The following is a 144,179-nucleotide window of genomic DNA, read 5'->3' as shown; positions in this document are numbered from 1 at the left end:
GATTGGACAGATTCTATATCAGTAAGTCTCTTCTTCAAGGGGTTCGAGATGTACAAATTACCCCATCTGCTTTAGTGACCACCTGGCAGTTACAATGACCATCGATCTACCCGTCTCAAAATTTTTAAAACGAAGTGGTTTGTGGTATTTTAATACATCCATCCTCCAGGAGCCTGACTACATCCATCTTATTCACGAAGAATGGGCAGCCCTTTTACACCGTCATCAATATTACAAAGGATCCCTTATGCATTTCTGGGAACAGAGAGTCAAACCGAAGTTTCGTGTGGTTACCCAACAATATTGTCGGGATCGGAATGCTTCATATTGTACCCAGTATCAATATTACACCAATCTATTAAGAGACTACATGAAAGAACAACTTCAAGGTAGCAATTTTCGACCTCAAATTCAAGAAATCAAAGCCCACTTATTAGCCATGCACAAACGCCGCATCCAAGGTTTCACGACTCGCAGTAAAATACATCAATATGACGACTTAGAAACTCCCGGAATTGTACAAATCAGCAAAGAACTCATGCGCGGAAAGCAGAAATTTATATCTCAGCTTAAAGATGCCACAGGTCACGTGTATGTCGGTGAGGAAGTAATACATTGTGTCACAAATCATTATAAACAGCTGTATGCCAAACCTACTTCCTTCTGTGACAGTCCTGAAATTCTCAACTATCTTCCTACAGTCTTGCAGGAACAGGATCAAGAATATCTATCTAGTCCATTTACAGTCGACGAGGTTAAATCAGCCATTGCTTCCGGCCGTCGAGGAAAATCTACGGGGATTGATTCCCTACCTCTAGAATTCTATATCACCTTTATCGATATATTAGCACCCTTTCTTACAAACCTTTTCAATGAATATAGGCAGACTCTTGTTCTAGGTGAATCTCTCCGCACAGGTGTTACAGTTTTAGTACCTAAACATTCTCGCACTTCCAGTGTTAATGATTTAAGACCTATTTCCCTTCTGTGTACGGATTTAAAAATTTTAACACGCTGTCTTACTGCACGAATAAAAGTGTTTAGTGACAAACTGCTAAGTTCACATCAATATGGAATAGGCCAAAAGAACCCGATCTATAAGGCTTTATCAAATCTTAGAGATTTCATTTCCTACCACGAATCCACTGCTCCTTCACCCGTTGCTGTTTTAGCCACGGATTATTCTTAAGCTTTTGATAGGATTAACCATGACTACTTATTCAAAGTCCTTGAGAAATATGGTTTTGGGTCCTCCTTTATTTCTCTTGTACGAGGAATTTATACGCATAGATTGTCAAAAATTAAAGTTAATGGTGGCTTAAGTAACCCAATAAACATTAATAATGGTATTTTGCAAGGTGACCCAATGTCAAGTTTATTATTCAGTTTGTCCCTTTCACCACTTATATACGCGACTGAACGTTTACTCCCTGGTGTGTCTGTCTACAATACCAAACTCACTGTACAAAGTTATATAGATGATTCCCACTATTGTTTACAAAATCCGGCCGACATGAATTGCCTACACCGGTTATTCACCTTATATCAACAGGCTTCTGGAGCGCAACTCAATCACAGAAAAACAAAAATATTATGTATTCATCCAGAATACAATGCTTCATATAGCAACTACTATGATACGGTTCAAAGTGTCAAAATACTTGGTGTATGGTGGTACAATAATATCAATCAAACAGTAGAACAGTCATATAATCTTACAGCAAATAAAATCCGAAGTCTTCTTATTACTCATAGACAGCGAAACATGAACATTTTTAGTAGAAACTTATTTCTCAAAACGTCTGTTTTTAGTATTTTCAGCCACATTGCACAGATTTTACCAATGCCAGTTAAAATATCTAACCAGTTAACCAGTCAAGCTTTGTTTTTCTTATGGCATTCCAAAATCTTACGCGTGGCTAAGAATCAACTCTACCTCCCCTCACGTGAAGGAGGCATAGGCTTTTTGCACATAGAAGCACAGACACGTGCCCTTCTTATGCACAGAAGTTGTAAGCTGGTCTGTGAACACGAGACTTCGATTACGGCTGCTGTTATCAATGTCTGCTTCCACTGTTTAGACCTTCAGGCGCCAGTACACGTGTTTCCTTGGAGCTACAAATTTCCTCATTTACGTGATGTCATACTTGATATGATATACGCCTTGCTAGCAAAAGATCCAATTGAAACTGGTTCGGTCAACAACCTTTACTGGCGCTATGTTCGCTTGTGGGTTACTAGTATACCGACTGTTGTCTTAAAGCACCCAAACAAAAATTGGAATGCTATATGGAAAAACATCAACGCTTCCTTTCTCACCCACCACCAACGTACAACCTGGTATTTCATAGTCAATAATGTATACGAAACATTGGAAAAACTTCACAATATAGGTATTGTAAATTGTAATATAAGCCCATACTGCAACAATCTTGATACACTAGCACATAAGTTTCATGCCTGTTCCAACGTACCAATCATTTGGACGTATTTTTGTATTTTAATTAGTAAAATTTGTCGTCTTTCACCTCATAGCTTTACTGTAACAGAACTTATTTTGTGGCCTGCTTTTAATTATTTTCCGACATTTAAAAACAATGCTGTTATCTGGATAACTATACAGACAATTATGTTTCTTGTGCATACTAATCGGCCTTATCATATAGCATTATACAAGCAATATTTGCAATATCAGGCCAGCCTTCTCTCACCTGCACGAAAAAGGAAATTTTTTGCAAACTATTTAACTGTTCTTACAGAATCTTTGTCCATGTATGTAATGTTATAAAAAAAAAAGAAAAACAGAAAGATGACAAATCTGTAAGACACTTTTGACACATCAGCTCATGATAATGTAGGAATCACTCGTGGTAAATTTACTAATAATGTAACCTGCCTGCCCCGTGCAGACACCTATGTATATATGCATTGCCTTTTGTTCATTATGTCAGTTTTTTTTCTTCTTTTCGTTTTTTTTATTTTACCATATTTTTTTTACAAATGACTTAATTCACTTTTTTTTAATTCTTAATCTATATATATAAAAGAGAACGTACAATTCTTTGTCCGCTCATCACGCTAATACGGCTGAACCAATTTCTTTCATTTTTGGGGGGTTATTAGGATTTGGACCCTAGATGGTTTTTATCATATCACTTTAATTTTTAATTACCAGTGTCTTGAGATAATTGACCATTCAGGTGTCCACAAATCCTTTGTTAGTTCATCATAGGTAAAAATAAACGTATTTATATGCAACCCGCATGACCGTGTCACTCGGCGGGTTAACATAAATGACAGGCGATATACAGCGGAAAATAGCTTGAATCTTCTGTTTAAAATTTTTTAATTGATTTGCTTATTGAGCACCGGGATGACCGCAGCGAAGCGGGGCGGGTTAACATAAATGACAGGCGATATAATGTTAAGATTTACTGCAATCTTCTATGGTTTTTATCATATCACTTGAAAGCGAAAAAGTAAAAATTATCTAAGTAACAAAGTTTATTGCGTTCCGGGGTGACCGCAGCGAAGCGGGGTGAACGCTGCTAGTATGTTCATGTACTTTGTTTGTTCTTCTCAATAAAGAAGGTTTAAAAAAAAGGTAGCGCAGTAGGTAGCGCGTGAGTCTCATAATCTCAAGGTCGTGAGTTCGATCCTCACCCGGGGCATTTCTTTTGGTTACTATTCAATGAAATTAAAGCCAAATGAATTGTAAATTTAATCCGGACTCCCATTATCAAGACTATTTAGTTTTGAACGCAATTCGGAAAGTTATATCAAACAGAAGAAAGAGATTAAGTTGTGAAATAGAAAAATTTCTAAATTCGCTTTTGTTTAATTGAAAGGTAGGTCCTATTTTAGAACACTACCTGTTTTTCACTTTCCAGTCCAGTTACAATTTCTAAAATAGAAGTAAGTTATTCTAGTTTTCTTAGAATGTGAAAGTAGAGACTCGGAAATTAGTGAAGTGACGATTTAGATTTATCAAATATGAATTTCGAAGATTTCAATTAAACATAAACAACGAAATTATATATATTTTTAGAAACGTATGCATATTGTACGTATTTTCAGCATTTTCTTTTAATTTTAACATTTATTTTTAGGAGTTCGGTTTACTAAAACTCCATTTAAATATTTCATATATCTGTATGGGTCTTCATGTGGATGTGTCCAGCAGAAAAAAAAACCTCAAGAGCTACTTAATGGATGACCATATATTTTGAGCAGGATGTAAAGGGTTCAAAGTTAGGAATCGAATTCGTTAATGGAGGTGACATTCAAACCGGAAGTTATTAGTAGAAATCAACTATTTCCGGTTTCAATACTGATCGCTATAGATTATAAAACGGTAATAGATAACGAGAAGCTGTTTTCTGAAATCAATTAACCCCCCAAGAATATTTTTTATCTCAATTCTGAACTCTGTATTAAAACAGGACGTGATAAAAATTCACTACGACTTCCGGTTTCAACAAATCTACATAGAACAAAAACGATAACAGACAAGGAGAAGCACTTTTATGGAAATTATTTATCATTTTAAGCAAAAATACTATTTTTCCAATTGATCTTCTAATCAAACTGAAAGTGACAGACAACAACTTCCAGTTTTATGATTGATCGCTATAGTGTAAACCTATAATAAATATAACGAGAAGTGGTTTTATTTTATTTTTTTTTTCGAATCGTATTAGCATTGTAAGAATAAGCACCATCCTCTATCTTAACCATCTATTCAACCCAAAAGTTACAGAAATCAATTACTTCCGCTTCATTTTGTTCCCTATCCTGCCAAAAACAGTTATAATTTGTGAGAAGCGGATTTCGGATTGATTTATCATTCCAACAATATATCCTATCTCCACTCTAATCTCCCTATACAAACCGGAAGCGGCAGAAAACAATGTTAACGTTGGTTATAGCAGAGGGTATAAGCGGTAATAAATAGCGAGAAACGATTTTCTGCAGTCAATTAATCGTTCCGAGAATATTTTACATCTCCACTCTACTAAAACAGAAAGTGGAAGAGATCTGTTACCGCTTCTAGCTTCACAATCAATTGAGAAAGAATCGTTTTATATAAGCTGATGAAATGTCCGTTGTCACGTCTAGTGAGGAACTAACCTCACTAACACAAAAGGGATGTACTAAAGTCACACGTCCAACGCCACTGATTCTACATACGTCCAGCCGAAGGACTGGAGTCCCAAAGAGTAAGGAAAAGTACATTTTTTGTCGAACAGAGTCGTACGATAGCACACTATGGAGAATTCATAATTACCAATGATTTTTCTGTATGAATTCAAACTGGGATATTGTACACAGCAAGCCGCAATCTACATTAACAATGCATATAGGTAAGGGACGACTAATGACTGCACCACTCGCCGTTGGTTTTCCAAATTTTGTACCAGTGACATAGCACTGTAAAATGACCCCCTCCCCCCATGTGCACCAACCACCATCATGTTCGGATGAGTTCCTAAGGAACACAGTGGAAACAACCCCTCGGTTTATGTAAAGTCTGTTATATTGCAACCCTATACTTAGTCCTCTTTGAGAATTTACTAGCTAGCGCGTGTGTCTTTAGTGCACATGGTCCTGAGTTCCTTTCCCGGTGGGAGAACACATGAAAATAATTTCATGATAATTCATTTTCATTAATCGTCCGTAATGCTAAAATGTATATGTGCGAACATACCACAGTAAATCCAGCGTACCTACTGACGTATATATATATATATATATATATATATATATATATATATATATATATATATATATATATATATATATATATATATATATATATATATATATACGTTGTTGCCAGACAAAAGCTGAACACATTCGCCATAATCGCAGGAAAAAGTTTCACTGGGTATGCAGCATCTCCCAAATTCAACATGGATGCTATGTTGTTAACATGCAAATTCTCAGGTAGAACGGTAATATATATTAAAACTTGATTGGTTGAGTGGCGAAGAAGCAACACTGCGTATATGACGCCACATAAAATATAGTATGCCTACAGAAAACGATATAACATCAAAACGAATTGTGGAAAAAAAAATGTAAAAGAAGGCTGCCTCTGAAATTTTCGTAGTATTTGTTAAACGAAATAGCTCGCAAAAGTGTTCGAAATCATTCTGCATGGTTTTGACGCAAGTTTCCTTTAAAAGCATAAATCAGTTTGTCTTAATCAATCTTCTATTATCCGTACTTTGTATTCTGGAGAAAACAAGTCTAGAACCTGCGATTTCAATTAGAATAAAATTAAACATTCCATCCATATGTATATACTTCTTAAATTTTTAATGTCATTACGGCAATGTAATAAGTTTTAAAATTAAGCACCCGGACAGGGACTTGAACCCTGGACCGTTAGGTTAAAAGCCTAACGCTCTACCGACTGAGCTATCCGGGCTGCATTGTCTGTTGGAACACTTTCCTCTGTGATGTCCTCCAGTCAAATGACTGGGTCAAGCGTGTCATCTTGTGACAATATCGCAAGAGATATTCAATTATATTTAGTCATTTTATCTTTCAAATTGTGTCAGTAACATTTTAAATTATCTCCTGAACTCTATAATTTCATTCCTTAAAATGTTCAGTCTCACGCAGTGGCGGCTGTTGAGGGAACTCACTACGCTAAAAAAAAATATTGCTACAACTAAGAGTTAGTACACTTTTAATCGCTACAAGTTGTGAATAGGAATTATACTTTAAGTTTACTTCGCTTCTCTTGTAGCGATAGAATGTAGCAGTGAAAACGGGAAAATTTTGAGAAAACTCACGGACACAATGTTGTACTGTTAAAATTATTCGAATATGTTTCCTTCTGTTATTCGAATATCCATTTCTAATATTAGAATAGTTATTCGAGTAACGAATTTTGACTGAATATTCTAATAACAGATATACAAAGAATAAAATATTCTAATTTTAACAGTATTATTGTATAAACAAACTCAGTTGCCATTGAATCCTCGCATCAGAATTGGGCGCTCTTGTACGTACTTTTTTCCTTTTCCTTTCTTTAATTCGCCCCAACCAGGACGTATATATACCTCCCTTCCCCCCTCCCCTAGGTTTTACCATCAAAGTGAAACAACCACTAAAAAAACTTTCCAGGACCGAACCTCATACATGTTAAAAACTTGATTGAGATTGGTTCAACAGTTATTAAGTCATAAACTTAGTTATTTTTATTTTTAGTTATATTGATTTTTGTACATCTACCCCTCCTCCTCTTCCCCTACATTGCTCCGTGAAAGTTAACTGACAGATAACATTCCAGGCTTGAACCTCATCTATGTTAAAAATTCGATCGAGATTAGTCGTTTGGTTCAAGAGTTATTAAGTTTTATTTATTATTTTATAACTCCCCCTTTCCTCTCCCCTAAGTTTTACCGTCAAAGTGAAATGAAAACACTTCCAGCCCAAACCTCATCTATGTTGAAAATTTAATCGCGATCGGTCGGCTGATTCAAGAGATTAGGAGTCACAAAAATAGTCACATTCAATTTTATAATATAAATTTATTATTGTATTATAATGTTATATCGTTCAATCCTCGATGTGTCGTATACCTGAGGAGGCTAAAAGTTATATTAATAAACAATTATTCCATGTATAAGCATCCGCCCATGAAATCAAACTTGCGGTCATATGCACTAAGTTTTTGTCAATGTCATGAAAATGTTATTTCGATATTAGTTTTAAGAGTACACATTGAAAATTTCCAACGGATGCTTGAGTCTCGGAGCCAAGCATACCCATGTGGTCGACACCTGTGGTGTACGGTATTACCGATGTTCAGTACTACATTTCTCTTTAGTTTTACAAGACCACCACTAATACGCTTTGACGTCCCACGATTGTGCACCAAGGCTAAGGGAGACAGTGATGATGAGAAATAACTGAAATGGTGGAATGAAGAAAGTAAGAGGAAACGAAAAATACTGAGAAAACCCACGCACGCGGTATTTGTCCACCAGAAAAGCTCATATGTTACGAGATGGCACCTGTGTGGCTTGGAAACGAGTAATATCTACAGAAAACGCGAACAACAAATCCAGGAAAAGACATACTGTTGGTATAAGCTACATGGGCAGATCGACTCACACGGATTGTATAAACTACTGGGAGCACATTCATTCCAGCAGCATTTTTACTGAAGCCCAGAAATCCGTCTCCTTCTTTTTTACATTATATATAAAAAATCAAGTAGTGCCGGTACTTGTGCAAGACTCTTGCGCAAGAGTCTTGGTCTTGGTCTTGGTCTTGCATGCAAGACTCTTGCAAAAACTGCAAGACCAAGACTCTTGCGCTCATCACTACTCAGAAGTTTGCTAGGATCGTTACAATATCAAAACCCGTCAAATACACCACTGCAAATCTGTAAGCAAGCCCCTATCAATATTAAACAGATATTGTATTCTAATGTTCATTTCAATGCAAACCTATGTAGGCCTACGGACTTCAATATTCGCCCTCAAACGAAGGTGCAGACTATCCATGATTAAACTCTCTCTCACCCTCTGGATTCTCCTAACATGTCTCCCAGCGATTACAACACTTTTTGGTTATCTCAATCACTTCTTATGTTAGTAGGATAGCTTTATCTAGAGGCCACTGATTAACCTGGGATTGTATTTTTCACTTTTTTACCTTTGGAATTGACTATCATCGTTTGGACATTTGAGTCGCATCTACCTAATATTAGTAACGTTTCTACGATAATTTCGTAACATTGTATTATTTCTTTGTTGATTAGCTTAGTTAGGCTTATTTAAACACTTTTTTCTTTGCACCGACGTGTCACATCTCTTGGATGAAAACACACTAGCTCTCACTGGAAATCAAATCCAGAACCAATGCACTTGAACCATTTGACCACAACAAGGCACATTTAAAAAGAAGTTTTGATTTTGTTCGGAAAATTGTGATTAGGTGTAACATTTAAAAATATATTTAAGAAAGGGTACGGAGCAAATGCACTGTACTTTCTCGCTCGATTTTTTTATACTGACTTATGTTAGGCTGCAACTATTATTGAAACATTTATTTGGGAAATTGCGAATAAAATAATATTTTGGAAAACTTTGCTAGAAGAAACTTCAGGCCCAAAAGTAAAGTACCGATTGGTCATATTTCCGTTGGAAATAACTTGATCCATATCCCAGACAACACGTACGTGTACGACACATGTGCACTTTCCATGCATAAGCGGTACATTTGCACATGTGCATTTGTGTGGATGATGAACACATACATAACCCGTGCTTAAGCCGTACACGTGAATTTGCGTGGATGAAGCACACATACATAACCCGTGTATGTGCACATGTGCATTTACGTGGGTTATGCACACGTACATAACCAGTGATTAAGTCGTGCATGTGCACATGTGCATTTGCATGGATAAAGTACACATTTACATAACCCGTGCCTAAGCCGTTACATACACATGTGCATTTGCGTGGATGAAGCACAAGTACAGAACCCGTGCTTAAAGCCGCTATGTGCACATGTGCATTTGCATGGATGAAGTACACATTTATATAACCCGTGCTGTAGCCGTTATATACACATGTGCATTTGTGTGGATGCAGCGCACGCACGTAACCCGTGCTTAAGCCGTTATGTACACATGTGCATTTGCGTGGATGCAGCGCACGTACAAAACCCGTACTTAAGCCGTTATGTGCACATGTGCATTTGCATGGATGAAGCACATATTTATATAACCCGTGCTTAAGCCGTTATGTTCACATGTGCATTTGCATGGATGAAGCACACATTTATATAACCCGTGCTTAAGCCGTTATGTACACATGTGCATTTGCGTGGATGCAGCGCACGTACGGAACCCGCACTTAAGCCGTTATGTGCACATGTGCATTTGCATGGATGAAGCACATATTTATATAACCCGTGCTTAAGCCGTTATGTTCACATGTGCATTTGCATGGATGAAGCACACATTTATATAACCCGTGCTTAAGCCGTTATATACACATGTGCATTTGTGTGGATGCAGCGCACGTACGTAACCCGTGCTTAAGCCGTTATGTACGCATGTGCATTTGCATGGATGCAGCGCACGTACGTAACCCGTGCTTAAGCCGTTATGTGCACATGTGCTTTTGCGTGGATGCAGCGCATGTGCATAACCCTTGCTTGAGCAGTGGATGTGCACATGCGCATTTGCGTGGATGAAGCACATTTAAATTACCGGTGCTTAAGCCGTTGTGTGCACATGGGTATTTGCACGGCTACTGCACGTGTGTATGAGACGTCCATAATACCGTGCAAGTGTATACTTTTACTTTCATTCTTTTACTCTCATTTTCATCAACAGAAAGTAACCTCCATTTTTGGTAGGTGTTGTTTTTACTCCAGACGGTGTTATAGAGACTTTTCGACGAATAACAGCTGAATGATTGTAAAAACTCCATAACGTCCACTGAGCTAGGATACAATATCAACAGGTGGCAGCATTGTACTGATGTAACTACTGTCAGACAGTTCGTAGGTTTACAAAATTATTTTCGTGACCGATTACAGTAGAATATGTTGCGTTATTTGTTATTTGGCAAACATGTCAAAGATACTGCCTAAAGCGTTGCTCGTTGCAAATAAGAAACTCCAAAACTAAAATTCTCACTGACAATTATTAGTTACTTGTTATACACTTTGAAGGTGATGTATTTGCAGTTATGGATTGTGTTACTGCGTAAAACACCAAATATATCAACTTCTTTTTTCCGTTGCATCTCGAATTTGCTTTTACATCACCTCTGTACTACGAGGAAATCACCTGTGCACTACATATAAGTCATCTGGGTACTGTTTCAAATCACCTCTATCGTACATGTAAATCATCTGGGTACTGTGAGTAAATCACCTGTGTGTTACGTGTAAATCATCTCTGTCCTAAATGTAAATCATCTGGGCACTGCGTGTAAATCACCTGTGTGCTACGTGTAAATCACCTCTGTCCTACCTATAAATCACCTGGGTACTGCGTGTAAATCACCTGTGTGTTACGTGTAAATCATCTCTGTCCTACATGTAAATCACCTGGTTACTGCGTCTAAATCACCTGTGTGCTACATGTAAATCACCTATGTGCTACGTGTAAATCACCGTTGTCCTACATGTAAATCACCTGTGAACTACACGTAAATCGAATACGTGCTACTTGTAAATCACCTGCGCGGTAGATGTAAATCACTTGTGCAGGACGTGTACGTTCCACATGTTCTGTGCACGTGAAGATGTTGAATAGGACCTGGCATGTATATGTGCATCACATGTACAGGCGTGCATTTATACAGATGATGCACATGTTGCATCCGTGCAATTGTACATGTACTATACGGATACTGTACGTGCATTGTGCTGTCTGGGATATTAGAATTATAAAGGCTATAATTATATGTGAACTATAAGCAAAAGCGTCTGAGTAATTTCTGAGAAAATCATGAAAAAAGTTACCCCCAAGAATAAATTATCCTTTGTGGATCTTTTCAGGACAAACGAGCTATGCTATATTGTTAGTGTTTTCATAAAACATTTATGAAATACGAACACAATCGCCTGAGAATTTCTTGAGAAAATCGCAGGGTAAAACTTATTGTCAAAAGTAATATACCACTTCTAGATTTTGGATGAGGGAATTATACCATATAGCTAGGTTATTTATGTAACATGTATTTATAAAAATGAACAACAAACATCTCCTGAGTCGTTTTAGGAAGGCCATCGGGAAAAGCTTACCCCCAAAGGTAAACTCTTCTATCTGTAATTTTAACAGTATATCGAGTAATTTTTAAGTAAATCGTCGGGAAAACTTTCACTGTCAAAGTAAACTCTCTCTTTTGGATTTTTCTTTTCGGAACAAGCGAGTTATACCATATTGTAAGATTATTACAGAAAATATTTTTACTGAAATTAGAACAAATTTGTCTAAGTTATTACTGAGAAAATTGTCAAAAAAATCAACCTTTGAGAAAACCACTTCTTCTGTATATTATCGGAATAAACGATTTGTGCTGTATGTTAGTTTATTAATGAAACATTTCTTTACGAAATATGAACAAAATTGCCTGAGGCGTTAATGGGAAAACCATCGGGGGAAAGCTCACCTAAGAGTAAACTTCTCCTTCGAACGAGTTGTCATATTGTTAGGTTATTAATGATACGTTTATTTATGAAATGTGGTTGAGAAAGATGTGCAAAAAGAACGCATACCATACAGTAAATTACGCCATATATATATTTTTTTTTAAAAAATATTCATATTCGGTGGAGATTTGTTAATACAATATATATTTATAAAAAGTAAATAAAATCGTCACAGCTTTTTTTCTTGAGAAAATTGAATTATTTTAAATTTTAATTCTTCAGTAAATTACCCTTACTTTTAGGTGTCGAAGGATATAAAATTCGAAAGATAGTATGTTATTAAAACGTTATGTGTAGAATTCGGTCCAGATATGTTGGACAGGAAGGCCTCTATTTGAGTGTCGAATATGAGAAACGAATAAATGGACAGACATCGAAAAATCATTTTTTCGATATGTAGGAGTCATGTAACTTGAATTCATTGAATTCTGGTATTCGGTTTTTATAACTATCACCACACTTTCTTCTTTCGTCGCTCGAATGCGAAAACGAGTAGGCCTACACCGACGCGTAATGTGATAATTTGTAATCCCCAAAATTTAATTTCTTATGATTAATGTGTTGTCACGCTAGAAAAAAAGCTTATGCATGTTACATCATTTTATTATCAGTTTTTCGCGCTACTATATAATTCGGTATGATTATAGTTAATATCCATGGCATCTTTTGGAAGCATTCGTGTTCCTCACAAATAGAGCTGTAAAATTTAGTTTTGTTTAAAGAAAGCATTCTTTATTTCTTACACAGACTGCTTACATTGCATTTGTTGCACTTGTGGATATGAAACAAAAGGAGAGAGAGAGAGAGAGAGAGAGAGAGAGAGAGAGAGAGAGTCAATACTCTAAAAAGAAACACACACACAGAAACACTATAACAGTAATTTAACATTAGCTTTTTTCTCCATGACAACGAGCTATCTCTGTGACTGCGTTCGTCACACTGTGTGTAAGGCTGCACGTCGCGCATGTTTTGTTTTTTACCGTTCCTGACTCACAGACACAGTCGCAGTGAGTTGAAGTTACTTCTACTGTGTAAAAACGAAACTTTCTACAATGTTTTGTAAAGAAAAAATTGGATGGGATCGAATGGGATTCGATGTGGTGTCAAAACTGTATAAGAATTACCAGTCCGCAACTCTACCCACTTGACCACACAGACTATCTTTTGTTACCTGTCTTTTTCTTAACAAATAATGCTCATGACTATAGAGCATGTCACTTCCAAACTTAAGACAACAGTTTTTCTCTTTGTTTCTATATTTCCATACAACATCTTGGTTCAGAAGCTAATTTACATTTGGCAGACAATTTACACCCTAGACCTAAGCCAATAAATGCAATATTTTACTCCACTTTCTAGTTCCTTGATTCAACTCTCCCTCTACCAATCCTGTGCTTCCCTCTGCAATCGTGCTGTGCTACTGCAAAAAATCCCTCGAAAACATTATTGCCAGTATACACAAAACCGAACATAATTTTGTTTTAATGGTTATATTTTTATTATTTTATTATATTTTTTGGAAATATCTCCTTAGATGGATTGCTTTCTATTATCTCCACATACTAATAATTGAATTTTACCCATAAACATAAGGAAAATGGAATAATTGCGAAACATCGTGAGTTACACTATACGTGCAATTTTTTTTTTTGCGTATGAAGGTACCAGATGACGCTGAGGAATTAAATAATGAGCATGTTGTCGCGCGCTTTTGTTTCTGCCAGAGGACGCAGGATATAATAAAAAAAATGATTATATCTTGCATAGTTGCAACTGAATTTCGAATGTGTTTAACTTTCATGGTGTCATTAATAGCTCAATTTAATTTATGGCTAGCACAGTGAAGAAATAACCCCTTAGGATATTGCTCTTGTATTATTTTATTCACACCACCTCCCGTTCCTGTCATTGTAGGGCACCCGTCATAACTCTGTCCACAATTTCGAAATATCAAAGGGAAAACAAAAAAAAGATAAAACTTCAGTTGCAATTGCCTTTGCATTAAGTTCCTATAGAGCCACAAAACCAGGGAATTCTTCTATTTTGAGTTGATTTACAGTTGAGTCTAATTATCAAATACCTACTAACAACTGCTTTACGCCAGAAATGTCTACACTTTCATCCGCAATTACTGAGAATGATTTTCTTTATTTGCTTCATTACCTAAAATAGTTTTTAATTCCTTTTCACGAACCAAAATCAATTCATTTTGAATTCAATGTGAAGTATATTTCACATTACCCAATCGTCCTTCAATATGTTCTTTGAACATTGTCTCCAGCCTCAACACGAAGGCTAACAGATTATAGAACACGACCGAGTCTGATTTATCACCTCGAAGAGGTAAATCATGTGTTGTGCAGAAAAAGATGGAAGATAATATAGGAACTAGCATTCTTCTGTTACTTTCAATTTGCTTTCTGAGTCCGGAATCCATCTGTTTTACCACATACATTGCTTTATTGTCCATCGTATTTAAAAAGCATTTCGTCTTTTGAACTGACTCTTTATGCCGTTCAGATTTCATGTGATATTCCGCTGCTTTGTGAAACTTTTTGTACTTAGTAAAAGGCCTAATAATAAAACTGTCCTGAACACCACGGTGAACATTGGGTTTAAAAAAAAAAAGTGTGACACATATGCCCCTTAAGAATGGCGTAGTATGATAATTAGAACCCATAATCCTTTATCCACTGATTGCTAAAAAGGACGAGAATTTCCACTTTAAAAAAGTCATATCCTTTGCATTTTAAAAAAAGTGTTATATCCATTCCGAACACTACACCATTAACAGAGATTAAAAAAAAAGAGAAAAAAGCAACTGTCATCGACTCCCGAAGCAATTAAACTTTCACCAGAAGAGCCTGTAAAAGTTAATCTTTTCGAAAATCCAGGGAAGGGCAACTGGCCCTGCCTTGTCCCTCTGTGGGCGCCCATGTGTAAGAATTAAGTTAAGCAAACTATGTTATGCAATTAGACGTGTAAGAGATAAGATTAATGTAAAAACAGCTAAGTGTATATATTACACAAATTTTCCTTCTATAATAAAATATGGCTTCCTGTTCTGGGGAAATGCATCTAAAAGTATTGTTATCTTTAGGCTACAGAAGAAAGTGGTAAGGATACTTGCAGGGGTAGAATGGAACTCGCAGAAATATTTTTAAGGAGCTTGAAGTAATGACTCTTCCCTCAATGTTATTTGTTCGAAATATGTATTTGAAGAAACATAGTAGTGAATTTATTGTTAACAAAGACATTCACAGGTACAACACAAGAAGTAAAGATGACATTCATTTGCATGCACATAGAACAAATATATACAATAGATCAGTTACGCACAGAGGTACTCTATTATACAATCTACTCCCATCATGTATAAAAAATCAGGTCTCTGTAAACAGCTTTAGATCCAAACTTAAAAGGTACTTGATAGAACAATGCTTTTACTCGGTTCAAGAATATATACAAAATAATTCGTATGCGTAAAATTAAGTGTATAACTAACTAACTAACTCTATGGCCTATGGAACCCGGAAGTTCAATGCCGCTTTCACAAAAGCTCTCCACTGACTTCTATCCTTAACCAACTGGATCCAGTTTCTACTTTAGATTTCTATTTTTGCGAGATTCATTTAAAATTGTCCTCCCATCTACACCTAGGTCTTCCTAATGGTCGTTTTCCGATTGGTCTTAAAGTTAACACTTTGAAAGCGTTCTTTCTACTTTCTTCCATTCTGGTTACATGACTTGCCCACCTGAGCCTCCTAGATTTGATGACCCTAACAATGTTGGGTAAACCGTATAAATTATGTAGTTCCTCGTTATAAAGTTTCCGCCATTCCCCATTCTCGTTTCTCTTGTGTCATGTTTATTAATTTATTGAAATATTAAAAACGAAACTTTTGTATATGAGAGTACAATTAAGAACATTTCATCAGTGCTATACGGAAGAACATAACGTTAGACGTCATAAGACAAACAACTTTCAAAGAAAAAACCCACAACAAAAATAAGTAACAAGGACTGCTTACGTACAAGTTGTTTGTCACTCTCTCAGACCAGTATAAAAGCTTAAAATTTTGGAACTATTTATCTTCTCAATCTTCATCATTCTTTGTCTTCGCTACTCCGTCTTTGAAGCTTCGACGATGATGGTCAACATCGAGCTGAGAGAGAGACCTCCTAACGTTGTGTGTAAGTTAAATACCTTTTGAATAATTCAAGTCTCTTGAAAGAAGTAATTTCTTCAGGCAGTCTCCTGCTATGGCCTCAAGTATAACAGCTCTTAAAGCTAAATTCATCATTTGTTAATGAATTAATATTGTAATATTTGCAGACCTTTGAGCTCACTTAATATTTGGTATTTGATAATATCACGTCTGCACATTTGTAATAGATGATATAGAAATCTCTTGTAATAAACATATACATTGAATTTCTCTTCTTTCGTATACTACCAATTTATCATTTAGCTGTTAACTTGAGTAATAAGATACTAACCACTATACTCAACCAAGGTTCAATCTTTAAATTAAACACTTGGGCAGGGATGTAGTGTCCATTAAGGCTATAAGGCTTAGCCTATCCATTTATTTATACATCAGCCTGAAATGTTGCTTTTGGATATTGATACAATTAATTTTATTAAAATGGATTTTTCTTATAATACGCTGTTTAAACATCAAGCGAGTTGAAGCGAAGCTTCTGCAAGAACGCATTGAATGCTATCGGCGATTAGCCTTCCGCTTCTCTCATGGAATTAGGAGCATGGGGCGGTGACAATCACTTTCCCGCCACCCTCAGCAGACGAAAACTTCTTGAGCTATACACAAATTCAACATGATGCAACGAAAGTGGACGAATGTTGACCAAAGGCTAGCCTTTCGGGTGTTTGACGAAACAAAAGCGACAGGATGCGGTCTTGTAAGAAAGTATAGAACAGAGATTATGAAAAATTTAGAAGCTCACATTCAGTAACGAGTTTTGACCCCCCCCCAAAAAAAAAGAGAGAGAGAGATAGAGAGAGAGAGAGAGAGAATAAAATGCTGTTATTATGAATAGTATTAATACATCAGGGACCTTATTGCGTACTGGTTTGCGTTATCACAGCGTAAAATTTACATTTTTAGTTTTCGATAATTGACATAGCAGTTATAATTGCTTGTTGTATTTTTTGCGTTGCGTTGCTATCCGCAAGTTTATCGAAGATCGATAGTGAAGGAGACCTCAGATGAGGTATAGTTTCTTTTCTTTTTTTTTTTTTTTTCATACTTTCCAATCTAAAAAAAAAATCCGTAAAAATCATCAATTGATTGTGAGCTACTGCTCCACTATTTTCTATTACTATGCTGATATGTGTTTTTGTGGGTGAAGTGCTTAAGTTTGTCTATGATTTGGGGAAGTTACACTTGAGATCGTCCAATAGCTATTCGTTTTTATTTGTTACTTTGAAACAGTAATACAGTGTATGTGTGATATGCGAGTATCGCATATGTAAAGAAACCGTATGTGTAAGGGAAATATGAAGCAGAACCACTCTTATACTTTTTCTTGCATTGTATGAAAAATATATTGCATGAATTAGCATTTTTCTATCAAGCATTACAGCGTAGTCAGAACACTAAGACATGATCGTTTAAATAAGGGTGGGATAGTTTTTTTGGGAAGGTAACTTAAATTCAGTTTACACTCATATATACATACAACAAAAATTACAAGTTTCAGGGGATTGGGACCCTCCTAGCCACCCTCTAGCTACGAATCTAATTTCAGCCTACCCATTTCAAAACTTCAAGCTACGTTACTGCTCTTGGTTCCGAATATTCTTCTCAGGATCCTGTTCTCAAACAATTTCAGTCTATGTTCTTCCCTTATAGTAAGCGACCATGTTTCGCAACCATACAGAACAACAGGCATTATTATCGTTTTATATATTTTAAGCTTCAAATTCTTCGACAGAATTTGCTATGACAAGAGATTTTGAACCGAATAGTAACACGAATTCCCTGCTTTCAGTCGATATTTACTTTCTTCGTGAATAAGATTTTCGTCTGTTAATATTGATCCTAAATATTTGAAAGTATCCACTTTATCAAATGTATTATTTAATATTTTAACGCCTCCACAATTTGCCGTATTACGGTCCCGACGCACTTCCATGTATTTAGTTTTCTCTGCATTTACTTCTATACCCATGTCCCTACAAGCGTTTAATAAGATTTCTGCATTTCTTTCTATTGTTGTCCTATCATACCCTATTAAATTTACATCACCAGCATATGCCATAACCTGGTGAACACCGTTCAACTCTAGGCCCTGGTTGCTATCTTTGATTTTCCTTATGGCGTATTTCGGCATAAAGTTAAATAATAATGGCGACAACGCATCTCCTATTTCAGGCCAGTTTTGACGTGAAAGCTCGTGGGCAAAAATTTTTCTACCCGGACTTTAGTTTGGGATTCATTTAAACATATCTTAATTAATCTAATTAGCTTTCTCGGTATTCCAAGTTCTGTAAGAATGTTGTATAATGTTTCTCTCCTAACCGAGTCGTACGCCTTTCTAAAATCAATAAATAATTGATGTACCGGGGAATTGTATTCCCACTTTTTTTTCGAGTACCTATTTGGTGAATGGTAAATATTTGGTCGATAGTTGATCGATTTCGTCTAAGTCTACACTGATAATCTCCAATATTTTCATCTGCATATGGGGTCAATTTTGCTAATAGAATATTTGAAAGGATTTTATAGGATGTTCACAGAAGAGAAATACCTTGATAATTATTACAGTCAGATTTGTCGCCTTTTTTGTGAATTGGAACAATGATTGATTCTTTCCACTCTTGTGGCAATTCTTCCTTGTTCCAGATAAGGGGAATGAGTTTCTGTATCTTGTTCCACAATTTTTCGCCTCAAGCTAAAATTAACTCAACCGGGAATTTCATCTACACCCGGAGATTTGTGTCTCTTTAATTTCTTTATAGCGGTTTCTACTTCTATTCGGTTGGGTTCTGGAATATATGGCTCTGCGGTGGTATCTCTCTTTCTCCACGCATAATAGTTTTTGGCTGCGTGTTCAGCAAATCGTCAAAGAAATCTTTCCATCTATTTAAGAGGCTATCCATATCAGTAAGAACTGTTCCGTCAGCTTTCTTTAATATATAAGCACGAGGTTGATAGCCTTTTTTAAATTCGCTGATTCCCTTATACATGTCCCGAATGTTTTTATTTTTACTATTATCTTCAAGTTTCTCAATTTTAGCTTTCAAAAAATGGCGTTTCTTTGTTCTAAAAGTTTTGGAAGTTTCCCGCCAGATATCTGCGAAATTTTGTGTAGTTATTTCATTCGGATTTTGTAGCCAGCGTAATTTTGCCTGTTTTCTCTTCTCTGTTAGTTTAATGCACTCCTGGTCGAACCATGGTTTGTTCCTACGTATTTACGAGTGTCCCAACTTTTCTATTGCTGAACTTTTAATGCTATCTCTAATTTTACTCTAAGTGTCCTCAAGACTAGTGCACTCCGAGTGTTCTAAAACTGAGAATCTATTCGAAACTTCAATCTTGTATTCCTCTCTTACCTGGCTCTTCTAATTTCCTTAAATTAAATCTATCCGTTTTCGGACATTGAATATTACCTTTATTCAACGATAATCTCTCTCGTATCATCGCTGCTACCAGGTAGTGATAAGTGTCACAATCAGCCCCTCTAAACGACCGGACATCAATTATTCTAGATTGCCTTCTTCTATCTACTAAAATGTGATCAATTTGATTATGTGTTTTTCCGTCTGGTGATGTCCAAGTGTATTTATGAACGTCGCGATGTGGGAATTTTGTACTTTTCACGATTAGGTTTTTGGATGTAGCAAAGTTCACGAGTTTAACACCGTTGTCATTACTTTCCTTATGCAAACTTTCGTTCCCTATAATCGGTTTGAAAATATCCTCTCGTCCTACCTTCGCATTGAAATCCCCTAAAAAAATTTTCATATGGTATCGCGGGATTTCGTATCGGATCTTTTATATCGTCACCCTTATCTTCAGTTGAGGCATTGTAGAAGGCTGAGTTCCTTCTCCTTCATCTGCATATCAAAATGCAGATGAGGGGCACATTTACATATTATTATGTAAATAGATTAATTTGTGGTTAAATTAATTGCTTGGAAATTAGTGTGCAATTTAAATATTATCGTGTTATTATGAATATAAATGGGTAAACACCGAGCGTAGTACGGAAATATTAATACAATATTGCTGTATATTGTATTTAATCATGTATGTTATTTCCTTTATAGGTAAATGAATTTTTACGTTATTGCATGCATCTCATTACTGGGACATTGTATTGTATTATCTGTCAGGAAAGTAAATGTACACCTATTTTTCGAGTCTGGCATTCCTGCGCTCCATCCGCGGAGAGTATGAGAATTAAATCAATCAAATGTTTACTGAGGGGCAAAAAGAAAAGTTTAATCTGAATAAGACATTGCAGACGGACACAAGCTGTGAATACGAACAGTGCATAGTGTAAATAAAGGACGACACCGAAAGAGAAAGCCAGAAACAGCTGTTAAACGAAGAAAAATGACTAAAAATTGTCGAAGTGGGAACATAAAACACAAATACAACAAATATTCCGACAACTAAACATTCACCACGCCATGATCTTGGTGTAATGGTTAACGTGCTGGCTTACAAATTCAAAGGTCGCAAGTTCGAATCCCCGGCAAGGACGTTTTTAAAATTCTTTTGTTAATAATACATACACTTTATGAGAGATGGTAAAAGAGGTCGTATTTAGTCTTTCGTAGCAATTATTATTGGTAATGTTTAGTACTGATAATACTTTTTGTCTTTGCGAATTGCTTTTATTCTTTTCTTCATTTTGAAAGAGAAGAATATCCGAACAAATACCACCAAAATTCCTCTTATTTTGAATGTAAACGACATTTGCAATTAGTAAAGATTAGAAATTGAACGTTCCGACATAGCTGCAAAAAGTAAAAAGAAAAACATGGAAGTGGAGGGGTTCGAATCCATACTCATGGTTATTAAAAATATAATTTATGCATGCCTTATACCTCCCGACCACGTTTCTATATTAGCAAGTAAGAGGCTTGTGTTTAGATTAGGCTGGTCAATAAGTTTTGTAAAGAGGCCCGGTTTAGCATATATATATATATATATATATATATATATATATAACGCTATTTGTGAATGCCATAACCACCCTAATTTTCAGTGGATTGAGACGAAACTTGGAATAAACATTAATTGTTGAAATATCTTGATGAGTTCGTTAACCAGAATAATCAGATGAAAATGTTCAAAATGGCGGCCCTTCATACTCTTAAAAAGTACAAGGGAACCAAATTTCGCCCATAAATAGGTATTCAGAAAGTTTGAATAACATTTCCTCTTTTACTGAAATATTTGTGTGCAGGGACTTATCCACTTTCATTGAAATGTTGGATCCAATTAATCGCCTAAAGAAGATAGCGTCCTTTCGCTACGGTCAGGATTTTTTCTTTTTGCAGGAGGGGGGTTATTTTCCTATCAGAACAAGATGATTATTAGTGATGATATGAAATTACGCATTGAAAGTGAAGTAACTTCTGAAACGTGATATTTGAAACAATAATATAATAAATGTGCTTTCCCCTAACACAGAGAACTGTAAATGATGTATTTCGAGTTCGGGAGCGTGAATGGCGAGGAGTGTTATTTGATTTGCTTTTTAGTAACACATTGCATTGCAAATAAAGGTAGGCAACACTAGTGGTAAGTAAAACAACAACAACAACAACAACAACAATAATAATAATAATAATAATAATAATAATAATAATGATAATAATAATAATAATAATAATAATAATAATAATAATAATAGGTGTTGTTTGTGGCAAGGCAATATCTTCTTCAAACGTAATGATTGTAACGCCATATCTCCCTTACAAAAGAAAATATTAGCAATTTATATCGAGAGAACGGGAAACTGCAGAGTGATGGGAGCAACGTTGGACAGTATGCACTCATAGCACTCAGAAAAATAAGGGATTTCTATGCAAAATGAACGAAGAGTCATTGTCATGGGCAGTCATACGGCCACGGCAAGCCCTCTTTAAGCAAAATGTCGATATCTTATATTGAGAGAACAGGAGGTGATAGTGGGATGGGACAAACGTTGGACACCGTGGACTCATAAGACGGATCGAAAAAATTAGGGGGGGGGGGCGCCAGCCAGCCTTACTTATTTTCACATAATAATATAAAATTATATTGTCGAAATACACACACGAGTTAGCTAGTAATATTTCATATTATTATTACTACTATTACAATTATAATAATAATAATAATAATAATAATAATAATAATTATTATTATTATTATTATTATCAACAGCGTCTTTTTCATTACGTGTGCATGTTTGACATGAAGCCAAAGAGAAGATCCGTCATTAGTAGAAATAATAAGAATAGCCAGTTACTTTAACGGTGAAGGACGGCGAAAAATACGAAAAGAGTGATTACCTGTAGCAAAAAGAAATAATACTTTCTCTCAAATGGATAAAAAATGAAGCCGAGGCAGATTCGAACTCGCATGGATGGCGCGAAAAGCCAGTGCTTTGTCCACTTTCTTTCACTGACTCACCGAACGTGTTTCAGTAACTTACTTATTGCTAATTTTACTTGCTTCACTCGTTTAATTTGCTTTTTCTAATAACTTGTAACGACAGGGTCACGAACACAAAAACATCGAGGGCAGTCAAAAAACCATAAACGCTCTCCCGCCGGGAATCGAACCCGGGACACCATACACCAAAGACGCACGTGTTAGCCACTTTTTTATCACTTTTTATTTTTACTAATTGACGTTACATATTGTATCAAAATACAAAAATAAAGTTACATATTGGTATACACTGTGTACATTGGTACAAAGTCAATGTATAGTAGGGAAAACTAAACAAAAAATATTACATGCCAATTATAGCGGGCGTCCATACAATAAGTAGTTGAGGTAATGTGCAAAGAGTTTTTTCTTTCTTGGTGGTGGGAATTTACCATATCGTGAACACAGGAAATCCTTGTATGTGTGATGTGCTTGAGGTAACCTAGGCGACAGAATAAATTCTATAGTATTAGCCGATAGCCAAACAACAGAATTTTGCTTCTCTGTAGGAAAAAATCTAAAATCAGGAAACAAGATCATTTGAACAGTAATGCAATCCAAGCTTATTTTACACAAGTACTGAACCATTTCACGATAAGTTTTCCAAACGGAGAGCGATTCGTTGCAGGTAGTGAGACGATGTTCCAAAGTATCAACTTTCCCACAAATATGACATTGGTTGTCATCTGTAATTTGAAGATGATGCCGTTTAGCCTTAGTATCTATTATGTTATTAACAGATCTGTACCATAACGAACGAGCTGAGGTGGACACAAAATTACATGAAAGGTTCCTCCAAATACGTTGCCAATTCGCAGATGGGAATTTGGAAATTATATGATGACGTTCGCTGGGTTGTTCGTGTAGAAACAATTTATAGAGAAGTTTTACTGTTTGAGGTAAGTTTTGCAGGCCACTCACAGACAAATAAAAATAATTACATATGACATCTTTAAAATACCAGAAATCGGTAGGAATCATAGATAAGTTCACTGGTAGTAATCCATCATTAGTAGCTACGAGAGACGAAAGGAGCGTAGTACTGAGGTGATCTCCAATACCTTGAATGTTTTGGAATCCCCGGTGAGAAAATAAGGCTTTCGTTTTGCTGGCAACATGTAGAAGGTTTAGTCCCCTGGCACTATATGGTAGACATGGAATTGGATAGCGTACTCGAAAAATCATACCTGTCCACACAAACCAGTTAGCAATGCTGGTGAACTTCTGAATGTAAGGTGTAGGCATAGGCAGAATTTGACAGATGTACCACAACTTGCAAAAGGCATATGTATTTACAAAGTAGACCCTAGATATCAACGAGAGGTTACGAGATCTATGCTGATGTAAAACAGATCTTATCTTCAGAAAAACATCGTCAAAATTTTTGGCTATACTCTCATGCAAGTTACAGGAAAAATAAATGCCAAGTACTTTCATATTCTTCACTACTTGAGGAAAATTTTTAAATGCAGTTGTAGAACCATTTCCTAACGGCAGGAGGTTCGTTTTCAGTCTATTAAGAACTGCTCCTGACTGTTCAGAGTACTCTTGAACGCAGTCTTCAACTATTGCTAAATCCTGTGGATCACGAAGGAAGACATGCACATCATCAGCAAAACTATACATCTTGACAGGAACATTACAAATATTAAGGCCTTGGATACGCTCGGCAATTCTGTATAGTAGGGGACAGATAGAAATGACAAAAAGAGTCATGCTTAATGGACATCCTTGCCTGACGCTGCGTTTGAGTTGAAAAGGTGTAGTAAGGAACCCATTGATTTTTAATTTTGATTGCGCATCATCATACAGGACGCGAATCCAACGAACAAATAAGTCTCCAACGTTCATATGCTTCATTAGTGACCACAAATAATTGTGATCTACACGATCGAAGGCTTGGTTAAAATCTAAGGCAAGCAAGGCATGACTAGTACTGTGAGTCTGAAAATTTGCGATAACATCTCGAATAGTTTGAAGTACGTGGTATATTTTCTTCACACCTACTCTTGCATATTAAAATGGTCCAGCAAGAATATCAATATAGAGTCTGAGTCTGTTGTTCAAACAACGGGCAAGTAACTTGTAATCACAATTGAGGAGAGTGATAGGGCGATAATGATTAACACTTGTGGGATGTGCTTGCTTAGGTATAAATACTGTAACACCTGGGCTACGATACAGTCGTTGTGGGTTAGTACTGAAATACTCGTTAACGATACAGGTCAGTATTTCACCAATGAGAGGGAAAAACTTAACATACCATTCTGCAGAGATTCCATCGAGCCCTGGAGATTTACCTTTGGGAGCTGCAAGGACAGCGTGCTGTATCTCTTCAATACTAAAAGGGCGAACAAGAGATTGCTGTGCAGCATCATCAAGAAGAGCAGAGGGTGGTGTAGAAAATTCCTCAGACATTGGAGTAATGTTAGCCATACCATAAAGTTTGGAGTAGTGCAACCAAAACACATGTTTAATGGAAGCAGCATCCTGATGAAGATGTCCTTCGTCATCAGTGATTCGATGGATCCATTTTCCTTGGCCTCGTTTGATTTCTTTGAGAATATGATGTAATGATGGCTCTTCATCAGCATCTATTATTGGAACCTTGCTTCTGACCTTGATACCTGCTATACGGCGGCGATGCAAATTGAGAAGCAAGGCTTGAAAACGCTTAACCTGAGAGAACATAGTGAAGTCAGAAACAGCTGAACAGCGAGCTTCGCGCAAACACCTGGTATAAAAGTAAAGCAGATTACGAAGATCTCTGGACTTTTCAGCTGAGTACCACCGACAGAAACTTGCAAACCGTGGTTTGAAATACGCATGCCACCAATCACTAACAGTGGGAAAGTATTGACGTTGTCTAAGCCAGTAATGCCATTTGGATTGAAACTCAGCACAAAATTGATCGTCTTCCAATAACGATGTGTTGAATTGCCAATAACCGCGACCTCGTTCAACACTTAGATCAGGAATGGTGAAGGATACAATATAAGCTGAGTGATCAGAAAAGGAGGTGGGGGCAATTTCAACTTGCTTAATGCATGGCACCAATACGGGAGATACATATATGCGGTCAAGGCGTGACGCACTCTGGTGTGATAGATAAGTGTAATCCCGGGCTTGCGGCTTCAGACAGATCCATGTGTCTCGTAAATGAAGTCCAGTCACTAATTCCTGGAGAGCATGGCAGTAGTTAAATCCCGGCGTTTGATCTTCAGGCCTTAAAACGCAATTGTAATCTCCCGCCAAAATTAACCTTTCAACATTGGATCCAAGCGACAGAGCAACGTCCTGGGAAAAGAAGGTATTTCGCCTGGTTCGAGCTTGTGAACCACTCGGTGAATAAAGATTGACAAGATTGATATCGCCTAGGTTACCACGTATGATTCGAGCGGACGGATGGAACACAGGAGAAGAGAAACTTGTTGAATCGCGAAAAACAATCGCTGTACCAGTGCCACTATTGTCAAAATTATTTTCAACAGTATAAGTTGGACCGAGATTCAGTTCAAAAAGACCAACTTCTTGTAAAAGGGCAACATTAATACCCTCTACATGCAAAAAGTCACGTAGTGCAGATTGTTTGGCAGAACTTTGCAAATTATTAATGTTAATGGTAGCAATTTTAAGCATCATCACACTAGAAAGCACAGAACACCACCAATAAAAAGAAAGAGCGAAGAAAATAAAGATAAAAGCATAATTAAAAACAAGTAAAACTGTGCAGGGAAGCGTAGAACATCGGAACGACATACAAGTCAATCTAACGCAGTATAGGAGATACTAACTTATCATAACACAATTGATCTCGAGCCATTAAAACATAACACATACACCAACCATGATATTATGACATAGTATCAATATTTGTAGACAGAATAGATGTGGTCGGGTCATTTTCACATTTCTTAAACAGTTTTTGACTCAGTTCATTACGTTTGGAACGCTTGCGGCGATTTCGATTTTCGTCACTAATTGCATTGAAGTCCGTGATAGGAGAAGCACCCTGCATCTCACTAGGCTGGGATGGTGTGGGTGGTGCACGAAGCATATCCTCAGACGAACCACAATTGTCCTGGGAACCAGAAGTACAGCACTCGTTATGATGAACGAGCGTAGAAGCCGACGTAATCGAGGAGAAGTCCTGTTCACCAGAAACTGGTTCAACATCCGTAGCACAATTAGACAAGGGGGCATCAGATGTAATTGGTAACTGCTGTGGGGCTTCTGTTTTTTCAGTGGAAGGATTAGGACACGCACGTACAGACAATTCTGAAGAGACACGAGTAGCATTGTTCGACTCACAGGAACCATTCGTAGTTGGTAGTTCTGGAAATTGAGTTGCATCTACTGTAGGCACACTTGGGTCAGATGAGCATGATACAGTGATGGTGGGTTTGTTCCAAGGGCGGGAAGTAATGGGCAAACTGTCAAATTTAGGCATGAGACGATCTGCAGAATTATTAGTGCGAAGTGTAGGGGCTACCTTAGCTGCATAACTGTTGGGATCACTGGGAACTCGAAGGGGGCAATTAGAATACATATGTGCCCCATTGCACCTGAGGCATGTACGGGTCTGATTGGGGTACGTAACACAAAACTTTTGTCCTTGGATTACAACAAACGAGGGAATAGGTCGTTTCACTTCCATTCGTATCAACTTACGCCCGGTTCGTATAGGGTAAACATGATCAGCAGAATAAAGTTCATCTGAAATTTTAGAAATAACACCATAGTCCCCAAAGAACTCTTCTAATTTCAGCTTCATCAAGTTCCATTGGCGTACAAAGCAACTTAACGGTTACAATTTGCACATCGGCCCACAAAACTGGTACTGGATGTTTCCCATCTGTATCACTATAGTACACAGTTCCGTCAGAAGCACGCAAAACTGATTCACAAAGCTCTTCGGTACGAAGTTTCACATACAACAATTTGCGATAAACATCCATTTCGATACTTAATACATCATCAACAGTAAACTTGAAGTTATCACTGAGCCACTGATGCAAACTCAAGGTGCTTGGTCGCTGCGAAACACCACCAAAATCATATTTAAGAGTATTTACCCTTTTTAACGACATGGTTCATTCAACTAATTCACTCACAAAAAGAACACAGAAAAAAAGAAAGAAAAAAAACAACAACAGCAAACCTGATTGCTAGGGAAGGCAGCGTTGAAAGTAAACACGTCAGAGCTTGTTGCACAGAGCCAAGACACGTCTAGTCACTTCAACAAGCAAACACAGTATACGCCACTAGACCAGCGTGGAAGACACCGCTCACTTCCTGTGTCGTTAGTGATTACGACCACTGTATTGCCAGCTATCACTTCTGTGGGTTGTATACTATGATCACATGTTTCTTCTTTGCTGGAAGAGTTAAACTTACATTCTATGTAATACATGAGGTATTTAGACCTACATGATCTTCATATAATGTAATAAAAGGGTCATACTGGGAATAAGAAAAAGAAACATTCCTTGGACAAAACGGAAACTATTGGCATCAGAAATATTTATCTACGAGGCATGCGCAGTAGTATATTTCAGAAGTTCAATTCGAGTCGAGTCAAAGGTAATTTTCTTGAGTTGAGTTCCGAGCCAAGTCGCTGTTTTCGAGATCGAGTTTCGAGTTGAGTCGAGTTTGATAATGGCTCGCTTCCTCGTTCAGCTCGTTTTAAAACGTTTTGAAATAATGGCCTGATTAGACTGGAAAGCGAAAGCCATGAGAAATGTAAGCAGTAATGCGGAATACTTTTAGTGTTGTTCACGACACGGGTGCATCTCGTCTCGTAATTTTAGTGCATCTCTTGGGGTAATTTTAGTGTATCTCGTCTCTTCTAGATAACGAGAAGACAAGAGTTTTTTTACAATTATTATTACGAGACAGCCTCAAATGTCGTAATCACCAATATAAGTATATACTGTAGTTCTTAAAATCAAGGCTGAGACCTGCACGGTCGAATTCTTGAGCCCAACCAGAAGACCAACCCGGGTAGTGATATCAACCGGCTCGGCTCGTATCAACTGAGAGAACAGCTCGAGTCGGCCCGGTTGGGATGAGCCGTCGGCTCGACCCAATTAAGCCGATGGCCTGAGCCGGCTCAGTTGGAACGAGCCATCGACTCAGCTCAATTGAGCCGATGGCTCGAGCTTTCTCGATTGGGATGAATCTCCTACTCGGCTCATGTGAACCGGTTCGAACCAACTAAGTTGAAACTAGTCCATCGGTACGGTTCGACTCAGCTCAACTAAGCCGATAACTCAAGTCGGGTTGGTGGGTTGAGCTGTTGGCTCGGCTCATTTCTCGGTTCGGTTCGATAGTGAATGAGCTGTAAGACAAGCCGCTCGAGCCGTTGAAAAGCTAAACCCGGTCCCAGCTGTTTTGAACATGTTTGGCTGAAGCCTATAACTTTTAACAATTTTTGTCTCGAGCCCGAATACTTACCCCTTCGGAACTCAAACCCAGACGTGACCGATGTCCTTGCCTCCTGAAGACTTCTCGACGACCGAGATCGACAGTCAATTAGCTTTTACTATTCAGATATAAACCGCATACCTTTTAAAGATTATACACGGTGTTAATATAATAATAATAATAATAATAAGAATAAAAATAATAATAATAATAATAATAATAATAATAATAATAATAATAATAATAATAGCATTAAAAGTTTTAAACTTGCTCTAAAATTTGGCAAAACTTACTTAAAAGTAGAGATTTCGGGGAAAGGGTTTCTTACCTTCAAGGCACACCTCTGCAACTACCAACATTTTAAACTAGAACGTTAGATTGAAGTTTCATGTAGAAAGTATTCTACTGTATGTTTTAAGGAAAATACCTGTAATAAATATAACTGAATATCAGGCAACAGTAAGGCATATAATAAACTATTTTTTAGGATATGCAGAGATAAATATAAAAGCTTTGCTACAAAATACCTACACAGAGCATAATTCAATGAGCTCTGAAATACAATGTAACGAAATAGCTTATGAGATTCAGTCTACAGAGCAATTGTAACTTAAAGAATGGACATACACTAATGTTATTTCGAGAATCGATACAAGACGGGAAATGTTTACGATACTTTTCGTCTCGTCTCGATTCTCATCTCCAAAGCGAGACGAAAATTTTGAGTTAGCCTTGACCCGTCTCGAATGTAAAATGTTAATTTAATTCTCATGTTATTTTATTTGTTTTAGAAACGAGATGAGAAATTCCTCTTCTCGTGAGCAACATTAAACCAAACCGAAATATTCTTTATAAATGTCACGTTTCTGCTTGTAATGGTATGATCTGAGCGATAATTAGCTCCTAGCTTTTAATCTTCTACAAGATAATGACAATTATTATTAGTTTATTATTATTACTATTATTATTACTGAAGATGTGATAGTTCAAGTATTGAAACATCCGAGTATTCAAATATCTGAATATGTCATTGCCGATCAATCGCCATCAAAAATCCTAAAGAAAAAAAAAGAAAAAAAAATGCAACATGCATTTGCACAAGCACCTTGACCACTGAACCGCGATCGCTACGCGGTAGACGATTCGTCTTTATTCTGGTTACGTTAGGTTTCTTTGTCTCCGCTTGCAAACTTGTATGTTATATGTCTTCGATTCAAAATGTCTTTCGTATTTCTTTTATGATGTCGGCAAAGTTTACATTAATAACTTCAGTTGTTCTTAAACCGTGGTTCACATGTTTGTTTTCTCTCCACACGAAACTACAAATATGACAGATTGAATTCTCATACTCTCCATTTCTTTCAAAGCAGTCGCCATTACCTGGTCAAAGACTTATTTCCGCCACGATTCATATTAACCAAAATAAATTCATTTTTCGGAAACGGAACTTTCACTTTCCGGATTTCGGAAATTATGGAATTCAGTTAAACTCCGGAATTCAGAAGAATTCCGGAACTCGGAAAGAATCCGGAATTTAGAAAATTCCGAAATTGAGAAAAACTCTGCATTTAAAAAAATCCGGATTTTTCTTAATTTCGGAAAGTTAACGAAATCAGAAATTTCTAGATTCCGGAATTTTCCGAATTCATGAATTATTCGAAAATCGGAATTTTCCAAATTCCGGAATTGGTCCGGTTTTACTTTCGGGAGTCCGGAAAGTAATAATTCCGGAATTGGCTATCCCTAGTTTATACACAACTTTTCAGAACACTAAGCTAGTAGGTGTCTACAAACAAACAAGTAATGCAAAGCATTTTGTAACCTGCAATACGTCATGTATTAAAATCCGACAGCAGTTTCAGTATCTAACCAGAAATTGCATGTATCTAGCTACTGGAAGCTGAGGTATGAAGAATTGTATTGTCTTATCTTTTTGTGTCTTATACAACCCTACAAACCACTGAATATCTAAACGGCTTTCGTTAAATCCAAGGTTGTAGTACTCACATTTACATCCATTTGTGTCTATATGATCGTGTTACTAAAGCTTACTATATGAATGCGTCGTTAGTAAGTCTTTCTCTGCTCTCCCGTACAGGTGTGATACGATCTACTGCAGGATAAAGAACCAATTATCAATTTAACCAAGTTGTTGTATTACTACACATCTGCTTCCGCCTCTGTCAACTCGTCGATCTCCTTGACGCGACATATTTGCTTTTTTATACCCCTTTCTTCGTTTACTGAACTAAACAGTAACTATTCTGAAATATACTACTGCGCATGCCTCGTAGATAAATATTTCTGATGTCAATAGTTTCCGTTTTGTCCAAGGAATGTTCTTTTTCTTATTCCCAGCATGACCCTTTTATTACATTATATGAAGATCATGTAGGTCTAAATACCTCATGTATTACATAGAATGTAGGTTTAACTCTTCCAGCAAAGAAACATGTGATCATAGTATACAACCCACAGAAGTGATAGCTGGCAATACAGTGGTCGTAATCACTAACGACACAGGAAGTGAGCGGTGCCTTCCCCGCTTGTCTAGTGGCTAACACGTGCGTCTTTGGTGTATGGTGTCCCGAGTTCGATTCCCGGCGGGAGAGCGTTTATGGTTTTTTGACTGCCCTCGATGTTTTTGTGTTCGTGTCCCTGTCGTTACAAGTTATTAGAAAAAGCAAATTAAACGAGTGAAGCAAGTAAAATTAGCAATAAGTAAGTTACTGAAACACGTTCGGTGAGTCAGTGAAAGAAAGTGGACAAAGCACTGGCTTTTCGCGCCATCCATGCGAGTTCGAATCTACCTCGGCTTCATTTTTTATCCATTTGAGAGAAAGTATTATTTCTTTTTGCTACAGGTAATCACTCTTTTCGTATTTTTCGCCGTCCTTCACAGTTAAAGTAACAGGCTATTCTTATTCTTTCTACTAATGACGGATCTTCTCTTTGGCTTCATGTCAAACATGCACATGTAATGAAAAAGACGCTGTTGATAATAATAATAATAATAATAATAATAATAATAATAATAATAATAATAATAATAATAATAATAATAATAATAGTAATAGTAGTAATAATAATATGAAATATTACTAGCTAACTCGTGTGTGTATTTCGACAGTATAATTTTATACTATTATGTGGAAATAAGTAAGGCTGGCTGGCGTCCCCCTAATTTTTTCGATCCGCCTTATGGGTCCACGGTGTCCAATGTTTGTCCCATCCCACTATCACTTCCTGTTCTCTCGATATAAGATATCGACATTTTGCTTAAAGAGGGCTTGCCGTGGCCGTATGACTCCCCATGACAATGACTCTTCGTTCATTTTGCATAGAAATCGCTTATTTTTCTGAGTGCTATGAGTGCATAGTGTCCAACGTTGCTCCCATTACTCTACAGTTTCCCGTTCTCTCGATATAAATTTCTAATATTTTGTTTGTGAGGGAGATATGGCGTTACAATCATTACGTTTGAAGAAGATATTGCCTTGCCACAAACAACACCTATTATTATTATTATTATTATTATTATTATTATTATTATTATTATTATTATTATTATTATTATTATTATTATTATTATTATTATTGTTGTTGTTGTTGTTTTACTTACCACTAGTGTTGCCTACCTTTATTTGCAATGCAATGTGTTACTAAAAAGCAAATCAAATAACACTCCTCGCCATTCACGCTCCCGAACTCGAAATACATCATTTGCAGTTCTCTGTGTTAGGGGAAAGCACATTTATTATATTATTCTTTCAAATAACACGTTTCACATATTACTTCACTTTCAATGTGTAATTTCATAACATCACTAATAATCATCTTGTTCCGATAGGAAAATAACCCCCTCATGCAAAAAAAAAAAAAAAAAAAAAAGAAGCCTGACCGTAGCGAAAGGACGTGAACCTTCTTTAGGCGATTAATTGGATCCAACATTTCAATGAAAGAGGATAAGTCCCTGCACACAAATATTTCAGTAAAAGAGGAAAAGTTATTCAAACTTTCTGAATACCTATTTATGGGCGAAATTTGGTTCCTTGGAACTTTTTAAGAGTTTGAAGGGCCGCCATTTTGAACATTTTCATCTGATTATTCTGGTTAACGAACTCATCAAGATATTTCAACAATTCATGTTTATGCCAAGTTTCGTCTCAATCCGCTGAAAATTAGGGTGGTTATGGCATTCACAAATAGCGTTATATATATACAGATAGATAGATAAACAGACATACAGAGGGAGAGAGAAAAAGTGTTTTGCTCCCTTCTCGCACCTGTGGTGCGTCAGAGCTAAACCGGGCCTCTTTACAAAACGTATTGACCAGCCTAATCTAAACACAAGCCTCTTACTTGCTAATATAGAAACGTGGTCGGGAGGTGTTGGGCATGTAGAAATTATATTTTTAATAACCATGAGTATGGATTCGAACCCGTCCACTTCCATGTTTTTCTTTTTACTTTTTGCAGCTACGTCGGAACGTTCAATTTCTATTCTTTACTAATTGCAAATGGCGTTTACATTCAAAATAAGAGGAATTTTGGTGGCATTTGTTCGGATATTTTTCTCTTTCGAAATGAAGAAAAGAATAAAAGCAATACGCAAAGACAAAAAGTATTATCAGTACTAAACATTACCAACAATAATTGCTACGAAAGACTAAATACGACCTCTTTTACCATCTCTCATAAAGTGTATGTATTATTAACAAAAGAATTTTAAAAATGTCCTTGCCGGGGATTCGAACTTGCGACCTTTGAATTTGTAAGCCAGCACGTTAACCATTACACCAAGATCATGGCGTGGTGAATGTTTAGTTGTCGGAATATTTGTTGTATTTGTGTTTTATGTTCCCACTTCGACAATTTTTAGTCATTTTTCTTCGTTTAACAGCTGTTTCTGGCTTTCTCTTTCGGTGTCGTCCTTTATTTACACTATGCACTGTTTGTATTCACAGCTTGTGCCCCTCTGCAATGTCTTATACAGATTGAACTTTTCTTTTTGCCCCTCAGTAAACATTTGATTGATTGAATTTTCATACTCTCCACGGATGGAGCGCAGGAATGCCAGACTCGAAAAATAGGTGTACATTTACTTTCCTGACAGATAATACATACTACATATGGAAATGAAGGGAGATAGTTATTATACTATACTACATTGGATTAATTAAAGAAGGAATAAACGCATATTCTACGGATTCATGCATTAAAGTTGGAACTTTGGAAGACGGAGCTATGTTGACAGAGAATTTTTTTTCCGGCGACTCTCCGCCGCCTGGAGAACTGTATGTGAGGTCCATGACAACGCACGCTTGCAGAAATCACCAAATGAGCATGAGAATATGACTCATTACATACAGGAAGGATCCTGTTCACCTCCTCTAGTAAAGCAAAGCTGAATTGGATACATTGCTGACTGACGCTCAACATCCTTTGTTGAAAATGTAAAAATTTTAGCGTCAACATGCTAGATTTTGAATTTGTATAGGTGTGATTTCTTTGCGTTTGACAAGAATTTCTCGAGTAGCGAGCTCAAAGCGTCATTCCACCCCCCTTCTCCAGTGTCCGGTACTCCGTCAGCGAACGGGCCTAGGAAATTTTCCCAGGATGCACAGCAGTTTTGAAAATTTGTACTTTATTTTGATTCATTTTATATGTAAAACATTAATATTAACGTATTACGCTCACTAGTTCTTGGAAAGACCGTTCTAAATTCATGACTACATTTGTCAACGTGTTTCCCGTTCGATCAAGACATTTGGCTCTTGTATTTTTCAAAATTAATAGTAACCAAAGATGTTTTCTTCTCTCTCTCTCTTACAAACATGGCTGCGGATTGGTAGCAGACAGTTTGAAGGGAAGCCAAAGGAAAATGGACTTCCTTCACATACTACGAGAGATGACAGTTTATTACAATAATATAAATGTATTCTGTGTATATCTTTCTTTATGTTTGTACATAATATCATGTGTTTCTATTATCCTAAGTGTTCGTTCTAAGTGAAAATAGTTATGTTTATGTGTAAACTCTATGGACTTCTGTTTTGATCAGAAGCTTTTAAAAATTACCGCCATTGCAACATGAGGGCAGCACTTATCAAAGGATTCTGGTGAACTATGCAGTTAGAAGCAAGTTTCCGTGGTCTGTTTGCGGAAGACCACCCAGTAGTAATAGCCTGCGGCATCAAACCCTTTGTTGGAAGACTCAAAGAAGAGCGAGTCCTGCTTTTCTTAGAATTGGCATAGTTTAATATACTTGTTCAGTGGCTGAACAGGGGAGTTGTTTGATAGCTCGAAGAGAGTACACATCTTACGATCGTGTTGGGAAGTCTCCTATACTTCCCAAGTACCGGGCAGTTTGACCCAGGAAAAGTGTGAGAATCGTTCTCCCGTGGATTCCTGTGAAATACATGGACCGACATGTATCGGGCACTATTTTGTTTTAGTGACCAGTGCTACGACTCATCAATTTTATTGTGACGTATATCTAGTGTTTTCGAACAGTGCTAACCTAAAAATTTCTAAAACTGAGTCATACTCAATTGCGACGTCTGAACATGACAGTGACGATTAGAATTTTAAATATATCTCCTTGCTATCTGTTAAGCAACAGTGCTAAGTAGACATAAATTGTCTATAAACTTTCCCAGTAGCACAGTGGGGCAGTTATTAACTTCCAGGATGGAAGTGGAAATATAAATATTAAAATCTCTATCTGAGAGATTTCATGCCTGTCAAGCCATTACGACAGCGCTCTCCTTGGACTATAGTACAATGGAAACAAGCATTAGTTTAAATTGCTTGTTTTACTGACATGCTTTATGTTAGCTTCAGCATAGTTTTACCATCCAGCCGATAAAGATCGTCAGGAACATTTCTTGGTGTCAGTGGAATGATAATGTGGACACTACCATGGTAAAGTTTCAGCAGGAACTGTGTGTCACTTCTATGGATGAACAGTGCGACGAATGTATATAGATCTTGATCAATTTCTTTATTTTAATTTTTCTTAAAAAGTGTGTATAATAATTTTTTTATCCTCCTCTCTGAGAGACTGTCAGAGACAGTGAACTAAAAATAATGAGGAGCTCTTTTAATGTAGAATATCCAATCATTTCTGAGATCAAACAGATCTCCTGTGTAAATCAAATTCAACATCCTTCTTTTTAATTTTTTTTATTATCTAAAGCTATCATTGACAATGTTGTGTGGAAATTTAAATTCAGAGTGTGTGTGAGTGGTGCACCATAGTAAGAGAAATTCAATATCTGTGTGTTAAAGGAAGTGTTAAGTGTATCATCATTCACCGATGGTCTACCAATACAGAAATAAACCGCCATCTATCCAAAGTATTCCTAGGGGTCTGTTTTTCCTGCATGGTGAGTACCTGGTACTAATTTCAATGTTTTGTTTTCAGGAGTGTGAGTCAAAGAAGCATTTCCCCTTGGCTTTGTACATCTGACCATCTCCCTGAATGGAGCCCAGGGAGAATTACGCCCATAGAACTAACAGAACTCAGTCATGAGTATAGTGAGTAATTAAACAGGCTGCTACCTGTTTGTTTAAAAACTAGATTTTTTAAACTTATTGTTTATTTTGAAAACTCACTATAAGTAGCTGCCAGACCATGACTGTGGTACAGGGTGCCCTGAGATCATTTGTTTATCTATATTAATTTTCATATTGCTCTACCGACTTTACGTGTGGCAGTGGCGGCTTCTACAGGAGATCAACTTTATCTCCAAGAAGGGAATTAAGTATTCTAATACATCTCTTTTGCATTTTATGTAAATTCTTACATTTATTTGAATATTCCCAGCCACTCCACCTTATTATTATCATTTTTATTGTGTTGGTGTTCCCTGGTATGCATAGTCTCGGCTCTGGCTACCTGCACCTCACAAGATATGTGGCTACCCAGCTTCAGGGCGCGATATTCCACGCTCTTGCGCCAAAATACTTGGTGCCTACAGCGTAAAGGGCGGTAGAGTATTTCTCATAAATACTCATTGGTCAGTGTACTTTTTGAAGTAAAAATTTTCGGTTTATGTTTGTCAAATTCCCCAGAAAATTTGCAAGAACTGCGGTGTCTTATATGTTGAATTTTATGTTTGTGCATTTGAATTTTGTGCTTTTTGATACTGTGTATTAGAGAATTCAGGCGTATTGAAGTTTTAGGGGGGAAGTGAACTTTTGTATTTGTTTTCATTTATGGTTGTAACGAGAGCACAGGCTCGCTATCTTGAAAATATGGAAAGTCAATTTAGAGACGAAGATTTCGCTCAGAGAGCAGACGAGCTCTCAGAGAAGAGTGTAGTTGTAGCGCAGTGCGCTAACGAGAGCACTGATAGCGTAGTGGGAAACGCGGATGTGGTGGAAACAGTTCCGCCAGCCACCGGTAGGGAACCGGAAGTGCCTTTGCGGGAGGAAAGTAACGAGACGACTGAAAATACGCGTATTGTTTATAGCCCAGCCTGTAATGAAAGTGGTAATATTAGCAGTATTAGTAGTTTAAACCTAGCTGCCATTTTAAGTGAGCTTTTACAGGGCCAGCGTAACCTTGAGACAAAGTTAGAGAAAAAGTTAGAGGAAAGTTCGCAAAATTTAGAGAAGAACCTTGAGACAAAATTAGGAGAGAAATTAGAGGAGAGCGCTAGGACACTAGAGGGAAAATTCGAGAATAGTTGTGGACAGTTAGAGCGAAGCTTAGAACAAGTCAGAAATGAAACCAGACAGAATAGCGAGAGGTTAGAACAAAGAGTAGAGACCAGCCTGGAGCAAGTGCACAGAGAGACAAAAGATATGTATAAACGTCTCGAACAGGCTATCGAGTCTAGTAATGCTCGTCTAGAATTCCAGTTGGAGACTGTGAGTTCGAGACTCGAGCACAGTGAACGTGAGTTGACTGAGCGGTTAGAGGTCACCACACTGGAGTTAAGGGGGGAGATCGAAGGCGCACGTGAAGACCTGAACTCACGCGTAGCAGAAACGGCCAGTAAGCTTGAAGAGAATTATAATGATCTCAATGAGAATATACAGCGTGTCTCGTCTCGTGTAGAACAGACCACCCAAAATCTAAATAACCAGGTCAGGAGAGTGGAAGTGAGCTTCGCTTCCCAACTAGCCAGACTTAGGGGGGAAATCGAGCAAGAGACGCAACTCGAGGAAATACGTTCCGAGTGCAACGGTAGCATCCGTCAGATGCATGATACCGTACAAGACGTCTGCACTCAATTGGAGAAGAAAATGAAGGAATGGAAAAACTCCATGCAGAAAGAGACGAGCGAGGTGATCGAGGGACGTCTCGCGAACATCTCCGTCTCAGCTACGCAAGAAAGACCTCCATCACCACCAAACTCCTCGAGTCGCGACTTGCACGGTTCTCAACCTGGGAACCTGGCGAAATCCCACAAGACAGACCCTGTACCGTCGACTTCTCGCTCATGTACTCATGAGACGAGACAGAATCTCGCCACAGCATTAGGACTCATTCATAGAGACGTTACCTTGCCAGTTTATATGGGGTCCGAGTCCGAGACAGAGACCTATAACTTCATCCAGGACCTTGACCGTTATTTCGAGGTCACGGGGTACCTGAAGAGCTGAGACTTAGCTTCATACCTAGGGCTCTGAAGAACACCTCGTATCAATGGTTCCAAGTTAACCGTAGTAAGATACAAACCTACGACGACTTCATTAATGAATTTAAGCAGTGCTATTTGAGGGAGGAACGTCTGGCGAACTTGAGGGCTAACATACTCACGTCGCATTTGATAGTCGTGTGCACAAATCCCCAGCAGAATATCTGTTGGATTTGTTGCACAAAAATAGCATCTTGGAACCACGTATGACAGATTCCACATTATTGAAAGTACTCCCGAGGCACTTTCCTAACTGGTTATTTCGGGCTATTGTCTCGTCTCGCCCGAAAACCATAGCAGAGTTGCTTAACTTAGTTCAGGAACTACAGTCTTCGATGTCGAATCGAGACCAGTTCTTTCAGCAGAACCCGAGGAAGGGGGTCAACATGCTCCAGGTGAGTATTGACAACGAAGAAAATAGCCCCCCAGGCCCAAGCGGTAAGCAGCTGGCTCGTATACAGACAAAAAGAACACGAGAAAACCAGCGTCCTTACCAGAGACGAGGACAACGACCGAACCAAAACAACCAGCGCTCACAACCCCGTAATCAGAGCAACGGAAGTGGGTCGTCTGGTTGGTCACGTGGTGGGAACTCCCACACCCACCACAACAATCGTGTAGCCCGCGGTAGGAGGGGAGGAACGCGCAACACGGATAGCCAGCAACGGAACTCCTTTAGAGGAGAGGAAGAAATTCAGTTACTGGAACACTATGACCGTGCGCCCCCTCCACCGAACCAGCATACCAATGTTACCAGGAGTAACCAATCCTCATCTCCTTCGTCAAGAGAATGAGGTTTGTCCGCATATACTTGCGGCGACGGTAGGTTGGACACGGAGAGAACTTGTTCACCCGAGTTGACAAAATTACAGCCCAAGTATGTGCGTAATTCAGAAACCAGTTTAGATAATGAAAACCTAGAGAATTCTTGCGAAACTGCAGTGAAGGAAATTTATACTTCAGAAGAAGAAAAAGAAGAAGAAAATTGCGATTTTTGTTTACAAATAAAGAATAAGAAGCATTTTGATCAAGGCATTTTAGAAAAGAAATTAGTATTATTAAGTACGAACGGAGAACAAATCGACATAGACAGGGAAATTTATGAGGAAGCTAATGGCATTTTTAAGAACCTCTTTGACTCTTGTAATGAACCATTACCAGCAAATAACGTAATTTCACTACCAGAAATAAATATTTGTGTATTTGGCAAAGAAGTAAATTGTTTATTGGATACCGGAGCGACCTGATCCGCGATCTCAAAAGAATTTTGGGACACCGTCTCAAATAGCCAACCCCCTCCCGCATTTTTGAGTGCGAAGAATATACGGGTAACGTCGGCTTTTGGTAATAAAGCAGCGACACTAATTGGCCAAACTCTGTTAGTCATTGTGATACAAGGGAAGGAATACCATACTTTAGGTATTATTATTTCAGGCTTAAATAGGTCTTGTATACTAGGATCCAACTTTTTCACAGAATCTCGTGCCGTGTTAGACTATGACACCGGCCTTCTACATCTCAAACATCCTCATGATGTAGAAGTAGCGTTTAGATCCGTAGATTGCGAGACTGAAGATCTAGTAGTTCGATGTTTGGAGTGGAATGGAGAGTGCAAAAAACCATTTAGTTTAATGGATGAAATGGATAATGTTAATTTTAATTTTTCCCCGTCAGACGAAAGACGGAAGGCCATACGGTTTAATGCACATGATGAGTTTAAGACCTCGAGAGAGCAGGCAACTCGTGCACCAAACTTGGATGATGGAAGATTCACAAGTGCCCAAGAAATGGCGAATCACGTATTCCCAACAGAAGAGTGGATGAAAGTGAAGACTCGCGCCTCCCATTCAGAGATAGAAGAGTTTGTATCGAACTACTCAGATATCTCAAGCCCTTTTTGATGTCAAGCCGGGTTGCATAGCTAACTACGTGCATGAGATTGGAGTAACGGACGAACGTCCAATCAAGACCAAACTTTATCCTTACCCTAAACAATACAGAAATTTAGTATCCAATGAAATTTCGAGATGACTGGCGTGGGGTGTAATCAAGAAACAGAATACGGCTTATATCAACCCACTGGTAGTGACACCGAAGAGTGATGGACGTATACGTGTATGTATCGATGGTCGAGCTCTGGCTAAGATATCTGGTGATTTATCTGACAGACTAATGCCTCCCTTGTCTGTTCTCCAAGACATTTGCGATAATTCTTGGTTCAGCTGCGTGGATGCAACTGAAATGTTCCTCCAAATAAAGGTCAAAGAAAGTGACCAAAAGTATTTAGGATTTTTACATGAAGGTATTTCCTACGTTTTTCAGAAATTACCTTTCGGTACAAAACAGAGCCTTGCTTCTTGTGTTAGAGCATTAGATATGCTTATAGGAACTGAAGCGCGAGAGTACTGCGGCGCGTATGTCGATGACCTGATATTAGCCGACAGGAGCTTCAGTGAACATCTTGTACACCTCGACAGTGTTGGGTTTACTCACTGCAGGTGGCCTAACTCTCAGGCTGAAGAAGTGTAACTTCGCAAGAAAGAAACTAAACATACTTGGTTTCAACTTTCTCAATACGGTATTGGAAAAGATCCGGAGAAAGTGAAGTCGGTGTTAGATTTCAGAACACCCCGGAACGTAAAGGAACTGCGTTCCTTCATTGGCTATTGTCAATATTACAGGTGTTTCAGCAGGAAATACTCGGAGGTTCTCTATCCGTTGTTGAACCTGCTGAAGAAAAATGTGAGGTTCAAGTGGGAACCCGAACATCAGGCAGCGATGGAGAAGATCAAACAGATCTTCCAAGAAGAAGTTGTATTGAAGACCGTCCTGCCTGATAAACAACTCATCTTAGAATCGGATGCGTGTGACTTTGCGTGTTCTGCTCTATTGTAGCAGCGTGATGATAATGATGACATTAGGGTCATTGCGTTCACATCACGTGTATTTTAATGATGCCCAGAAAAATTACTCCGTAACTGAGAAGGAGTTCTTTGGATTGATAGATGGGGTTTTTAAATTTAAGCATTATTTAGTAGGAACTAAATTCATAATTCGGAGCGACCACCTTGCTCTGAAATTTATCCTGTACTGTAGACTTACAAACCAGCGCATCACCCGGTGGGCGATGTTGCTCTCCAATTTTAATTTTGAGTTTCAGTTTGTAAAGTCAAATGAAAATTTGAGTGATTATCATTCACGATACCCTCCTCACACAGAAGAAGACCTCAGTGTTGCACGGAAGCCTATCCTCCAGGAGTCGCTGATGACCATACTGACGAAAATTCCTTGTGAGTTGAGAAAGATGATAGCCATACTATCGGAGATGCAGTCTTCAGATCCTGTCTACGGCAAGATCAAGAGAGAAGTAGAAGAGAAGACGGACTCACCAAGAGTGAATGGTGCTTGTCACCGTTTCGAAGTTTTGAACGGACGCTTATGTAAGCGTGACCGGGAAGGAGTTCGAATATGCATCCCAGAAGTGCTAATAATTCCACTGCTCGACTATTACCATTCAGATCGAGGGCACATGTCGGCTAGTAAATTGCTACCACTTCTAACTGAATTTTTCGTATGGCCAAAGATGAGAGCAAGTGTGAGAAAATTTTGTGCTTCCTGCGAATTATGTCAGAAAAGCAACCCTCCCCACTGTTATCGTCCGGGACCACTGAATCCCGTCGTCGTGGAGAAGCCAGGCTACCTGGTATGTGCAGATTGGTTAGGACCCATAACCAAAGGAATTGGGGGAGTCCATTACATTCTTGTGTTCTACGATGCTTTTTCTAAACTTATTGGTTTATATGCATGTAGAAAAGCAAACACTGCCACCGCAGTAAGGAAGCTTAAGGACTACTTAAAAGTAAACCCTAGTGTGGAACTCGTCTTGACAGACAGAGGGTCACCTTTCCAGTGTGACCGCTGGAAAAATGAGTTAGCAGACCTTGGTATCAGACACATTACTTCTACTCCATATTATCCCCAGGGAGAAATGGCAGAAGTAGCAGTAAAGGCAACCGTACGTTTACTGCGAAAATTCTGTCATGATAACCAAAGATTGTGGCCCAAACACTTAGAGAAAATAGAGAAGTGTTTGAATTCTGCGAAACACTTGACCACTGGCGTGTCAGCCTTTGAATGTCATTTTGGACAGTCTATGTCTAGAGACATAGCCAGGCTTTTCGAAATCCCAGAAGTGGATCAGCGCCATGACGTGCAGTACTACATTGATATTGCGAAGAAAAATCACAAAAAGAATGCTGCTGCACGGAAGAGAAATTTGGACAAGTCACACCGTACAGTAGAGTACAATGGGGGTGATCTTGTAATATCAAGAGTTTTCCCGAAGTCGGATGCTCTAGCAGGTGTTTCTAAGAAGCTCTTACTCTTATTTTCTGGACCGTGGAAAATTGTCGCTACCACGGGAAAAAACATGTACACGCTAGGGGATCCTGCGACAGATGAGGTCAAAATGACCAGAAATGCTTACCTACTCAAAAAGTATGTTGCTAGAGAAGAAGCAATCACTGGTGGTACTGGTACAATAGACACGCAATAGAAATCACACATGACGCATCGAACCCCGGACTTGACAATTTGTGTACATAGTGTAGTGTTATAGTGTTTATTTTAGTTGTGTATTATGGGGATCTTAAGTAATTCAGGACAAGTAAGTTAGGGCTTCCTGAATTCTCTGCATTTAGCTTTTGTTTATTTTATTTTAATTATGTTTATTGTGTTTTACTTTGTGATTTACTTTGTATGTTTATTTTTTTTACTTTTACCTATGTAATATTTCAGGAACATAAATGTGCCCTCATTATGATCTACGTCCTGTATTAGCAAATACAGCACCTAGTATCATAGGGGGAAACTGTAGAAGGCCGAGTTCCTTCTCCTTCATCTGCATATCAAAATGCAGATGAGGGGCACATTTACATATTATTATGTAAATAGATTAATTTGTGGTTAAATTAATTGCTTGGAAATTAGTGAGCAATTTAAATATTATCGTGTTATTATGAACATAAATGGGTAAACACCGAGCGTAGTACGGAAATATTAATATAATATTGCTGTATATTGTATTGAATCATGTATGTTATTTCCTTTGTAGGTAAATGAACTTTTACGTTATTGCATACATCTCATTACTGGGACATTGTATTGTACATACTACATTGTATTGTACATAAATGGCGTTTACATTCAAAATAAGAGGAATTTTGGTGGCATTTGTTCGGATATTCTCTTTCGAAATGAAGAAAAGAATAAAAGCAATACGCAAAGACAAAAAGTATTATCAGTACTAAACATTACCAATAATAATTGCTACGAAAGACTAAATACGACCTCTTTTACCATCTCTCATAAAGTGTATGTATTATTAACAAAAGAATTTTAAAAATGTCCTTGCCGGGGATTCGAACTTGCGACCTTTGAATTTGTAAGCCAGCACGTTAACCATTACACCAAGATCATGGCGTGGTGAATGTTTAGTTGTCGGAATATTTGTTGTATTTGTGTTTTATGTTCCCACTTCGACAATTTTTAGTCATTTTTCTTCGTTTAACAGCTGTTTCTGGCTTTCTCTTTCGGTGTCGTCCTTTATTTACACTATGCACTGTTTGTATTCACAGCTTGTGCCCCTCTGCAATGTCTTATACAGATTGAACTTTTCTTTTTGCCCCTCAGTAAACATTTGATTGATTGAATTTTCATACTCTCCACGGATGGAGCGCAGGAATGCCAGACTCGAAAAATAGGTTACTTTCCTGACAGATAATACATACTACATATGGAAATGAAGGGAGATAGTTATTATACTATACTACATTGGATTAATTAAAGAAGGAATAAACGCATATTCTACGGATTCATGCATTAAAGTTGGAACTTTGGAAGACGGAGCTACGTTGACAGAGAATTTTTTTTTCCGGCGACTCTCCGCCGCCTGGAGAACTGTATGTGAGGTCCATGGCAACGCACGCTTGCAGAAATCACCAAATGAGCATGAGAATATGACTCATTACATACAGGAAGGATCCTGTTCACCTCCTCTAGTAAAGCAAAGCTGAATTGGATACATTGCTGACTGACGCTCAACATCCTTTGTTGAAAATGTAAAAATTTTAGCGTCAACATGCTAGATTTTGAATTTGTATAGGTGTGATTTCTTTGCGTTTGACAAGAATTTCTCGAGTAGCGAGCTCAAAGCGTCATTCCACCCCCCTTCTCCAATGTCCGGTACTCTGTCAGCGAACGGGCCTAGGAAATTTTCCCAGGATGCACAGCAGTTTTGAAAATTTGTACTTTATTTTGATTCATTTTATATGTAAAACATTAATATTAACGTATTACGCTCACTAGTTCTTGGAAAGACCGTTCTAAATTCATGACTACATTTGTCAACGTGTTTCTCTTTCGATCAAGACATTTGGCTCTTGTATTTTTCAAAATTAATAGTAACCAAAGATGTTTTCTTCTCTCTCTCTCTTACAAACATGGCTGCGGATTGGTAGCAGACAGTTTGAAGGGAAGCCAAAGGAAAATGGACTTTCTTCACATACTACGAGAGATGACAGTTTATTACAATAATATAAATGTATTCTGTGTATATCTTTCTTTATGTTTGTACATAATATCATGTGTTTCTATTATCCTAAGTGTTCGTTCTAAGTGAAAATAGTTATGTTTATGTGTAAACTCTATGGACTTCTGTTTTGATCAGAAGCTTTTAAAAATTACCGCCATCGCAACATGAGGGCAGCACTTATCAAAGGATTCTGGTGAACTATGCAGTTAGAAGCAAGTTTCCGTGGTCTGTTTGCGGAAGACCACCCAGTAGTAATAGCCTGCGGCATCAAACCCTTTGTTGGAAGACTCAAAGAAGAGCGAGTCCTGCTTTTCTTAGAATTGGCATAGTTTAATATAGGGCCATTCCACGCGAAAGTGAGCCTGAACCCAAATTTTCGAAAACTGTTAAAATCAATGCATTTTTACGTATATATGAAGTAAATAGAACGAAATTTACTTTTTCACAAAGAAAAACTTATTTATACTTAGAATTCACGTAAAATTTTAAGTCTGAGTTGTGAATTTGTAACATGTCAGCTGGGAGGAAAATTTTTATTCTTGTTATCGGCAACATTTTACGGTATATTGTGCATGTTTGGCTGAAGTAACTTCGAGCTATTCAAGATGCTTCTTTTTGCTACAAGCTGCAGTTGAAATAATGTTTACAGGATAAAAATTGTTTATAATATCATTAAAGATATAAACGTCAACTTGAGTGTCCTGCCCGTGACAGAAAACTACCAAAAGTTATTGTACTGAATTACTAAATTTGTGAATGTGGTTCGTACTTAGTAGAAGTAACAATTTTCACGTGTACTTCACATTTACCAAATTTTGGACTAATGCTAACGATATATTTCGATTTATTTCAACTTGAAACCTTGTCCTGCCCGTGACAGTGGGCATGCCACTCGTGGGATAGTTTGTGTACATTGGTTATTCACGATAGAAAATTATTCCATGTGTACTAAAATAAAGTTTTCTAAGCATGAACATTATTTACTTAAATAGAGGATTATGTATTACTGTCAGTATGATGTTTTAACTTAAAATAAATGTCATATAAATATTATCATTAGTGTCACCTTTCTGTTCGTTTCAAGGGAGCAGTAGATGGGATTGAAGTACGTACAAAACAGCCAGTATGGAACTTTGTGAAACAAAACAAAGTAATTGTAGAATGTGCTGCTAATTTCGTAGCAGCTTTAAACTCTTCGTTTCAAAATATATCTGTTTTACTACTATCATCAGCAGAAATTGAAAAAAAAAAAAGACGTTTTGAATAAAAGACGGGAAAATGCTCTTGTCAATTGAATGTCTCCAATCAAAGCAGTTATTCCTGCAATTTGACAGTGAAAATTTGGTAGTTCGTCGAACTTTTAAATTAGAGCTTCATCCGTATAAAATCTTTAAATTTCTCACAGACTTTTATTCAGATTCTGAAAATGGTGACTCCAAAAGCCATGAAGGTATCCTGATGGACGACTTACAAGGCTTGTGCATGTTAACAAGGCTTGTGTTAGACCAGCTGTTGAAGATATAACACAATAAACATTTTTGTTGATGGAATTTTTCTCTAGTGGACAGAAAAAGAAAACATAGACATGCAACTATCGCACAAAGCCCAGTAGAAGAGGACGAAGAAGTCAAGGAAATTCGTATGAAGACCGTAAGCGATTGCGGTAAAATTTTCAAGACTGCTGAAGATGTGTCTTACGTGCATTTCGATCAAATAATACCTTTGATACCAGCAGTGCTGTGCCCCGGGGGGAGGGGGGGCGAGCGTGGTTACGGCCCCCGGCGTCAAAGTAAGGGGGCGCAAAATTCAGGAGGAAATAATAATTATATATATGTATATATATATATAAAATGGAAGGAAAACAAGTATTAAAAAGTGCTCAAAATCAACGAAAAGCAGAGTTTATTTATGAAAATTTTCTTACGCATCGCGCCAACCATAGTAACGCTTTGCGGCTGGTCTGTCGATTTCATATTTACGGGGGCGCCGTCGCGACGCGTCGTATACTCTCGCCCCGGGCGCTGATTTTTCACGGCACGGGCACTGGATACCAGCACCTATTTTATATACTGTTAGACAGTGTTTTGTACGAATTTCCCAACAAGGTGGGTGTAAATGGGCAAATAAATCCATTTCCTAAAGTGTAGGTGGTGAGAAATAAGTGTACGGCATATTATTATTTTTATGTGGTAAAAGCGAGCCTCAACTGAAGTAAATATAATTATTTATGTAAAATGCTATAACAGAACAGCAGAAATTAACTTATTTTCCATTTTATTTCATTTTTGAAATCATTCTTATTGAGATGTTGTGTGTTGATTCACACGGTGTCCTGCCCGTGACAGCCATGTGTCCTGCCCGTGACACAGTAAAGTTTAGTTTATTCATTAAATAAATATTTGGCAAATTTCTATTATGTGAAGTTTGTTCAAAAATTTCATCATTTATACATTTCCGTTTAAATAAAAACATTTTGAGCTAAGAATTCACAGAGTTTTGAAACATTCACTTGGTGTGTCGCAAATCACTTCTCTTTTTTGTCCCCACCCGTGACAGACATTTAGGAATTAATATTTTCTACTCTAAACAGAAAAAAATACTGAAAACATCAGCTGCATATACTCCTAAGTCTGTACTGCTCATATATCATACAATTAGCAGAATTTATGTTGTACTTTTAGAAATATACAACTTTAGAGCATCAAAAATGTCGTGTAAATGTCCTGCCCGTGACGATGGAATGGCCCTATACTTGTTCAGTGGCTGAACAGGGGAGTTGTTTGATAGCTCGAAGAGAGTACACATCTTACGATCGTGTTGGGAAGTCTCCTATACTTCCCAAGTACCGGGCAGTTTGACCCAGGAAAAGTGTGAGAATCGTTCTCCCGTGGATTCCTGTGAAATACATGGACCGACATGTATCGGGCACTATTTTGTTTTAGTGAAAGTGCTACGACTCATCAATTTTATTGTGACGTATATCTAGTGTTTTCGAACAGTGCTAACCTAAAAATTTCTAAAACTGAGTCATACTCAATTGCGACGTCTGAACATGACAGTGACGATTAGAATTTTAAATATATCTCCTTGCTATCTGTTAAGCAACAGTGCTAAGTAGACATAAATTGTCTATAAACTTTCCCAGTAGCACAGTGGGGCAGTTATTAACTTCCAGGATGGAAGTGGAAATATAAATATTAAAATCTCTATCTGAGAGATTTCATGCCTGTCAAGCCATTACGACAGCGCTCTCCTTGGACTATAGTAGAATGGAAACAAGCGTTAGTTTAAATTGCTTGTTTTACTGACATGCTTTATGTCAGCTTCAGCATAGTTTTACCATCCAGCCGATAAAGATCGTCAGGAACATTTCTTGGTGTCAGTGGAATGATAATGTGGACACTACCATGGTAAAGTTTCAGCAGGAACTGTGTGTCACTTCTATGGATGAACAGTGCGACGAATGTATATAGATCTTGATCAATTTCTTTATTTTAATTTTTCTTAAAAAGTGTGTATAATAATTTTTTTAATCCTCCTCTCTGAGAGACTGTCAGAGACAGTGAACTAAAAATAATGAGGAGCTCTTTTAATGTAGAATATCCAATCATTTCTGAGATCAAACAGATCTCCTGTGTAAATCAAATTCAACATCCTTCTTTTTAATTTTTTTTATTATCTAAAGCTATCATTGGCAATGTTGTGTGGAAATTTAAATTCAGAGTGTGTGTGAGTGGTGCACCATAATAAGAGAAATTCAATATCTGTGTGTTAAAGGAAGTGTTAAGTGTATCATCATTCACCAATGGTCTACCAATACAGAAATAAACCGCCATCTATCCAAAGTATTCCTAGGGGTCTGTTTTTCCTGCATGGTGAGTACCTGGTACTAATTTCAATGTTTTGTTTTCAGGAGTGTGAGTCAAGGAAGCATTTTCCCTTGGCTTTGTACATCTGACCATCTCCCTGAATGGAGCCCAGGGAGAATTACGCCCATAGAACTAACAGAACTCAGTCATGAGTATAGTGAGTAATTAAACAGGCTGCTACCTGTTTGTTTAAAAACTAGATTTTTTTAAACTTATTGTTTATTTTGAAAACTCACTATAAGTAGCTGCCAGACCATGACTGTGGTACAGGGTGCCCTGAGATCATTTGTTTATCTATATTAGTTTTCATATTGCTCTACCGACTTTACGTGTGGCAGTGGCGGCTTCTACAGGAGATCAACTTTATCTCCAAGAAGGGAATTAAGTATTCTAATACATCTCTTTTGCATTTTATGTAAATTCTTACATTTATTTGAATATTCCCAGCCACTCCACCTTATTATTATCATTTTTATTGTGTTGGTGTTCCCTGGTATGCATAGTCTCGGCTCTGGCTACCTGCACCTCACAGCATGTACATTTAAAACAGTAATATCACACCACCGTCCCTTAAGAGTAATAAAAGAAAGACTGTCAGTAACAAAATCAAGCCGTTTAATTGCTGGTAATATTCGTTTGTGAACGAAAAACCCTGTTCCTAACTGGTGATTTTTATTTCCTTCCCCGTAAAAGAACGTAAAATTTCTGGAATTCACAGATCCATTTCGTTCCCACCTAACTTCCTAAACTCCTAGTAGGTCCATCCTGTATTTCTCTAGCTCACTCGTTACAGATTTTAACGCGCCTGCCCTATAAAGACTTCTAATATTCCATGTTCCAAATCTCATGTCCAAAATTAAGTGTATAGTAAGTAAATTAGTGAATCTTTATGAATCCATACGTAATAATAGTATGGATGTTCATGTATATAACTGATATGTCCAATTTCGTTGTATAACGATGAACGGACGCAATAAATTATAATTATGAGTGAGGCAGTTGATTAAGGCAGGTGAATGATGAAAAACTTTATAGAACGAAAATCTTGGAGGAAATGGGGATACTCGGACAAAACATATGAACACGGTGTTCACCACAAACTTACTTGGCCGAGGATAGAACCATTAATCCCAAGCACCAGAGGAAAGCTCTCTGTCATTAAGCCATTGTGTCCCCTATACAAGAATAAATATCCATAATTATTGTTAGTATTAATTTGCAAGGCACGTAACATTGTGACTACATTACAAAGCTAGCTCTGAATATATTGATACCTAACCAGTTATCACAGTTTTGATAAAATTATGGGTGTAGTAGTTGTTAATTAATGATAAATTGAGTTTTTGGAGTTTCAGAGTACAAGTTTGATGGCATTTTATTATTTGTTTGTTAAGCGTTGGAAGATACTGTGCATAATCAATTATTCATTTAGAAAGAAGTTTGGTCTTTTCTTTCATTCTGTTGTTAAAGAGTTTTATCTTTCAAAATTGTATCATAGTCTTGTCAACGCGGCTATTTTAAAGTTTAAAAAAGTAATGATTCAAAAAAGCAAGAAGGGGGAAGCAACCCAGTATCCGACGTGGAATCCAATCCAGAACCGCTGACATGAAATATAAGGGCATTATCCACTATATTGCACAGGGTTATTAATGGAATATAGAAATTAATTTGGAACAGCCTTCGCTTCTAGTGTTGTGCTGCAATACAGAGACACTTGAGAGTGCAACCTATTCATCTGACGCTGAATGTATAATCAAAAGTAGTTTCTTCTTACGTCTTAAAATTATTACCATATAGGATCAATGTTGAAATCTAAACTTTTATATTTTGCTAATCCCGGTTTCACTAGAACAATAACGCTGAGATTAAACCTATTCTTTAGATACTGAATCCATACAAAAAAGCTCCTATAATTTCATTTCATGGAGAACAGTATTAAGATTGAAAGTAATAGTAAATTTTTATCATTCGACTTTGGAATAGAGAAGTAAGATAGAAGTTGGAAACTATCCTTGCTGCTCTGAATACATATCAGAAAGCAGATTTTCGTTATCTGTTATCATTTTTCACTATAGTAAAACGTTAAAATAGGAAATCACAGAATTCACCTGTTTTTCAATAGTTGGATAGAGACACAACCACATCTGAAAGTCACTACTTGGCATATGTTACAATTTTTACTTTGTAGCGATCAACATTAAAACCGGAAGTAGTAGTATATTTCTACTTCTGGTTGCAGTACAGGAATAAATTCGAAGATTGAGAATAGCTTCGTAAAACTGCTTCTCTTTATTTATTATCGGTTTGTTTCATCGTGATCAGTAATACCGGAAATCGTAGACTTTCACCAATTTAGTTGACAAACAAAAGTCGAAATGAAAGTTCTTCTTGGGAGGCTAAATTGATCCCAAAAGATCGACTTTCGATATCTCTTACTGTTATTGGTCCATAAAGATCAATTCAAACTGAAAGTACTCGTAAATTTTTAGTTCTACTGTGTTACGGATGGAGATGACATCTTTTCTTGAGGCACTTATTCATTCCTGAAAGACCTCTTGTCGCTGTCTTTTAATGTTTTTCTTATACATCGTTGAACATTGAAACCACAAGTAGTTGATATCTACATCTGATCTGAATAGAAGAACAACAGTGGACAACACACTCATGATGGAATGCTAAATCGATTCTAAAAAAATCTATTTAGCTTCCAGTTTTGTTCTATGAAGATCGGAAGTCCTAGTATTTTTCTAGCACTTTTCGTTTTAGAGTTACGGATACACATGCTACCTCTTCTTGAGCCTCTAAATCGATTCCCAGAACAGCTTCTATTATCGTTTCCATTCTATGGCGATTAACGTTGAAAGCAAAAACGGTTGATTTCTACCACTATCTGTTTAAATATATAGATAGAGAGGAAATGAAAACTAATCTTCGAACGCTAAATTAATTAAAAAAACCTTAGTAGTATAGATTTAGTCTGGTATCCTTCAAACGATACCGCGCCTTGATAAGATAGCTAATCAATTGTTTAATTAAGGATAAAGGCAGATAATGAGTATAGAAGGAGGTGATGAAATTGGGTTAGGTTTTTTTCCTGGAGATAGATGACGAAATAATGTTAGGAAATGAGAAAGGCTGAATGACCACTACGAAGGTCACAGTGGATGCTCCGTATCGCATGGTCCCTGGAAATGGCACCCAAGATTGACCCCTGTGCAGGACCCACACGAACAGTATGTGAGCATATTTTAATTCCTTGTAATAATTACTCGAACAATGTGAGCATATTTTTAATGTTTTGTATGGCAAGCCATACTCCTTGGCAAGACTCCCTCCCCCTTCTCCTCTTTAATGAATTTTTTTTAAAAATATGAAATTATATTTATGTGAAAAGATGGACACAGGAATTGAACTCGGGAAACCCTTTAATAGGAAATTATTTTATTTTATTTTATTGCATTATTCAGCCATACTTGGTGCTTGTACTAAAGACGGAGTCTTATTCTTGCACATCCATCACCGAAGAACTTAAGACATGAACTGAGGTTTTTGCGCGCTTTGAAAATGCGGATGAACTGACCTTTGTACGATTAGATAAACTTGTTGAACGTTGATACATGACTAAACATCATGTGACGATCAGTAATTTTGACCCTTGATACGTGATTAAACATTATGTGATAAGTAATTGGGGCTACAACCGTATGATTAAGTAACATGTGATTGATAACTAACCACGTTTGATTATGCATATTGTGAACACGTGATAGGATGTTTACCAACACATGAATAAGCATCATTTGACATTGCCACAAGTAATCATGATTTTACATATTGTGAACACGTGATGGGAACGCTATGATAAGATATCATAAAAGAAACTGTTAACGTACTACAAAATAAGATAGATAAGGTATTGAACTTATATGATTAAAAAACCTTGTTATTAATTAAGATTGGCAGAACGTTGAATACACAAGCGAGAGATTACCAATGATAAATAAAACTGAATTTAACATTATAGATGTATTGAACTTTGAAAACTTGTTGTTTTCGAAATAATATTTGTTTTAATAGGTCGGTTTAAAATATCATGTGGTTTGACTGCAACATGATAACATATTGTCTACATGTTATCCGTATATCATGTGCTTATGATTACGGGTTGTTTTTTAAATTATATTTGAAAAATATAATGATCATGTGATATGACGTTGGTGATAAAATGTTTCCTTATATAGTGGGGTTTGAAGAGAAGTTGTTAATAGTCATCAACGCTGTAGAGTCGTTTAAGAATTTAGTAGAGAGGCAGATTTGAGATGGATTGTAATTCATTACATTTTAATATTGAACCGGCAAAGAAGAAGTTTAAGTCTTCAGACTATTTTTCTGAAATTTCCATACACGCTCTGCAATATCCAGATATAATTATTGAGGAGGAGATTATCGATCTTAGGGATGAACCGGTTTTAATTCCAACATCTCCAGTGGGATCACCTTCAATATTGAGAGCATCAAATACTGGACCATTCTTTGGTACAACATTAAAAGTACCAGCAATGAAATGGACCTTAACGCCAGATGCTGAGGAAGAAGAAGAAGCAAGACCACCACCACCACCATCGATATATGTGGAGGATGAAGAAGCAAGGTTCCCATCAATATATGTGGAGGAGAAGGCAAGACCCCCATCGCCAGATTTATTTATCGAAGAAGAGTAAGAAGCAAGGTTTCCATCGATATATGTGGATGAGGAGGAAGCAAGACCCCCATCGCCAGATTTATTTAGCGAGGTGGAGGAAGAAGAAATTCTTCGTTTATTTCAGGAGTTGGACGATTTTAAACCTGATACGCGAGATGCAAGTGTTACACCATCACCACAAAAGGAACCATTGGATTTATCAGTGCGGCGAAAAGAAAAGTGTGAGTGCAGGTTTAATAACGTGGACAAAAACTGTGTTCATGAAAGTATTTTAAATTGGAAACCGGAAAGTGTATTATTGTGTGAAGCCTGCACCTTTAATTATTACAATCAGCTTGGACATCATTGTTTGCTGGCAAATCAACTATCATTGGAGGCAGAAGCTTGGCTTATTATGTCAAGTGAAATTGTAAGAAATGATGTTTATCTTATTTATTTGATTACACATGCTAATATGTATGTAAATGAACATCTGTTTAACAAACATTATAATGAATTATTACAAAATCCGAAATATATTGAGGTTTACCAAATATACTTTTGGAGAAAGACAGAAATGTAACATTTAATGCATGATTTTTGTATATATTTTTTGTACACATAATTTTTTGTATTATTATTTTGCTTGTATATATTTTTCTGTTAGTGAAATAAATATTTAGCCAAAATTTTATTTTTGATTTTTATTTATTATTAAAAACTTTTCCTGAATAATAAAAATAGGTAATATACTATTATTGGGTATAAGAATTGGTATTTCCAATGAGCTTTAATCCGAAGAAACTTATTTTTCAAATACACAAATTGTAAATTATAAAAAGTTATACGTTAATTAGAAATGCAGAATTTTGTTCACGCAATATGAAAACTGTACAAACTTTTTCATATACATATGGTATAAAAATTCCAAAAAACAAGTTTAAAACAAATGAAAATGAAAATACAAGTGTAAAAACAAAATGAAAATGAAAATACGTTTAAAAACAAATTGCAAAAACACAAACTAAAAATTTTTTTGACATGCATGCATTATAAAATGCACAAGTAAATTTTATGACATGTGAATTTTGTTAGTTATATGCACATGTTAAAATTTTTTTAGTGGCATGAATTAATTTTCATAGAATATTTTAAGTATAATGTAAAACGCATTTACACAAAAGAAAAATACATTTAAGGAAATAATAATAAAAATGAGAACAAGTAATATACACTGATAAAATTTTATTCACAATAAGATATACACAGAGATACATTTGTATTTTTAATAATGTTAACATTCTTTGACATATTGTTTAATACATTCAAGATTTATATTAGTATATGCACAATTACATATCGAACAGTTTTCTGCTAATTTATACACATTGTTTTTATTATTTTGTAATTGATTAACAGAAGAGTTTGCATTACAACTCTTTAAAATGCGAATTATATTGTAAATCTTTTTGTAAAAATAATTTGGTAATTAATTCAATGTTGTCTTTGTTTAATAAAATGTTATATAATGTCCATGTAAATTCCCAATCATCAATTTCAGTATCAGAATGCACTGTTGCAAATTCTTCTTATAAATCATCAAAAGTTTGTGCGCTTACCATTGTACGCGATGCATTATAGCATAACATATTATAGTCCGAAGTAATACAATCGTGGTCTTCTATTTTGCTTGTTTTGAAAACATCTGTAACATAAAAGTTCTCGATGTGGTTTCCAACGGGCAATACACATTAAGACACAGTGTTCTTTTATAGAAAAAGAAGAACAATGATATTCACATTCGTCGTATCTATTTAGGAAAATACACCGATGTTTACAATAACGATTTTTGAAACACATTTTTATCCTTTTCGATATGCTTCTCTTAAATCAAAAATATCATAATCATTAATTGTAATTTTCTGATATGTATAGTTAAATTTGTTAATAAGATTTGGAATAATGTTGGTATTTATATATTTTACATGAATTTTCAAATATTGTTTTAATATTTGATCACGTGTTGATTTTTTAATTAGGAAATTCCACACAACAGTATTTAATTCCTCATCGGTTTCAGTTAAACATTTATGTACAGTTTTATTTTCACTACGATTTGCACAATCTTCACAAAGTAAAGGTTCAGAAAGTTTATAATTTTCTAGTAATTGTTTTACACAAATTTCACTTACGTTATTAGGAGTACAATTACACTTTACTTCGTTGAATATAAGATTATCATTAAAAATTGTATTTTGACTTGTTACTTTCTTTTCAAATGGTATTTCATTTGAATCTCTGAAACTTCTTCTATACACTTGTTCGGGTATTGGCTCCTGTGTTGGAAATATGATGCGACATGTATCATTTTCTTCAGGAATTTCAGGATCATTTGGATTAACAAGTATAATTTTCTTTTGTTTTTCAAGTTGAAACTGTGTTTTACGTGGTGAAATATACTTAGAGTCTATAGTATTACTTTTGGATCATAAAAGATTAGTTTGAATTTCACCTTTTTGTTTTTTATTATGAGAAGTTGAAAATGGTTTTATATGTAGTGATGAATTTCTTTTTCGTTTTGCACTAGCGGAAACAGACGGCCTTTGACTGTACATCTTATCACGGTAGAATTCGCTTTATATCAGTATGAGCCATGACCTGATTTATAATCACAAACCTGCGCAGAAGATTGCGCATTAACATAATTAATTTTCTACGTACATTGGTTTTTATTTTTATTGAAGATTTTGTTTTAAATGTGAAAATAGACATTTTATAATAAATTACATGATATATAAATATTGTACTTATAAAACATTAAACCATATATTATTGAACTTTTAAAGACAAGGTAAAGGATACAATGTATATGAACATGTTCATACATTTAAAGGTTGAAACTATTATTGAGCGTTTTGCAGTGCATAAGGCTATATATTATATATATATATATATATATATATATATATATATATATATATATATATATAAAATTAAAATAAAAGGAGTGTGAGAGGAATCTTTTAAATGAAACATTTGGATTTTATGTGCAAGTAAAGGAGATGAGGAATATATATATATATATATATATATATATATATATATATATATATATATATATATATTAACGAGTATCTTCCCCAATGAGGACATTTAATTGAATTTTAGCAATATTAGGAAGAACCCTGGACTGAGGTATATCTTCAAGATATTCCTCAACTCATTATATGGAAAATAGGGGCAGCGAACAGACTTGCCGCAAACAAAAATTATTAATAATCTGGAAACGTTTTTTACATATTGGCGCAATATGAGGTTCAATCAGTACCACATACTGCTAACGAACACCTAATTGTTACATACAAAGACATTAAAAATGAAAACAGGTCGTGTTTGCCGCCTTATGGACAATGCTTTGGATTTATGATCTAAAAATGTTTTGTAATGTGACACGTACAGCATAATGTTGTGCACAAACGAAATAATAAGTTTAAGCTTGTAAATGGGTCCTACATGGGTAAGCTTACCAATAAAGTTTTGGAAGGGTGAAAGAAATTGGTACTGGAAAACTAGATTATGTATACAAAATCAGGAAGAAGTTGAGAAAAATTAATTTTGAACATTTTTTTATAATTTAGTACATGCGAAGGAGTGAGACACAAAAAAAACATTTTATAAAGTAAAAGAATAAAGACATAGTTGTAAAAAAGTATAAGTATAACAAAACAATTGAATTATATGATAAAAGTTCTAGCGAAAGTATTAGTCAAATTATAAGATTTATATAAGTGTTTTTAAGACAGTGCATAAATATTATGCAAAAGTTTAAATATGTACATGGTAACTATTACTACAATTATTAAAAGCATAAACACAGCAATATTTAAAGATTCAATTTTTATTTAAGAATTAAACTCGAAGGTATTCGTCACGAAATTATATTATTAGTAATGATTATACAATTGCTGTAGTACTAAAACTGGGTAAACAACGCCGTGGAACACAATTTTTTGAGATGTCAATAATAATAATAATAATTATAAACAAGTATATCTATTAACGCTTACTGCTTAGTATTATTAATATACTATTTAATGATACATACTTTAAGTAACATAAATTTCACACATGACAATGATTACTATCTTTTATATATTTCTTATACAAAGTTAATGTCATGTAAAATAGTTGGTATAGGTTTAAGAATATAATTTTGTCTTCTGATTTATTTATACTTTTTATTTTAGGTTTTCCGTCATATTGTATTTTAAGAAAAAACTGTTAACATTTGCAGAGAATTACTTGTTATCATTAGAACTATAAAAATCACTTCTTCGAAACGTATGCATACTCAAAAAATTTGTTTAATAATAGTTCATAGCAGTGCACATTAGATTTTTTTGTGATCCATTGATAACAGTTTGACGTCATTTTAAGTTTTAATTACACACATACAACATTTTCAAGTATATGCCTTTTAAAGTCCTTTTCTAGGAATATTTTTATTAGTTCATTAATAAATTCCTCATTTTTAATTGCTTTTTCATATATATTAAAAATTGTTGTAATGTTGTAAACGTTTTTCCATGGGATTTCTGAAACTGTAGTAAAATCTCATCTTGGATGTGCATATTAGTAATTAAACATAAGACACTTGTTTCTAAAATATCCTTGTGTATGACCAAACATTCACGGTTAATATTTTGTTTATATTTGTCTGAGCACACCACACTAACAAAGTTTTTCACTTGGGCTCCCAGAATTGAAAGGTTTTTATTAAACACTGAATGTTAATTTCATTATTTATGCATTGGCACATATTATTCGCCATGATTTAGCAGTACGTAGAAACAAAATTTTCAAATAAGTCTTTTACATATATACCCAAAACTAAGGTATTGACTAGATCTCTTCATTTTAACGCTGTATTTATATACATTGCTGTGATGTCATTCAGCAAATCTTAGTGGAAACGCCCACTTAAATTTATGCAACCAATCGTTTTCATTCTCTTTTATGGTTCGTGCAGTATCAGTTTACGAAAACTTTATTCTATGTAGTTTTTAAGTTTACACTATTACTATTACTAACTCGCTGAATGTCCTATTTTTTGTAACTCGAATATTGCCTTCCACGTACTGAAGACCGCACAAAACTTCATGAAGGTAAAGTTCATCAATCGTATTGAATTCACCAGTTGAACACAGGAAATCCATCTAAAACAAGGAAAAAAGAAACTTGCTTATTAATTAATGTTTAAAAAGAAGTTCAGCTAAAGAAATGTTCATTAAATTGGTTTTAAAAAAGTCTTGTTTACTAAGTGTTTTCAATAAATATATTAATAATAATTATTATGAAATACACTCACTTTCTGATTCTTAGTTGTTCTTCAAAAATTGGTAAAGATGGCCTGGCTATTTTTTATTTTGCAACTGCTGGGTTTATATTTCTCGTCCGCACACTGTAAAACAGGAATAATATTTTTCACTAAATTCTATATTTTCAATTCAGTACTACTACTACTAGCACTAGTAATATTTATTTTAAAATAAGTCAAGGGTAAAAAACACGTTACGTCCAACGGCGTACAATAAAATATTAAAACGGAATATTATATTATTATATATGTCATTACATTGAACAAGTTCACGCATGTTTTGACGCAATCATGTAAGTATTGCCACCTAGCGGCCTTATTCAAAAGCAATCAGTATAGTATTTAGTCGTCTGCAAACGAGTTCATAAAACAACATGTCTCTGCCCATTTTTTCCAATTCCCATTCTATATCCGCTTGCATTAAGAGTACATATCTATGTAGCCTTATTCAAAATTCTAAAATATCGTAAGGCACATTCTATACGCATTTCCGTTAACAGTATACATGTATGTAGCCTTATTCCAATCCTAAAATACCCTAAGACCCATTCTATACGCCTTTCCGTTAACAGTACACATCTATGTAGCCTTATTCCAATTGTAAAATACCCTAAGACCCATTCTATACGCGTTTCCATTAACAGTACACATCTATGTAGCCTTATTCCAATTCTGAAATAAGCTAAGGAACATTCTGCCCCATCCCAAATTTATTCTGAAACTATATATACCAAAAGAAAAGGCCCATCGCAATATTTATTCTCAAACTAAATATACCAAAAGAAAAGGCCCTCATTCTGTACTGCGGCCCACCGCAAAATTTATTCTGAATCTAAGTATAGCAAAAGAAAAGGCCCTCAGTCTGTACTGCGGCCCACCGCAAAATTTATTCTGTAACTATATATACCAAAAGAAAAGTCCCTCATTCTGTACTATACACTCTATAGTTAAGCTTCCCTCCTTTAGTTGCCCCCCTTGAATATTCCCTAAATAGTCCTTGAATATCCTTAGTTTGGGCTAACTAGTCTTTAAATATCCTTAGTATGCCCCTTGACTATCTTTAGTATCCCATAACTACCACATTGACTATCTTTAGTATACCCTAATTACCCTTTGATTATCCCCTAAATAGTCCCTGACCATCTTTAGTATCCCGTAACTACCCCTTGACTATCTTTAGTAATCCCTAATTACCCTTTGATTATCCCCTAAATAGTTCTTAACCATCTTTAGTATAACCCCTTGACTATTCTTAGTTTGCCCCCTTGAATATCCCCTAAATAGTCTTTGACTAATACATTGTGTCTTACATACTGATTGAATAAATATTATAAAAATTGCAATGCAATGTAGAAAAATCATAAGGGGGCATCATTCCAAAAATGGTAGACACAATGGCAAATGCTCCATAATAGCAACCGTGGTCTTCTATTTTCTGTATAAAATAAGTAATGCTATAATCTATAAAGTTAACTGAAAGGGTCCATTCGCAATTTTAAACGCAATAATTATTCACAAGGCAGTCTTGTTCAATTCGCAAAAGTTAGATACGGTATCGCAACGCCTCATTAGTGGTGCCTCCTAGTGGGTGTAATCCCAAGTACTTATTCTCTTATGAGTCATGATGGCACACGTGCTTTGGAGTGCACATGAAAAATTTATAAAACTTTTAGTTTTTTTTAAAAAAGGTAAACCTTTTTTTGTACATAAATTTTTATTTCATATTTAGTTTTTATGCTTAATTTATGCTTTTTATTCATATGCTTAATTTATTATTAAAATATAAACGTATTTTTATATGCATTAAGCAAATGATGTTAGTTTACAGTAATCACAACGGTGTTTCCGCCATGCGAATGTTAGCCAGTAAATACATGCAAATTGTTGGTGTTCTTTTTGTGTTAAAAATCAAATTATATTTCGTATTTATTAATGTAGGTGCTTAAAATATAGCAATCAGTAAAATTTAAATTCGTAACAAATGTTTAGCAGATGGTGTCCATGTGGAAAAACGTGCTTGCATTTATACGGAAGCATGCGTTTATCATTTACATTTATTAGTTCTCAAGGCAGGGCAGTGGAAGTCCATTCGGAGAAATAATGCTTACATTTATACGGAAGCATGCGTAAATTAATTACATTTAATAGTTTTCAAGGCGTAGCGAATGTTTACCAGTTGCTGTCCATGTGGAAAAACGTGCCTGCATTTATACAGAAGCATGCGTACATTAATTACATTTAATAGTTTTCAAGGCGTAGCAAATGTTTACCAGTTGCTGTCCATGTGGAAAAAAGTATGTGCAAATTAAATTTAGGATTCGGTCTATAAAAACCATACGCGCAAACAAGTGGGTAGGGCAGTGCAAAGCCAGTATACATTTATTTCCACAAATAAGATTAGAGTATATACATAGCAGTGCAAAGCCAACGCGCAAACAAGTGGGTAGGGCAGGGCGAAGCCGGTGTGCATTTAAGTTGTTTCCATATAAGTAAGCACAGGCGCACAATAAAATTAGACTATTAATTCAATTATTCAGTATTAGCAAACGCGTAGCAACAAGTTAAAACAAAATAATAATAATAATTATTAATTTATAGATTATTGTCAAAGGTAAATAATGCTGCCTAAGTTAGGTTATACGGTAAAGGCGCGTTAGCGATGGTCACGTTACGATAGGTTAGTAAAGGGGGCGTTAGCAATTATAGCCAGCTTAGGCTAGCTTAGTAAAAAACATGTGGTTTTCAAGTAAAGGCGCGTTAGCGACTATAGGCATCTTAGCTTAGCTTAATAACAAACTGTTCGAATAAATATTATAATAGATAGGCAATTTAATTTTTCTGCTAGGCAACTAATTTGTCCGCGAAAGTAATAATCAATAAATAAATAAATTCATGCCAGCGCGCTGTATTAATACTAAAAATATTTTATAACGTGTTTTCAAATATAAGTTGGTGTCCGCCTTGGGTTAAATATCCGTATTAGCGTACGTGCAATTTTAAAAAGTACAACCAACATGTGTTAGGTGCACACAATAATTTTTATTTTATGTTTGCATAAGTGCAATTTTAAAAAGTGCAACCAAGATGTGTTAGGTGCACACAATAATTTTTTATATTTCGCATTAGCATACGTGCAATTTTAAAAAGTGCAACTAACATGTATTAGGTGAACACAGTAATTTTTATTTCGCTTTCGCGTAAGTGCAGTTGTAAAAAAGTGTAATCATCATATGTTAAATGGGAATCCCATTTTAAAATTATTTCCGTAAATTCTTACTATAATAAAAATAAATCTTTGTGTAAGCGCGCAACATTAATAGCATTTCAAACAAATGCGCGGCATTAATGCTAAAAATATTATTCTATCTTATTTTCACAAACATTGAGAGTTTAATTCAAATATTGAAAGTTTAAAAAAACTGCTGTGGCAACAATGAGTATTTCAAGTGAACTGAAGTTTTCTTTGGCAATTGTACCTGTGCACTTCTGGTGCTTGGAATTACATTTTTATAACAATCATTAAGTTTTGGATTTTGTGGTGGGTAAACACTCTATGCCTGTGTTTTTTCAGGGTTGCTTTTTATAAATTTTAAAGAGCTTTTATAAAAGCTATACATTAATTCATTATAGCCTAACTGTAGGGAATTTCCATTTTATTTTTCTTTAATCCATACGGTATCTGAATTAGTATACCCATACGGTTTGGCATTTTACACTGAAACCCTTTATCAATACTTTACCTTCAACCCATGAATAATTTCGTGTTTTTTGCCTAAGATTTCATATTAAATAGCTTGGCCCAAAAGAAATATCTAGTTAATTATTTAAGGCACTCAATGCGTGTTCCCTGCTACCAAGTAAAGTTTACTATTAACAGAAAAAAAGTTTTCAAATTCTTTTAACTTCTCTGTATAAAATTTGTGAAAATTCTTAGGTTCGGTCATTTTTTAAGAACAGACTAAATAGTAAACGACAACCTTGTTTTAATTATCTATGGGAACAAGCAATTATTTCAATGAGTATGTTTCACCCTACAACTATGTATTTTGGTCAAAAAATATAAGAAGAACACAAAGTAGATATCATCAAAACTCAAGTGTAATTTAAAAGACTAGAAGGAAACCAAATTAGTTATGGTAGACATTGCATCAAAATTAAAAAAAACTTTTTATTGGTGGGTGTTAACTAAATAGTGCCTCGTGCTGAAAAACCATAAACATTCAAAAGCGTTTTTCTAAAACGTTGCTGTTAATAAGACATTTATATGGATCATTAGAAAATATATCGCAATATAAGTTCAATATAACCAGGAAAGAAAAAAATTAAACATTTATAGTCTTTGTTAGGTAGGTTTAAAAAATTCAAAGGGAAGAAAACTCAAATTTTCCCATTTTACCCAAAAATACACATTTATTTATATTATATATATTTTTACAATTACTTACAAAAACTATACACCCAAAATTACTTTCCACATTTCTTTGTCTTCTTTTGCTATTTTTTCTTCTGCCTGATGTTTTTTCCTAATTTCTTCTTCCTGTTGTTTTTTCTAATTTCTTTTGCCCGCTCCGCCAACTCCCACGGTAGTCCTAATATAATTTCTGGATTTACTTCTGTTTTAGGTTTATTTATCATGATTTTTAACAGGTACACATTTATACACATATCGCATGTATGCCATTTTTTAGTTTTTTTATTTTCTGGACAAGCACATGACAAAAAATATGATTTACGACTGCCACGGTTTTTTTATTTTTTTACTACAGTACTCATTTGCCGTGTATGCTTCAAATTTAAATTCGTCCATTTTGTGCAGCCTTTGGGCGTGGCTCAATGATAAGGAGGGGGCAAATGATGTGGACGGCTGTGCTTCCATTTTTCTAAAATAAAAAACTGTAATTAGTATCAATTATATTTATTCTTTTTGTTAATATACAGAATATATATTTCTAGCTTGTACTATTAAATTTAAGTTAATTTATTGTATTTAAATTGTACCTAAAAATGCTTCATATGTCTATCTAAACTCTCATAAAGTTAAACTTTGTGTAGGTTCATGTCTCATAGGATTGCTGCTAAACGTTTGGTTAACTGCAATTAAGCTGCCAGTAATATGTTCGTAAATAACATCTACCACGTAAAAAGATTCATGCGATAATATTTTAATGTTCGGTGCTAGAAACCCCATGTTCAACTTTCGGTTGTGGTAAACTAATAGTTACGTATAGCCACGGTGCTAAACGAAGCTAACATTGTACAAAAATTCTTTTGTTTTTTTCCTTTCTGTGAAACACCTGGGAACCAATAGCCATACATATAATTTCTCACAAAAAATAAATAATATTCTAAACGCTTGCTTACGTTAAGCTTCCATGCTTTTAAATAACAAATCTGTAATCTTGATCCTCGCGTATAAAAAACTCGATCAATAATATTTCCATAATTAATGCAAGCAATCCCTGTACTCAATTCGTCCCCTAGAATAGTCATTAAGGCTCTCAACATTTGTTAGAACGGTCCTGTCTTGAATTTCTAGGGAAATCTCCTAACGTACCCGCCTTTTTTTCCAAACATATCCAAAATGAAATCGCGGCGGGTCCCACCTTTTGGGCTCAATTTCTAATGCTTTTACCTAACATTCCCGCCTTTAGTGCAACGGTTCCAAGTCGGTTTTAGAAATCTTTTAATAACCTAAATCCAACAAAACAAACTTAAGGAAATACAGATAATTAACACTAAAAAGCTTGGTTAAGCTCAATTTGCAAATTTTAAAACACTCCTAAAACTCAAAAGTAAATCCGTCTTTCGAAATCCTTAACCAAAAAAATCTATATATCGCTATATCTTCTTATGGTCAATGAAAATGAATTATGACTGATCAAAATCAGTATAAGGACTTTAATTTTCTATGTTAAACCTAAAAAAATCCAAAATTCAAAAGTAGGGTAAAATAACCTCCAAACAAACAAACAAACGTTTCAATTAGCGGGAAATTCTAAATTGTCATGTAGTTTTTTTCTTTTTTTATCTCAAATTCTTTTGAACACACACACTGTATTTAATTATTTATATCAATTATGCATCATTTTCTATTTTAAAATAATAATAGTAACCACGCTAATAAATGGCACATTAATTCAAACACTTGCAGGTTTAATTCACGCTTTCCAAACGCAAACTGGTACAATCAAACGCCCGCGGGTTTAATTCCCAGCGCAGCCGTGCGCAAATTTAATTCTCGGTAGCAGCAAACGCAAACCCAATTCCTAACGCATGCATTTACGGTCAAAAGGTGCATTAAAATAATAATTTAATTCCTAATAAGTAAAACATGATTTTATTTTCCAACCAATGGTAGTTTATAGTGTAGTACAACAATTATTTATTGCCCACAGCTCGTATGTCATGTTTTTCATTTGCTGTAAACGGTATCGTACTTCAATTCCCAATTGCTTACACATAACGTATTCATTAAAGCCGGTGCAAGCATGCTCAAATTCAATTTCCAATACATAAACTAGCGCTCACATCGCTTTTTATAATAGCTAAAGCTTAGTATAAATAAACATTCGCGGTAAAACTAGGAAGTCACCTTACGTGTTTTACTATCTAACATCAGTGTAAATAATCTAAAATTCACAGTATAATTGTTTTTTTCTTATAAAATTAGTATAGGATATAGCCACTTCCTTCTCACCCCTCAAAAAATAATACGTAAAACAATTTTCAATACTATTGCAAAAGTCAAACAACTCAAATTATTTTCCTAACAGTATTCACACAAATCAATTATTAAAAAAGTAAAAAAAAACGCATTTGCTTCACATGTTTACGCTCTGTACTTTAATTTTAATTCCACCCTCAACTGAACAAACACAATATATATATATATATATATATATATATATATATATATATATATATATATATATATATTAAATGCAATAATAATACATGCATCTATTTCTTTCAAGAAATACTTATTATTTTAATACTATTACTATAATAAATTGGTGCTAGTCGTGAGACCTTTGGGTAAATATTCTGAAATAGGATTTAGTATACAACAAACTTTTCTACAATGATAAACAATCTCTCTTTAATTTTAAGGTAATGTATACCATAATTTATTTCAATAAATGATACATTTCTTTTCTTAATAATTAGTTAATAACCATTAGTTAATAAATAAAGGGATAAACATGTCAAATTTTCTCTGTTGTTCCTATAATATTAAAACTTTTAATAGGCCCGTATGTTTTGAAAATTATTTCAACCATTGGAAGTTAGTTCTATAATTCAAGTAATACAAGTATGGGTTAAATAACTGCTTTGAATTAAAAAAACATCTACATAATCTTCATTAATGGAAAAAGTATACGTGTAACCTAAGAATACTAATAAAGATTTCCTATGTTAGTGGAACCGTTCGCTTTGCGTAAATTATCTAGGGAAAAATCATTACTAATGCAAATCTAGGGAACTAACATATTTCTTTCTTACCGTAGGTTTCTTTTAACAACAATTCATATAATTGGAATATCCATTTCTATATTTCAAAGGAAGTTTTTCAAAGATATAACACTCATAATACTAAAAACTTAATGTAAATCCACGTTAATCAAAAAGTGTTAAGGCTCATTCATGGCTAAGCGGATAACGTACACAACTTTAACGTTAGGGCTCAATTCTAAGCGGAAAGCTCATGTAGGTTCACAATTTTTAATATTTTCGAAATTATTTGTAGGTTCACACTGTAAGTGTTCTGTGCTTGCTTAGCAATCAATCCGTAAAATAAGTTGCTCCGACTAATTTATTAGAAAAGTATAAAATGTTTAATTATAAACAACCTATGTTAACTGGGCGCGTCAATGACTAAGGGTACACGGGTCTTTTGCAAAACAAAACAAAAAAAATATTTCCGCGTAAGTTGCTCCGAATAATTTATTAAAAGGGTATAAAATGTTCAACCATAAACAACCTATTAACTGGGCGCGTCAGTAACTAAGGGTACACGGGTCTTTTGCAAAACAAAACAAAAAATTATTTCCGCGTAAGTTGCTCCGACTAATTTATTAAAAGAGTATAAAATTTTCAACCATGGACAACCTATATTAACGTGCCTCATAAGTTTATTATTGTTTTTACTGTTAGTTTCCATTCCCATAATAAACTCGTGTGAATTAAATCCCACCCACCAACTATAAGTTTACGTTTCACATAGCTTTACTGTTAAAAGACGTCGTAAATATGGTATTATTATTATTAATATTATTATACAAATCTTTCTTGTGCAGTTCAATTCTTGGCGTAAAATTTAGATTCAACGTTAAGCTGTAGGTTCATGTTTCACATAGCCTAACTGTTCAAAAACACAGTAAATATATTATTATACATTTTAATGCGTAAAACCCGTTAACTAAGCAATTAGTTGGAAAAGTTACGTTTTTTCCAAGAACCAGGTCAATCAGCAATCACAATGGACTATGTAAAACATGTGAAACATGAGGCTATATATATATCTACCAGCGCTTTTTTCGGATAAGCGGAATGGTGTGAAAGATCAGCCGGCGAGAGCTCATGTAGTTCGGATCTTACATTAAGCTGTAGGACCGCATCTTATATAGCCTCGCTGCTGAAAGGGATGCTAGACTCCAAACCAAATCAAATATAGATATCTAGGGCCCAAATATTAAATTGAAAAAAAAATAGAAGAATAGTTTGTTCTAGCAGATCAAACTCCTTTATCCGGCTGTTAAGAGACGTTTTCAAGTAAGGGTGGGTGGTTCATTTTTCTTAAATAATTTTTGACTACAAACTACGCTAAGCTTCACACAAATACCGTTTTGTTTAAAATCCAACGTTCGGTATTTGCACTTAAGTATAAGATAGGATAGCTAACTCAACCGTTCGTTAACTCAATGTTTAACCACTATTTTAAAATGTAGGACAGAAAAATGAAATGAAATCTTTAAGTTTAACGTCCCACGTTATGCCATTTAGGCTAAGGAAGACAAGTGAATGATAGAAAAATTGGTGGAATGAGAATTGGAGGAAACAGGAGTAACATGACAAAACCCACGGACACGATCTTCTCCAAAACAAATTTACTTGGCCTGCAATCGAACAAGGGACCCCACGCACCAGAGGTAAGTTAGGTTACCTTACAATCAATATTTAGGCCATTATTTTGAAGTGTAGGGCAGAGTAGGAAAGGTTAGGTTAGGTTAACTCATCATATTGCTGTGTCTCACCATCACACTGCATTTAACAGTTATATGAGTATGAGTGGGGGAATAATGGGGACATCAACAATGAGGTTATATGTCCCCGTCTCGCCCCCCACGACTCTGTTCGGACTACCTTTTTAAAATCCAAATTTTGATATAGATTTACATCTACATCGCCTCGCCAGTTCCGCTGAAAAAAAAAGGTTAAGTTTACATTTGCGTTGCCAGTTGGTTATACTTCATTCCAGAAAGTAGCACTGGTGTACGCAAATATGGTCATCTTTATAAAGTAAAGTTTATTTTAGTAGTTGACTGTCGGGTTTGCATAATGTTACCAATTGGCAATGCGGTGCAGATTTACGTACGGATCCAGCACAAATTTATTGCATATATATACTTCTTTTTCAGTAAATCGACTTTTTGTATCTTAAATAATCATTCTTGGATGAGGACTTGCATTCCCTTGTACAGATTCATTTTAGGGGAACTTCAGTGTATGTATAGTGCTCGAGAATACTCTCATTTGTATGCAAAACAGGCAAATAAATAAATAAATATACGATAAGAACTATTGCGCAAAAGACACTAACCAACTCTTGCTAGATGGTCACTAAAAGCATGAATGCTATCTAAACAAGTTACGATAGGAGCGCAGAGGAGTGACCTGATCGGTAGCGAGGGTGTGAATTAGCGAAGATGAGTATAGATATAAACGAGGATAGTGCAAGCACTATATATGGCATCAAATAACCTTACATGTTGAATAATGTATTTGTTCGTTACTAAAAACGTTATAGGTAATATCCCGATTTTTTTTTATTGCTTGAATATTTGTGTTCCAAATTAAGGGTTAAGTGCTGTATCGCCGGACCAGTTTTAGAAAATTTACCAGGTAAATTGGTAAATTTATTTTGACTTCTGATGAAGAATTATTGAAAGTCATGTGATGGGAAAAGTTGAAGTTAAGGAAGTGTCTGTTGTTGGTTGTTTTCGATGTAAGCGGCATTACATATGTAGGCGGAAGGGACTATTTGGCGGATAGGTACACTTGCTATGATTAAGTGGCAGATAAGGCAGTGTGGAAATGGCGCGTATGTGTCAAAGTTCAGACACTCGTATTTGAGTTTTATCGAATTATATCCTAACTAAATGTAAGTTAACCAACTAACCTGCTAGGTGTCCACTACGACAATATATTTCTGCAAACAGTGCAGATAGTTATTAGTATGAAGCCATGACAAGTGCTATTGAAACTCGTATCATTACCAAAATTCTCATGCTTTCACTACCCTCGCTTGCGCGCGTACACGCCGCTCCGCGCCCGCTCCTTTCGGATACACTTCTGCGTTATCGTGTGGGTCCACTAGCTTCGCCCTGCCCCGACTGGGTAGGAAGCATTTTTTCTTTATAGTGGCCACCTAGCACAAGTTGTTTTATGTTTTTTGCACTGTAGTTTTTATACCATACCTATATCCGGACTCCTTATATATACGAATATATTGATTTTTTTATTCCAAGCTGTAAAAGTTTATACGTATCTGTTTTCAAGATAATTGACTTGTAACTCAACCTAATCTAATCTAGGGCTTAAGTTTAGAGTTGCTCCTCCAGTTTCATACCTACAAAAAAGCAGTAAAAACATCAAACGTGCAGATTTACTATCCGGATCCATAGTATAGGCTGTAGTAGTAGTAAGAGTAGGAGTAGGAACGGGTTAGAAGGGTTCTGTTCTTGACATAAAATGGGCACGCTGCTGAATCATCGAACCTTCCGCGTCTTGCAAATAGTACCCACTTCCACATATCTTTTCTCCTATTAAACATAACTTTACTGCCAAAGTTACATACCTAAACAACGCATAAAAACTCCAAATCATTTCTCACCGCATTTCTCCTGTAAATTTTCCTAATTTTTATATAAGTAAACGGAGGGGTAACTCTAAACTTAACTCTAACCTAATATAATGTTATAACCTAATCTAACGAAATATACTTTTTTGTTTCGATTTTCGTGTAGTCCGGCGATACAGCACAAATGCTCAAATCAACATAACACATTAATAACGCAAATTTCATAATTATGTGAACATCTTAAGCTGAGACATTTGTCGTTGCGCAGCATGAATTAGCACATCATCATATACTATGATTAATAGCTACCTTATAGAAAAGTCCACGAGGAAGATTCTAGATTACTGGTCCCTCATGTAGGTTAGTAGCTGGGTTGATTTCTTTCTGTACTAAAGTTTATACATTTAATTTACACAGTACTGCCGAGCGAGCGTTAGCGAGTGAAGGCCGGTTAGATCCCCGCACGGCACGTTGATTTCTGTCTTTATTACTGATCAATGTGAAGGGGGACCAGTAATCTAGTACCTTGTCCGCAAATAACAGGTTTGCCTCTCATATATTTTTACGTAGCTATGTCTTTGGGATGTCTTCAGGTAAGAAGAAAACATATTTCGATTAGTAACACATTAGTCTGTTAAAATATTATTACAAATTTGGTCTGTAAATTTTACAAATTTATGGATCCGTGCAGTAAAAGTGCACCGGAAATTTTAATCAAAATTTGTTTACATTTTTTAAAAATATATACATAACAAGTATAGGGGCACGATTATTGGTAGAAGCACGATGGTAGCAATCAATAGTTTTTATTGTAAAATTTGCAGAACATGCTAGCAGATTTAATGTAAGGATGGGAGCAATTCTAGTTTATGACATACAAAGTTAATGTTCCAATTTTCTGCTTCGGTTTATTACTTTTCTTTTCACACTTATTTCCGCAGTATTTAATATACAAGGGCATATTCAACGCAAATAAACCAAAATTGTAAAGATTTAAAATGCCAATAGACCTGTTAAATGAACGAATTTCGTAGTGTATACCATAAAATGTAATTGACCCCAAGAGAGTGTCTTGCAGCAAGGTCGAATCTTATAAATATAATTACCTTAAATGTGAGGTAAATTTAACCTACTATGTCCAACTCTACTAGGTACCCACTAAAAGCTACACTTCTTCAATTCACAAACTATAATAAATAAGTCAATGAATATAATGAATTAGTGCAAGTATGCTACTTTAATCGATCCATTGTAGTAATGACACATATTTATTGATACAAATATCACTTTCTTGCTTTAGGAACAATTGAAATAAGCACAGTAACACCATTTATATCCACATAACCACATAAATAACCACATAAACAGCCAAATTATTGATATAATCTTCTGCAAGCAATCCTGCAACAAAACAGAGTACTTCGACAGGAGAAAACGATTACAAAATGCATCATCGTTGAAGTACTCAAAAGGATTTTCCCTGTCTCATTATTCTTCTAGGTCGGATAGCATATTCTATCTGTTCGAGCACTTCAGATTCATCTACTCACAGCTTATCACGACGTTATCAAGGATTAAACTCCCGTTTTCGATGGCTAATCTTAATTCGACGATTTGGCAATATAATCTTCAGATCAGTGTTGGTGCAACACATTATCCTCACTTCGATGATTAACTTTAGTTTAATCCCTATCCACGGATTAATCCTCGGTTGGTGCAACCGGGCATGAGTGAGGTTGTTAGGAGTGTAGTGTCTAGAATCTTTTTGTGTGTCGTTCGCGAAGTAACAGTGTTTGCACTCTTGTATAATAAGCAGGAAAAGTGTGTTTATTGGTTCGAGTTATAGGTAGTATTTTTCGAAACTTAGTATGGCACTTTCCAGCTCTCCAGGGGCGGATCCAGGACCGACTTCTGGGAGGGGGGCGGTGGGTTGTCATACTGCTACTTTTAAGGGCTCCAAACTTTGGGATGGGTTTATTTATATATATAAGAAAGTTGCCTCTTCTCGGGGGGCGATCGTCCCCCTGGATCCGCCCCTGTCAGATACGTGAAATTCTTGAGGGATACGACACCGAAGACGAGCAAATGGAAAGTCAGTTTGATGTGGAGAATGAGGATGATTTTGAAGAGAGAATTGAGGGGGAAAGGGGTGGTGATTTTTCGGATGAGAATGAGGCAGACGAAGAGGATTTAGATGCTGGAAATGCTGCTTTGCATGTCTCTGAAAGAGAGAACGATGATTCTTCTGACGACGATGTTGCTCAACCTTCCACCAGCAGCGCCCTTCCGCGTAAAAGGCAAACGGACTTGTTGCAAGTTGATGAACACAGTCGACAGAATGTTGTTACTCCCCAGGTTCCCTGGTTTACTGGAAACCCGGGGATGACGAATCGGTTTCTCTCTCATGGAGATGAACGGCCGCTTGATTTGTTTGTCCCTCTCTCTTATTTATTTACTACGGAAGTTCTCAGACTGGTAGTGGAACAAATAACTTGTATATGGACCAGTTCTTCCAAAGGGCTGGAAACCGTGCAAAGTCGTCACATGAACAACCTTTCTCGATGGAGGAGTTCTGTGTTTTTCTCGGTGTATACCTAACAATGGGCTTGAATCGCCGTAATAAATTGATAGACTATTGAAAGACAAAGGGATTTGATTACCCTCATGTTATAGCAATACCATGTCTGTAAACGGATTCCTTTATATTCTGAGAAGCCTACAGTTTGAGGATAACAAGCAGAGTCCGGATCGTAATTCTCCAACATACCGCTTGTGGAAATTCAGATGCTTTTTTTGACGAGATAAATGACAATTTCTCGAAAGCATACGACCCAACACAGTGTGTATCTATCGATAAGGTTATTGTCTTGTTCAAAGGTAGTCTCTCTCTCAAACAGCATATACCTAAGAAGCATAGGCGTTTTGGAATAAAAATATTCCAAATCACTGATGCTTTAGGTTATACCCACAAAATGGAGGTTTGTCTTGGTAAATTTCAAGACGTGACTAAGAAAGAACACTCTGTCACCCACGACCTAGTTGTGAGGTTGGCAAAGAGCTGAAATATGTTGGCCATAATATGCCCTTGTATGAAGGACTTGAGTCAATGGGAATTCGAGCATGCGGCACAGTTAACCAAGAAGGAAATGGATGCCACCTTCTTTTGGTCCAAAGCAATTGAAACTCAAGAAAGGTTACATTGTCTCTTTCCAGAAAGGCGAACTGGCTGCTGTATGTTGGAAGGACAAGAGAGAGGTGTACATGTTGTCGAACATATATGTTCCTCCTATCACTCGGAATTACCGTAATCAGAGTGGCAACTGCCCCAAACCTGACATAATCGTAGACTATAATCTGTGTATGCGGTTCGTTGACAAACCTGATCAGATGTCAACGACATTTGGTATGAAGTGGAGAAAGGCAAAGCTCTTTTTTCATTTGGTCGACGGAGCAGTTGTCAATTCCTACGTCATGAACGACGCATTGAAAGAGGAGGTCAAGTTCCATGACGAATTTCGAAGAATTCTGTTGTATCAGTTGGTGAAATTCGAGAAGGCTGGTATGGCTGGTCCGTCACGGGTGCATGGCCTTCGTACATCTGAGAGTAATTTCCTGGAGGCTGCAGAGCATGCGCCTGTGAAAACTAAATGCAAAGGAGGTGCAAACCCTGCTATAAGACAAAGCAAAGATTACGTGACATACCACATGTGCTTGAAGTGCAAAGTGTACTGCTGCGTGTCAGAAGATGGAGCATGCTGGAAGGACTTGCATCGAGTTCCATAAATTAAGTACAATTTGCTGTTTCACATAATACTATAATTCTGTTATGCTTGACTTTGAACAAATATTGATCTTTTTCACGGAGAATTTCTATCTAGAATTCGGCGTTTTTTTCATGTTATACGGGAATATGCATGTTGTTGAGACATGGGTCAATTTTCTCGCCCTTAGTTTTCAAGATATGAGATTGGTATTTCGTACAGTTACAGATTGGTATTTCGTACATACACTATGTAGTGTATTTCGAAATATTTTGGGCGCTGAGCGTTATCACCCTGGGCGCACAGAGGGGCGTCCCTTTTGGGGATATTTTCTTCCCTCAGGTGCACGATAGGGATATGCAAGTTATACTGTTCAAAAGGCCGATTCATGCCGAAGAGAATGAGGTATCATTCATGATTTTAGGATAAATAGTGATAATACTCTAGATATTTTACTAAACTAATTGACTAAAAATGTGTAAATAAAGCAAGAATTGAAATATTGGAAAATTTTCTGGCACATTTGTATTTACACTAGGATCATGACTTGTATCTCGCTTTGTTCCAAATAAGAGTAGGTTTCCAACGGTGCCAATTCTAATCTATATATATAAAAGAGAACGTACAATTCTTTGTCCGCTCATCACGCTAATACGGCTGAACCAATTTCTTTCATTTTTGGGGGGTTATTAGGATTTGGACCCTAGATGGTTTTTATCATATCACTTTAATTTTTAATTACCAGTGTCTTGAGATAATTGACCATTCAGGTGTCCACAAATCCTTTGTTAGTTCATCATAGGTAAAAATAAACGTATTTATATGCAACCCGCATGACCGTGTCACTCGGCGGGTTAACATAAATGACAGGCGATATACAGCGGAAAATAGCTTGAATCTTCTGTTTAAAATTTTTTAATTGATTTGCTTATTTTTAGAGACACTTTTACAATATGCCAGCACCGGGATGACCGCAGCGAAGCGGGGCGGGTTAACATAAATGACAGGCGATATAATGTTAAGATTTACTGCAATCTTCTATGGTTTTTATCATATCACTTGAAAGCGAAAAAGTAAAAATTATCTAAGTAACAAAGTTTATTGCGTTCCGGGGTGACCGCAGCGAAGCGGGGTGAACGCTGCTAGTATGTCTATATGTCCCTGAGGGAAGAAATTTAGAAAAAATAGAAAATTTCCCCTAAAAATCCCTTTTTTCGATCTGGGCGGGATTTTCCCGCTTGCGGTACATAATAGGGAAATTTGAGTGCTACATTTGAAAACTGCTTTATAACGAAACCAACGATGTACAAACTATGTTTCTATGATTAATAGGGATGCGTCACGAATTTTTTTTAAAAAAAAGGTCGTCTAAAATTTACTCTTTTTTAAAAGCCGCCTTCCTTGTTTGTGACGTCACTGCCCCCAGGCATCGCACACGTGACTGCAAAATGCCCATAAAACATGTTCTTTGATGCTTCCATACTTGAATAAATGCAAAAAACACGGTGTGAAAAGCTTTACTAGATTTATAAAGCTAATTCCGAAGGTCGACGCCATGGCCTGTATACAGGCCAAAAAAATTGAAAGGGTTAATTGCTACGCTCAGAGGACGAGATTGTTAACTAATTAAGAAGACTGAAGAAGAAAAGTTTAGGGACTTTTTTTAAAAAAAAATCCTCCGTAACTTCTCTCTTGTGTATAGTAGACTGGAAAGTGTCGGTAACCTAGTCCTTTGTTATTCGAAGTAAATTAAACTAAACCGTAACACTCAATAGTGCAAATACAATGTGAGTTATAGCGATTAAAGTGAGAACCTGTTATTACCTTTAAAAACCACTATTTGGCGGTCAAACCTGTTACCGGATATTTCAAGACTTTTAGTTTGTTGTTATACACACCTTCCCAAAGCTATGTGCAAAAATTTCACCTTGTTTTTTTCGGGGTTAATGTATAAGAAAACTATTTGAAAGAAGGGAAATTTTGAAGATTTTTAAAAGGAAATCCCTCCGTTACTTCTCGCGTGTCGAATAAAGTGATAAGTATAATACGTGGTCTGTACGCGTAGCTCTTTGTTATTTGAATGAAATGAAAATAACATCAATAATGCAAATACTACGTGAGCTATAGCTATCAAAGTCAGAAACAGTAATTACCTTTAAAAAACACTATTCGGCGGCCATTTTCCAATATGGCGTCCAAACCCGTCACCGGATTTTTCAGGACATTTAGTATGTTGTTATATACATGTTCTCTAAGGTATATGCAAAATTTGAGCTTGTGATTTTTCTGTGCTAATATACAAGAAAAGTATTTGGAAGAAGGGAAATTTTGGGGATTTTTAAAAGGAAATCCCTCCGTTACTTCTGGCATATGAAGTAAACTATTAAATGCAATACGTAATCTGTAAGAATAGTCTTTTGTTATTCAAATGAAGTAAAAATAACAGCAAAAGTGCAATCAACGTGAGTTATAGCTATTTAAGTGAGAATCAGTCATTACATTGAAAAACTACACTTTGTTGGCCATTTTCCAATATGGCGGCCAAACCCGTCACAGGATATTTCAGGACTTTTAGTATGTTGTTGTATACTAGGGTGGGCTGAAGAAAACTATTTTTTAAGTCGCTATAGCGCGGAAAAGTAGCCTTTGGTACTGATTAGAAAAATTAAGAAAAAAAATTGAAATCGGTTAACATGTTCCTTTCGCGCATCGCAGTTAAAGTTTACCAATAATGAAGAAAATCTTGTGATTTTTAATTTTTTTTTGTCTTATAAATAAATAATAGTTAATCGATTCCATGATTTATTTTCTGTAATATAAATTATATTAAACTGTAAAAAATAGTTACTGTCTTTTAAATTCACAAAATAACTGAAAATTATTTTCCAAAAATAACACTTTTAATTTGTATAACATAGTTTGGATTATTTCAGTTAAATGACTGGTTGAAAAAGCAAAATGAACATTGTAAAACCGTTCATGCAACTTTTTATTTTATTATTTTTTTTAAAATTGTAATGACCCAGAACTCACCAAAAGGAGGTGGCTGCAGTTCGAGTTCCACCCACACCCTTCTCAACCAACCATCCAATGCAGGTGTGTTTTACATATTTTTAGTTAATCCTTGATTTTTTAACTTGTTTTAGCAATGAGGATTCACTTTGAAATGAGATTTTTGGCTGCAATGTGGCATAGTAGCTCTGGATTGCAGAGTTACCCTGATATATTCATCTCTTGGCTGAGCACCACATACTTTGCCAGCTGCTTCTTTTACCAGTTTTACATGTCTCTCGATAGCTTGTGTGTGGCAAGGGAATCCTCTTACAACTTCCGAATCGAGTACCATGCTACTCCGTGTAAGGAGACTGATTTCATCATCATTGATTCGACGCAACAATGGAGAAGAAGATACTTTGCAGGTCGACCAGTCAATCATTTCAGTATAATCTTTAGCACTAAAATTGAGTTTGGGTGGTATGAAGTTCCTGATTGTCTTTCCTTTAGTTTTTGCCTGTCTTGCCTTTATTATTCGTCTAAGAGCAAGTTCTCTAATATATTTCCTTTCGTCCGTTATCATAGCCAAGAGCAAGTTTTCTGGATGGGCAAAAAATCCGTTTCTCTCAATTACAGGCTCTACCACTTGCCGAAGAGTTTCAGGGAGGTACCGTATCTTGTTGTAGCAATTGCTTTAAAAAGATGTTTCGAACCATCTGAAAAGGAATGGCTTGTTTTAATTTTAAACACAAAGGCACGTACAAACGCAATATAAAAAGCACCAATTCTTTAAGACCTTCTGAGGGATTTTCAGTACTGATGTACAACCTGAGAATTCTGTTTGCGGTTGTCAGCCATCTTGAGTGCGACATAGGGCCAGGGTCTCGATAGGACAAGTCTTTTGGATATTCCCCTGCATTTACTGATCTTGAAATATCCAAAAGGTACTGCTGGGCTTTGCTGAGAATTTGACGGTCTACTTCAGGGATTATGCAGTCAACTCTATCAAATTCAACTACAGGTAATCTTTCACAGCCATTAAGCAGTTGACCGATCGGCCTACTAAAGGTTTTCGGACCTGTTGTATCCCCATCAACGTGTGAAATAGGTGGCGGAGAGGCAACTCATTAAAATGGAGAAGACATACAGCCACTGTAACGGTCTACCTATATGAAGTTCAATTTGCCGAATTACACCATTCCTCCATCCTGTATTGGTAACAGTACCATCACAGCCAACAACATCTAATTCGTCCAAAGAAATGTCAACTTCAGTCAAGTAGGAAATTATGCTGGAAGCGATATCAGTAGAAGATCCCGATGATGGAGAAACGTGGCCAATATACATGTCGATCCAGGTTCTTGAATGATAGTGTAGTGCTCCTCTTTTGAAGTCTACGAAATAACTTAGAATCACGTTCTTCAACTACCAAGGTATCATCTTTGGGCCCATCAAAGTATCAGCTTTACACTGCAAAGATCTCCTGATATGACTTTCCTCTCTCCATATTTTATTTTTTATCGACCACGTGAGAATAGCCGGGTCTGTCACCATTCCAATACCTTGTAGAACGCTGGAAGCAATTGCAGCAGTAGCACGGTCAGATACACCAAACCTATCACTATTTAGTGCCGTTGTCTTCAGTTTTATTCTCATTTGCCTTTTGACGGAGTTTTGGTGGGGATATCTGGGACGAACTCATTTTCACTGTCACAGAACTCGGAAGAGCCCGAACCGTCTTGTTGAAGTCTTGAACTGAAACAATCTGTAGGGTCGTTTTCAAAAAAATGGTTGATGAACTCGAAGGCGTATCATTAAAAACACGTTTATGTTTGTAGTTCCTTCTTCTCAGTCTTGAAGTTAGCCTTTTCGTTTCTTGAAGAACTATTGATCCAATTTTGGCCAAACCACACTTCCTTTGATGAAAGTAGATGAATCGTAACTCAAGGGCAGTTATCTTCTTAGACTTTTCACACTTGCACTTGATAGAAATTAAACATTCACACAAATGTTCTGTCTTATCACACGTACAGTTCAAAATGATAGATTTGTATGCCGCCACATGAAATAACGACAATGATCTTTGCTTGAAGTCTGATCTTTGCAAATGTTGGCTTGTTCAAATCACGACCGTACAACTTTCTCAGTTTATAGTAACTGTCATGGTACGCAACAACACGCTGCACGATCCTGTACTCAGTAACGGTAGGAATGGACGCTCTATCATAATTTTTTTTTGTTTTTCTTGCTACTATCCTAGGAACTTTTGAAAAGCTCACTTTTGCATTGTTTGTTTGTGGGTACAATTGTAGTCTTTCGTGAAAACAACACCGAAGTACATCTTCATATGTAGGCAGTTTAGTTAGTGGCAAATCTCTGGGATGACCAAAAAGAGGACACTCAAAGTTTTGCCTCGTAATCATCTTCGAAGCTGCCATTGTAGCGCTACGAAAGATCACCGCACGGAATGCAACAAAAATACTAAGCACTATGATTCAAGATTATAAAGAACAACTAATACAAATGTAATAACACAGCTAACACTGAAGAGGACTTCTGCACAACGCCACACTTAATCACTAAGTGAGGAAATGACGATGACGTGACGGACACGGAATGCGTGTCAAAACTTGCAGCGTTCAGCATTCAGCAACAAGGCTCGAACACTCTCAAAGTCAAGCTATCTTGCAGAAGGGGAGGGGAAGTGGAATTAAATCCAGTAAATTGTCGGACTGCGGTGAAATATTTTCCCATCAATCTGCTTGTTTTTTAAACCAATCATTTACCTCATATGTGCAAAATTACCCCAGACATAAAGTATGAGTTTTATTTTTGGAAAAAACATTTCAGTAAAGTTGTGCAATTGGAAAACATAAAACAAAACAACACACTGTAACTAATTTATATAAGCGAAAATAAATCATGGAATCGATTAACTAATATTCATTTATAAGACAAAAGAAATTAAAAATCTCAAGATTTTCGTCATTTTTGGTAAACTTTAACTGCGATACGCGAACGGAAGATGTTAATCGATTTCAAACTTTTTTTCTTAATTTTTCCAATCAGTACCAAAGGCAACTTTTCCGCGCTACAGCGACTTATAAAAAATAAAAAGGCTTTTTCGGCCTACCCTATTGTATACACCTTCTCAAAGGAATGTACAAAGCTTTAGCTTGTTATGATCTTTTCTAAGTCAACGTATAAGAAAACTTTTAAGAAGGGAAATTTTGGGGATTTTTAAAAAGAAATCCCTCCATTTCTTCCCACATGTAGTAAACTCTTAAGTGTGAAGCATCGTCTGTAAGCGTTGTCCTCTGTTATTTGAAAGAAGTACAAATAACATGAATAGTGGAAATACAACGTAAGTTGTAGGTATTAAAGTTAGAAGCAGTTATTACTTTTAAAAAACACACACGGTTTGACGGCTATTTTCCAATATGACGACCAAACCCGTCACCGGATATTTCCAGACATTTAGTATGTTATTATATACACGTTCTCTAAGATATGTGCAAAATTTCAGCTTATGATTTTTTCCGGGTTATGTATATATTGACTGGAGTATAAAGAAAGATTCCAGCTTTGTGACTACACATTTTACCATATTGAAGCCAAGTATGTGTATTTTGAGATGAATGAAGAACTGTGGGTCTTAAAGGCTCTTTTGAGTAAATGCTTTACAACATCGACAGCAGGTATTTGGATTTTTACTGTAAAAATAAACATGGTTTCAATGTATCTTTGTAAGTTATAACATTAAAAGATAGCTCATTTATTATTAGTTATATTATATATATATATATATATATATATATATATATATATATATATATATATATATATATATATATATATATATATATATATATATATATAACTTTCTAAGTAAACCTCGTACAAAGGCAGCTCTGAGAAATTTCTCTTCGCAAACAGACAAAAGTGTATATGTATGTGTGCGTCTTTGCGACGCAGAAACTCCTTTCGCTTCTAAAAATATGGTTATAAAATTTACTCCCTCTGCATTCCTAACCACAGTGCTTCATGGTTATTTTTAACGATTACGTTATCCATTGTGTGGTGTTGGTAGTGGGAGCACCTTGGTGAGAAGGCACTAGCAACAGTGGATTGATTCGAAGAGGAACATCGGTGAGAGAAGTTGGTAAAAATATCGTAAATGTATAGATAAAAGAAGTTCTTTAGAATATTATTTATAACGAACAATGAATTCAAAGTGAAATTCATTGAATAACATGAAGATCATTAACAGTGGAACATTTATTACCTAAAAACAGGTTGGAGATGGACTACGGGACAGATAAGTAAAACAAAGGGTTTTTCCCTCTAAGAAGATGTTTACTTAATCGCGAATCGCGGCAATTGAAAATAGGGCCTACGGCAAAGATATAATCGTCGATTAGAACACTAATAATTACAGAAGTGTTAACAATGTTCAGTTGAATTATATATATATAAATTTCCAGATATGGATGAAACCTTGCGTTTTCTTTGATCACCTGTATGCATGAGAATGAAGCGTTTTAAGTAAACTAGTAACTATGTTTTGTTCATAAGTGTATTTAAATACTTAGTGTTAATGTTGTAAATACAGCTTAATATAGTGCCCTTACACTGAGTTACACGAGCACGTTTTAGTCTCCGAATTCTGGGAAAGTGGGTTAGAAGTGATGGTAGTGACAGGTTAACTTTGTGGGTGCCACTAGGTGTATCTGTGCACGGGTCTGGTATGCAATAAAGACGGTACTATTGCATAGTGGATCCGGGCGGGGTGTAGCTGGGGGAGCGCGCAAGGTGAACAATAGTGCAAGGCTATTAAGACGGCAATGTTCCTAACCACTGAAACAAAAGCACTGTATTATCACTCGCCCAACCACTTATATTTTAACAATAAAGTAGCGGAATGCATCAGTGTGTTATAAACGAAATACCGCCAGAAAATGGCGCCCGTTAACGGAACTAATGTAACCTTTAGTTACATATATTGTGTTTATGTGTAGCTTCGTGTGGGTTAAATATTGAGTTGGTTTAATATGCACTAACGGTATATTTAGTATTAGTATTGTTTTTTCATAATTGTGTTTATTTAAATTGTCAACATGTCTGAGAGTGAAAATCTTAATTTACAAACATTGCTTCAGGCAATTAAAGAATTGTCAGTGAATGTAAATCAAAAATTTGAAAAATCAAACGCGGAATTATACCATAGGTTAGATAGAATTACAGAAGAAAATAAAGTCGGTTTCGTTTCTATTAATAAGAAAGTTACTGAAGAGATAGAGAATTTACGTTCTGACTTTGAGGAAAAGGTGCAAATCGAAGTAGGTAAAGTAAAATGTTATTGCGAAGAAAATTTTGCGAAATACACAGAACAAATACAATCCGAAATCAATAAATGTAACGTAGAATTAGAGTCTGTTGTCGAAAAGTTAAACGTTACGGTAAAACGAAATGAAGAATTTTCAAAATGTATAAACGCTTTTGATGACTCTTTAATTGCGTTTAATCAAAGACAAAATAAGTGTGAAATCAGAATAGGTACATTGAATGGATAACTAAAATCTCTAGAAAGTCAGGTAGATCGTGTGCATAGTGAACTAGTTGAAAAGACGGATAAATGTGAAAATTGGATGTGAAAACTTCAGGAGGTAGTTGAATCTAGTATGCGAAACTACGGTAATATCGTAGAAATCAGTGGAAGAAACGGAGGCTGATATTAGTAGCAGAGTTGAGGCTATTGTTAACGATGTAGAACAAATAAAACAATCTCTTGTAGAAAGTCAGGTAAAAAAATTCCCACATTCTAATCACGTTTTTCCGAACGTTCGTGTTAAAAAAGAAAGAATAGACGATCACATCGACAAAGATAGGTGTAGAGGTACTTCAATGTATTCTGATTCTGGTAGTAGTACTCTTGAATCTAGTAGTTCTAATGAGGAAGATAAATCACGTTCTTTTCAAAACCAGCGAGAAAAAAAAAAAAAAAAAACAGAATTAGATAGGAAAGTTTCTGTGAATCTTAGAGATTTAGAAGGATTTGAAAAGTTTCCAGGCCATGAGAACGAACTTACCGCGACTGCATTTTTGAAAAAGTTCCAAGATCAGGCTTCAATTAAGAATATTCCAAGTAGCCAAGACTTAGATATTATAAAGTTTTTACTTACGGGATCCGCGTACAATTGGTATATTAACAATTGTTCCTCTTTTGATACGTTCAAAAAGTTCAAGAAGAAATTTAAGGCTGAATTTGAGAACGAACAAGTGGAAGCAAGTAAGTTAACGGTGCTTCAAAATAAACCGTATGATCCGAAAACAGATGGAAGTGTGTACAACTTTGTCTCTTATAGATGCAATAAAATACAGGAAATGAATCCTGATATTAGAGAACCACTTGCTGTCAGTATGGTACTGAATTTAATTCCTCCTTATTTCAGACGTCAACTCACTACTCTTACCACTTTATCTTTGTCGACCGTGTTACAAGTTATTCAGAAATTGGAAGCCATTCCTAGATCTGATACTAGAGGGGGATCTAACTATAAGTTTGAGAAAATTAATCACGTGACATCCACTAATAGGAATTTCAATGAGAATCAGAAGAAACGTAAGAGTAATGGAAACGGTAATAAGTTTTCACGTGAAAATACTCAGCAAAATAAAAATAACAAGCGTAAACGCGGATTTAAGAAAAACAAACGCTATAATAATAATGATGATGAAGTGCATTCTGATGCGCATTCTTGCAGTTGTAGTCAGGAAATCCCACCTAGAGTGAATTCCCAAGTGGGTAATCAGTTTTATCAGTCCTCAAATGGGAACAATCAACCTGTAAATACGAATGGTAATGTTAGAATGCATTCTCCTAATGGCCAAATGCCTGGAAATTCACCTGGTTTTCCAAATTTTGTAAATCAAGGAAATTTTAGGTCTCCAAGACCTCCTTTTGTAAATTCTACTCCTTTTAATTCAAACGGACAAGTTCGTTTTCGTTTTCCAAACTAAATTCTCCCTGTGTGGAGGGTGCTCATCACAGGGAAGTCAGTAAAAGTTCTGCTAATAACGTAAATGCACTCACTAATGGTTGTTACTATTGAAAGGAAACTTTTAAATGTACAATGGGACAGTGACGAAAGTTCATCCGAGGATGAAGGGGATAGTAATAGAAATTGTAAACAAATTGTTTCGTCACAGGCTACTGCAGAAATAAAGGTAAAAATATTTAATGAAGAATTTTGCGCTTTGTGCGACTCTGGAGCATCTGCTAGCCTGCTCAGCTTTAAATCGTGGAAATCTATTTCTTCCATTGTTTCTAACGCTCAATTAAGAACCTCTTCCCGTATTGTACTTGTTGATTATTCTGGTAAAAGAATGAAATCAGTAAATGGTGAAATTATCCTGTTTAGAAATAGGGCCTTTGATGTATGACGTAAGGTTTCTGGTTGTAAATGATTTAAATTGTTCTTGTTTGTTAGGCCGAGATTTTCTTACTTTAGCAAATGCAAAGATAGATTTTGCTGAGAATAGAGATTTTGCGGTTTTGTTAGGCCACGGCCAGAATGTCGTTAGGGTACCTATGAAAAACGGAATTGACAGAGTAAATGGTAATTCACCTTCTTCTGGGAATAGCAACCAAGTTAAAATTTTGACAAGGCAAAAGGGAGAAGGTCAGGAGTTTGAGTCAGTAAACAATGTAAGTCATTAATTTTGATGATTCAGAAATTTCTTGTGAAAGTGAATCTGATTGCCACCCTTTAGAAAGTAAATGTCCCATAATAAAGAATTTGCTTAAGCAAAAACAACAATGTATGACTGAATGGTTAAATGAAATTAATGAAAGAGATAAAATATATGAGCATTTACGTGAAATATACCAAAATCCAGTTGTAAATAATGAATCTTTGAAAGAATTAAATTTCGATTTAGTACAGGAATCAAAATTTTTGTATGAGTTGTATGGAAAACAGATTAGCGATATTGAAAAAGAAATAAAAGAATCTCATGGTATGTACAAAATCTTTTTTCTAATTCAAACCAATCCAAGAACTGTAGTAGAAAATAATAGTCTAGAAACTGAACATTTTCCTTCTGTAGGTGACATTAAAGAAAAAGTAAATGAAATTGTTGATCTTGATAACCAACAAAAACAACAACTTTATAATTTGTTAATTAAACATAGATGTGTGTTCAGTGATGTGCCAGGTAAATGTAATCGTTTCGAATACACTATCGAAGTTGACACTGACAAACCTATTGTCAAGAGACAATATCCCTTACCATTTAAATTTAAAGATAACATAGAAAAACAAATAAAAGAATGGCTTGAAAACGGAGTTGTAGAAGAGTGTGTGTCTATTCACGCTCATCCGTTGTTATGTGTAGCAAAAAAGAATACATCAAAACTGCGTACTGTGTCGATTTGACTTCTTTGAATAAGCATGTAAAACTTAAGCAGTTAAAAGTAAACAAGATTGATGACCTATTATTAAAATTTCAAGGTGTTCAATTTTTTAGTTGTCTTGAGTTTGTTGGATCCTACTTGCAAGTCAGTTTGTCTGATGAATGTAGACCTTACACAGCCTTCTACTGGAACGGCAAAATGTCTCAATTTACACGTGTTCCTTTTGGATATTTAAATGAGTCTGTAGCTTTTATGATTTGTTTACAGTGTTAGGTTCTGGATTGTATGATCAGCTGGTCTGTTATGTCGATGACGTCTCAGTACCGACAATGTCTTTTGAAGAACAAATTTGTTTGTTGGATGAAATATTTACTATGTACATGAAGCAGGAATGACGTTGAATCTTAAAAAATGTTCATTTTTTAACACAAAATTTAATTTTTTGGGTTTTAATGTAAATTCTCAAGGCATAATAAAAGCTCCATCGTACGTACAATGTATAAAGGATCTTCCACGACCTAGAAATTTGAAAGAATTACAACGAGTACTTGGTTTGTTTCAATGGTATTCTAAATTTGTTAGTAACTTTGCACATAAAGCTGAACCATTGTTTGCTCTTTTGAGAAAGAAAAAAAATGGATATGGGATGATGAGTGTGAAATTAGTTTTCAACAATTGAAACGTGATTTAGCTCAAGAAGTATTGTTAGCTCATCCACGATTAGATCATGATTTTTGTATCATTACGGATTGTAGTTCAGTGGCTTTAGGGAATATTTTGTTTCAGGAAATCAATGGCGAACGCCATATTCTTGGGTTTCATAGTAGAACTTTAAAACAAGCTGAAAAAAATTACACGACTGAAAAAGAGGCTTTATCGATTGTTGTTGCTTTAAGAAAATGGGGTCAATTGTTGTAGACATATAAAAGTTTACACCGATCACCATTCTTTAGTATACCTCCATAACATAAGAAATTGAAATTCACGTTTAGCGAGATGGAGTATTGAAATTCAAGGATTCGAGGTAGAAATAATTTATATCAAGGCTAAAGATAATCAGGCGAGTGATGCTCTCTCACGGGTAATATTACAAACAAAAGTTGAAGAACATGAAATTAATAAATTTGAGGTTTTGCCGACATGTTTTGGAAATCTTACTGTCGAAGAATCGAGAATCAAACAACAAGAACATTCAGTGTATAAAAAATAATCCAGTTTTTGCGTAATCCTAATGACCCGTATGTAAAACTGAAAAATAGAAACATTGAAAGTTTTTATAAGTTAAGTAATGGTGTTTTGTTAAACAGAAACTATCATTTTCCAGACTCTTGGAAAATTTGTATACCTCCTTCCATGGTTCCTGAAATTGTTAAGTACTATCATGAACAAGGTCACTTTGGTGCTGAAAAAACAATTGCATTTATTAAAGAAGTGTGTTATTGGCAGTCTTTAAGAAGAGACGTTATTGATTTTATAAGCGACTGTATGGATTGTAAATTGACAAAAGCTGAAACATCACCTCCGGCTAAACCTTTGCAGACTGTAGCAGTAAAAAAACATACGAGATATGCTTTCTATTGATATTTTAGGGCCGTATCCAGCTTCTCAGAATGGAAATAAGTTTGCTTTGTCAGTGTTAGATGTTTTCAGTAGATATTATGTAATGTTTCCTATGAGAAATGCAACCGCGAGATGAGTTTTAAAATGTCTAGAACAATATTATTTTCCACTTTTGGGTGTTCCGTTGTCAGTCTTAGTAGATAATGGTAGTTGTTTTGTTTCTAGTAAATTCAAGGAAAAAATGAAAGAATATGGGATTAAAATCCATTATGTTAGTCCGTATCATCCAAAGAATTCTGTTGTGGAGAGAATTCATAGGAAAACTAATCGTTTGTTTAAATTGTTGTGCAATGATAACCATGCAACATGGGAGAAGTATATTCCCCAAATTGTTATTTTACTAAACTATTCTGTGTGTAGCAGTTTAGGAGTAAGTCCAGCAAGTCTTCGTCTTAATGTAAAACCGCAATATTCTGTATTTCGGCATTTTTGAATAGTTATAAATGATGAATATGATGAAAATGACCCTCTAAATTGGGAAAATATACTTATTATGGCTGATTTTCGTAGAAAAGAAAACAGAAAAAGAAATGAAAAATATAATAAAACACAAGAAGGTAAATATGTTATAAAAGAAAACGATTTGGGTTTTTTGCTTCAGTCATCTTAGTTCAGCTGTAGATAAGAAAATTAGCAAGTTTTTTCATCTGTACAAGGAGCTTTTACTTTGTAAACAAAAGGTTACAGATAAGGTGTCTGAACTAATGGACCCACTTACTGGTGAATCATTAGGAACTCGTTCAATAGATTGTATGAAAGTTTGGAAACCCACTTCAAAAACTAAACTTTGGTTAGAACTTGCCAAAAAACATGTACACGAAAAAGAATTAGAGTCCATAACTCCAAATTGTCTAAATGTAGATTCGTGTGAACCTGAAAGAACAATTCATGTGAATTTTAATGATGTGAAAGTAGATTTATCTGTATTTAACCGTAGCAAGAGTCGGAACGAAAACATCGAAAAGTTAGTGAAAAGATTGATAGAATGTGATAAATATTTGAAATATTTAACAGATGAACTTAATTGTTCCAGTTATGCTTTGTCGTTTACACTGAACCATCTTGTAAATCCTAAACTTAGTAAGTTGGGATTAAAAAAAAAAGAGTATATACACTTCGATATGTTTATATATCGTTTTGGCGTTAGTAGGCGTCCGTGACCTACTATGTGACTTCCGGACGGCCGAAGCCTTTTATTGAATAACGAATAATATGCAAAGTGGCTTGCCAAGGCATGAGATAAGGTTCCCTCTCATTTTGGGTAATTTTATATTTGTTTAAAGCCCGGAGTAGGATATTTTCGTATTGTACCCCTCTATATTCTTTTTAACATTAACCTTTTATTCTAGCTTTTAAACCTCATCTCGGGGAGGGCAAACAGGTAACAATAACGTGGATGGTATCTTCCAAATTTAGGAGGGCAGGCACTGTAAAAGTGTAATGGTCTGACAAACCATCCACTGCTCGGTCCATTCCTGGTTAACGTCTAACCGGAATGCAATAAATGTAGAGTATTATAATTATTAGCGTTGTTATAGTTATAAGTATGATGATGCATTTAATATTTTGAAAATGTTTACTTGTCTTTTTATTGCAATTTGATTTATATTTGATATTTTCGTGTTGTATTAGTACCATGCTATTGATTCTTATGTTGATTAAATTTAATCGTGAATATCTCGAAATATGATATTGTTTCATTGATGAAAGTTTCATTCAGTTACGAATTAGTGAAATATATACATGTAGTTACGCAAATTTTATTGTTTCAAATGGTGTATTGAAATAATTTCGTTTTATGAATATCATTAAAAAGTATTATTCATTATGTAAAAAAAAACTAATTACAATCGAGTAAGATGTTATATAAATAATTGTGTTATGTAATAGTGTTAAGTATCTTGTAATGCATTAATAATTGTTTTAAGTGTTTGAGTTAGTGCATACTAAATAATAATACATAATGTTAAATAATACTAAATATTATTGAATAGAATTGAACAAAAGTATTAATATATTAAATATGTGATATCATGCAGTGTAGGAAATAATGTGAATGAAAACTATTAGTGAATGTTGATGTGTTTACCATTATACTCGTTTGAAGAAAGAAAAAAAGACATTGAGACTTTTCATGGCCCTCGTAAGTTCCGAAAACCGTTCTAAAATGGCCCTTGCGTTTTTAATCGTATTTCCGAGTGAACTTTAAAACTTGTATACGTAACCCGAAGTAAAAGACTAGGGATTAACCCTTTTAAAACCAATGAATAAATGATTTTTAAGAATTGTTTACTTATCTCGTACAATAGTGCAGTGAAGTGATCAGTGTTGCAGGGTTCTGTTTATTTTTCAGTTCCTTCAAAATAAACGTCTTGTCGAGCACCTATATAACATTAAAGGATAACTCATTTATTACTAGTTATATATTAATATATATATATATATATATATATATATATATATATATATATATATATATATATATATATAACTTTCTAAGTAAACCTCGTACGAGGGCAGTTCTGAGAAATTTCTCTTCGCAAACAGACAAAAGTGTATATGTATGTGTGCGTCTTTGCGACGCAGAAACTCCTTTCGCTTCTAAAAATATGGTTATAAAATTTACTCCCTCTGCATTCCTAACCACAGTGCTTCATGGTTATTTTTAACGATTACGTCATCCATTTTGTGGTGTTGGTAGTGGGAGCACCTTGGTGAGAAGGCACTAGCAACAGTGGATTGATTTGAAGAGGAACATCCGTGAAAGAAGTTGGTAAAAATATCCTAAATATATAGATAAAAAAAGTTCTTTGGAATATTATTTATAACGAACAATGAATTCAAAGTGAAATTCATCGAATAACATGAAGATCATTAACAGTGCAACAGTTATTACCTAAAAACAGGTTGGAGATGGACTACGGGACAGATAAGTAAAACAAAGGGTTTTTCCCTCTAAGAAGATGTTTACTTAATCGCGAATCGTGGCAATTGAAAATAGGGCCTACGGCAAAGTTATAATCGTACGATTAGAACGCTAATAATTACAGAAGTGTTAACAATGTTCAGTTGAATTATATATATATATATATATATATATATATATATATATATATTTCCAGATATGCATGAAACCTTGCGTTTTCTTTGATCACCTATATGCATGAGAATGAAGCGTTTTAGGTAAACTAGTAACTATATGTTTTGTTCATAAGTGTATTTAAATACTTAGTGTTAATATTACAATACAGCTTAATATAGTGCCCTTACACTGAGTTACACGAGCACGTTTTAGTTGGTGGGTGGGAAAGTGGGTTGGAAGTGTTGGTAGTGACAGGTTAACTTTGTGGGTGCCACTAGGTGTATCTGTGCGCGGGTCCGGTAAACAATAAAGACGGTACTATTGCATGGTGGATCCGAGCGGGGTGTAGCTGGGGAAGCTCGCAAGGTGAACAATAGTGCAAGGCTATTAAGACGGCAATGTTCCTAACCACTGAAACAAAAGCACTGTATTATCACTCGCCCACCCACTTATATTTTAACAATAAAGTAGCGGAATGCATCAGTGTGTTATAAACGAAATACCGCCACAAAGTGAAAGTCTTGATAACTATAAAAAATATATATGAACTTTATTTATCTTTTGTACTTTAAGTTTTGATACAATAAGGATATATATATTTATACAATTGTGTGAGGAACTATGCAGCTTTCTTTCACCTGTATAATGAAGTATGCAGTAATGAAAAAGCATTTGTTATTAAAGACTTCATCGCCCAGAATTGTAGTGGCTTCTCATCCGTATGAAAACATGAGAGTTTTGATGTCAAATTTAAAAATGCCTTGCAACAATGATATGAAGTATTTCGTATATTACCTATATAACAAAGTACGATACTTGCAATTTAACACTTTTAAAGGGTTCTTAACTCTGAACTCAAATCTGTGATACTTGACGGGAGTGAAAATGCATATGAGATTTCAACGTAACTCTCCCAGTACACGTTTGGCACACTGGGAACAGTAAAATGGTTGTTCATCACGGTGAATACACATGTTATAACGGTATGGACTGGCATCAATTTTTAAATCAACCCTCGTATTATTCCAGCATCAATTCTGGGAAATGAAACGCAACCAGTTAACATTTGGAGAAGAATAATACTCAAGAATTTGTTACCCAAAAGGTGCCTCACTTTTCCAGACAGCCCTGCTTCCTACCATCAGCCTTTATAAGGAAGAGGAATTTTGCTACTCTCGAGATCGACGCCCACGCACCAAGCCCTCATGACGATGACAGATTTTTACGTGACAATGTGAAATCTATCAATAATCGTCAATCGTACAACTTATTGGAACAATCAGTGTTTTTAATGTGATTTCTATTAAACTATTAATCATCTATTATATGTTATTAACAATATAATAAAGCAAAAACTTAATGTTTTCTACGAACTATATTTTAATTTGTTAGTGTATTCTTACGCTGCTACCTGGCAACGATGAAAAGCGCAAGAGAGTATTATTCATTCAACATGTGAGAGTGAGATTGTTTATACCTTGAGAACAAGCAAGAATGTCCTACGAACTCCCAAAAGAGAGAGTCCAGAGAGTCGCCGCATGAACTGAGTGTATCAAGTATCTGTTTCCACCAAGATTAGAAGAGTCCCCAAGATTATAGTGTTTAAATTATCAAAGCATCATAAGATGATTTTAGCACGTAATACTAAAACTTAGCCGGACAGACCATGAAAACCACAAGATGAAACAATGGAAAATAATCAATGGCAACCCCTTGCAGCTTAATGGAAGTGAAGTGTCTGTAGTGAATTGCATAGTCACTAACCGATCCATCATATTCGTTCGGTCGTAAACTTCGCGTATTATTTCGGTATCGTATCAGTTCGTATACCACAGTGATTGGGCCATCCTGTTTTTTCTAAGTGAAACCTTGTGTTTTTGTGTTCTTATACGTGTGTAAATGCTCTATTTCCATTGAAGTTAAAAGTTCAATATAAGTGTTTTGCAAAATATATTTTTTTTAATATGCAATGAAAAGTAATATTTAATAATTTCAAAGTGTGTAATCTATATTGTCTCTTTCTCAGCGAATGGAGGATATTACCTTCTAATAGTGTATATGGCCTAGAGTAGAATTAATCAGGTAAGGTATTTCTAAGCAGTGGAGGGCAAACATTACTTTCGTCTCCCACTACCCATCTGGCGTAAATCTCACATGACTGCCCCACCTTGTATTCTTTTACAGGTATTGACCAATATATCTTGGAGCTGACGCAACAGCGACGGTGGGTATACGGCTAATGTCTCTAGTTGGTGTAACGCCCGAATCCTAGGACCGTGGAAGTGGTGTTATTTGTTTCGTTACCAGTTTCTTACTATAACCTATTAATTTGTGTAAATGAATGATAGTTTAAGGAAGACTCTTAAAGAAATCCAAGGTTCGAATCCTGATTACATTATAAGTTGGTCTTCACAAACTGGAACAAGCAAATATTAAACCCACTCCCCTTTTATCTAGCGCACCGAACAAAGACAGATGTTTTAGTGGGGAAAAAGCGAGTTTTTGAACTCCACTGTTTCGTATTCGATGCTATTCTAGTAATTTTTGTGTTGTGTCTTGTAGTATAATATTTTACAATGTCAACTTCTAGCGAAATGGAAACACTGCTCGAAGCGATGAAAAAGTTTTCCGCAGATTTAGCTAATACTAACCAAGTGATAAAAGATAATCATAATGAGTTAGTCAAACAAGGTAATAGTTTAAAAGCAGAAATCACAGAGTTACGTGAAAAGTATGAATTTTCAACTCAGGAACTTACGATAGGTATACAGAGAGTAGAAGCTGAGTGCAATGCTTTTAGAGTAGAAATTAAAGTTGAAATTGAAAATTTGAAACGTGAAGTTAGGGATTTTAAGGCAGAAGTAAATGATCGTTTTAATGAAATGAAAATCCAAACGAACAATCAGCTGACTGAAACACGAAGTGAGTTGTCATTAGCTATCCAGCAGGTTGAAGCCCAAAGTTGTAGTTCACTAACTCAAATGAAGCATGATTTTCAACAAATTTCTAACACGTATGAGTGTAAAATCATAGATCTTGAGGAGAAAATACGTAGCAATCGAAATTCATTGGTAGACATTGAAAGTAAAATTCAAGCCCACCAAGCACAGGTAGTACAGTGCATGCAAAAGGTAACTCTAAATGAAAGTAGTGTAAATAATTGCGGCATGGAAGTTGATCGGATTAATCAATCGTTACTTTTTCTCAAAAATACAGTAGATCGTTGTAACAACATTGTAGCAGAATTAACAAATGATAGGGAAAAAGAATCAAAACAGTATGTGCAGATCCAGAGTACTGTTTTGGAGGTTAAAAATGAAATTGGTAACCTCAAACAAGAACTGCAAATGCTACAAGCTCAATTAACTTTGACCCAAAAACAAATTTTGAACTTGCATGTGGAATCTAGACCCAGTAGCGGTGCTAATACTCGTAGTGTAACTAATACACTATACAGTAGTGTAGCTAACACTTCATCAACTCGAAGTTCTACTAGCCGTAGTAACAGTAGCAGCACTAACACAAGTTATGAATCTAATAGCAAACCAAAATCCAAAAGTAAAAATCGTAATCGTATTAATAATAGAAAACCAGTTCAGATTACAAATAATAGGCCAATTAAGCGTAGTGATATTGAATCGTCTGAAAAGTTTTTAGGACACGAAAGCGAAATCACAGCTTCAAACTTCTTGGAACTGTTTGAGAAAAATGTTAAATTAATGCAAATTCCTGAAGAGCAGTATTTAGATATTTTAATTTTTTGATGCAAGGATCTTCTAAATCTTCGTTCCTTACTCGTAAACCTGACTTTAAATCATATAGTGATTTTGTTTTTGATTTCAAGCAACAGTTCGAATCTCCGCAAGTTGTAGCTGGTAAAGTGTCAGTATTGCATTCCAAAAAGTACGACCCTAAAGTCGACGGTACAGTTTACCAATTCGTAGCAGATCGCTACCATAGAATTCGAGAATTGAATGAAAACGTTAGTGAAGCTTTTATTTTGAATACAATTAAATTGTTATTGCCTAATTATTTTCAGAAAGAATTGGTTTTGTTACCATCTTTGGATTTGCAAACTATGTTAAATGTTGTTCAAAATCTTGAAACATTGTCAAAAAACAATGACAACTTTAGAACAAATAGTGGATTTCATAAGAAACAGATTCGTGTAAATCAGGTTAATGTCCAGGAAGATGAAAGTAATGAACATAATCTTAGAGAATCACAACATCAAAGCAAAAACAAAGGCAAAAAGCAACCCCACAGCAAAGGTAAAAATCAACATTTTAAGAATAAGAATAAACCAAAAAACGTTCATCCCCAGCGTAACCCTGAAAACGATAATCAGTACGATAGCCAAGAAGCTATACATTACACTGATACTAGGCGCGCTGATAATGGTGGGCACATGCCTCAACCATTTCCAACTTTTCATCCTGGTAACCAACCACCTTTTATTTCAAATTTTAATCAACCTCGTACCTTCCCTCCTCCTACATCATCAGGTAATCAGAGTAGACAAACACCGTTAAACTAGAAACGCTCTGCCGAGAGAGTGCTTCTGGTAGAGCTTATGAAAACTTTAGTAATAGTCACGATTTTAGTAATGAAGATGCACTCACCCCAATTTTTCCTGTGGAATATGTAACGTTGAGTAAAAATATTAATAATGTTGTTAATTGGGACTTAGATATTTCTGAAGATGAAATAGAAATTGATGAAAATGTATGTAAGGGTAATAACACTCGCACTGCAGAAATTTATTGTAAAGTATTAGATACTCAGTTGAAAGCATTGTGCGATAAAGGTGCTTGAGCATCCCTTATCAGTTTTGAGGCATGGAAACGTATTTCTTCCGTAATTTCACATCCGCAATTAAAACCTGCACCACATATTCTCTTGGTAGATTATTCTGGTAAAAGAAAAAAGCAGGTTAAGGGTGAAGTAAATATTTGTAAGGAAATAGAACACTTGATGTTCGACATAAGAGTTCCGGTAGTAGATGAATTAAATACCGAATGTCTGTTAGGTCGTAATTTCCTCACAATCGCCCATGCGATGATAGATTTTTCGAAAAACACTATTAGTTTTTCTGACGGAAAAGAAATTGTTGTCGTTCCTATGCTCATTGAAAAAACACATAATAAAGAAAATAGTTGTTGTCAACCTAAGAAGATTTTGACTTATGCTGATCGAATAAATAAACCTGTTGATACTGAGTTTGGTATTTCTGTAGAAAATAATAACTTGTCAGATGAGAGTTCAGAGTTCGAACCCAATCATGACTATACATCTTCAGCATGTCCTGTAATTAATAGTTTGGTTTCACAAAAAGGTAAATTAGAACAAGAGTGGATCCGTGTTTTACATGAACGAGATCAGGCGTACTCACAGTTGAGAAAAGAGTCTAAAGATTTTCGAATAAAAGATCTTAATATAAATCAAGCAGTAGAAGAGAATTTTTTACTCGAGTATTATGGTTTACAGATATCAGAAATTGATAATGAGATTCAAAATGCTCATGGTAATACTCAAAGTAAACAGGAAAGTTGTGGGGATAAGGTATCAAATGATAATGCTATTTTTGAAAATGTGTATGCTGTAGCAACAATAAACGAAATCAGGGAAAAGGTACATGAATGTGATCATTTAAGTAATGAAGAAAAACAGCAATTATTTGATTTGTTGGTAAAACATCGTGATATATTCACAGATTATCCAGGTAGATGTAACCAATATGAATATTCCATAGATGTTGACACTACTGACCCTATAGTAAAAAGACAATATACTTTACCCTACCATTTCAAAGAAAGCATTGACAAGCAAATTAATGAATGGTTAAAAGTAGGTGTCATTGAACCAGCAGTGTCGATACATAGCCACCCAATTTTCTGTGTACCTAAGAAAAACACAACTAAACCTAGAGTCGTAGTTGATTTGACTGAGCTGAATAAGTATGTTAAATTAAAACAATTGAAAGTAAACCGAATTGATGATTTATTGTTGAAATTTCAGGGTGCTAAGTTTGTAAGTTGAATTGACCTCGTGTCATCGTATTCACAAATTCCTGTGTCTGAGGAATCTCGTGATTTCATTGCCTTCTCTTGGAACGGTCATATGTACAGATTTACTGTTATCCCATTTGGATACATAAATGGTTCTGTTGCTCTCATAGATGCATTACAGAAGGTGCTAGGTTATGCATTGTATAATAAACTTGTTTCGTACATTGACGATTTAAGTATTCCAACTTTTTCTTTTGAAAAACAATTAAATTTATTAGATCAGTTATTTACTAAGCTGAGTAAAGCTAACATGACTGTTAACCTTTCAAAATCTTCATTTTGTAAAACTAGTTTTAATTTTTTGGGTTTTGTCGTAACACCTGAAGATATTTGTAAAGATCCTTCTTACGTAGAAGTTATTCGCCAACTACCTCGTCCAACCAATATAAAACAATTGCAACGAGTTTTAGGCCTTTTCGAATGGTGTTCTAAATTTGTACACAAGTTTGCTGAATTAGCTGTTCCTTTATTTGAACTTATCTAGAAAGGGAAAAAATGGATTTGGACTCCAGAATGTGAACATAGTTTTCAGTCCCTTAAAGACAATTTGGTTCAAGATGTACTACTCACTCACCCAAAACTTGATTCCGATTTTTCATTGATCACCGACAGTTCACAGGTGGCCGTGGCTGGCATACTTTTTCAAGAAATTGATGGTAAACGTAACATTATTGGATTCTGTAGTAAAACTTTAAACAAAGCGCAGCGTGCGTATACTACAACTGAACAAGAGGCGTTAGGAATAGTGATTTCTATTCGTAAATGGGGACATTTACTGTATGGTAAACATGTTAAAGTGTATACTGACCATAACTCTTTAGTGTGCTTACATAAGATCAGAAATTGGAATTCTCGTTTAGCTCGTTGGAGTCTCGAATTACAAAATTTTGATTTGGAAATCATTCATATTCGTGGAATTGACAATAAAGTCAGTGACGCCTTGTCACGTATAGTTTTAGCTCCTAAAACTGAAACTCATACGGTGAATAACCTCGAAGTGCTACCGTCATTTTTCGGAAACATGACTATACAGGAATTAAGTGAAAAGCAACACGAACATCCAGAATATGATTCAATTATGAAATTTCTTCAAAATCCTAACGATCCATACTCTAAGGTGAAAAACCGAAATCTTGAAAAATTTTATAAACTTGAAAATGGTGTACTTTTGAACAGGAATTTCCATTTTCCAAATTCTTGGAGAATTTGTGTTCCACCTTCTTTAGTTCATATTGTCGTAGGTCACTTTGGAATTGAAAAAACCTTTGGTTTTGTAAATGAAATTTGTTATTGGAAATCCATGAGAAAAGATATCAGTAATTTTATCAATGACTGTATTGTATGTAAAGAAACGAAAGTAGAAACATCACCTCCGGCAAGACCAATGGAAAGTATTACTGTTAATGGTCCTCGTGTGCTTATTTCAATTGACATTTTAGGACCATACGTTTCTTCTTCCTCAGGTTATAAATATGCATTGTCAATTTTAGATGTTTTCACTAGATATTACACTTTGTATCCTATGCGAAATGCTACCACCAAATGTGTTTTACGTTGTTTAGAATCAATGTATTTCTTGCATTTAGGCATTCCTAGTGCTATTCTGGTTGATAATGGTAGCTGTTTCATTTCTCGAAAATTGAAAGGAAAAATGTCAGAATATGGAATTAAAATACATTATGTAACACCATATCACGCTTCTTCCAATCCAGTTGAGAGAATCCATCGTGAGACTAATCGTCTATTTAAACTGTTTTGTAGTGAGGATCACACTGCTTGGGAAAAATTCATTCCTCAAATTGTAATTTTGTTAAATTATTCAATTTCGAGTAGCTTAGGTGTAGGCCCTGCTAGCTTGCATTTGAATGTAAAACCTTCTGAATCAGTATTTAAACATTTCGGTATTGTGGTTACTGAAAAGGACACAGATGAATATGTTTTGTGGGATAACAAATTAGTTATGGCAGATCTGAAAAGAACTGAAATAATTCGTAAAAGAAATATTAAGCATAACCTGAAACAAGAAAGTAAATATAAGGTAAAGGAAAATGATTTAGTTTTCTTGAAGCAAACAAATTTGAGTTCAGCCATAGACAAAAGAATCTCAAAATTTCTTTATCTATACAAAGGACCCCTGTTGTGTTCTAAAAGGGTCTCAGAAAAGGTTTTTGAGTTAACCGATCCACTCACTGGTAAATGTTTAGGATTACATTCAGTTGACAGATTAAAAGTTTGGAAACCTACTAAAGAAACAAAGAGCATTTGGCTTAATTTAGCTACTAAACACTGTGGAACCAAAAGCGATGAAATCCTAAAAGAACAGAGTAAAAGCTCAGAGTTGAATAGTTGTATTGAAGAAGTAACCTATGATTATATCAATGCTGTAAGGGTAAATCTTTCAAACCAATGTGATTCCAAAATTAACTTGAATAGAATTGGCAAAATCCTTGATGAAATTTTAGAATTAGATTTGTATTTAAATTATCTCACTGAATCATCATGGTGTAACGTACATAACTTAGAGTTTGCGTTGATAAATTTCATTAATCCTCTCGTTTTGTTTAATTAGCATTCTGGTAAGATCACAGTGATCAACTTAGGATGACTGACTCCTACTGATGTGGTGGGCTACCGCAGCCTTGTTTTCCAACTAAACACGCCTACGTGGTGAACCACTGAGTCACAAACGGGAGAATAATAATAATAAAAAAATCACAGAATCAATATTCAAATGCAAATGTGATACTAGTAAAATGAATACTTACACGCCAATTGTTAGCAACTATTGTTGCATTCACTTTGTATTAATCTTTTCGTTGAATACGAAAATATTTCAAGAAGTACTTGAGGACATTGAAGCAAAGGTCTCTCCAATATTATGGGTTATTCATATTATGTAAGGCCCGGAGTAGGCAATTTTCTTATTAGTCCTCTCTGTATTATTTTTAAATTTTAACCAAACGTTCTATTTTTTCACTTTGCTTCGGGGATGGAAAGATATTAACTAATAATTGGGGTAGGGTCTTGCTAACTTAATGCAGGGAGTATATTTTTATATACTTCGAGCGTGACGAGCTCGCATATGCCCAGTTTATTTCATTTTTAAGTAAATGAAATATTTTTAGTGTTATATTTACATGTGTATTTTTTAATGTGTAATCTTAATAAAATATGAATCAATAGCGTGCACTATATTATACGTTTTAGTTGTTGAATTATTTCGAATATTCTCGATAAATGTCTTGTATTGACATGTCAATGAATATACATTTTTGAACAATGAATAATGTTAATGTTTCAAATATAACAAATTTATGTGTTTAGCAATAAAGAATATTTTATTTTCATGAAAAATAAAATCATGATAAGTTGAATTACTTAGTGATATATGCTATTTTGAATGATATTGTGTGTTCTATTTTAGAAATTAAGAAGCATTATTGCAAAATATTAAAGCAATTTTACCATTTTAAATTTATTGCTATATGTTTAGTTTGTGTTATCTATATTTTACTGCGCATTTTTAAATATGGCATTGAATACAATACTACATTGAATACGATACCTTACCAAATGTAATATTTTATTGAATATGATGTTTTATTGAATACATTATTGCATTGAATATATTAATGTTTGTGTAATTTGGTTTGAGTACAATGGAGTACAATGGAAAACATTATGGAGTACAATGCTGAATAGTATTTTGAATTACAAATAACTATTGATTTATATTCAAACATTGAAATTATATTTGTGTTTACATTTCAAGGAATGATTAAAATAAATGAAAAATATAAACCAATAATAAAAAGAAAAGGACTTAAAAGACATTTACGAAATGGGCCTCGCGTTATCGTAAATGGCCCTCGCGTACGTTATTCTTAGAATTCCGCGACAATGTGTGTCCGAGTGAACTTACGAACTGTTCTTCTTCAATGTGAACGAACTTAAAATGACATTAACCCTCTATGGACTAATGGAGTGCTGTGATTGCTGTTGTGTTGCACTATGGTTATGAAGATTTGGATTCCAGGGTTCTTGCCCACTTCTGTGGTACTATCAGTGGACAGTCCGTTGGCGGCCATCTATAACAGTATGGACTGGCATGAATTTTTAAATCAACCCTCGTATTATTCCAACAAATTCTGGGAAATGAAACGCAACCAGTTAACATTTGGAGAAGAATAATACTCAAGAATTTGTTACCCAAAAGGTGCCTCACTTTTCCAGACAGCCCTGCTTCCTCCCGTCAGCCTGTATAAGGAAGAGGAATTTTGCTACTCTCGAGATCAACGCCCACGCACCAAGCCCTCATGACGATGACAGATTTTTACGTGACAATGTGAAATCTATCAATAATCGTCAATCGTACAACTTATTGGAACAATCAGTGTTTTTAATGTGATTTCTATTAAACTATTAATCATCTATTATATGTTATTAACAATATAATAAAGCAAAAACTTAATGTTTTCTACGAACTATATTTTAATTTGTTAGTGTATTCTTACGCTGCTACCTAGCAACGATGAAAAGCGCAAGAGAGTATTATTCATTCAACATGTGAGAGTGTTTATACCTTGAGAACAAGCAAAAATGTCCTACGAACTCCCAAAAGAGAGAGTCCAGAGAGTCGCCGCGTGAACTGAGTGTATCAAGTATCTGTTTCCACCAAGATTAGAAGAGTCCCCAAAATTATAGTGTTTAAATTATCAAAGCATCATAAGATGATTTTAGCACGTAATACTAAAACTTAGCCGGACAGACCATGAAAACCACAAGATGAAACAATGGAAAAGAATCAATGGCAACCCCTTGCAGCATAATGGAAGTGAAGTGTCTGTAGTGAATTGCATAGTCACTAACCGATCCATCATATTCGTTCGGTCGTAAACTTCGCGTATTATTTCGGTATCGTATCAGTTCGTATACCACAGTGATTGGGCCATCCTTTTTTTTCTAAGTGAAACCTTGTGTTTTTGTGTTCTTATACGTGTGTAAATGCTCTATTTCCATTGAAGTTAAAAGTTCAATGTAAGTGTTTTGCAAAATATATTTTTTTTAATATGCAATGAAAAGTAATATTTAATAATTTCAAAGTGTGTGATCTATATTGTCTCTTTCTCAGCGAATGGAGGATATTACCTTCTAATAGTGTATATGGCCTAGAGTAGAATTAATCAGGTAAGTTATTTCTAAGCAGTGGAGGGCAAACATTACTTTCGTCTCCCACTACCCATCTGGCGTAAATCTCACATGACTGCCCCACCTTGTATTCTTTTACAGGTATTGACCAATATATCTTGGAGCTGACGCAACAGCGACGGTGGGTATACGGCTAATGACTCTAGTTGGTGTAACGCCCGAATCCTAGGACCGTGGAAGTGGTGTTATTTGTTTCGTTACCAGTTTCTTACTATAACCTATTAATTTGTGTAAATGAATGATAGTTTAAGGAAGACTCTTAAAGAAATCCAAGGTTCGAATCCTGATTACATTATAAGTTGGTCTTCGCAAACTGGAACAAGCAAATATTAAACCCACTCCTCTTATAATGTGTGTTTTCAAGTTACCTTTAAAAGTAAAAGCAATGTAACACTTAGGACAGGTGAACAGTGTTTCACGAATACGTATGAACACGCATATGTGTTTTCAAGGTATGTTTCTGAGTTCGTTCTCACCGCACAGCGAGCAAGCGTGTAGTTTCTCAAATCAATCAGAAATCATAAAACTACACGTTAACTTTTTCCTTGAATGCTTTGTCACTAGGTGGGAGACTGTGCTCCTTTCCTGATAAGAACAATGTAGTTTTTTTTTTTTATAAATCATATTCGTAAAGGCAATACCACAGTCAATACAACTACGTGGTCATTCTCTGGTATGAAGAACCATGAGACTCCTGAAGTTTGATTTTTCTAGAAATGCTCTGCCATACAGAGTACATGTATGTGTTTTTCACCAGAATGAGCAAGCTTGTGAGATTCGAAGTGGCATTTCCGAGTACACGCTCTGCCACACTAACTATAGTGTATGTTATCCGAAAGAAAAACGTGGCTTTCCCAGGTGAAATTCCTAGTAAACGGTTTGCCATCGAGTAAGCACTTATGTGGTGTTTCTCGTGGATAAAGAAACATAATAATATTCAAAGCCTTTTTATTAGTAAACGATCTTCCGCACCAGTTCAAATATGAGGTATTTCACTTCAATCAGAAAGCATGTGCCTTCTGAAGTTCGATTGACATATAAACGCTGTGTCAAAGAGAATAAAGTACGCGCTTATACATCTGATGAGAAAGCATGAGACTTTTTAAGAGCCATTTCTGAGTAAACCCCCAGCCCCTTTGATGCTTTCTGGGGATACGCTTTGCCACAGTATAACATTTATATTGGGTTTTCCTTGAATAGAGACGCATGTGTTTTCAAGGTGGATGTGTATGCAAATCCTCCTCCGCATTGGAAACAAGTATGTGATACTTTACCTGATGAGAAAGCATGTGGCTTTTCACTCTCGATTTTTGAATACACACCATGACGCACTAACTAGAAGTATGTTTTTCAAATGAATGAGTAAGCACGTGCCCTTCCAACAATGATTTCTCAGTATACGCTTCGCTAGTATAAGCATTTATGTGGTGTTTCCATTGCATGGGAGACGCATGTGCCTTTTGAAGGCCGATTTATAGGTATATATCTTGCCGCACACGATACAAATTTATGACTTTTCACCTGAATGCCTAAGCATGTGGTTTTTCAAGCTATTTTTCCGAGTATACGCTTTGCCACAGTGTACGCATTTATGTGTGTCCCCTGTATGAAGACGCGTGTGCGTTTTCAAATTACGTTTAAGAGCAAACGCTTTGCCACAGTAGGAGCATGGATGTGGTCTTTCACCGGTATGAACAAAGATGTGTGATTGCAAACCAGTTTTTCGAGTGAACGCTTTGCCACATTGGAGGCAGGAGTGCGGAATTTTACCTGTATGGAGAAACATGTGGCCTCTCAAGGCAGGTTTTTGAACAAATGACTTGCTACGTTGGGTAGAAGTATATCGTCTTTTCTGCATTTCGTTTTCTGACCTCGATTTTTGAGTAAGCTCCTTATCGTAGTATGACGGCTTCTGCAACAAATCTGTTGTATCATTTGATAAATGAACTGAGTAGACAGAGTTTTGGATGCAGGCGGTGGCACAAGTCTGATTTAAACCAGTATTTAATGTAGCATGTGTTGAAAGTTCGTCATTCTGGTGAACTGTTCTTGCGCAATCATACAATTCTGGGATTACTGATCTGAAAAAAAAAAAAAAAAACATGAAGTGTTATCGAAGCTGAAAATAATAGAGTAAGAGTCAACTTTATTTAACCGTCTTCCACAGAAATACGTTATTTACTCTTAAGACAACCTAACTTGTATCTCCTTTAGAGTAAAGAAAATGAGTGATATTTTGAAATATAAGAAAAACTGCGGTATGTTCCTTAGTGAAATGAATTATTTGACGATTTTTTCTCCCACTTTACTGTTTCTGGCAATTAATGAAGATACATATGAAACTGGCAATGAAAGATCATTAATATATGTGAACTCCAAGGAGATATCCTAGAAAAATTACAAGGTTGTAACATTGTGTAGTCATGTTAACACGCGGAAATTATCACCGTTTTTTAGAAAACTTATGCAATTTCACATGTGATGTATCTAGGTAAAATAAATAAAATATAATGAAGAAAAAACTTTCATCAACGCCTAAATGATCAGTATCGCATTTGTTGGCTTCTCTTATTAAGGCGGAATCCTAGCTGCAAAAGGGAATTTTTTCTTTTAAGGTCCCGAAATATTTATGGGAGTCAGGAAAGGTAAATACAGAAAATACAGTTGATGAGAACTACGAAGAAATGTAGTCTAATTAAGAAACTCTAGAAATTCAAATCTTTATATAGGTTACTCGAATAGGATATGTAGAAATACGTATGTATTTTCCATCACAGGAACTTCATATATGTGGGCAATATCTATTTTCAAAACTTTGAGATTCTTTTACATGGTAGAACGTACAAAAAGAAGTTTCCAACACCTTACTCAGCTCAGCAGAAACAAATTAAATGGAATACGATAAATAGTTTATTATATAAAGTAATGTAATTTTCAATAAAGACATACCGTTTGGAAATAGGTACTTGCATCCTTAAGTGAAAGATCGAAGGAGTAAAAATACAAAACGAATTGCTATATTAACATCACAACCAAAAAAAAATAATAATAATAATAATAATAAAAATTAAAAAAAACATTATTTGCGTATAACAAAACAGAAAATAAACATAGCTGAATATGTAACGGAATATAATAAATATAACTTTTTTAAAGAACATCATATTTATTACGAGTTGAACAATAACAAAACTTTATTTTTCTTCTATTACTATTTCATTGGTATGCATAAAATGCTCTGTGTCTGCGTATTAACGTATGTTTTTTTAAGTGTAAACACACACAAAGCTTTTAAAGTTGTTACCATATACATTAACTGTTAAGGAAAACATAATAAATTGGTTTTGGTTGCATTCCGGAATTTTTTTCACACCAATGAAAAACGGAGCGAAAATACTTAAAACGGACTCTTTTAGGTTTCGTTCAAAAACTTACCATCCGAAAGTATGAGTTTACTAAATCAATCTTTCTAAGATATAATTATATTTCCAATAGTGTTAGGAAAATGAAGAAGTAGAGAAAGTGAAAGCAGGCCCAAACGAATAAACTAAGGAAAGACAATGTTACACATTTAACTGACAACGAAAATTGTTGATATCACGTGAATAAAATGAATGAATTATGTCTAATTGAAGAAAAAGCGTACAGTATATCCTTGGTTTTTTTATGCTGTAATATTGTCAGAATTAAGATGTACAATGATGAACATTAGTAAAAGTTAATAACTTTTATTTAACAGGTAATATTTTAATGTACGATCTTAAAATGAGTTGTTTCTCTATCTAGAAAAACTGAAAATATCACAAGTGTTGCCGCACAGAAGCTCATTGCTCTCTTGTATCCTGACAATTCGTTCAGATTCATGCAACTCCGTCAATTTGTATCTTTAAAAGGTAATGATGATATTTGCAAGAAGTGCCATCGGGACTCAAGCACATGACACTCTATCCCTGAAGATCATATTTAGATGTTAAATTAATAGTTCGAAAGAATCCGGAATAGATCCATCGAACAACTGTGTCAAGTTCAATATTTGCTGATTTCAGGACAGTATCCTATCATGGTGAGCATTGGGATTTTGTTTATGGATTGCCGTCAAAAGACTCTTTCAGTGCAAGAGTAAACCCAATTAAAAAATCCAGAAAGTTGTGTAGGTAGGCAGATTAATTTTTGGACCTAAGTTGGTAAAATACACACGCATGAGTACAAAACTAATAGAAGTACATTAACTAGGATGGGAATTTCAAGTGTGCATCCTGAACTGTTCTCACGTTCCTGTCCTTTTCCTAGAACTATACTTATATCCTTTACAGAACAAATCTTCCCAGAAAAGTTCTACACTAATATTTTTTTTTTAAAGTTGCTCCTTAACTTAGCCTTTGTAAGTTAAGATTGTCAAATTCTTGACAACTTACTGCGATTTACTTAGTGTATCATATTTTACCCCCTTGGTAAATAAGAGGTCAGATTCCATAATATTGGCTGCGATTTAGCTACCGTTTGTGTTGTGCATACATACCGGCACAGGAACGGATTATGTTAGTAGATTAGTCTTTTCCGTCTGTTGCAGATACAACTAAAGACGTTCCTTCCTAATATATACACTTTAATTTTTGCTACTTTTTTTTCTATCAGATAGTTTTCTATCTTCTAAACCCAGGCACACATTCATCGAAGTTAATATTGAAAAGCCTTGCCTCTTCGAATACGCTATATCTTTCCAACCTTCCTTTGATAAGGACACTGTAGATTAAGCAATACTGCGGTATTTTAGTATTGGAGCGAAATTTACCGCCATCACTGCCATGTTTTGTACAGCTATTTCCTTTACGGCCTTTATTTATTTCTACGTAATAATTCTTTCGTGATTCATTGTCTCATCACTGTGTAACCCTTAGATTTGATTTTCTGTTTTGTTTTATATGATAAATGAAGCTCTATTGGCTTTAAATAGACAGTCAATGCAATCTTTACCTTTTCTCTTAGCTTGTTTAGATTCTATGGAAATTCTTTCTTCGTTGCTTCGAAATGTGTTGCATTGCCTCTGATCTGGAAGATTATGTCCTTTCATTTTCAGTCAGGGAACGACGTTATGCCTATAACTCGGCTGAGTTAGTTCTTTCAAAATAACGACGCGGAATCTCAGTTTCTAATGTTGTTTGTATACCAACGTCCCTCTGATACTTTAAATGGCATATGGATTACCACTAAAACTTTTCCTCTATTGTGAAAAATTAATGTTCCCAACTTCGTGCATAACACATACCCTCAGATCTTACTCAAAGGAGCCGAAGTATCTGTAGATGAGAAAGACTTCACCACACATATTGCTTTTCCTGTCATGATCTTTCTTTTATCGAAATGGAATAGAGCACTCTTTGTCTATAATTACTTGTTATGTTGAAAACAAGCAGAAATAGACTAGTCTTTGATAATAGCCTGTACGTTCCTACGTACCTGTGAATAGAGTAAACGGAATATTTTAAACAGAGGGGGTCGCTCATTAGAAATACTTATATCTAACATCACCACAGGGGTGTAGCCAAAGGGGGCCAGGCCCCCCCAAATGACCAGGTTTTAAAACATCATAGTAAAATTATCTCGCTTCATTCATTTAAAAGTAACAAAGTTTATTGACAATTAATAATTTATGGTAAAATAGTATGGAGAAATATTGTTTTTCCATACCGATCGAAAAAACAGTATAGTATCTCTTCCTTATACCGATCGAAAAACAGGATACTTTTTTTGTGACAGCAGATTACACAATTTACTGCGATTTATATTTGACAGTTTGAAGACAAACGTCTTAACAAGATACTACAAATACAGCCATAAAACAAAGGTATTAAACTGATTTGTAAGTACAGTATATTTTTATATGCTTTAACAAGTGTTTTAAAAGACATAGAGGATGGAAAATTTGGTGAGAAACAATGCTTTTATTCAATTTGGATTTCATTCGCTTTCTCTTTTATTTCTACTCAGTGTAATAAAATAATTATGTTTTTTTAAGTCAAGAATAATAAATAAATATTTTTGTCAGGAAACTATAAAGAAATTAAGTGAAATTTCAAAGAAAATCAATCTTGTGTAGATAGGTTCTGTATACAAGGTCTTAAATTTAAATATAAAGGTAACCAAGAAAAGTTTTGTTGCTTTTTTCACCCACCACCTTCGAACATCGATATGTCACCTAACCTGGAAGATCAAAAATAGTCCCCATGAGCATCGACAACCTTCTGAAAACGTTCTGGAAGGCCATGGAATCCATCGCGGTAGAACTTGATGGGCCGTGAAACGAAGAAAGTATCAGGTTCATTTTGGACTTTTACTAGGGATTTGAATTGGCGTTTTCTAAGGTGAATGTCCAACGAAAGGAACAGGTGATAATTGGACGGTGCAATACCCTGGGAATATAGTGGTTGCAATATTGTTTCCCATCCAAGGCGGAAAATGGTGTCCTGAGTCATCCTAGCCACGTGGGACTTAGCGTTGTCCCGTAAACGAGGACCCATTTGCAATTCAGAAGTGATGGCTCCAGAGTTTTTTTGAGTTTTTGTTGAGCACAGCTCAACTGCTGACACTATACAGTTGCATCGATACTCTGATCAGCTGGTAGCAGTTCCCGATGCCCCAAACACACAGAAGGACCTTCTTCTGGTACAGTGCTGGTTTCGGCTGTTTTGAAATCGGTTCATGGGATGCTAACCAATGATGACGGCGCCGTGGAGCTTCGTATAGGACACACTTTTTATCACATGCCAACGCCCTGTCCAGAAATGGCTCCGAAACAGTAAATAAAAACAGGCGACTGCCGCGTTTCCTTCTGGCCCGGAGTCAAAATATGAGAGACTCATCGACCCAACTTGTAGTGCTTCCCAAGTTGATGGATGTGCTGCCGAATGATTTCTCCACACACTGAATTGTAGTCCCAGTTTCTCTTTGTACATTTGTTGGTCTTCTGGCACGTGGTGTTTTCGGGTGTTTCGTCATCGTTCTTAAACTTGTTAAACCATCGTTGCAATGTCCGCGTCATCATGACACTCTCACCAAAGGCCTGGCATATCTTCTGTCCCGCTACAGCGGCGTTTGACCTCCATTTGAACTCGTTCAGCATACATGCACTTATGACGCTCTGTGGATGTCCCATGTTCCCTCTGTCTTTACGCAATTTCTCGGTGTGTCTGAATTGCCACAACCAGGTAATATGTTGGATATACCCACACCAACAACTGACGTTCACCTTATCTCCACTCGCATTCAACTCACGTTGTGAGGTCCAATTGAACACAGACCTCCACGAAAAGGGACAGAACTTTCTTGGTTACCTTTAGTTATGCACAAAGTATAGCGTTTGGACCCGGGCAATAGTTCTTGATTTAGCATCATAAAAACTATCTTGAATATAATTTATAAATAATAATAATAATAAGCTAAAATAGTGTTTTTAGTTTTCCAGAAGGAAACCAAAATTTTCCTTTCTTTCAGGTCTCCAAAACCCTAGCAGCAACACTTTTTTTTGCTTTGTACATTGTAGCTGGCCCCCCTCAAAAACGACGGCCCCCCCTACACAAACCTGCTGGCTACACCCCTGCATCACCATGAAGTTACATCGAGTCAAAGTAAAAGCGCTTTGCTTTTATCATTTACACAAAAATAAACACAAATAATTGGATTTTGCATTTCTTGTATTCCTTCTATTTTCTTGTTGGAAACCAGTCACATTTTTCTATCCGAAATCCCTACAATTTAGACTCTTATCGATAACACGTGTTAATTACTTCACCATTTGTTTTGAACATCATTTGTGGATCCTACTTTTTTTTTTGTTTTATCGATTCGCACCACAGGCTTTGTTTCCAGATTATTTTCCGGAATACTGCGTTGTTTTATCTCTTAAAAGACATCATTTCTGTACAATATGAAGACATTGTGATTATTTACTGACTGTTCTTTTTAGCGCTGAAATTATATCCACCAATAACTACAAACAGGGTAAATTCTCATGTAATTGTTAACAGCTCACAATTCTTGCTTAATATGTCTGACAGAGTATTGTATTTAATCTTAGTTTTAACTTTCGTCAATTTTATCAGATGGAGGTGTATGAGCAAGAAATCTACTATCATTCAAATATGGTTGACTTTGAATGCCAAATTCATTCTCGCTGACATAGAAACATTAAATTTCCTACCTTTTATCATTTTGTGTGCTTTACGATTCCTTGTAGTGAGTATACAAGATTGGTGTAGTATGTTACTTTCTAGCATGCTACACTGGATTTTATATTACTGTATGAACTCAGTGTTATTTTCCTGGTAATATTTGGAAGTCTAAATACTTTGCACACACTTATGTTAAAGAAGCCCAGTACCGTATTATAGTTGTTGAAACATTCTTACGGAAAGTAAGTTTCATGGTGATAAGTCTGTGGATCGCAAAAAAGTTGAATGGAATCGCCGTAACTACATTTTTTTGGAATGAAAACTATGTCTTCGCAATAGATATGAAAAATTCCACTTCTTCGAAACATGTAGGCGAGCCAAGTGACCCGCTTATACCTTACAGATATGTGACTGAACTTCTGGTTGTTAATTGAAATCATTTACTGTCTACTATTTTTAGATAAATACGTAGCTAATTACTACTAAGTTTTGATTTCATATTTTCTGGTTAGTTTACAGTGCCATTACCTGAGCAGAAAATGTGCGGATAGCGATTAGAGTTTTCCGGCTTTTGGACACATAAATTGATGTCCGGCTTTGTACCCAAGCCGGACGCGCTTTTTCCCTCCTTTTCGAGTTTGAAGGCTAATTAATATAACAGGTAAACAAAGTTTGAAGATTGTCAGAACGGAGATAGAATAAATAAGTTATTAGTACCACGATTTAGCGAACCAAATTCCTTCACTTGACTCCTTGCTGTCTGCTGTTAGATAGCTAAAAATTGATGATTTTAACATAGATGTATTCTATGATGAATATTGTTCACTGAAGGAAATAATTTCATCTGGAAATTTTCAGGATTTTGTATCTCATAAAGAAACGTATTCATGAATTTTTAAGGAGTGTTCGTCTTATCTTACATTTTCTTCATATCGAATTGTAATGCAGAAGGTGAAAGAATATTCCCAAGAATGAAATTATTTTGCATGGATGTTAGAAATAGACTTAGTGTTGATAATGTGAAGGCTGGACTTCAAATCTGTATGAATTATAGCAGTGATGGTTATTGTGAAAGATGTTTGTGCGTGATTTTTTTAAAGTCAGTGTCCTTTTTATTTTACAAATCTTGCAACCCTAATAGCGATAAAAAGGCAAGCGGGTGATTGTTGTTCTGCACTCACGATATGATCGGTTTGATGTCCTCTCAATTTTCATTGTGCGTAGCTGGAAAGTTCGTTTTTCGTTGTGTTTGGGAGGATGAGGTTAAATTTGAGTTAGGGGTATAACATGACTAATGGTGTTTGAAAAAAATGTTTTCTGCAAGGGATATTTTTTTTTAGGAACAACGTAATTCTGTTCTTATTCTTTTTGCTACTTCTCGGGGAGACCTCACGTTTCTCAAAAAATCAGTAACTCCAGACAACTCCTATTTAAGCATGAAATGCATCGAGTCTTTTCCTACCCACCTGTGAGTAGGATACTTCAATTGGTTCAAACAGTCCCAAATTAATATGATCGATTTCATACATATTAATTTCATCCATCCACATCCGATTGCCTCCATCCATATTCGGTCCAACTGAAATATTGTGCAAATTCCTATTGGATTAACTATAGTGAGCGTAATATATTCATATGTGAACTGAGACTTAGCGTGTGCAAGGAAGTTCAGTCGGGATCCTGATATGCTAAACCATACACTCATAACATCAGTACAGAAAGAAATTGATATGGTATTCGAACAAATTATAAACTTTTGTTTTATTATATGAAATACATTAATATGTAAAACGATTATGCTAATACTTTTATTGGACGAAATTTACACAGAATGTTTCTACTGAACCCAAATGAAAAACATAAAAAAAAGTGTGCGTTTTTAGAAAGTGTGATTATGTCATCAAGAAACTACTCATTACAGAATTAAATCAAGCCATGAAAAAATCATCCTGTGTGTCGCGTTACAAGAAATAGTGAATACGAAGTATTTACATTATTCATATAAATCCAGAATATTTTCCGCGTGCGATAAACCCGGTAAAAGAGCCAAATGTTGTCCATTTTAAACTTTCAATACATAAAAATGATGCGTTAACGTAAGTGTGTTATAACCAAAATTTATTACAGTGATTTTCTAGTGTTTGAATAAAATTTAATTTCAAGAAGTATAATATTTTACTGTGTTATATAATACAAATAGGGTTGTGTTAATGCTTATTTCTCATAGTAACTGTGTCGTTATTACGTTTTTCCCAGGTAAAGTTGAAATGTGCCAACAGTGTTTTCTTTTTGTAGCCATTATTAGTATATCTTTACTATGTATCCATTTTGTGTAATGTAGGCTGGTGATTCTGTCGTTTTGAATTACGCATTAATATGTTACGCCATTATTAATGCAACCTGTATTTCCTCCCCTTTCGACGCTATACGAAACAATACTCAAATATAAATCTGGGGTATATGAGATGATCACCACATAGGGAATATAGGACTCATTACGATTTCGTAGCTACTGAAAGGTGGAGTTAATCTTCCGTACTTGGAGTCCTGGGTGTTATTTATTTTAGTATTGCAACGGGGAAAGATTTATACCACAAACACGATTCTTATTTCTATGTGTTACAACAGTTCGAATTCCAGTGCAATACGCTACAGTATTAGCTGTTACTTAAAACTGTGATGTCCAAGAAACGAGCTTCATACCCAATATACGACAATGACAATTTAAGCCACGTTTTCCCTGGAATTTTGGACACATTATCGTTGCCTTGTCAAAGAGGGACAATAGGCATTGAACTCAATACTCATTACATAGTTGACTCGGACAGGAACAAACTAACATTACAGGGGTTGAAAATTGCCTAGTATTTTGAATGTTTATGTCCGTTTAAACCAGTGGTGCTCACCCCTCTCATGTCCATGACGCACCCCCTTCAATTGCCTATCCGTAGGTGTTCTTTCATGAAAAAAAATTTTTTTTCGATTAATTTTTACACCCTCTCAAACATATTTATATAGATTTTTAACCCCCCCAAATATTTCAATGACGCAGTTTGCGTCATAGCCCCCCCTTGTGGGCACCCCTGGTTTAAAACATTTAATATATATATCACAATGTTTTTCTTCAAAAGCTTGTATTCGACAAAATTGCAACTGAAATATTTTTATCATCATATCAAGGTTATTCCACAAGTTCTTATTTTTAATCTATTCGAAGTAATATGTGATACACATGTTTATACAGGGCCATGGAATATGTTGATAAATTATTTCATTAAGTTTACTTATATACCTTTTTCCTTCAGATCTATATTTCTAACATATATACAATACACATCATATTTTACATCTATACAAGTAGTATGTTTTGCATATGTTTAGTCTCATAAGGTGCATCTTCTATCTTTAAAGAAAAACGTTTATGAATGTTCACCATAAAAGCTACCTACATTTTTTTTTATTCATTTTTATTATATGCACAGCATGGCTAAAACAACCTTCACACAATAATTTTAAATCCTTGACACAATGATGCCTACAAATTACAGTATTAACGTCTTGTATATGATTATCATTATAAAAAAGTTTTAGCTGAAAAATATTGTATTAATGATTTTGGGGGAATACCTTCATAAGAATAAAACACGCACTTAACATCTTTATAATTTTACCAACATATCCAATGCGTTCCAATAATTTCAGATTTATCTAAATTTCCTATGCGGCACACTTTCTATTTCTAGGCTTTTAGGCAATTAATCACTCATAAACACATTTGTACAATTTTACTTTTAGTTATTTCATAAACCTCTCTATGTCGACCAGTGGAGTATTTAAGGGGGACTTCCGGGCTTAAGCCCCCCGAAATATTTACTATATTAAATTAAACGAAATATTTTGCAGAATTTTCAAATTTCCAGGACTAAAGTTAGCAAAGCCCTCCCCGAAATAAAATAATAAATACGCCACTGATGTCGATGTTGTTAGTGGCTTTAGTTTTTTGACTTTCTACTTCTAACTTCACCGCCCTCTTTTGCTTTAATTGCAACATTGTGTGTCATATTCTGTTTTAATTCTTGTATATTTATTATTGTATGTATTACAGTTATTTTAACACTTGGTGCTAATCCTGGTAAAGAACCAGCAGTTCCTATTGCTGCAAGACTGGCAGGTGCCGAAAAATAAAAACTTTAATATATTATTTTGGTGAATTATTAATATTTCATTTATGTTGTATTCCTGTTTTTATGACTTTCATTTTTTTTGTCTTTATTAAGTTGTTTTGTTTTGGTAAAATATGATCAATTTTTGAAATAATTAACTCATTATGACGAACAGAAAGGGAAGCTTGTTTAATTGAACACATTACCTATATTTATTATGGAGAACATCCTTATAAACGCTATTCTGATTTTAAACCCATACGTAAATTAGCTTTCATTGTTAACGCAGTTCTTAAAGCTGGTAATTTTCCAGTAATTAATGATGCATCTTTAGCAAAAAGTCCTGCCCATACTTTATTTTCTAATTCTTTGTAAGGTGTTTAGAAGCTGTATCTCTATTATCTCTGTAGTACATATCATGCTCAATGCAAGCTTCATCTTAAGAGTTTATAACTTTATCTCCTCTTTCTAATCCTTTTTTAATCTTGGTACCCGGACCGCAGTAAGAAATTCCGGAAAGTGTTATTCAAATGGGAGTTTGAAATCAAATTATTAATCCTTTACCTTTGCAATTCTTTGGAATAAATTGCGAGAGTTTAGAATTTATCATATCTATAATGCCTACTTTTTCGTTGTAAAATTATTACCAGCTTTTCTTATCCATCAATAACAATCAATCTATTAACATAGTGTACCTTCACATATACTTTACGCAATTCTGTGTATTGTTAAACTTCTTTACCAGATTTTGGTAATTTCTTTTTTAAATACGTTTATCGTATAAAAATAAAACAGAGGAACTATCATATTCACACTAGACAGTAAGACGACGCCTTACTGCAGCTCGACTTTATCATTCACGTCCAACCACGAGAACTGTTCTAACAATAAAACGTCTAGAATGGGCTCAGACGAAAAATGTTTTTCAAGAAGCCTACTGAGATGTTTTTACTTGGACTAATAAGAACTTGCTCCTTTCTGATCAGCACGGGAGAATGATATTAAACACGTACCGAGGAATATATCGTCTACAACTACTCATCCACATCTAACAATATAGAAGTGTTTCAGCTCATTTTGGGGCTATATGACAGCTTAACGTCGAGAGAGATCGTTCCTGTTCCCTGATGTACGACTAATGCAACCTAGGCCTAAATATTGGAAAATATTCTTATTCCACCCCTCATCGAAAGAGGAATTCATTTCTTGCATGACATTCATACATTGAGGCACACTGAAGTATGGTTAGATTAGCAATAAGTTTGAATAAAATGGCCTCTCAACTGGCATATTTTCATTATATTTATTTTATTTATTTACTTATTTAACAATCACCAGATACAGCTCAGAGGTCATTTTATACTGGATATCTAACAACAATAACAACAATGGAAAGGATTTGGGAAGGTATCGGCCAGGGCCTGTTTAGTAGGTATCATCCCGGCATTTGCCTGGTAGGACTGAGGAAAACCCTGGAAAACCCGTCAGGATGGTCGGCAGCGGGAATCGAACCCACGACCTCACGAATACGAAGCCAATCAAAAGCATCTTCGGATGTTCATGGTTCAGGAATGAGAAGGACACCGACGAAACCTTCAAGAGAAAATGCTGAGATTATTTCGGGAAACACGGACCTATATGCTCGAATCCTGCGGCTAACATACCTAAACGTCTTGGTCCTAAACACCGAAACTGATGATAGTAAATATCAGAGTTCTCTTATTATGAAATATTTACAATTTATGGCTCTTTTTCGTTATTTGAAACGAAGGTTCCATCCAATTATAAACGACTGAAAAAATTATTTTTGCTTCGAATTAATGAATTAGATCTTATTGATGTTGAAATAAGTATAAACATTTATTTTTGTCAATATGCCCAAGTGGCCTTTGCAGCTAGATTTGCATATTAAATTTGATTTTTGAAAATTAAATTTTAATTTTCCTTGTTTCCTAATCAATGCCAAAGAATTGTTTTATCCCGGAATTACGTTTTTATTTCTTCTTAGAATGTTAAATTTTCTTTTCACTAGTGAAGCTTTGCGTTCATGATGCAAGCGAAAATCTTTTTTTATATCTTACATTTCGACACGTTCAAACGTCACCATTAATACCAAGTTAATTTTTAAACTCCCAAGGAAAGCACATGTTTCTTGATGAAATCAGTATTTTACTGATGCTGTCTTAAAATAGAATAATAACCACCCCGAATAAAGTTGCGGAAATTTTTTCCCTTATTAATACGCAATATTCATACTAAGATATCCAACTGAAAGAAAATATATATATTTAAGAAAATTGATAGGCGAATACATTGTTTTAGCTCTGACTAATTTCAACTCAAATGAATTGCTGTAATTCTGTGATTTTAAAACACACTATACATTCTATTTCATAAAATTTGATAATTTTTACAAAATTTCCGGCTAACATTTCAAATAGACATCACCCCCATTATGACCAATTTCGACTTAAAACTGTAGAGATAATTAGGAAACCTCAGAACAATAAAGTCCATATCGCGTCAAACTCAAACCCATTTTCGGGGCCATGGTGGCCCAATGGTAGAATCTCACTTCTGGTGCATGGGGTCCCCGTTTCGATTGCAGCTCGCGCCAAGTTAACACTGTGGTGAACAAACACTATGTGCGTGGGTTTCCTCAGGATTCTCCCGTTTCCTACTACTTTTTTCATTCCACCATTTCCTTCATTTCTCATCAGCAGTCTACTTTAGCCTAGCCGGCATAACCGTGGGACGTAAAACGTAAAGATTTAATTTAATTTCATTTCATTTTCCAAACCCATTTTCTCGAATGTTTAGAGGAAAGTGTTTTTGAATCAGTGGGGAAGTATAAAGTTCAATCTCTCATTGCCGACTGTTTTAAACTAAATCAATGGGGATGACTGCAAAGCTCCAGAAATAATATACGCAATATTATATCGGAACAAACTACTTTTACGAAACTCACATTTTTAATTCTAAGAAAGTTTTGTGCTCCTTATTCTGGACTGTTTTCACCCTAAGAAGTGACAGTTGTGGATAAGCTGCAATTAACATTTACACCATAATTTTTAAAAATCAAATAATGTTTACAAATATTGTCGTAAAACTTTTTAAAATTTAAGAAAGGGATAATTCATTCTCCACTTAATGACTGATTTTACCTCAATGGAGATGACCAAAATGTTTTAATGAAAATATCTCAATATTGCATCTTAATTGAGTCATTTTGGTGAAACGTATGAAGGATAATTATTTTGTTGTTATGTTCTTAAGTTATGAAATTTCTAAGTTTGGAAGCTTGCGCCCTTTTACATGCTTACCCTTTAACTGACGTGCATAGTAAATGCAATAGTATGTCAAAACAAATGGATTATATATCAAAATAGAGTAATCTTAAGGGAAAGTACGCTGGAAATTTTCTTCACATATATAAAATTACCTTGGAATATGGGTTGGATATAGTTCCCTTACACATAAATTTCCACTGATTTCAACCTAAACCAATTACTTCGGAAGGTTGAAAGCAGCTACATTTATACCTTTATTAAAATCAACTATAGGTTGTAATGCTGTTCAATATAGTTTAAACGAGAGATTTTTTTCTAAAAAGAAAAATTAATCGCTTTATATTCTAGAAATTTCACTAACAAAAATTTCGAGAAATCACAGGGCCGTTAATGTACCTTCTTATTATTGAATGATTTTTAAAAAAAGGGGACAGAATTGCGGGAAAGCCTCCTAGTATAAACACTATGACTTATGAAAATCGAATTATTTTCCGGAAAGCTATCATGAGAGTTATTATGTAAATCTTAGGAAAGGAATTAAGTCTAATCTCTTATCCTGGACTGATTCCAAGTCCAAGTATTAGGCACGACTGCAAAATCTCAGAAACATATATTCCAAATTCCAAGGAAAGCAAATATTTGCTCACGAAAGTTAAATCAAAGTTAATTTTTAATTAGCAATATAGATCCACCTCCTCATTGTTTAGTGATTTTAAGCATACACAGGGTAAATCAGTACAAAGTCTCAAATGAAACCTACATTTTGCTACAAAATCAAAGTCAAATATACATATTTTGAAAACGAACGTGGAATATATTTATAATTAATTGTGAGGTTCCGCTTTAACTATTGACAGAATATTCCCATGAGATGGGTTGATTGGGAAGCCTAAGGGAAAAATTACGCCATATATATATGGGGAAACTTCAATTTGGAGTAACTTATTTTTCAGCCAGCTTATCCCTAACCGATTTTATCCGTAACGAATGCGAATATTTTATTGGTGTCGGATTATTCTTACGTGCTTCATCTGAGAAAATTGTTTTGTATCTGTATGTGCAGTCTTGCATTATAAGGTGGATTTTATATTCTTATACTCCGTTTCCCCTGATGTATTGCACTCGCAACAATAGGGTTAACTTGGAAGATTGCACTAAGGCATATTTCATTATAAACGAATCAGTGCTACGGAAACATGTAGTATACAGATAGATGGACTCACAAATATGAGTTGTGTAAAAGGGAAGAAAATTGTCTCAACTATATTTTGTAGCTATTGTCGTATTCATATTCCAAGTTGTGTCTATCGCAACAGGTTACCTACTTTATATTTACTGTTGATTATGTGTATGCATAACCTGATTAGACTAGGGCCATCGTAACCTGAGCTCTGACAGATCTAACATCGTGTAAGTTGACGACAGTGTTGCGAACCGTCATAGCAAGAAGAATCAAAGCGACCACATGACAGAACGATAAAGGAATCGAATTACTTTATAACTGATTGAATCAGATTATAAGTTGAAATATTTACAAACTGGATATTTAAAAAAATAATCGTACTTCACTTTACTCCTCAACATTCCAGCACAACGTAGTTCTACTAGGCCTAAAATTATTGCCACAATAATGAATACTTTTTTCTTTTTCCACTTATTGACACAACTCTGTCCTTTTGACAAATTTGCTACGTAAATAGAAGTGGGGTTACATGGAACAACAACCGGTCCACCTACCTATCGCCGCAGGGAGTAGGTTTTCGTGGAATTAAAAGCGAAGAGGGTAGTGAGCCTGTACGGCTGTTCTAAACTTCAAGAGCAATGAATCATTATTTGGAATGTCAGGCTGAAATGAGTATAATTTCTAATGATCTTTGTAGGAAATTTGTTGACATAAGGAAAAAATGTACCTACATACTCTATATGTTACAGAGATTGTTATAATGAGCTTTTCATAAGGACTGATTTAGAAATTGAGTGTTTGGAAAGTAACGAACGAGATCCAGCTATGTTTGTCTTTTCGTAGAAGACATTTTTTCACCAATATGTGAAGGGGAGGATAGGTTTAGACCCTAGGTTGTTTCCATGGTAACCGAACAGTGTTGTCGCATTTATACCTACTCATTACTGTGAAAGTTTTTGTGTTGTCAGGTTGTCTTGATTTTTTGTGCTATCATCTCAGTGCATTGGTGTGAATATTGTGTTGCTATTTCCATTCTTCAGTCAAACATAGTTTGTATTCGTATTATTCACATAGACCTAAAATATAAATTTAGTATGTGTATGTGTGTGTGTTTGTGTTTATGAACACAATGCCTGAAGTGCGTAAGTGCGGAAAGGGGGCGCCCTTGACAAGTCAGGCACGGGAATTTGTTTGAGTTCTACGTCCCACGGTTATGCTGGTTAGGCTAAAGGAGAACGGGAATTTGTGTTTAATCTTAGGGAATATTTGGAGAAAGAACGTAACGACGGCCCTTTATTGCCATCGAATAAAGTGATTGAAAGAGTAGATTCAGCTTTATACATTAGTCCTACAACTGTGAAAATAATCACAAAAGAGAAGTGCCTGAAAGACCTCGCTGAACCGACGGAAATTTTATCCACCCTAGGAAAAAAGCGTAAGATTTCTACAGTAAATGGAATTAAATTATCTACAATTGAAAGCCATTCTCTAACGTAAGTAGTTTTCATTAATATATATATATATATATATAACATTACGGGTCTTAGCAGAGTCGTTCTGACGCGTGTTTAGTGTCATAGTAAAGAGTTGAACTGATTTTAAGTTTAACGTCTCTTTCAACAGCGAGGCTATATGAGACGTGGACCTACTGATTAACGTGGAATCCGAACCACATGAGCTCCCGCCGGGAATAGAACCGGGGTCTCCCATGCCAAAGGCGTACGCTAACCGCTTAGCTACGAAGAAGCCCGATCTCATACTAAAAGTTCGACTAACATATGTTTCCATGCAGTAGTCAGGCATTTAGTATGACGCTAATCATATGTTAAAACGACTCTGCATAAGGCCCTATGTGTTTAGAAGTAACGATTGTTTTCTTTACGATTTTGTAAACTATCTTAACGCAATACTAATTTGTTTGTTTCTTTTGTCTAATACTTTCATCAGGCATAATGTTAAATAATATTTTTGTTGTAATACATATATGATTCATTTCCACAAAATGTGCCCCTTGTTATATTTATATTTTTACAGAAGATAAATGTGGCAACCGCGTTTGATGGCACGTGAGAGTTGTCAGAGCTCTTCTTAGCGCGGCCTTACTCTAGTACATTGGTATGATTTGGGATTCGTGATTATTTCAGATGGTTTCTTGTCACTATAACATGGCGCATTCCCTTCTTAGAGATGGGTAAGTCCTCTAGCTGTAGAGGTTAGGTCCGAATATACTGAATAAGCAACCCCGGACAGACGACAAAGCAGTCCTCACAATAGGTTGATTGGAACCCGTTCAGTACTGATGATGTCAGAGACGGGAAAATACATGTGGGATCCAAACAGCATGAGCTCCCAGTGAATCGAATCCGGGTCTCCCAAGCTGAAGACCTGTATGTTAAGCATACAAAAACGAAAAAGTTTTAGTGGTCCTGCAGCTTGTGGGTTTTGTTTGAGATTAACACCCTCATCTTTTTAGAACGCTCCTTTGAAACAGAACTAATAAATTGGCATTTTAGTATGACTCGTAAAATGAATATAAGAGTTGAAACATGGAATATGAGAAGTGTTTATATGACAGATGCATAAAAATACGCAATGAATGATTAAGAATTAGAAAATAAGGGGGAAAACTGGCTGTTACAGTTATCGAGGTGTCTCTATTTGGTAGAAGCTCAAGATACTAAACGGAAAGGAAAGGGAGAGGACAGAAAAAATTACACTTTTCTTTAAAAAAATAAAAATACAATAGAAATCACAAATAGGAAAAGGGTTTTACGTACATTTCTCGACATCATCAAATTGATCACGTTCTAGCAGACAGAAGACAGTTTAGTGTAATTGCTATATGATTACTAAGGGAATGATACTGACTACTACTCGGTAGCAGCGATTATAAGGATATTATTGATGGAAAAAAAAAATAATCAGCGAGCAACTACAAAGGTTTAATATAAAAAATTAACGGAGAGTCCTGCGAGACAGGAATACCAGACTGAAATGTCGAATAGGTTCTCGGTTTAGGAAATTCCCAACTGTACTACTGTTGATGAGAGTTAGGTTAAAATTAGAGATAAAACATTTTACAAAACAGAAACTGAGGCAGACAGAAATATATAGAAACAATATATGATTCGACCAGAAATTTACTGAGTTAGCAGAGAAGACAAAGGAATCAAAAGTGTTGGCTACTAAATTCGAACGATAGAGGTGCACAAAATTTCACTGACATCAGGCGGAAAACTTACAAATCTTTTAGCACGAAGTAACATGATTTAATAAAAATAAAATATTTAACTTGAAGATATCAGTGAAAACAAAAATATTCAGGGCGTAGCTACAGCCATCAACGAATATAAGAAGGGCTATCAACATCGTTCATATATATGAAAGAAAATGGGCGGAGCAATTCTCATAAATAAGAGTAATGTTTTGAATACGTGGGGAGATTTCTTCGACAATTTACTAAACATGAAAACAAGATATTATGTTTCTAAAGAAAGTAAAATGCATATACAGTTGAATCAGATTTTAGAACCTAATCGAACAGAAATACAAATTTCTATAGGGAAATTAAACTAACACAAGTCTTCGGGTATCGACGAATGTCTTATTGAATTAGTTTTAACTGGAGGAAATATTTTTTAGAATAAAATAAACAAGTTTATTCTACATATCTGGACCAAGAATGAATTGCAACAGAAATGGAAGGAATAATTACTTTTTCCTCACAAGAAAGGCGAGAAAACTGGTTGTAATAGTTATCGAGACATTACTGTTTTCTCAACATTCTATAAAATTCTCTCAAAGATTCTGTTAGCAAGACTGATCCGATATGCAGATGAAATTATTGGAGACTACCAATGTGGATTTAAGCAAAATTAATTATCGAGCAAATATTACCATTCTCGCAATACTCGAAACGATGTGGGAATACAACCATTCGGTACATCTACTATTTATTGCATTCAGAAAAGTGATAGATAGATTAGAAGGGAACCATTGTGCAACATTCTCGTCGAATTTGGTATACTAAGAAGAGGTAGTTAAAATTATTAAAAATGTTTTAAATGAAACCGATAGCAATGTTCGAATGGGAAAGTACTTGTGCATTATTTCACGTCGGAAATAGTCTCTTTTTTATTGATACTTATTCTTGCGTTATTATTCGATTTTATCCTCGAACAGAATATAAAAAATAAATAAAATAAAGGAGGCAACCAGGCACTTACCAGATTGTGGCTAATCCTGATATCATGATATGATGACAATAGTAAGGACAATAGAAAATACGGAGGTTTCATTAAACGCCTGCAAGATCAAGAGTTCAGCTGTAAATACACGTAGAACTAGATATGTTGAAATTCACCAAGACCAAAATAGTGTAAGCTATGGATATTTTATAATATCAACTAATACTTTCGACAACGTGGATCATTCACATAGCAACGATTAACATTAGGAGATCAAAACCATATTTGCGAACAAATTAAATGTTGACTGAAAGTGTGGAATTCGTGTTATTATTCAGACTAAATTCAAAGTCTTCGTAACAACTGTCGAAACATTTAATGCTTACAATATATAAAATGGTAGTTTTGCCTACTATGCTCTATGGTTTTATGTAAGAAAGCAGACTGGAAGTATTTGAAATTAAAATTCTGACCCGAAAACTTTGAACCACGAGGGACGAGAATGGGAAATTTTATAGCTAGGAAATGCATAATCTATATTAACATGGTTTGATTCATTAAGTCTAGAAGAATCATATGGGCAGGTAATACGGCCCATTATTACATATTTATTATTTTATAATAATTATATATAAAAAAATATATATTTGAATTAATAATACTGTGTAATTATCATCAAAACATTAGATATAATTAAAGCTATTTGTCAAGATACTTCAGGCCGATAAGCTTTAAAGAGTCAAAGCAGATCTAAAATTATATTGAATACTACTTTTGTGACTACTTCGACGGAAAAAAGACTAAACTCAGTGAAGATTGGAATGGAACGGCTGATTGGCAGGTAAAAACGATACCAATTAAGCCATGTATTTAGTATTCCACCAATGCTAAACATCTTAAGTGTTAGGTGATTTTTATATTTTTCTTTTATGGAACTGAGCACATACCTAGGTAATTGTTTTGCTGTTTTTCTTGCTTTTCATTGCCGTTTTAAAATCTATTGCGTATACTCTATTATAAACCATAATCCATCTTGTTATTTTACCAAAATTCAGAACATTGTCAGTAGTAATATCTCAATTAAATGATGAAGAGAATTTAAGTTGGATGTGCTGGTTTTCTTATATATTCTAATACCGCAAGGAACAGTGGACGCAAACTTACGCTCATAATAATAATAATAATAATAATAATAATAATAAACTATAGAATAAACAAACTAAAGGATTCAAGTAAAATATTACCTTTGGAGTTCACATCCGTCTATCTCTTGCGCTATTTTGTTATTCAGCAATAGATCAGATAGTTCTAGAGATCCGGCACATTTTTCAATTTTCAGTTGTTCATCACAACTGGTTAAATGTATTTTATCATCCTTCATTTCCGGTTCTTCCTTCTTTATGGGAAGTAATTTCGAAGTAGAAGAAGCAGTAACACCTTTATTCATTATTGAATTATCTACTTCGACCACTGGTAATTTGCATTCTATGTTATTCGTGAATTCCACATACTTTTCTTCAACTGGCTTTTCCTCAAAATTTTTGTTTTCCTCAGCTTTGTTGACAATTTGAGATAACATAGAAATTAATTCACAAGTAATTTTATATTCATCTTCCATCATGATAATTGTAACATCTACTTGTTAACAATTTTCAAAAGCACTTTAATTGGTGTGTTTCCAAATAACAAACTGTTATCTCTGAAAAAAACATAAATGGAAGATCATTTTCAGATTAATGTTATTTTCACTTTACTAGCTCAAGAAGAAATATAGCCAATTATAAGTTGTATTAGTACATACATAAATCTATCTCTCTATATAAAATCAATTATCAAATTAAAAACTAGACGCTAATCCAAGTATTATAAGTATCAGTATCGGTTGATATAATAATATTAATTGTCTGAATTTGCAAGAAATACTTATGCCACTCGCGTTAAGGTAGAGCGCTTATCTCTGGTGCATAGTGTACCGGGTTTAAACCCTGCTCCTGCCAAGTGAACTTAGTGGTGGACAAACACCGTTTGCGTGAGTTTCCTTTTGCTTCTCCGGTTTCCTCCCACTTTCTTCATTCCACCATTTCATTCATTTCTCATTATCACCGTCTCCTTTAGCCTAACCGGCATAAACGTGGAACGTAAACCTCACAAATTTTCATTTATTTTTTTCAAGCCATAACAAAGACAGTTAATACATAACTAACATACAGACACACTTACACGCACACCATATTGTATTGTACTTATTTTAGTCCTTTCTTCATACATTTAGCACTGTATTACAATGCATGTGAAGTGGACACGTCATTTATATCACAAGAGTAGAAAGAAATAATATTGTGTAAATTACATACATTAAGTTAATAATTATGGTTGCATTTTGCATGATATCATTATTACAAATCAAGTTGCAGTAAGTAATTATTACCTACAGTGTATGTGGAAATCTTTCTATATCTATCTAGTCCTAAAGACAAGTAATGAAATTGATTTAATTAGATCTCATACACGTGCGGAATTAAGTGACACACTATCCTTTATGTTATTGTAACACATCCTGCTTTGTTGCAGGTAAACATGGCAAACTCTAGGCTAACCCGGGGAATAAGAAACATGCAGTCATTTTCTCCTTGGCCAATTGCAACATCGCTATCTTCCTGAAACTCGATCAGTCATTCGTCTTAAAAGTTCGGAGAGAACTGGAGGCTGCCTTGGCGATGTGGAAATCGTTTCTCACAGGAAACGACATTGCCAGTGCTCGGACCGGACCAAGATGCCAGAATTTATCGCTTCTGTTCAGGCTGTTGTGGAAGCGGACAGTGAGAAGGCCATGAGGGCACTCGCAAGGGAGAAGCAGGTTCGCGAGGCCACCACGATCATTGGTACATGAAGACCTTCGTTATAAGTCGTACGTGATGCAGAGAGGCCAATTTATGTCCGCGAGAACCAGGGATAATAGAATGACCGCGCCAGGCTTTTTTTTTTTTTAACAAGCTGAAACATCCGAAGCAGTCAAAAATGCTCTGGTTCTTCTCAGATGAGAAAATCTTCGTCCATGACAAGAAGGCGAAGCGTAGAAATGATTAATGGTTGCGTAAAACATCCGAGGAGGTTCTAACCGTCATGCACATGAAGTTCCTCGCCTCCGTGATGGTTGTGAGGAGTGAGGGTGACGTGATGCCTCCATATTTTTGTTTTTAGGCAAGGTGCAAGAGTCAACACCGTTGCTTACACGGATGTGTTGAAGACGGTTGTGCAATCCTGGATTACGGCAGGCCACATGTTTTTCAGCAGGACTTCGCTCCCGCGAATGCGGACCATTCAACCCAAGAATGGTTCTCCACGAATTTTCTCGACCACGTCACTCCAAACATGTGGTTGCCCAGCTCATTTCATGTCAACCCTTTGGAACTTTACGTCTGGGGCGTGGTTGAGAGGGTCTCCAATAAGCATCTACACAACACCGTTGCGGGTCTCAGGGCAGCTACTGTGGATCTCATGGAAAACATTTCCAGGACCCACCTCATTCATGTCTGCCGACGATTTCGACACCGTTTAGAGACTGGTACTGCGGCAGATGGCGATTTCATTCAATATCGTCTATTGGACCTGTCTTCACCTATACATAACGTTCGATTGTCATTGAATGCTCTATCTTCAGTTTCTGCTCATCTTTTCCGCGGGTTATTTTGTCCTCAAATAGCTGTGGCACCTTGCAATTTTTTTTTTTTTTTACAGTTAGCTATTCATGTAGTCCTCTGCCGAGTAAAAGTAATATTGTAGTAAATATTTCAGGAGTTGTTTTTTAAATTTAGCATCAGAGTCCTGAGTCTTTATCTTTGGGAAGTTTATTGTACAGCATGATACTCGCATATTTACACCCTTTCTTATATAATACAATTCTGTGTTCTACAATAGAAAGGTTTTGTTTATTTCTTGTATCATAATTACGACGTTCTCCTATTCGCATAAGAATACCCTCCAGGTGTCTTCACAAATATCAATAAATTTAAGATACAAAAACAGGGTACTGGAGTATACGAAGGTTTTTAAATATTGGTTTAGCAGTTGCCATCATTCTTGTTACTGTATTGTAAAATTTATTTTTGCTTTATGTAGGTTTCCCCAAAATATAATGCCATATGTTACATTCGACTGGAATAATACATAGTAAATTGTTTTTAAAGTAAAATCTTTTAACACGTTTTTAAGTACTTTAATTGCGAAGGAAAAGAGATTTAATCTTATACTAAGCTTTGTTATATGAACATACGAGGAGAGATTTTTATTTATAAAAATTTCTAAAAACTTGGTTGAATTCACGTACTCTGTTTCATTGTTTTCAATTAAAATATTCACAGGCTGTGCATGCTTGTTGCGCAGATGATGAAAATTGATTGCGTGCGTCTTTTCACCGTTTATTTATGTTTATTTTCTAGAATGCAGTGAGATAGTTTAAATAGGATTTCGATTGCACTACCTTAAATTTCTTCGTCTGGTTTCCCTTTTACTATATTAGCATCATCTGCGTAAAGTGATAGTTCTTCAGGAGCAACATTACTTGGTAGGTCGTTAATGTATATCAAAAATAATAACGGACCTAATACGGATCCTTGTGGCACTTCACATGATATTTGTTTCTCCGATATGTGATATATAGTTTGGCTTGTTTATCTGTTATTGTATTTAGTTTCTCTTACTTGCTGCCGTAGGTAAATATCAGTTGATTCTACTTATTAATTTACGATAGTATGAGCAGTTGTATTGAAAATAGCGTAGGCATAATCTTATCTCTATATTTACAATAATTTTACACACAACTGTACAAAAAGGAATGTAGGTACATACTACCGTTAAGTATTTGAAGTACCAGATTATCAGAAAATAAGTATCCTGTTCAGAGGACTCTGGAGACGTAACCATTCGACAGAATGCAACCAAACTTGGTAGGAGCATATTTGGGAACATGCAGAAGCGATTGCGAGAAAACAAAATTAGTTCCAATTTTCGCCACCAGAGGTAACTGTGGCGCTGTACAATGCCATGTAAGTGTAGCCTGAAGAAAAACGACACTAGTGATGCTAAATGATAAGAAAGACTATAATTTCCTCTCCAGGTGCTTACTCACACCTGCGTCTCAGTGATACGGGTTTGAGGGCCACTATGTGCCAGAATGGAGTTGATGGTGATCCGATGCTTGCTTCTTTTTTCTACCCACACTCTTTGCCTTGTGCTCAAGGGGTCCCGTGTTCGATTTCCAGTGAACACACACATGAGTCGGATCCCATGTTGCCCTGTATTCCCGTCCTTACAAGGTCATCATCTCATACGGCACTAGTCACCTTGCATTCTCCTTGCTTAGGGACCTCCACATAATCATCATCGCTCATAACACATCACTACACCACGGGGTTATTAACGGAATACAAATCAATGCCACGCGTCGCACGGGGACATATTTACGGTCTTTCTTTCTTTGAATATCAATATAATTTGTCTTCCATACCACTGAACACTGAACAGAAACACAATACCCTCTGGAGGCGAGATTTGACACTAATATTTTCCTGGAATTTTGGAGGAAGCTTTCATTTTAGGAACCACAGGAAAGACTAACGTTTAACTTCGTTTTTGTAGGTATCCAAGAATTTTAAATAGACACAATTCAAAAGGCGCGTTGTTCCCGTAAAAGATAGTTGGATCTAGTTTTGTTTTCTACACCAGTTGCTTCTGCATGTTCGCAAATGTACTCCTTCCAAGTTTGGTTGCATTCTGTCAAGTGATTACATCTCCACAGAGTTCTCTGAACAGCGATACTTATTTTACGATAACCTGGTAATTAGTTTTTTCTTTTGTAAGATTGCTTGTGATATTATCTCGAATCTTACTTTGAAGTGTTTATCAGATTGGACTTCGTAATTGTGTGTCAGTTAAGCTTATTCTGTAGCAATTAATAAAAGCGTTTAATAATTACTAGAGTTAATATTGTAGTCCTCGTCAAATATGTGCCGTCAGGAACTTTCAGATGACAACTGTACACCTGGAAACATGTCTGTAATACGTAATACACAAGCAGAAATAAGCGCAGATCAGATATTCCGCGCTCAGGGTACCTTGGTCTATTATTCTACAGAACGCGCTCAACTACCGTTAGAGAAGATACAGACATATAGCATGTCCACATACTCAGCATTGAATGCGCGGCTGCACCTGTTTTGCCCTGCCCTGACTCGGTTACAGAGCATTTGTGCTTTTCTAGTGGTCCACGTAACAAAGGTTAATTTGTTTCTTGCACTGTAGTTTTACGCCGCATATCTAGGCAATCGATTTATACGCAAATAGTAAAAGAATAAAAATATTTCAACAATTCACTACTACTACTATTACTGTTACTACATATACTTCTGTTGATAACAGAACCCAACTAACCCCTGTGAGGCTTCTAACCCGTTCCTACTACTATTACTAATACTGCTGCTGCTGCTACTACTGCTACAAGTGTTGGGTAAGTTACTTCCTCCAAAAAAGTAACTGTTACACTACTTCCAAAGTAACGCGTTACTAACACGTTACTTTTAGGTCCGAAATATGTGAAAAAATCTTATCACTTCAATTTTCGGTACTACTAGTACTACCACTATTATTATTATTATTGTTATTTTTTATAACAACATGTATAGAAACATGAAAGATAGACGGTTTGTATCTGAATATTAAAGAACTAGTTGATTGTCAACCTCGGTAGTCGTGAAGTCTAGCAGTCAAGGACATTATTCACGAACTTCTGAATTTGGGTTGATGTCTAGGTTGAGTTTTCAAACTTGAGCCAAAGATTGTTAAAAGTTGTAGGATGCTGGCCAAATATGTTCAAAACTGCTTTGCCGGGTTTAGAATTGTCAACGACTCGAGCAGCTCACCTCACAGTTCGTTCAGCATCGAGCCGAACCGAGGAAACAGCTCAACAACCAAGTCGGCTAGAGCCCTCTCTCAGTTGAGCCAAACCGAGCTGATGGCTGATTCCAACCAAGCTGGCTTGAGCCGATTGTTCACCTCAAGCGAGCCGGCTCGAGTCATTGGCTTAGCTGAGCCGAGCCGAACTGAGCTTGTTATAAAACTCTCTTATGGTTTCGTTTATCGAGACGAGGTGAGATACGAGCAGTGTCCCCTCTCGTAAGCAACACGGAAAGTATTCCATATTACTGCTTACATTTCTCATGGCTTTCGCTTTTTATTGTAATCAGGCCATGATTTCAAAACGAGCTGAACGAACGAGCCATTTATGAAACTGACTCGACTCGAAACACGATGCCAGAAACAGTGACACGACTCGAGAAAATTACCTTTGGGTAGACTAGAAACTCGTCTTGGATTCAAGTCGAGTTTTAGCTCGAGTCATGCCCATCCCTATGCATTAGGAAAAAATGGCTGCTTATTATTATTCTGCTAAACTAATTATACAATAATAGCAATATTGTTTGCAAAATTAAAAATACAGAATATAGAGCATTATACTACAGCTAATAAAATTAGAACACATGAACTTGGGGTGAATCAAAAATTGTCACTAACTGTAAAATCAATACATGCTTTTCAAAGTTAGTTGTTCCAAACTCTATAATCAATGGGACTCCAGGATACGCAAAGTGATTTGAAATAACTTCAACATTACATACCACCAACAAACTATTTTCCAGTAATAAAGTAGGCCTACTCATCAGTCACAGTTTATTCATATTAACGTCTTACTGTATATTGTTAATTATGGCACTCTAGTTGTTGATAAATATTTCCCACAGGGGCACTTCAGGAAATTTACTTCTAAATTCGGTCATCATCATCATCAGCTTTTAAGAAAATGTATTCTTTCAAATGTTCGAACGGTAAAATATTTTCTTTCTCCATCTTTATGAAAACAATACCAATCAAAGTAAAATAGACTACCCGTAGGCCTACCATTGCACTCGTAGTTTACTCACTGAATGTATGGATTTGGAGCTGTCAAAATCTATGACAAATTTTTCCAGGTGTTTGCAAAAAGTACACGTGATTCTCCTGAGGCTGTCCTCACCTTCCAAAAACAGGAAGTGACATTACGATCTTACGTGTCTCTGTGTGTCGGTGCTGTCGGTCACTGACATACGTAGCTCATGCTCCATTAATCCATTCTGAGAAATTCACTCACAGGAAAGAAACATTTGTTTCCGAAAAATATACATATATTGTACTTACTCATCCGAAATGTAACGCGAAAAAAGTAACGCAAACTAGTTACCTTACTTAAAAATTTATAACGCGTTACCGCTACAGTTACTTTGGAAAAAATGTAACGCGTTACTAGGAAACGTTACTTAAAAAATAACGCGTTATTCCGTTACTTTACTTCCCAACACTGACTATTACTACTACTACTTATACTTACTTGAGAACAGAATCAAACGAAACCCTGCGGGGCTTCTAATTCGTTCCTACTACTACTAGTACTTATGCCCAGAACAGAACCCAATCAACCCCTGCGGGGCTTTTAACCCGTTCCTATTACTATTACTTCTGCTACTACTACTACTACTACTTATGTCGAGAACAGAACCCAACCAACCAATTGTTGGGCTTCTAACCCGCTCCTCCTCCTCCTACTACTACTGCTATTATTACTACTACTTATGTTGAGAACATAACCCAACCAACTCCTGCGGGGCTTCCAACCCGTTCCTACTACTACTACTACTACTTATACAAAAGCAACTTTACCCTACACTAAGCATTACAATGCTTAACTTACCTCATATCCTATGTGGATATAGTCTACCGACCTCCACAAGGAATACGCATATGAATCCCGCGTGCAATTTTCGATGTGAATTTGGCACGTCTACTCGTCACACTCAATAGGTCCCGAATGTTCTTTCCTACTTAACACCCCTAGTGATGGGCAGTGGGAATATTCCCGGTGGGAAGGAAAATAAAAAATGATATTCCCGAGTTTTCTCCCTGGCATATAAATTCCCGGGAAGGAATTTATTTCCATTTCCTTATTTTATCTTCCAAATTATAAGAACCGTATGGCTAATCACTTTATTTTCATTTATTATGATTTACTTCTAGGCATTAAATAATTTGGAGGCTAAAAAAATAAAATTTGTTGACTGTACTTTATATAACTATTCATATGATTTATTAATTCCATTCCCATTTGCACTAAAAAGTAGCAAAATACTAATTTACAAAGGATGAAAAGGAACCAGTTTATACAGTAATGTAGAAATTATGTAGAAATAGAGATGAAGTACAACTAATAGACCTCGAACCATCGTTAGTAATAGATGTCGGTGTGTCTTCTGTCTCTGACTCGAATTTCTGAAGAGGTATTTGGACTTTTTACATGTGAATTAACGCATGAAACTTCAAGAAATAGGAAGGAAGAAAGGGCGTGTCTGGCAATGTTACGTGCTAAATTTTAAACATATGTCAATATCTTGCAAACTTTGTGAACATAAAATATGTATGCGCAAATGTTGATAAATTTGTGAGAGATTCTGGCAGTTACCCAATCTGATTTGTTTATAACATTTAAAAAATTAATATGTTTATAATATCAGAAGTAGAGTGAAGATTAGAAAATCCACTTACTTAGAAATTTAAAATGTTTAGCGGTGTAAAAATATGCGGACTTACTATACCATTTTTCCACATATTTACTTTCATAGAACATATTGTAAGTAAGTATGCATTTATGCGTACTCTCTAAATATAATAAAATATTAATAAAGTAACATAGTAGGCATACCGTTCAGAATATACATTTTAAAGAATCCTCTGGAGAAAACTGTAATAATATATCGTGATAAGAAACGAATTTAACTTTGAAATCATAATATAGTAAGAGAATGAAATTTTCTTTGCGATTGTACATAAATTCCCGGAAAAATACCCATTTTGGGAATCTTCCCTAAAAATATCTTCCCGGGAATTTACCCATTACTAAAGATACCCGGGGTTAATACACTGATACGCTCAATCAGTGGCCACATATACATACGACAAGGCCACTTCAAGCACTGAATGGAATTACACTTTAAAAATCATTTTAATGAAATAAGGATCTCATTCTTCACACCATGCAATACCATTTAATATTTAAAAATTCAACGAAAAGTAATCAATGCCTTATAATTTTCTGCATGAAGGAACGAACTACTTACCAGTTTAAGAGTTTCACCGAACTCCAGGAAAGAACTTCCGCTAAATCCGCACACACACACACTCACTACAATGTAATAATCAATATGGCTTCCAGCCGTCCAATTTTATTACGCAAGACCTTTTACATTAAAGCTACTTATAGACAATCTGCAATCTTCGTTACCACCCATATTAAATCGACAACATATCTACATAAAAATAAAGCAGAAAGTGCACTTCTAACTACTCGGGATGTACCAAACAAGCGTCGTAATATATAATCTGGATCAAAATAAGAAGGCAATTAAAAATTATAAACTTTAAATAATTGTTTCGGTCAATGTTTCGTTAAGGGGATCCAGTGCCTTTGACACCACTTCTTTCTATTGATTTTCGTTTGAATACATAATATAACGTTATATTAGGTTAGGTTAGGCGGTAAGTCTTTACTTTGGGCAAGGCAGTGATATCCTGTCAGTACATAGTATTGGCGAACGAACGTTAGCGAGTGAAGGCGGGTTAGAGCCCCGCAGGGCACGTTGTTTTCTGTCTTTCCTTCTTGGGAACTGTAACTATAATTGCGAGAACCGGTTCAGATGACTTGGAAATTGTCACTGCCTTGCCTAAAGTAAAGACTTGCCGGTTAGGCTAAGTTAGGTCAGGTCAGGTTAGGTTAGGTTAGGTTAGGTTAGCTTAAGGGGGTCCAGTGTACTTTTGAACCCCCTTAACGGAACATGGACCATTGTTTCCAGTGGTGTACCTACATTTCACCTGTACAGAAAGGGTATCAATAACAGTATACTATATGCATTTACTGTCATTTATATTTATCATGCATTTTTTAAAAAAGATTTTTTTTTTTTTTTTTGCACATACCCCTGTGTCACATGAGAGTGGATGTTACTTATTTACGTCTAAGAACTTTAGCGTATTCTATTGTACTAGCAGATAATTTAAAAATATTTACACATAACAATTACTTGTAACATGATCCAAGTTACCAATGTAGAACGGATAGATCATATTTGCATTTGTAACTGAGTTTTCTCCTTCAGTACTCCTTGTTCTTCACCAGTTACGCACCTAAAAAGTTAATAAACACTGTTGCCAACTCGCCAGTGGGAAATGTCGCTAGTTTAGTTCTCTAAAGTCGCTAGAAGTCGCTAAACGCCTCCTGCCAAGTCGCTAAAAAAGTCGCTACATAATTTTACAAAGGAATTAAAATAATTTAAATATTTTTCATGTGTAATGGAAGACTCGAGTATTTTTTCTTTAAAACTAATGACCATCTTGACAAAACCACTGCACTTTGCGCTTTCAAGAATACAAAATTTATAAATATAGCATTAAAAGTTTGCAAATACTTAAAATTTTGGATCACTTTTTCCCATTCCTTCTTATAGAGTACGATTATATTTTTTGGAGGAGTTGGGAAATTCATGTTGCTTTCGTATTGGAACAATTCACCGAACTCAACCCACGAAATTTCTGTATAATTTATATTAAGAACAACCACAGTTAAATTAATATATAAATCACACGCACTACACTGAACCAGAAAAGCACAACGTTCTCCAACGTCACTGTCACTGTACGCACTGTGCAATGCAAGAGGTTACCAGCTATTACGCAACTAGTTAGATACGGGAAATTCCCGGATTTCCGAACCGCGGTGAAGAAGGACATAATCGTCATAGTAGCGATGAATCCAACGAAGTAAGTCGCTCATAGCAGTAGTGCAACCGAGTGCGTAAAAGTAATTATTAGTATCACAAACTGCAAAATTTTGGAAACTTTAATATAAATATAGAACAAAATATTTGAATTCCTAAATGTCGCTAGATTTGTCGCTAGGCGCTAAATAATTTTTTTTGTCGTTAGACACTTCCAAAAGTCGTTAGTTCTAGCGACAAAGTCGCTAAATTGGCAACACTGTTAATAAATGCTGAGCTGCACTACCACTGTCTTGAGCTGCAACTATCCGAAGTAGTGCTGTGTCCAGTGATGCCAATTCCTTCAGAGCCGTTTTCCCTTCACAAGCTTCAGAATTTCCCTTTTCCGGGCAAAATTTCCCTTCATCCAAACCGTTCAAGTACTGTATTTAGTAAACGTATTTTTAATCGTTTTCGCTTCCACCCCCTCACCCCAATCTTATAACCACATACAAGCAGATACCTGACAGCCTTCCTTTGAGCTTACGCAGAATTTGAACTTGATTTGTTGTTTAGGTATCTAAAGCGTCGCGATAGAGCAGGGGGAAGAATATGGAAAGGTGTAGGCTAGGACCTATGTTAAAGGTGCAATCTCTGCATTTGCCTGGTGTGACTGAGAAAAAACCCTATAAATACCTCGGTCAGGTCGGACAACCTAAATAAATCATAAAGAATATAAAATAAATATTATGTAAGTTTAATTTTTATCCTAGATATCATGATAGATTTTAATATTAATGTAACCTAAGGTACAAAGAAAATATTAAGTATATATTTGGTATGCACTTACTTAAGAACAGCACTCTCATATTTACTGAAACGAATACGAACAGTTACAAACAAAACTCGAGCTGCTACTGTCTTTGGCTGTACACGAGGAATGTTCGTAACCACAATACAAACTAAATCAAAGTTTAGAAATGCCTAATTCTTAAGAATTTATAATTCTGTGCGCACAGTTACCAGAAAATTTGTAAACTTACACAAACACACACACACAAATGACCCAGTATTCGCCCATGTATACATATTTACATTCACGACACGCAGATTTTCTTCTCTTACATCGATTAATCCTCTTCACAATCAATTTTCTGGTTGGGAAAACCAAACTGTTATAATAGTTGGAGTGATAATTTAATTGAGAAATATTTCATCTTATTGTATTGCATTTAATTCAACAATGGGAAGATTAATTTTGATAAAAGATTTTAAATAAGCATTCTTGTAATGTTTCGAATTTAACTGAATATGTTGATCGATGTGTAATGTTGATAATTATTAACGAATGCAAAGCAAGATAACTTGTGTGAATTTATATGAAATATGTGCAACTGACTATGTTTGGAATAAATATGACGTTGAATTTTAATGAGATTAATCAGATACTTAAATACATTCAACCTATAAATGATTGAAGAGAGGTTCAAATTTCCCTGCAATATTGAGATATTACAAACAATTTCCCTTTTTCCCTTTTCTCCAAAATTTACTCAAAAGTTCCCTGCGCCAAGGGAAATTTCCCTTCAATTGGCATCACTGGCTGTGTCGATCATGAACGATTCGATCATTATGAATGAATCATGGCGTGAATAAAATGAATTGTGATTCATTTCACAAATGAATCGATTCTTCTAATGAATAATTTACACTTCCCACTGAATTTCTTGCCGTGTTCGAAATGAACTGCCAGCTTATGTGAGACAATTGGTGAGGTTGCTTCTGCAAATGCGCTTGCAGTTCACGGGGAACGCAAAAAGAAAGAAAAGATACACACGCATTTTTCCTGCTTTTGTAGATGCGTGCCATTTTTTTTCTTCCTGCGTGGTAGGGTTGCTTCCTAGGGAGAAAGGAAGCCGCTTTGTTAGAAACAGATTACTTTCAAAATAAACTTTCCTGTTGCTTGTTTCTCATCGTGAGGTATAACCTGACCAGGATAGCTGTGCGGTTTTGGGAGGATGGCGCTGCTGTTGTGGCATAATTTTATAATAATTTTACTGGAGTTGCATCAGTTTCTTGGCAAGCGCGTTGGGACAGGGGAGCGGAGAGTTTCACTTTGCAGTGTATCCAACGGTTTTTTGAAGTTGCAGTTTAGATGTTGTGCATATTCTAATCTCTTTACGTTTAATAGAAAACACCGGAACTTATGTATGTATTGTAGTGAACCATCCCTGAAGTAATGCAGATGTATTGTGAATAGTGATTTATGAATGGAAATTACCAATTTAAGAACAACATAGCACAGTTGACAATTCAGTGAGCTTCTACCGTGTATTAAGCAGATTGTATAAAAATTGATTACGTTTTATTCGATTCCATTATAAAACAGTAGCAGCCTGTAAAACGCAGGAATGACAATGTCCGTGACTAAAATATTAATTTTGGGTTGATAGCTTAGAGTTTTGCGCAATATCTTGTAACTGTAAGTTTAAATCAAGTTAAGGTTCAGGCTCATGATGCTGCTGTTTAAGTGTATGTTTATCGATTGACAAATAAATTATTTTTTCGAGTTTTAGCCAGGGAGGAATCTCGAAACTCTGAAACTGTGAGACTCTCGAGAACTGTGAAAGTCCTTTCCGCTGGTCTATTGGCCAGCGCATGTGCTTTTATTGTATGTGGTTCTGGGTTTGATTCCCATTGAGAGAACAAAATTTAATTTTACAATCCTTCACTTTCATTAATCATGTCTCCTCCAGCATAAACAACATAATCATGGGACGTTAAAATAAAGAAATTTCATTTTTTTGTTCGAGAAATGTGAACCCTTTGGGGGAAAAGGAGGTGAAAAAATTTTTCCTTCATTTTTTAAAGATTTATGGAATTGGATAGCTTGTCTTTAGGGATTGATTTGTACAATTTGGTTCAGTGCACCCTTCTTTTAGGATCATTATAGAAAACCAGCCCTTTGGTAGAGTTTGAATAAAAGTATTAATAAAACATCAGCGTATGGGTAGTGTAAGAGTAAGTATCATTGCTTCAGCACACAATAAATTTTATTTATGAGGAAAGAAATTACCTCTGGACTAACTCTGAATCTCTCTCAGGTTTTAGCTATCAGGTCACAAAGAATTAAATCTACTAACTGTTTTCACACACAATATAATTTTGAAACTTGGGAGCCTAGTGTTATATTTGTGTCTGTAGTATATAATAATGCTGATACGTTATTCTGTTGAACATCTTAAAGGTATTTGTCGATTGACTTCAGAGGACTGAGTTTAGCCCGTAAACACAAGTTGCCTATAGTTCAAACATATCAGATGTACGGTCTTGTTTAATAAAACCTGCTCCTCCCAGTCCTCTATCTGAAAAGTCCTATATTGTTATTCACATATGAAATTCAAAGGCAAAGTCAATCGTCTTTATTCAGTTGTATTTTTATTTCAAGTGTAAGTATTAAAATGCGCTACGCATGGTTGCAAGAGGTTGGGTGGCTTTTTTTTTTTAAATACTGAACTGACATATCTAACTTTGGCACTCATCTTCTTTATAAATTGATGTAAGAAACGGCCGATTGATTTCCAGCCAATTACTTCATCACCGGTATCTTTGAGCAACGAGATAACAATGGAAGACAAACTTCGTTCTTTTCAAACTTATGAAAGTGGTTTTGTTATTCAAATACATATTCGCTCTAATCAATTTCAGAAGTAACATTAATCTTAGAATAACGTAATGGCTGTAAGAGTTACCCTGAAAATGTATTTTGTATGTTTTCTTTTTTACGTAATTCAGAGATTTTGTCTGAATTTTACTGGAGTTATAAGGAACCTTCAATTATCAGGCACCCCGTTTTAATCGCTCCCCCTCCGCCGTCAATGCAACACTTCTAACCGTCTCCCCAGGGGTCCTGTGTCCACCCCTGATTAAAATGGTACATAAAAATAACTTTGTCTAATCCCTGTCATTATTTAGCATGGTTTAGTATTTTTTTAAAAAAAGAACTATATTTCTGCCACATTTTGAAAACTTTATTTGAAAGTTTATAAAATGTGGCCGAAATATCTTTCTTTTAAAAATTACTAAACCATGCTAAATAATGACAGAGATTAGACAAAATTATCTTTATGCACCATCTCAATCAGGGAGTGGACCCAGGACCCTTCGGGAGATGGTTAGGAGGGTGGCGGTGAAATATTATCAGTTCTCTCTCTCACCTAATTTTTGAAGTACATCCGAATATGATGTCAATGCAAAAGAATTTTCTTACTCAAGACCCCGATCGCTCCGCCCCTACTTGAGAATATGCGTGAAGTGGTATATTACGAACAAGACAGAAAGAACTGTGATTGATTACAAGTAGTCCGGTTAGAAACACTGCTGCTTGCATTTTAGTTCCAAAACCGGCCGCCCGCACTCGTTCGCTGGTTGTGTTATACTAACAGTGTTGCTCAATTAGATATAATACGATTTCGTAGTTAATATCAGCATACTCTTGATGAACATTTATCCATTTTATTAATATACTGTACGTACATTGGATAAAACTATCATAATCACTTTCAACTGCTCTAGCCAAAATGGTCAATTTTAATGTTTCATAATCAACTCAAAGTACTACAGAGGTTGTTCAGTGTATATTTGGCCAAATTCGACTTACCTAAAAATTTAGAAGAATCCATGGCGCCAGGTTCGTAAGTGCTCGATGTGTTTCTTTTGGTTCCTAACAATAACCCGACAGCGTAATTTTCACTGTAATAGACTTCTCTGAAGAACTGGGAGGGGAGTCTTGTCCCATTCCCTTTGCACAGCTTTCCAAAGTCCTTCCACAGTTGTTACATACCGTTTTCCCAAAGTCCGCTTCAGCAATCCAAATCCACAATAGTCCATAGGACTTGCATCTGGAGATTTAACAGGTACCCCATGAAAGGTATCACCTGTATACCACTTACCTCCTCCATCTCCCTGTAGAATGCGAGGGACGATCGTGAGGTATGTGATGAGGCCTTGTCCATGTGAATGCGCACCAGATTGGCGTCATTTTCGTACATTGTTCGAATCTCATGCTCGTAGATCAGCCGCATGATTTGCTCCTGAAAATACTGTGAATTTATTTTGCAGTTCTTCGCCACCCTACAACCTTCAGTTTACCTCGGTAACAGTAGCCAGTAACGACCATGAATCTTTTTGGGAAGGATTCTTTACAGACTTCTGAAGTTCTTGCCGTTTTTCTCTCGGTACATGATGGCTCTCATTTTGCCGCAGTTGGAAAGGTAAATCCATGCTTCATCGAGTGTTACGTCGTACATCCTACTTTGTTTTGCCAGATGCCGTTCGTACAGCTTCCGGGCGTTATACTTTCGTTCCTTTTGGTGGGCATCCGAGAGAAGATGATCGCGAGCTTTCATGACTTTTTCCAGCTTGAGTTGATGGTGTAACGTCCGGCTCACAGTCCCCAAAGACACGTCAAGACGATTAGCCATTGTAACCATACGGTTCAGTTTATTGAATTTTTATCAAGAAAATTTTAACTTTTTAAATGAACCTCGCATAAAAGCACTCTCAAGAATTTTTCTCTCAGCCAACAAACGAATGTGCATATATGTATGTGCGTCTCGTCTGCGACGGAATTCGTAGAGTTCCTCTCTCCTTCCCAAATAAGGAGTTAAAATTCAGCACAATGGATAAACGTCGTCTCGAAACATTCCTATCTATAAGTTGTCATAGCTATTTTTAACTTCTTACATCACCAAACTGCATGGTAAAGCGAGTTGTTGCCTAGCAACAGGACGAGACGGAGAGAAACGGTGCTTTAGTCTGACGAACACATTCACAGAAGTTACCACGAGAATTTGGTGCGCCCAATTGAAATGAATAAGCAATTTGAAATAATGTTTAATTTTGTTAAGTGCGAAACATAGTAACTTTAAATGTAATATTGAGCTAATGCCATGATAGTGAAGATAAGCAACAATTTTAAAATGTTCATTTAGAAGTGTAAAACTGAAAGTCATTGCTGCAACATGGAGTAGGCAAGCAGCAAAGACCACCTGTTCATCGGAAAGAAGATCAGAGGAGACCAACCCGCTACCTTCTGGACAACCCCAGTAGTAGGGGCCCGCGTATATCTCGCCGAGTCAGCAAAAATTTTCTCGATTCTGATTGGCTGAGAGAGGTCACGTGACTTTAGGCCCCGCCCACGCGGGAAATTCAAAATTTCAGGTCACGTGGTATGACGTCATGAGTCACCCCGTGGGGAAATCCCTCATTCTCTTTTATGACCAAGATTTTTGAAATTTGTTCCCTTTTACGGGTAAGATGAGTGCTTTGATATCTCATTCTGATTGGTTGACAGCTGTCACGTGATCTTAGACCCTGGGATATTTGAAAATTTGTTCCCTTTTACGGGTAAGATGAATGCTTTGGTACCACGATGCTGATGGGTTGATAGAGGTCACGTGATCTTAGGTTGTGGGATATTTGAAATTTGTTCCCTTTTACGGTTAAGATGAGTGTTTTGATACCTGATTCTGATTGGTTGATAGAGGTCACGTGATCTTAGGTTGTGGGATATTTGAAATTTGTTCCCTTTTACGGTTAAGATGAGTGTTTTGATACCTGATTCTGATTGGTTGATAGAGGTCACGTGATCTTAGGCTCTGGGATTTTAAAAAATCGTTCCCTTTTACGGATATTTTCTCTGATGAGTACTTTGGTATCACGATACTGATTGGCTGATAGAGGTCACATGATTTTAGACCCGCCACACAGTGAATAGGTTACATGGTATAATGTGGGGAAATTCCTCACTTATTTGTTTTATTTTATGTGTAAGATGAGTGTTTTGGTACCTCAATTTTGATTGGTGGATAGAAGTCACATGATCTTAGCCCCCCAGTCCATGAGGGAAATACAGAGCGATATGACGGCGATCCATCCTAGACCGGGATTTTAGAATTTTGTTCCCTTTTTATGGTTATGCGTAAAGTTTCCATGGAGGGTTCAACCTCCTCCTTAAATAACCCTTTTTGGTATCATGATATTGTACTGAAGTTTACCTTAAATATTAGCATTCTCTTTGACAGATAAGATGATTACCAGTTTTCTTACCTTGATGGAGAGACAGCTTGCTTTATATGTTTACGTATGGAGATCATGTCCATTAATTAGTTGCCTATGCCTCTGAAATTATACATTTATTTTAACAATGGTGAAAGAGGGGTCCATCCTTGTCGCTTGTAGATTTCTTATAACACATTGTTGTGAGTTTAAGAGATTTTTTAAACGCTCAGTAAGCGCTTCATTAATGGAAACAGTGTGGCCAGATTTTTTCTTACCTAAACTGCTCCGATTCTTTTCGAAACGGTTCCGCAGAGTGCAACAAATTTTAAACTAAAATTTTTTCGAACTAAAAAAAATTGTAACAAAAATTTTCAAACAAAAAATTTTCGAACTAAAAATTTTGAAACAAAAATTTCTAAAAAAATTTCGAACTAAAAAATTTAAACAAATTTTTCGAAAAAAATTTTTAAACAAAACTTTCGAACTAAATTTTCAAATCAAAAAATTTTCGAACTAATTTTTTTTTAAATTTTCGAACCCAAAAAAATCGAACTAAAAAATTAAAAATTTTTCGAAAAAAAATATTTTAAACTAAAAACTTTCGAACTAAATTTTCAAGTCAAAATTTTTTCGAACTAAAAATTTTAAAAATTTTCGAACCAATTTTAGAAACAAGTTTCGAACTAAAGATGTAAACCACATTTGAAAATTTTCAAATCATTTTTTTTCAACTAAATTAAAAACCAAATTTTGGACACTAAAAATTCTTTAATTAATTTTCCGAACAAAATCATTTAAACCAAATTTTGGATATATTTTCAACCTTAAATTTTCAAGATTACCATGATTTGAAAACAAGTGTTCAGGGTTTCAAGAAATAATAAAACATATTTTTTTCAGCTTGTTGTTGTATTTTAACGAAAGGTATGTGCTCTTCTCATACAATTTTATTAACATAATAAATACAGGATCTAGTTTAATGAATATTTTGGAAGTGTCATCATCTTCGAATGTTGTAGACGTATCCTGTAAAGAAAAAAGGAGAAACAACGGATTACTTTATGAATTTCTTTTTTTTCCTGAAACAATAAAAACGAGTCAATATTGATAAGAGAGAATTAAAACTTACTCGTAAAAGATGGATGTGTTTAGGCTCATCTTCCTTTTCGGGTACGAGATGACAGCATTTCTTCCACTGATGGTGGTTTATGAACTCTTCTGGGTACTGCATTTTCTTGGTGTTGCTCCTTTATGGTCAAGGTTCCTTCTTCGGTACGAGATGACTACATTTCTTCCACTGATAGTGTTGGTGCTTTATGATCTCTTCTGGGTACTTCATTTTTTCTTGGTGTTTTTGCTTTGTGCTTAAGGAGGGGAAAAAAGGAAAAGGAAAAAAGAAATGGTGGCCTCATTGGGTGTTTACAGTTCTTTTTCATCTTCTTTTTCCAGTTCCAACTTCTGTTTTTTAACGTACCCGTACGGAACCGTATCATAGGAATTGAGTTCTTTAAATCGACGTTTTGTGTACTGGATGCTGTACATTTTTTCTTCTTTGCGTGTGACGATGGTATGGTCTTTGGTCCTGCATATCTTATGGGGGATGGTAATAGTGACTTGTCCACGGCATTGATTTGTAATCATTTCTTTTAGCGTGTTGAAATTTAATTGCTGTCCTGCATTGTAGTTTAATGTAAATCCTCTAATTTTACATATGTAGCTGGTGACGTTGGTATCTGGATTGTATATTTCTAAGCTGTAATTTTTTGGTCCTCCACTAACAAATGTCTTGATGTACGCTCGTTGGCCGTAAGACTCCATCTCATCCGATAAGCATCCCAAGTACGTTGAAGGTTCAATGGTTGGCTCTCCGGGCTTTTCTGTAAAAATCACAGAATCCGTGTCGAAATATAAAACACGTTCCTGCAACATTTCCAGGTACTTGTACAGTTCCAGACGTGCCTGACATGTTGTAAATGCGCCTAACACGACATTGGTGTTTCGGTTTTGAACAGGCACATGTTCATTGTACTCCCAGAACGCATATAACATCGTATCATTGATGGGTACAATTTGATGGAGTTTAATGTCGGGGGAAGTGAGTTTTTCATAAAATTCTTCCGGCCGATCAATAATTGTGGTCTGGCTAAAGTTTGAACGCTGAGAAAGTTTTCCTCATAATGCGTTAACACAAAGCTTAGATAAACTTCTTCGTGCAGGATTATTTTCAATTTTGGTCGGATCCAATGCAATACCTTCACGCTCCAGGACGGTTTGTATAAATTTTGATTTGTCTTCTTCGGTCACACAGGAACTGGGCCAGCCAGAAGCTTCCATTTTCGATTTCAAAAACGTATTGATATATTCCGTGAACAAGCCACCTGTTTTCGTGATGGGGTCATATTGTTCAATGTCATAATCCCAAATTTCAAAGATTTCCACCGGTTGATATCCCAATTCTATTGCCTTCTGTATTTCATATGATACCCATGTTCCAGTGAGGCATCGCTCCTGGTCGTTGTGCGTACACGTTGCTGTAGGGTCTGGGTTCATTTCTTCGGCACACGCAGCACACAGTGGAAAGAGTAGTT

The 144,179-nt window shown here is 35.5% G+C and overlaps 2 protein-coding genes and 1 non-coding gene across 9 annotated transcripts; all 3 read right to left on the bottom strand.

The window, feature by feature from the left end:
• Nucleotides 1-6,360: 6,360 nt before the first annotated feature.
• TRNAK-UUU (transfer RNA lysine (anticodon UUU)) lies at nt 6,361-6,433 on the bottom strand. The gene has a single exon. It is a non-coding gene; the product is annotated as a tRNA-Lys (tRNA).
• A 16,762-nt stretch (nt 6,434-23,195) lies between these two features.
• Nucleotides 23,196-24,506, bottom strand: LOC145671669 (uncharacterized). Its single transcript, XM_081740867.1, has one exon. The coding sequence runs from the start codon at nt 24,504-24,506 to the stop codon at nt 23,196-23,198; it is 1,311 nt and encodes a 436-aa protein (XP_081596993.1).
• Nucleotides 24,507-63,870: 39,364 nt separating this feature from the next.
• LOC145671313 (uncharacterized) lies at nt 63,871-133,995 on the bottom strand. 7 transcript variants are annotated; one of them, XM_081740300.1, is made up of 4 exons: nt 133,858-133,995; nt 123,943-124,397; nt 103,478-103,788; nt 63,871-64,358 (listed from the first exon to the last, which is right to left on the bottom strand). In XM_081740300.1, the coding sequence occupies exons 2-4, from the start codon at nt 124,317-124,319 to the stop codon at nt 64,309-64,311; spliced, it is 738 nt and encodes a 245-aa protein (XP_081596426.1). In that variant the 5' UTR covers nt 124,320-124,397; nt 133,858-133,995; the 3' UTR covers nt 63,871-64,308. The 7 variants fall into 7 exon arrangements, with proteins under 7 accessions (XP_081596426.1, XP_081596421.1, XP_081596424.1 ...); XM_081740301.1 differs by lacking the exon at nt 63,871-64,358 and adding an exon at nt 122,738-122,816 and having other exon boundaries at nt 103,623-103,788; nt 133,858-133,994; XM_081740295.1 differs by lacking the exon at nt 63,871-64,358 and having other exon boundaries at nt 99,930-103,788.
• Nucleotides 133,996-144,179: the final 10,184 nt, after the last annotated feature.

This window comes from Thermobia domestica, chromosome 15 (assembly GCF_964235325.1).
Source record: "Thermobia domestica chromosome 15, izTheDome1.hap1.1, whole genome shotgun sequence".
NCBI lineage: Eukaryota > Metazoa > Arthropoda > Insecta > Zygentoma > Lepismatidae > Thermobia > Thermobia domestica.
Note: the sequence above shows the minus strand (reverse complement) of the source record. Positions and strands in the feature narration are given on the sequence as shown.

Bases quoted from the DNA above. Each gene is read 5' to 3' on its own strand.
- LOC145671669 (XM_081740867.1), bottom strand. From the start codon at position 24,506: ATGTATAGTTTTGCTGATGATGTGCATGTCTTCCTTCGTGATCCACAG.
- LOC145671313 (XM_081740295.1), bottom strand. From the start codon at position 124,319: ATGATGGAAGATGAATATAAAATTACTTGTGAATTAATTTCTATGTTA. The intron at 103,789-123,942 runs GTAATATTTTAC...TTTTTTTTTCAG, and splicing joins GACGGATGTGAACTCCAAAG to ATCAGTAATCCCAGAATTGT.